This window comes from Camelus dromedarius, chromosome 1 (assembly GCF_036321535.1).
Source record: "Camelus dromedarius isolate mCamDro1 chromosome 1, mCamDro1.pat, whole genome shotgun sequence".
Lineage (NCBI taxonomy): Eukaryota > Metazoa > Chordata > Mammalia > Artiodactyla > Camelidae > Camelus > Camelus dromedarius.
The window spans coordinates 72,996,039-73,140,217 of record NC_087436.1 but is presented as its reverse complement, the minus strand read 5'-3'; the positions used below and the strand labels follow the sequence as shown (position 1 = coordinate 73,140,217).

General features: G+C 41.8%; 1 protein-coding gene and 1 long non-coding RNA gene across 3 annotated transcripts; one reads left to right on the top strand and one right to left on the bottom strand.

The window, feature by feature from the left end:
• The first annotated feature begins 37,662 nt into the window (after positions 1-37,662).
• Positions 37,663-67,566, top strand: LOC135321223 (uncharacterized). Of its 2 annotated transcripts, XR_010380791.1 has the most exons (6): positions 56,509-57,399; positions 59,516-59,591; positions 63,082-63,269; positions 65,431-65,581; positions 66,173-66,302; positions 67,151-67,566. It is a non-coding gene; the product is annotated as an uncharacterized LOC135321223 (long non-coding RNA). The 2 variants fall into 2 exon arrangements; XR_010380793.1 differs by lacking the exons at positions 56,509-57,399; positions 59,516-59,591 and adding an exon at positions 37,663-38,287.
• PARM1 (prostate androgen-regulated mucin-like protein 1) lies at positions 38,879-138,750 on the bottom strand. Its single transcript, XM_031470711.2, has 4 exons — positions 138,501-138,750; positions 76,539-77,240; positions 54,249-54,327; positions 38,879-42,791 (listed from the first exon to the last, which is right to left on the bottom strand). The coding sequence occupies exons 1-4, from the start codon at positions 138,541-138,543 to the stop codon at positions 42,707-42,709; spliced, it is 909 nt and encodes a 302-aa protein (XP_031326571.1). The 5' UTR covers positions 138,544-138,750; the 3' UTR covers positions 38,879-42,706.
• Between the last annotated feature and the right edge of the window lie 5,429 nt (positions 138,751-144,179).

Genomic DNA, 144,179 nt, shown 5'->3' with positions numbered 1-144,179 from the left:
AACTTTGAACTTCAGTGAGAATGAGAGAGAGAGAGAAAGGAATGGAGGGAGGGAAGAAAAGAGATGCAGAGTGATTGGCTGATAGGCCTCCTCACATTCCAGGCTAAACCAATGCTAAGAGCCCAGTGTGGGCCCACATCCAATAGTGTGCTGGAGAAAGCTCACACGAACTTGTGAGATCTGATTTTTACATTTTCAGAAATTCTGTGAGCTGGTTGTTAAACATAGCCATTATTAAAAGCGGAAAGTCATAAACTTACAATTAAGTAAATTATATGACGAACAAAGATAATAAATAGTCAAAACATCACTGCATAATTATTTTATGACATGTTACCATTATCTGTGCTCTCGAGGTTATTTACGCCTACTGCATCTGTGTAGAGGGAACACTACACAACCGTGTGCTGCCCTGTATCTCTTCCCGACTCTGGGCTCAGTGGCGTCACGTTGGTTATTTGAAATCAGCCATGGTGGGAGTATTTACAGCATTGAAATCAATAAATGCTACAAATCAGGGCTTAGTTTATTGTTTTGTTGGTTATCTAGACTTGTAGAAAGTAGATGGAGAAAGCATTAATAATGGAGATTGAACTTAACAGTGTGCCAAGTTTATAGTCATTATGTCGTGCATAACACCAAAAAATTGAAGAAACATTCTTCCAGCAAATAACTTAATAATAATTAAAAAGAAGGGAATAGAATAATTATCATAATTTGTTAGTGGTTGTATTGATTTCCTGGTTCAAGACGTCTAAGATATAGAAAGAGCCAGGCTTTATAAGCTCTGTAACATTATTTCTTGAATGTTTAAAAAGGAATTTGCTTTATTCTCTCAGTTTCCTGAGAAATATCGGTTTTTCTTATCTCACTCTGCTTGCAATTTTTTTTGTTTGTTTGTTTTGGATTGTTTGTAAGTTAAGATAGTTCTCCTTTCTATGGCACTTCTGTTAAATGGCTTTGTTCCCTTTAATCTATAACCATATTATGGCTCTTACCCTTTTCCATTTCCAAAATATTTATCTTTTTTGTTCACCACAAAGAGCATGTTTATTAGTTTTCAGTAACCTTATTCAGGTTATTCTTTCTTAAAATTTTATTAAGACTTTATTCATTTATTTATTCTTTATTGAAGTATAGTCAGTTTACAATGTTGTGTCAATTTCTGGTGTACAGCATAATAGTTCAGTCACACACAGAGATACGTATATTTATTTTCACATTCTTTTTCATTAAAGGTTACTACAAGATATTGAATATAGTTCCTTGTGTTATACTGAAGAAAATTCTTAAATTTATATATATAGTAGTTAGTATCTGCAAATCTAGAACTCCCGATTTATCCCTTCTCACCCGCCCCACCCCCCGGTAACTATAAGTTTGTTTTCTATGTCTGTGAGTCTGTTTCTGTTTTGTGAATAAGTTCATTTGTCTTTTTTTTTTTTTTTAGATTCCACATATAAATGATATCATATAATATTTTTCTTTCTTTTTCTGACTTACTTCACTTAGGATGACAATCTCTAGGTCCATCCATGTTGCTGCAAATGGCATTATTTATTATTTTTTATAACTGAGTGTACTCCATTATATACCACAACTTCTTTGTCTCAACTCTGACTAATATACTTTTATAACTCCTAGTGAGGGTTAGAAGGGGCCTCCTGATGAGCCTCTGTGTGCGATGATCTAACCAGTGGTTAAATTACCCCTTGTGTACCTCTCTATCTCGTTTATTATCCCTCCACTAAACATACTATAATCCGTGTGGATCCTACAGGTCCATATTTTACTGTCAGAGCCACCTCCTCATATAGGTGGCTTTCTTGGTATGTGATGTCTTTACATCCCTGGAAGGGGTCCCTTTGTTTCGCCTGATGATTTCTACCACTCATTAGCTCAGTCTGAGTTGCCTTATGTTCCTTTTAATGGGCTTATCCCCAAAGGGCATTAGGTAGACGTATCTTTGAATATATGCGACATGCTTTCTTTATTTCCCTTTCTTTTTTGCTTTTTCTGGATTTATTTTAACCCAAGATTATTGGAGGGTCTTTAGATTTAACATCCAACACGTCCTAGTTTGGGCTTGTTTTTTTTACCATCTTAACCATTTTTAAGTATAGAGTTCAGTGGTGTTAAGTTTATTCAATTGCTGTACCTCAGATATCCAGAAATTTTTCATCTTGCAAAACTGAAACCCTATACCCATTAAATAACAACTCTCTTTCCCTTTTAGGTTTGATTTTACATTATGAGATAACAACATGTAACAAAACAATTCTCAAGGAAGGTAACAGCTCCCAATTCCTAGGATACAGTTTTATGTAAAGTTGAGGATGTTAGGGTGGTTATTTTAAAACTATGGAGAAAAAACCCATCCAGAAGAAATTTTTATCTCTTTGGGTGTAATAGTCATCATCTATCTGTATCTATAACCATATCTACATCAATATCTATACCTACAGGTTGAATGATACTTGGCCTCTGAATCATCAATATTTTTAAATACAAAACAACCATAGCCATGAGTGACGTGCAGCACACAGGACCCAGACCATTTTTGCAGGACTTCTTAAATGCATTTGTGACTACAGTGCCCTCTCCTCCTGGTGTTCTAACTTTATGCAATTTCTAGCTATGAGACAGTCCTAAATCTTTCCAGTCCCAGAGGAAGCCTGCCATCTGCTCATCAAACTTAGAGTAGTTGGAGGGAGCAGCTGCAATTTCTATCTGGATTTGAATGTGTATGTGTTAGTCATTAAGAAAAAAAATTGTGCTCATTTATGTTTTGAGTCATAACTATGCCATCAATTGGTCTCAACAAAGCTGTCAATGCCAATCCCAAGGGAGCGAGATCTGGGTTCTATTCCCAGCAATACTTTCCTGGCAGATTTTGGGTAACTCATATCAAATTCTCTCTTGTCTCCATCTAAAAATGGAAAATGATTTTCAAAAAATTCACCTTTTTCTCTTTTTGAGAATAAAGAGGTGGCTCTTTGGATCTCCTATCTTATTTTGAACAGGATAGCTTATGTTCAGCTCTGGGAGCTAAGTTATCCTTGAAGAAAGAGTCTAAGGAGCTATTATGGCTGAGGGCTGGGAAGAGCCTTGGAGTTCAGTTGGTTCAGTGTTCCTCAGCCTTAGAACTGCATATGCTTTTGCTAATTTTTGCAGTATCTTTATATCACCTATTATGTACTGAATGTATATTTAAATAGATTTTGGAATACCTGTCAATTATAGGTTAGATGTGCTATTAATCATACATTACAAACTAAAACATACAAAATTTATAAATATATATTTGTCAAATCACATTAAAATGAACACACAATTCTTTTTTAAAGCAATTTTTAATTTTTTGAGATATAATTGATATATAATATTCCATTAGTTTCAAGTATACCACATAATAATTTGTTACATGTTTATATTATAAAATGATCAGACAATATGTCTAGTTAACATCCATCACTACACATAGTTACAATTTTTCCCCCTTTGATGAGAACTTTTAAGATCTACTCTTAGCGACTTTCAAATATACAGGACAGTATCACCATGCTGTACATTACATCCCCATGACTTATATATTTTATAACTGGAAATTTGTACCTTTTGACCATCTTCACTAATTTCACCCACCCCTCTGCTGCTGGCAGCCACCAATCTGTTCCCTGTAAACACACAATTCTTAAAATAGAAAAAAAAACAATGGTCTATGTGCCACTTAAAATCAGTGGTACACATATCATACTTTGGGAACACTGATCTAAGCCAGCTTTGTCAATTGTACATGTGGAAACAGCTTCAGAAAGTATACATGATTTAATAATGATGTCCTTTAGCTAACTGGAATCCTGGGTTTCTGACTTCAGTTTTCTTAAGTGTGGAAATGTACATGGGAAAAGCATTCTGGGTGATAAATCCATCTGGAATTAGAAGAATTTCTAGAAGAATTTGGGGAGATGAGATGGCTGAGAAATATAGTTTGGGAAGATTGGGGAGGATGTTGGATGCTAAATGTAGGAGTAGAAACTTCTCCCTGGGCTACAAAGCCTTAACCCTGAGATCCAAGGAGCATCCAGACTTGCGTGTGAGGTTCAGTGGATTTTTGCGCATGGAGATTTCGGTGGGACGAGGAGTCCTCCATACAAAGTTAACAACCACTGCTCTTGGCAATGGAAGCTATTTTGGTTCTCAAATAAAGGAATAAGATAAGACTGATCTTCTAAAGATCGGTCTGGTGCAACATAAGAAATAGCACAGAGAGAGGATAGCCTGGAAGAGAGTGAGCAGGAGGTGACCAAAGACATCCCAGCAAAAAGTGCCTGAACAGGGCTCAGGGAGTCATCCCTTTAGGGTAGACTCAGGAACATAGCCATGAATCAGAAAAGACTCACAATGTTTTTTTCCATTTGTTTTCTGAGGATCACCTGTGGAACTCAATTGTTGAGTGAGAAAATTACATAATGTAAATATCATCCAAACAACACTTGATTTTTTGTGTGTGATTGGGGATGGGGGCAGGGCAAAGAGGGAGAGGAAAAGGTAGTAAAAAGAGGAGCTTCTGCATCATTGGAGAGCTGCTTATTTTGCAACTAGTAGGGGCACATGGGGAAGGATGTTTTCTGTTACCTTTGCTTGAGGGTTAATAATTTTAAAGCACCTGTTAGCACCTATCTCTTTGAGAATGCTCTAGTGCCCTGATGGTGAAAAACATATTTAAAAATACACAAGGTAGCCCCATGAGTGCTGTGATTTTGCAGGTTATTTCACTTGGTAAGCACAAAGAGAATTATTCTGGTTGAACATTGTGCAATGCAGAATGAGGATTTATTTATTCAATTGCCAAATGTTTATCAAGCATCTATTATGTTCATGGCACTGATGGGCACTAGAGCCACAGAGAAGGAGAAGTCTTAATCCTTATCTTTAAGAAGCTTAAATATATTAGGAATAGCAAAACGAACAAATGCATTTATGTACATACCCACATTGGAAACATTGCATAGCAAGTTAAACTAAGAAATAAAAATAATCATATACTTGGTGACTAATTCCATATCATCTTACAATAGCTTTTCTAAGGAGGAGCACCAGTGCTTTTATTCTCCCCAGAGATCATTATCCTAATTTTTCACTACAGTTTTATTGAAAACCTGAAAAAAATTGACTATACAAAAGATGATAAAGAAGACCGAACATAGAATGAAACATCATTTGGGGACTTATTGATTGATGACATAGCCTTCACTTTGAATAAATAGCTTTGCATCTACCTCAGATTGCTACTGACGGAAAGCCAGCACAATTATTATTTAATAATTTGGAAATGACATCTATGTTCAAGAGAGTGCCTCATAAAGAACAGGCTCCCATAAATAATGAAGACCTAGTCTGCTTCAGAAAATTGCAGTTGAAAGTCTTAAGTGGCTCAGAGCAAGAGAAAATAAAAGACGGAACACTCAGTAAAGCTGTTCATGGCTGGGCTGACTGGACTTAGGAAGCGCTGATGGAAGAGACAGTAGACCACAGAGGACAACAGAAGCTAAGCTTGAAACTGGGGAAACTAAGGCAAAAATTCAGTCTGGGAAATTCAGGAATAGACTTTCTCCTCCTTAAATATAAGATATCAAACATCCTAATGAGCCTTTTTGACTTCTCAGTGATACCCTTAATAACTTTCTCAAAGATGGTATTTAGCACTGATCTTCTGTGTTACCATCCTCATGACTGAAGAAGCAAGTCTTTTTAATGAGAGTAATATGAATAATGTCAAGCTCAATCTGTTGAGAGCATGTGTATCAGTTAGCTATTGCCATGAAACAAACTACCCCAAATTAAGTGGCTGACAATGATGATCATTTAATATTATAGCTCTTATAACTACAGATTAGCTCTTGGTTTGGTGGGAGACTTAAGCTTGGCTGGGGTGTCTCTACTCCATGTGTCTCTTCTCCTCTTGGGAAATACATGGACATGTACTTTCATGGTGATGGCAGAGGTCCAACATGCAAGGCCTCTGAGGACTGTGACACATCATTACTTCCCCCTCATTCTATTGGCCACAACAAGTCATGTGGCTAAACCTATAGTGAAGGGTTGGGAAGGTATACTTCATTTACACAGTGGAAGTTTGAGGTTATATGTAAAGGATGTGGATACAAGTATGGTGAAGAACTGGGGAATATTAATTCCATCTCCCTCATTGTGCTAAGATGAGAAAGACTTGGATACAAATTTCAGCTCTATTGTTTACTAATTAAACATCTCAGGTTGTTTAATCTTTCTCAGTCATCATTTACTCATCTTTAAAACTAGGTAATAAAATGGTCAGGTCCTGTTTGTAACATTTCTGGGCCTTAAACTAAATTAATTATCTTTTTTTCTTTTTCCTATTTTGTGTATATGGCCATATGTTTACAATCATCAAATTCTTGTAGTGATGCCCATATCCTCTCTTTTATCCTACTCAGGACTGCCTCTATGACCTTTCAAAGATATGTTACTGACAAAAATAAAAGGGAAAAAGAAGGTGCAATTTTTCTTCAGTAAGGTAACGTCTAATAATGCAGACCTGGGTAGGTGAGGGTGTTCTCTTTTGGCTTTCAGAGTGACTATCAACATCATATAATAACGCATGCTCCTACCCAGAAATCTGAAGGATTTACTTTTCTGAATAATTAGTGTGTTTCCAATATATCCTCCAGTCATTAATATCAGAACATTATTTGATATCAGCCATAACAATAACGTAAGCTCTGCTTCCTTGCCCAGTCCAATGTAAAGTCTCCGAGGGAATGTGTAACTGCTGCATGGAGGCTCATTTTATGAGGGTCTCCTGGGATGGCAGTAAAATGCAGTGACTAGGAACATAAATAGCTGAGTGTGTCATATTCTTTATCCCATTTAATCTTCAAAACGGCTCTGTGAGGTACATACCCATTTTACAGATGTAGACTTTCAGGCTTAGAGAGGCTGGGTAACTAGCTTCAAGATCATATAACTAGTCAGTTGTAGCAGCTACTCTCAAATTCAGATCTAATTCTGAAGTCTGTTATTAAGCACTCTTTTTTTTTTTTTAAATCTAGAGTTGTATTCCTGATTTAAGATTTAGAATTAAACCCTAGATATAACCTCTGATGTCAAAAAGAAAAAAAATACAACTTAACACCAACACACTACAATGAATGTCACTTGAACATTCAAATCACAGTAATTTTGCTTGTCTTTGAAAAAATTGCAAGATCTTTTTAGAAATGATTTGAATGAGCCTGTTCTCTTTTTAAAGCAGGAGGGATTCTGAAATGGTACTTTCCCTTTCCCTTTGTAAATTTCCCCGAGGCACTTAGAGGCCTTCTAAATTATTTGATTTAACCTTAGGCTGTCTGCCAAATTGAGATCATTCTTTTCCAAAATAGCCATTTCAGCATGTAAAGGTTTGAAAGACTGGCTGAAGACTTTAATGATGAGAGTCTAGTAGAAGAGACATCCCTCTAAAGTAGTTCTCTCTGTCTCTCTCTTTTATTTGTCTTTTCGTCTTTGTTTTCTGACATCTCTCTTTTAGTCCCTCTCCTGCACCAACTCCTTAATCAAAGACGTTACAAAGTTAAATTTGGGGATCTGTATATGGAAGGGACTGGAAGGCAGATTTTTCTGGCTATGAGCTTTGTCTTAAACCAACTAGTAGCCCCTGGGATCTTATCTTCCTTTGTTTCCTGAGCAAACATCCAATCTAACCTTTGTTGCCTGCAACCCAACTGGAGAATGAGCAGGTGAAGTTAGTGAAGTGTGAAGATTTATAGGATAGCAAAGAGTGGAGAAGTGTTGGTACCCAGACTATGCCAAATGTGGGGTGAGTTAGCTCCCACAGTGAGAACCACGTGTTTCCCAAAAGCAGATAGAGAGCGGATTTTTTTCTTCTTGGATTTCATGGCACCATAGTCCTGTTCCTCCTCTAGCTCTCAGACCCCTATTCCTCATTGTCTTTTGCATGTGCTCTCTCTCCACTCTGCCTCTAATTGTAGGTGTTCTTAGGATTCAGTCCTGGACTTTCTTTTCAGTTCACTTTATACTCTGTTAGGGAATCCTATCCTCTAACAAAGTTTTACATATAACTTGTAATCCAACAGTTTAAACTCATTTTCTATCTCTAGCTTGGATCTTCCTTGTAAACTTGAGATTCCTGTATACAACTGCCAACTTGTTGGCCCTACCCAGGGATCTCACAGGCATCTTAAACTACATGTTTGAAACTTGCTCATTGTTTCTCATCGGCCCCCTTTGCTCTGTGCTGTCTTAATAAATGCTTATTCCATCTACCTGGTTGATCGTGCCAGAAACCCAGGAGTCATTCTTTTCCTTTATTTTCTCTTTTAAAACAGTAATTTAAAGTTTATTCCAGCTATAATAGCAGTTTCTCTGGCATGCTTCAGAGCCCATTACCAAGACATTCTGTTGCACTTGTCTGTCTGATTCATGAGTCTGTGCAATTTCTGGCACCAGGGCATCATCTGAGTTTGGACCAGACAGCAGTGATAAAATGGGTAGAATAACTGTAGAACCAGTTAAAGCAGGAGACCACTGTGTTTCTAAGACAAATGTTCTCATTATTACTTCATGTGCGGTTGATGAATTAGAGTCACTACTATTTAAATTTTTAAATATTATTTAAAATTTAATATTATGTTAATATTTGGATGATGAATTCTTGTTGTAAATGCAATTGTCCAACAGAATATACATTGAGAAGGGCTGTCATTAGGGCCCATAGTGGTAGTTTGCCAATCAGTCTCAGGCTAAATGGTTATGTTCTTCCTAGTGGTTTTTCAGTGTCTGTGCTTTTCTCTTTAGTTTTCCACTCTGTCAGTGTGGACATCCAAACTTCAGGGTGGTGGGCAGAGGCTGTCCTTTTGCCTCAGGCCATCTTTGTTGAATTCAAGTGCTGAATGGATGGCAGTTTGGAGGGGAGATTAGATGGAGAGGTGGATCAGGGCTGAGGGCAGTGAAGGGGAGGTGGAGACCTTTATACAATGAGGGTCCTCTTCAATGTCTCCTTCCCTCGGCCCACTCTCCACATCCCCAACTCATCATTCAGCCTGGCAAAATAAATCTCAAACCCACCAGTCTTCTCCACTCCACCAGCCACCATGGTCTCTCTGGACCACTGTAATAAATTAGTAGCTCTCTAGGGGGTCTTCCCGCTTTCATTCTTGCCCACATTAATCCATTTCTTACACTGTAGCCAAAATGAGCATTTGAAAACAAAAATAAAACCATCTTCTCCCTTTTTCAATTCGTTTGATGATTCCCCATGGAACATATAATATGATCCAAAATTCTTAGTGTGTCCTCCAAAGCCCTGTATAACCTGACTGCCTCCCAGACTCCTTAACCAGCACCCTCCCTTTTCCTCTTTACAGTCCAGCCACGTTTTCTTCATCACACCCAGGGCTTTCCCACCTCCGGGGTGGGGTGTGCTGTTCTCTCTGCTGGGACGTGCCTCTACTGTTCTCTGCAGAGCTAATTAACTCCCAGTCCTCCTCCTGGGCTCAGCTGAAATAATCACTTCCTCAGAGAGACAGTTTCTAAATTTATTGATCTAAATTTCCACCCTCTGTTATATTCTTACACAATACTTTTCTTTATAATGCTTATCAAAATTTGTAATTTCATATTTATTTATGTGGCAACTGTGTCTCCTACCAGCCAGTGGCTCCAGGGGGCAGAAACAGTATCCACTTTGTTATCATCAGCACCTTCTAGCATGTGGTAGATTGGCAATAAATATTTGTTGGACTAAAGGTAACATAATTTTTATTATAAATTAAAATTTGTTTTTCTGAAAAATCTAACTTTTAGGGGGATCTTTGAAGAATTTATTGTGTAAGTCATCATATGAAAGACCCTACTGAGGAGTACAACAGACAGTGTATTCAGTTAGGATTTGTAAGAAATATGGAAATATTCATTAAATTGATATTAAAAAGTAAATATTGGCTAATTTATAATCATAGAAAGAAATACTTGTATAACTGTTACCTTGAAGAGCAGGCCTCTTGGGATATATTCAAAAAGTATGTTTATTTTTAATTTTCCACTGTCTGTTTAAAAGATATTCAGTGGAGAAAGTGTTTCTCTGCCCCAATTGACGTTTACATACTGACAGCAAAAAATAATTGTACAATCACAATCTTTGTTTCAATTCAGAAGTTAACGTATCCAGTTCCTAATAATGATCCAAACTCTGAACTTGATTTAAAGATCAAGTGTTTCCACTCCCCTCGCTGGTAGTTTTCTTCAGACAGGAAGGCAGGGAAGGAGAGGTTCCCCCTTCTCTCCTTTCTCAGGTTGGGCTTCTAGCCCTCCTTCTTCCATCCTTCTCTTTTCCCTTTTGGAGGCCCCTTCTGAGAATACTTGGATGCGTGTCTTGTGAGTGGGCAATGCATATATATATTCACACACACATATATATGGAGCGGGAGAGAGAGAGGGCAAGGGAGGGGAGGGGAGGAAAAGAGAAAGAGAGAGAGAGTGTTATTGTAAGGAACTGACTCATGTGGTCATGAGGGCTGGCAAGTCTAAGATCTGTAGAGCAGGCTGGTAGGACAGAAATTCAGGGACTGGCTGATGTTGCAGCCTTCTCTCTGAAATCTCAGGCAGTGTTTCTACGTTGCAGTCTGGAGGAGAGTATCTTGGGAAACTTCAGTCTTTGTTCTTAAGGTCCTCAACTGACGGGATGAGGCCCACCCCTATCATGAAGAGTAATCTGCTTCTACTGACTTCTGTGTTAATCACATCTGAAAAATAGCTTTACAGGAACATCTAGACTAGTGCTGATGAAATGACTGGGCGCCACAGCCTAACCAATGTGGCACATAAAATCGGCTGCAACAGACTATTTTTTGTAGGTCCCACTGTACCTACAGGGTACTCTTGGGCAAAGTTTAAAAGGGCTTCAGCTTGGCTTCCTCTCAAGTGCCATATCAAATCTAAAAATAGAGTCATACATCATTTTCCCAACAAATTTTAGTTTTTGCTTTTTCAGTAATTTCTTAATCCTCTGCCTCCAGCTTTATTGAGGTTTAAATGACAACACTGTAAGATATTTGAAGTGTGCATTTTGATGATCTGATAGCCATATACATTGTGAAAGGATTCTCACCTCACATATTTCTTACCCCTTCCACCCATCTTTTTTTGGTTAGAGCAGTTAGTTTCTCCACTCTCCCAGAAAATCTTCCTTATACAATATGGTGTTGTAAACAATAGTCACCACCATGTTTTACATTATCCTCAGACTTTATCCATCTTATACCTGAAAGTTTGTATCCTTTTACCAAATGCTCCCTATTTTGCCCATCCCCAGCCCCTGGTAATCACTTTTCTCTACTCTATTTCAAAGAGTTTGACACTTTTAAAAGAAACATTCCACATATAATTGATACCATTCAATATTTGTCTTTCTCTGTCTGGCTTATTTCCCTTAGCCTAATGTCTTCAAGGTCCATCTAGGTTGTTGCAAATGGTAGGATTTCCTTCTTTCTCATGGCTGAGTAATATTCTATTATATATATGTATATCCATCTCATATCTTCTTTATCTATTACTCCATTGATGGAAACTTAGGTTGTTTCCATATTATGGTACCATGAATAATGCTGCAGTAAACATGGGAGTGCAGATATATCTTCAAAATTCTGTTTTTCATTTCTTTTGGGTATATTCTCAGAAGTGGGATTGCTGGATCATGGGGTGGTTCTATTTTTAATGTTTTGAAGAACCTCCATACTGATTTCCATAGTGGTTGCACTGATTTACATTTGCACCAATAGTTGAAAAGGATTTCCTTTTCTCCACATCCTTGCTACTTGTCATCTCTTGTTGTTTCAATGATGGTCAATCTAATGGGTGTGAGGTAATACCTCAGTGTGGTTTTAATTTACATTTCCCTGATGATTAGTGATGTTGAGCCCCTTTTCATGTACCGGTTGATTATATGTATGCCTTCTTTGGAAAAATTTCTATTTAGTTTCTTTGCTCATTAAAAAAACATCAAATTGTTTGTTTCCTGCTATTGAGTTTTATGAGTTCTTACATATTTTGGATTTTTAACCTCTTATCAGATATGTAATTTAAAAGTATTTTCCACCATTCTATAGGTTGCCTTTTTAATTTTGTTGATTTTTCCCCCCTTTACAGAAGCTTTTTAGTTTGATATAGTCCCTCTTGTTTATTTTTATTTTTGTTGCTTTATATTTTAATGGCATATCCAAAAATCATTGAAAAGACTAATGTCAAGGAGCTGGCATCCCTTTATTTTCTTCTAGGAATTTTATAGTTTCAGGTTAAATTTAAGTCCTTAGTCCATTTTGAGTTGATTTTTGTGTATGGTGTAAGATAGTGGTCCAGTTTCATTCTTTTGCATATGGCTGTCCAGTTTTGCCAATATCATTTATTGAAAAGACTATCCTTTTCTCATTGTATATTCTAGGCTCCTTTGTCATTAATTAGTTGAATATATGTCCATGGGTTCATTTCTGAGTTCTCTATGCTGTTCCATTAATCTGTGTGTTTTTCCCCGTAGCTTTGATTACCGTAGCTTTGTAATATAGTTTGAAATCAGGATGTGTGATACCTTCAGCTTAGGCTATTGGGAGTCTTCTGTGGTTCCATATAGATTTTAGGATTGTTAGTTCCATTTCTGTGAAAAATGCTTTTGGAATTTTGACAGAGATTGCACTGAATCTGTAGATTACTTTGGGTAGTGTGTTTACTCCTAAGGTTTATTATTCTCTTCATCCTCCTCTGTGTCCTAGGAGGTTGACATGTATCAATTAGATCAGCCAATCTCCTTTCCTTCCTGAAGTGCAGAGGATGTTAGAGGAGACAGAAGCAAAGTTTTTTTTTTTTTTTTTTTTCTGTCCTATCTCCTTCCCTCCCAGACTTCAGGTTGGTAGTGGCAGAGTTCCTCTACCAAGGCCCCAGTTCCCGTCAGGTGACTGTCCAGTAACTCCAGGTCTTACTGCATTCTGCTAACTGCTCCATTTCTTCTGACCTAGGTATAGTATCCAACCTCTTGCTGCTATCCTTGTGGTTGATCACCATTCTTGTGGGTGGGTTACCACCACATTTTTGTCAATAGTCTCTTAACTAAACTCTTCTCTATTACTCTGTTTAAATGTGCCATCTATCCTGCCAGTACCCTAATGGATTACATAATTGGTGCAAAGAAGGGCCCCTATGATGACCTTTTAAAATGGGTTTCTGGGATTGAGAGTCCTACTTATTTGATAAATATATGAATAACTTTTTTCTTACTGGGGGAAATGAGACATTGACAATCCATATATGGTGCCATCATGATTACTCTGAGTATCACCAGCAGCAGCACATGATGTAGTATAGATGGGGGGCAAGGTAATGGGAGACCAGGTTGTTCAATTCTTCCAACACCATTTATTGAATAAACCTTTCTTCCTTTACTGATTGAAATGATCTTCTTTCCCATAAACTAAATTCTTTTATACTGAGGTGTATTCTTGGGCTATCTATTTTGTTCTGTTTATTTGGATAAGTCTCACATGATCACCCTATTTTATTGACCCTCTATGCAAGTCAAGGACATAACATTGATTCATAATAAAATAGCCTCCACTCAATAGTGCTTCCTCTGTACCGGGCACTGTTCTAAGTGCTTTAGGTAGATTAACTCATTTCATCTTCACAACAGCTCTATGAATAGAAGCTGTTATTATCTATGTTTTGCAGCTGTAAAATGAGGACAGAGAAGTTAAGTGACTGGCACTGTATCTCACAACCAGAAAAGCAAAGGATCTGAGATTTTAGACTACCAAGTCTGGACTCAGAGTCTGCACTGCTAACCACTATGCAATACTACCTCTAACCATGAGTGAAAGTGTCTCTTTCAGAGACTAAAAAGATACAGTCTAGGTACACTGGTCCTGATGATTTAAATTAATCAGATAGAACTTAGATAACCTAGAAAATTGCTAGTTATTTTATCTCCTAGACTGTCTCTTTCAATTACCTGTTTCTCAAGTAACCTTCTAGTTACTGTCAGACTTTATCTGCATCAGACTAGCAAATTAAGTCCAAAACATTTTATATCTGCCCATCTTCCCTGTTCTTCACATCACTGAGTGAGCCAAAAAATTCCATTTTTTTTCTGGTGCTGGTTTCTCACAAACTATGACTGGCAACTGTATATTTATGAAGTTTCTATTGCATTGCTAGATTCTCACTGCATTATTATAACAGATCATAGATTGCATTGATAAATGCCATGAGGAGACATAATATAGTCCATTTTGACTGGGTAAAGTTCTCTTCAACTTTTCTGATCTATAAAACAGAGATTAGAACAGTGGACTCCTAGTTTTGGGATGAACATTATAAGATCATGCATGTGAGTGCAATTAATGGTGCCTGGCTTATGGTAGGTATTCAGGTAGTGTTGGTAGAATCTGAAGCTCTGGTTATTATAGTGCTAAGACTAAAGGCAGAGAGGAGATGTGGAGTGATATATATTTATTGAGCATTTTCCATAGACCTGGCACTATGCTTGGTGGTTTCCATGCATGTAGTTTAATACTGTGGAATTAGTTAAGTACTTTTATGAGATGACTTCCCCATGTAGTACCAAACTATCAAATTATGGTCCAGTATTATGCAAATGACTACCTGTCATCTGGTGAAATAAAAAGGGGAAGGGGTGCCCTCAAATATCCTAATCACAAGTTTCCCTCCCACTCTACCCTTCAGGTAAGGTCCCCAAGCCACACAACCTTCCTTGTTAGCAAGTGGACAAGGTACAGTTTCCATTTATCCCCAAGTAACAGGTTTCAGTTCCTGGACAATCCACAGAATTGTTCAAATAAGCCAATTGCATCCCAATTGCAATGGGAAACATTCATCTCTTGATACTACAAAGCTTACCTCCCACAGCCCCTGGTTGTTCACTCTGTCACTGAGTACAGCTCTGTGTGGCCTGTGAGGCGCATAGTATCTTCCCTGTCCCTGGGCACAGGGTAGGGCACAACCACTAAAAGAATGACATAGCCATTGAGATAAACGGCGTAGAACATAAATAGTTTAGAATCAACTAGGCCAAGATGGTGGAAGATTTGACTTCCAGTAGACTAGACCCTGAGCCTCATTCCATGCTCATTATAATATGTTAGCATGCTAAATGATACACCCATAGGTGCCATGAGGGTTCCATAAAAGGCCAAAAAGTGGGCAGTGGCCTAATTCCTGGAAATCCTTGCCCCTACTTCAAAATAGTTGGAATAATCATCCCATTTATTAGCATATGACATTACCTAGCCCACAAAAACTAAACACCCCCACATCCCCGGGGCTGCTCTCCCTTCTGAGACAACCACATTCTGACTATGTAATGTGTATCTCTCTAAATAAATTTGCTTTCACTTTACTATGGCTTGCTCTTGAATTCTTTTCCTGTGCAAAGCCGGGGACAAGGACCCTTACTCTGCAGGGCACATCCCAGGGACTCGCCCAAGACCTGGGACATGACCATCCTCATGTACCCCCATTTTTCTGCAACATCCTCATAGCCTTAAGACCAGAATTCCTCTTTCCCCAACAATTTGACTAGGAAGTGGTCAAAATTCTAGAAGAAACTGAATATGATGGGTCCCACTGAATGCCCTAGATCATAACTTCTCAAACTTTAATGTGGAAATAATTACCTGGAGATCTTGTTTAAAATGTCCATTCTGACTTAGTAGGCCTAAAATTGGTTTTCAGTGGGGCCTGAGATTTTCCATTTGTAACAAGCCCTCATGTGATGCAGCTGCTCCTCAGACCCTAAGAGACACAGAACCCAGGCCAGGGAGACCTGGAATGTTCACTTGTATCACTCATCAATGACCTTACCTTACAATCATCTGGGAATTTGGCACATCAAGAAGTGATTGATAGTGTTACCCGAAAACTGGTATCACCTTTTGGTGGGTGTCTAGCCAAAAGACACAACCAAGACAAAGATCATGAGAAGGAAGAATTTGTTACTACTTGCAACAAGTAAGGAGAACACTGGGAATCTTTCCCAAAGCAATGTCTCCCCAAATAGCAAAGTTGGGGAGGTTTTAAGCTAAGGGTACATGCATAATCATGAAGGGGCTGGAGCAGAGGAGAATTTAGCAGAGAACTGGGGCAAAGGTTGACAGAGTCTAGGCTTAAGTTGATTGAAGTCAGCAGGGTCAGTATCATTATTCCATCCTCCACGTTGGTGGGGGGGCCTCAGTTCCAGTAGAACTCAAAGATATATTATTGTGTATATCCTTTGGGGAGGAACTCTGCTTTATCACTGCACCGTGGTTTGACTGCCTTTTCTCTATTCTTGCATTTCTTTGTTCCCTTAAGATAATACATTATTAAACCCTGTTCAAGGGCAAGCATTGTGGCCTGGCTTAGATCACAAAATGGTTTTTCTTAGGACAGCCATGCCTGGTTCTCTTTCTCCGAGGACCCCTTAACCAATCTACTTACAATGGTACCTTCTTGGAACTGAAACATTCAGCCTGAGGGATTGGAAACTGACTAGGATCTATGTAAGATGGAAAATCTACCAGAACCAGAAGCAAGAAACTGCTTAGAGGTCACATGGCCAGGAGACCCATAGTAGCTGGGAGAAAAGGGACTTCAGTTTCTGCCTTGCTCTGGCTACTCTGTGATCGAAGACTGCTACTATTTTAAAGAAGGAAATGATGGTCTCCATGAAGTTTATCACTAGATTTCTTAGGATTAAAGAACTTTTCTTATTTCTATTAGGTTTTTAATAAGGCTTATAGGGAAAATGTCTGATTCTGAGAAAGTGGGAAAAGAGACAAAAGATTTGTTGCAAAGGGCCCTAATAAACAAGCCAGATACTTCTCAGTGAGAAGGACAGGAGGAGAGCAACAGAAGAAGGGCTGGATGAAATCAAATCGTGTTTTCTGCAGGAAGCCTGACCTCAGTGAAAATCCAAAAGCAGAGGCCCCCAAGGAGTCCTTCTGCTCCCAGGAGACAGTGCAGATTAGATTGGCCTTATGCTTAGCAGACAGGCCTTGATACTAAATTCTCTTGACCTTCTCATGTGATTCTTGTCAGCCTGGCCCTCATTTGTTAAGCTTGCTTTAATTATGTGCATAATGGCTCATTATTTTTTTATAAAGAAAACAGCAAAGGAAACAATTATGCAAATGAATGAGGTTTGTTGTTCACCAAGGAGCTGTGGCTACTTGGGCACTGATACAAAAACACCATTGCCAAACACAGTGTCAAAAGGAACCCCACTAATCTCTGAGATCTCTTTCAGTATATCAGTACCTACAGGATAAACTTTATGTCCAAGAACAAAGATAAGACACCAGAAAAAATCACTTAGGTCCAGGGGCTTTGATCAGAACAGTTACTCTTCCTTGTTAACACTGAAGGCTTATCCAAGTTGTTCAAGTGTTACTGGAGAGTGTGTTCTTCTCTCGTTGCAGAAAGAATTCGGAAACGAGACATTGAAGATAAGAAAGCAAAGGAAAGATTTATTAAGCAATATACACTTTCAAGGGGGAGTGCAGGCAGACTTAGGTGAGTCACTGCACTGAATTATTTTGGAAAGTTGGTTATATGGAGTGTAAAAATGAATGGGCAGAATATTCATTGGGGGAGAAGGGGTTTGGGGTCATATTTCCTGATTTTCAACCTAGCTCCACTTTCCCAAGGGGAGGAGGGATTTTAGTCCTTATTTAATCTTGACTGGAAGTGTCATGGTGTCAGTGCATGATGGTTATTTCTCATTTGCAAGGCTAATTTTATTGTAATGTGCATATAATGAGGATCAAGGTCTACTGGAAGTTGAATCTTCTGGCCATATTGGGCGTAGTTGGTTCTAACCAATTTATGTCGTATCATAAAGGCTATGCCATTCTTTTGATGATTGTTCCCTGCCCTCTTCCCTCCTGCCTCACAGGATGAAGCTTCTCCTTTTTGGTTTGCTCTTTGATTGTTGTCAGACAGAAAGGATTTGTATGTTTGACCTAGGATTCCTTCCTCTGGTCTCTGTTTTGGAATGTCTCATTCAATCTCTCACTCATTCATTCATTTTGCCTGTTTTAATGTTATCTAGTTAAATCTTTACCTACAAGGCCTGTGCAGTTTGGCTACATTTCATCTTAACCAATGTCATCTCTTTTTGACACAGGTCACTCATCACAGGTAGTCTTCTTTCAGCCTTACATATTCCAACCTCCTTTGATCTTTGGTCTTTTACCTACAATGGATTAATTTCCTCCTGCCCCCATGTAACCTCCAGTTCTGATTCATTAAATTAGATCAGAAATATATGTCATATGCTTCCATGCTACCCTGTATTTTTCCCTTAAGGCATTTATAACATTTGAAATTAATTACTGTTGTAAAATGACCTAAGCTAACTTGGTCATTATAATTATTACATCTCCAGAACTCATGACCAGCAGGGATATTACACTCAAGGTGAGTCCCAAAATGGATTCTGCAGAACAAAATATCACCCAGAAAACACAAAACTCATCACATAGCCTGTTCTGTAAGCTCAATGAAATCTTAGCACTCTCTCTTTTTATGCATTTAGACAAGCTCTTAATTAAAGGGTTCATTTGAGGCAAATGTGAAAATATTTTAGCAGCAGGATTCGGCTAAATTTCTAATCAGTATCAAATACTGACTAAATGATAGGGTATAGAACCAGAAGAAATACCAAAGCCTAGGGCTACTAGGTTTGGCAGATTCCTAGATTTTTTGAATATAATGCTGTAAAGCCCATACAATATTTTTAGACATTCCATAAAACTGGAAGATCATTTATTTCACCAAAGAAACATTATCTCCAATGTCTATTATACCAAATAACACATTTTCTGCTGTTGATCAAATATTAAGGTAACTTTAGCTTTATGGTAGCTGTTCCTGGAGGGTGGATTTTGATTAGAGGCTTTCAAATACCACCCCTGGGGTGTAGATTTCTGATTAGAGTTGTTCAGATATCAACCAACCACCCCTAGGGTATAAATTAAAATGCCCATCTATATATCACACATTCTGTGAAGTAATTTAAAGTAAATTACAGACAATATAGCAATTGTTAAAACTGCAGGCTAATGTCTGGTTTGCTTACTGGAAAGTAAGTTCCATGGAAGGGGAGGTGACATTCATATCGTACACCCAGAGTATACACAGTTCCAGACCTGGAGCAGGTGACCAAGAAATGTTGTTGGAATAAATGGAGATCATCTGCCAACCTCTCCCCATTCCTTCCCAATTCTGCCTTTTTACCTATCATTCCCTTCAATCATTCTCCTACCTTCCTTCCTTCACTCTTTCCTTCCTCCCTCCCACCTCTCTTTCTCTCTCTTTTTTCTCTTTTCCTCCCCCTTTCCCCTCTCTTTTTCTCTCCCTCCACCTTCTCTTTTTCTTATTTCTCTCTTGAGCCTCCCCTTTTCCTTTTCTCTTTTTATTTGTGTGGGAAAATCATGTGGCTTTTTCAAAATTCTGACTGAATATTCTGCCATTGAAGAACTAGTGTGTTTGAAGACTTGCTTTCCCTTGATTTAGTTGCTTAGAGGCTTTATTTATACTGTTTTGTTTCCTATCTGTAACAGGAGAACAGCAGTGGCGCCTCCCTCAGAAGGGTGTCATGAGAATTTGTGGAGTTTTGCCAGCAGGCTTAATTCTCCTTCCACCCATCTGCCTCTAATTTAGTCCTAGCCCCCATTTCACTAATTATTAGATTACTTTACTTTCTTAGCCACGATGCCATTCATTTCTTTCTCCAACTGGTCTTGAGAAGGTGAAAGTGTAGCATCTTCTTTGCTGGGTATGTTTGTGTGTGTGAGGTGGGTTGGGGCAGGGGCTGGCAGCCAAGAAGAAATGTGCTGCTCCACTCTTCTTTGTTTCCAAGCTGGGTTCTCTTAGACAAGCCAGTTAACCCCTTTCAGCTTTTGTTTTCCTATCTGTAGGAGGGAGTTATGATGCCAATCTCACATGGGTGTCATGAGGATAGCATGAGATTAGTATATGTGAAGACAATTGGCCCAAAGGGATGCTCAACAAATGTGAATGGAGTTAAATGATCCTTTCTAACCACTTGTACCATCAGGGTTCAACCAGGAAGCTGACCTCTCTGAGCTATCGATAAGGGATTGATTGCAGGAAGTGGACCTGATATAATTGTGGGAGGCTGGGGAAGTGAAGGTGTGAAGGGTGAGTTGAAGGGTCACGGAAGCCACCAACTGGTCAATCTGAAAGCCAGGTGTAGCTGGCTGCCAAAGCGAGACTGAAAGGCGGCCTGATGGGAGGTCTGGACCCACAGCCACACATCTGTTGATGAACCTGGGGTCTCTGTTAAACAGTAGGATGAGCAGTCAGGTAGAAGCATTTGACCTTGGGTAGAAGAGAGTGACAACAATGTGGGACCCTCTGGCACCTGCATCTGCCTGTCACCCCTGGCTAAGCTTGATGTCCTTAGGGAATAATGGCTGCTGCTTCATTTCCACTTTCCAAATCCCATGCAAATTCCAATTAAGACCAACTCTAACTCTATTTAACACCCAGAATAAGAATCCTGGGAAATGTAGTTTAAGCTTTCCCAAGTTGACCTGGAAAAACCATCAGACCAGTTTTTAAAATATTTTACAGCTAACTCTTTTTGGTTTTGATTTAAACTACTTTTCTTTTCAAGAAATGCTAAAAATACTTTAACCACGATCTTAAGTTTGTGGAATTACATTAAGTAATTTATGTACTCTATTTATGTCAGGTACTCTGCTTTGCCCTTGAAATGCAATGTCACATAAGAGAAGGATTTTTAATGTAACCCTACATTAGTTTGCTTACAAATGGGAAAGGGAGATTGTATTGAGTGTCATTTGGGTTTAAATTTAGAATATATATTAGCAATGACCATATCCAGGGCCTGTAGAGTTTATTCATTTGTTTGTTATTTGTCTCCACCCGCCAGATTTTCAGTTTCATTGTCCATCTTGTTGCCGCTTCTCTGAGCCTCTTGGGACTCTGACATGAGAAGCACAGACTCTTTCAAACCTGTTCTTTTATATCCCCAAGGGGCCCAGAACACTTGTAGGTAAAGACTAAAGTAATAAGTACCATCTCCGATTTGTTGAGGAGAAACAATTGTTAAGGTTCTTGAGTACTTCAGGTTAGAGCCTTAAAATTTTCTTTATAAAATGTGCCTTTCTTACGTGAGGCTGACAGCACACCTGTGAGGCTGCTTACTTCAGGAGATCAAGGCAGTTTCAAGCATTAATCATCTTTCTTGTTAAGCCATGGAGATTGGAAAGATCAATAAGATGCTGGCACTGTCTAAAGGAATTTAAAATTTAGTGTGTGTTTGGCGATGGGGGGAGCAAAAATGGTAAGATAATTTTATTATATTATCATTAGATAATGGTAATATATCATTAATATACTTTGATGATAATGTATCCTTAATATACTCTTATCATTAGATAATGATAATATATCATTAACATACTTTAGAGTGAGGTCCTCTGGAGGAAAACCTCGTCAATTCTTAGGGAGGAGAAGGCAGAAACTGAAGGAAGCACACCCGAGAAGCTGCCTTCAGTTCTTGGCCCTCAAAGATTTCATTAAGCATTAAGCACATGAAAGAAAGTAGGCAGGGTGTTCATTCCCAGCAGAGGAAACTCAAGGAGATCTGAACATTTAATTAATCTTTTAACAGCCCTGGTTGGGTGAACTGAGAAGTTTCATTCTTATTTTAACAAATTAAAGTCTGACGAGAATGGATACAGGAGAAGAAAGGACAAACAAAATAGAATGAGTTTGTGATTGCACAGGCAAATTGTTAAGGGGATGCAGTTTATTTTTAACATCTCCATTTACCCTCTGGGGGCTCCCCAGTCCCCTTTGCACTGGGGATCTCAGCGACCTTCTGCTGTCTCTGGTCGCTCCCCCTGCTTTGGAGCCATTCCTTAGTTTATGAGGACAATTTTCCCCTATTCAACTTACCTGTCTTCATCTTACTCTTTTGAGGCTCTGTTTATTAGAGTATCTCTTCACCAGGCACTCACTATCATCATTCATATACCTTACATTTGTAGAGTTCCTTAAAGTTTGCTAAGCTTTTAAGTACATTACATCATCCAGTCAATTTATTTGAATGGATTAATATACTAATAAATTAGTCTCTCTAGGTAACATGTTGATACATGTTAAAAGGGGCTACTAGAAGGAGTACCATAATCCCCTAAATTCCATAGATTTGCATCATTTTTTTATACTTTGTAAAGTGTTCTTCAAATGTTTTTGTAAAGGCTCTGGAGTAGTGGGAATTGTGCACTGGGTAGATTGGAAGAGAAGGTATCTTAAGGCAGAGGGTCCTTTGGGGCCAGAGTCACCTCATTGCACAACCCCAGGGGGTGCCATTGACACTGTTGAGCCCGGGAATGGCACCCCTGCACCCATGTAGGGCACTACCTGTGAGTAGCCAGACACAGTGGCTCTGTTTGTGGTCTTTGATTCATTCCCCTGGTGCCTCTGCTGGTGCCCAGAAAGATGACTTACACCCACTGTCCAGCAATGACTTGGAGAGGGCTGGGTGGAGGGGATCCTCTAACCCTACATTTCCCCAGGATGGAATAACTAAAGCCCCCACCATACGTCCTTCTTTCCCAAGCCCAGGGGTAGTCATAAAACTATGCTTGGCAGAGACATTTTTCTCTAAATGCTTATAGTAAACCTTGGAGTTATGATTAGAGCAGAGGCTGGAGATTATAAAACCATATAACGCACAACAGGAATGTTTTCCTTTTAAGGTACAATCCGTTCTCCTAGGCAGCTGTCGCTTATAGCTCAGTTACCATGTTCTTGTTGCCAAGGACCTGCACACAGGCTGCTGCGATGTTTAGTTTTCCTGACAAATTCAGAAGGTACCCTAGTTTTAGAACTAGTTTGCTTGAGGGTTGTGCACTAGCTGTCAGAGCCCCTTCTTATCCATCTTTTACACCAAATTAGTATTTTCAGGGCTTCTTGGTTCTTTTGCTATAAACTTATTCTCTCACTGTGACATTTCTACTTCAGAGTCAGGAGGTCTGAAGGAGCCCCCCAGACCACTGGTTGTCCCAGCAGTTTATCAAGAAGCCCTCAGAAAGCGTGACAATGTTACAGGAAAAAGCAATAAACAGTGTCCATATCAATTTCACATATTTGCAATGTAAGATTAATTACAGGCTTCAGAGAGGCCCTGTTATAGTCCTAGCAAACCAAAATATTCTAAAAGCATTGCTTGTGTCAAAAGGCCACGTGAGTCAGCTATCCCTGCTAATATTTGGTTCATCTTTATTCCTGTGTTTGTGCTGGGTGTGAATTTCAAAAAGTTTGTGATCACTTTCCTGCACGCAGATAGATTTTGCCCCAGGCTACACAGGGACCAAAAATAAACAGCAGAACAAGAGTTCTTTGCACATGTAGGCATTCCCTCCTTCCCACACCTCTCTTTGCCCAGGTAGGAGATGTAGAGACATATGGCCTTTTCTTATTCTTGGCTGGGAGTGTGGAGACCCACAGAGATAACATGATACAGCCATGAGGGGCATATGACAAACGAATATGACATAAGTGGCAGATGCTCCTCATAAACACTTAAGGGGAAGCTGTCCATAAAGTCACTTTATTTGACAGTGGTTTTGAAGGTTTGAAGGGAGGAGGGTCTGAGGTTGTAGGAGCCTGACCTGTAGTCCCAGCTGCCATACCCTTGGCTGGAACGGAGATTCCATCCTTCTCTATTTGCTCACAATGGTTTTCTTTGAACTGTAAGCTAACATTCAGTTCCTGCCAATGCTTTTACTTAATATATATATGTATTTTTGGTTCTTTTTTAAAAACAAAAATATAATCAGTTACAAAGTGTCAATTTCTGGTATACAGCATAATATTCCAGTCATGTATATATATACATACATTTGTTTTCATATTCTTTTTCATTAAAGATTGTTACAGGATATTGAATGTAGTTTCCTGTGCTATACAGAAGAAATTTGTTTTTTGTTTATTTTTCTATGTAGTGGTTAACATTTGCAAATCTCAAACACCCATATTTATCCCTTCCCACCCTCCTTCCCCCGTAACCATAAGAAAAGAAAAAAGAAAAAGGACACTAATGAACTCATTTACAAAACAGAAATGGACTCGCAGACATAGTAGACAATCTTATGGTTTTTACTTAATATTACAGATTGAAAAATATGTAGATGTTACTTTAGTCGTTAACTTATGATCAACATTTTAATTAATGTCACTCTTTGTCATCCTCTTAGGTAGTTTACAGAAGTGAGTTACCTTACACACACGTGTATCCCTTTGTGCTCTCATAGCAAGAACATCTTACTTTATAGTTGTCACACTCGCAAGCTCTCTGTCCACCTCACACCTAAACTTGATGGGAGTCCATTACAAACTATCGTGCATAGAAAATCTGGCAAATTGAGTGTTTGAGTGTTTTTCCCCCACCTCTTTCTCCAATTGCGTTGTATTTGGTGTTACTGTTCATGTTTGGTGTTTTTGATTTTGGCTGTTACATTATATCTTGATTTTTACCAAAATTATTCAAAGGCTTAAAAAGATTTATCAAAGTATAAATACAATGGTAACAATAGTCACATGGGTGCTGTAACTCAGAATATATGATCAGATCTTTTCAATATACAAAGTGAGTGTAATGAATGTACACTGTGAATTTTCATCAACTGGGACAAGATAATCTATGGAAATAATGATTTTTGCACACACACACAAAGGTATTGTTGGAAAGCATAACAATAGTTATCTGAAATTTGAGTGTTACCAGACTGACAACTCAATTTTCCCTAATACTTAGTGCTTTGTACATTGAAAAACACCAAAGAGAGGCATGAAGATATAGTAGCTTTTCCATCCTTTAAAAATAAAGTATAATAATATATCTACCAGGAATACTTTCAGCTGTATTTAAGTAATTAACCCCAAAATAACAGTGGCTTGAAATGGAGAGAGATTAATTTCTCTTTCTCAAAGAAGTCTGGGGGCAGACAGTCTAGGGTTAGTATAGTGAGTCAAATCCACGGTGTCATCAGAGCTCCAGGCTCTTTTCTCTTTCTACCATCTTAGTGCCCAGCTTCTGTTCTTACAGTTACTTCAAGGTCAAAGGTGGCTGCTGGAGCTCCAGACATCACACTCCTACTATAGCCAGCTAAAAGAGGTAAGGATGGACACACCCATTCCCTTTCAAGGAGACATCCCAAAAGTCCTACACAAACCATCTATTTATATTTCACAGACTGTAACTTAGTCACATGACCATCCCAGCTGCAAGGGAGGTAGGCAGGTAGTCCTCCATCTGAGCAGCACAGCTTCTATCTAAAATGTGAGGTTCTGATCCTAGAGGAGGATGGGAATTGTATAGCAGTTTCTTTCACAAATGACCTCAAATCAAACTAGTACATTTTCTAAGAATAAGCACACAACGATTCTTTCTAGTGTAATACCAATAAATTTTGTGGCTAAAGGCAAAGAAGAGACCAAAAATGAAGAAGAATCTTTAAAGGACAAAAATGAGCATTTATTGTGCAAATCACAAGGGTTTGTAAAACTAGTCACAAAGTTAATGTTAAGTACTATGTTTGAAGATTATTGGTAAAATTCCTCTATGACATAGTTCTGTTGTATACTGCTCAGTATCAGTGCAATGTAATGTGAGGGGGCAATTACTATCACAAGTGCTTAATAAGTGTAAATATTTTGTAGATAAACAACAAGAACCTACTGTATAACCCAGGGAACTATATTCAATTTCTTGTAATAACATATAATATAAAAGAATCTGAAAAGAAAAAAAAGTATATGTATAACTGAATCACTTTGCTGTACACTTGAAACTAACAAGTGCTGTACACTTGAAACTAACAAGTGCTGTACACTTGTAAAATTACAAGTCGACTACACTTCAATAAAAAAATTTAAAAAAATAAAATAAAAAAAAATTGTTTTTTGCTTTGCAGCTCTATAAAACCACTGATTTCAGAGTTTTAAAAAGCTCCTGACATTTGTCACGTTATATATGAGGGAAAATTGCTTGACAATTTTTTGTTCTCTTTATTCTTGAAAACCCATGATGTAGGAGAGTTTTGTTCCTTTCATTAATAATAACTTTGTAAGTCATGATGTATATAGGAAAACATACCTCAAGATTCATTCTGAAGGAGGACCACCCGTGTTTACAGCAGGGAAAGGAGATGCCATTGAAAGGTGCAATCACACCGTTTTCTTTACATGGAATAGTTGGCGGTGAAGTAGGCCACAGGTTTTAATTTGAGAGGTTAGAGAGAAAGCTGTAAATACAAATAGTGACTACTTGGTGAATTGTGTTCGATGTATTATGCAAAAAAAAAAATTGAGCAGCAACTAACACTTACTGACAGTAGGGAGAATACAGACAGCCTGTGGCATGTGGTGGTGGTGTGGTTGTTCAGCATGTTAACAGTGGTGGCCTGGGATGCTGTGTACTGACACCATGACTTTGGCCTCGTGAGACCCCACACAGGAAATCCAGTTGAGTCTGCCTAGTCTTCCAACCTATAGAACTGTGAGGTAATACATGGGTATTGTTTTAAGCTGTTACATTGGTGGTAGTTTTTTTGCAACAACAGAGAAAGCATACAAATTAATACAGTATGTTCAGAGGGTGGGAAATAAACCCTCACATGATTCAGGGGCCCACAGCATCAATGTAAATTTTAGTCAAATTGTCCGAAGCACTCTGCAACATTCTGCTCCAGTTAGGGGCAGATTATGCGTTGTGTACTTCCCACCACCAGGAAAGAAGACAATGCCTGACAGGTGTCTCTGATTTCTGGGGGCAGCACACTGGGATTATTGATTAAATCCATTCCCAGTGTGACGCATAACATCACCAGCTCTGTGTGGGACTCAGACCAGGAAAAGGATCTACCCGCAGTGGGTCCAGGCTGAAGGATCCTTCCACATTGGGTTTGACACCTATTCCAAATATGGGTTTGCCTTTTCTGTTGGCAGGGCCTTGGCCAGCACCACTAACCAAGGGCTTAGAAAGTGTTTGATTCATAAACATGGGCTCTCACATAAAATTGCATTGGATCAAAAGACTAACATTATACCATAATAGCAAAAGATCAACACTATACAGCAAAGGAGGTGAGCAGTGGGTGTGTGACCATGGTATTTTCTGTACCAACACATACCCCACTGCACACACACAGGCTGCTGGATTGACAGAGCGGAAGAACAGTCTGTTGGAGGTCCAACTGAGGTGCCATCTTGGAGAGAACACCCTGTGCAGATGGAACACTATCCCCTAAGACGTGGTCTGTACCTCAAATCATTAAATATTTATGGTGCTGCGTTTGCAAGATGTGGAAAGCATAGATCTAGGAAGCAAAAGGTGAGAGTAACAGACACCTTGCTTATCATCAACCCCAGTGGCCCCTTTGGGATTTGTGCTTCCCTTCTCCACAAATCCAGATTCTGACATTTTCATAGTCTTGTTTTTTAAAGGGGTCATGGTTCCACCAAGGAACACAGCAAAATCCTATAAAGGTTATTAATAGGATTAAGTTCCTGCTCGGTTACTCGAAAGATCTTGTCTAAGAGGCCAGCAGGCAAAGAAAGTACTCACCATACTGGCAGGAGTGATTGACCCTGATTGTCAGTCAGAGATAGAGCAGCTGTTACACAATAGGGGCAGGAGAAATATACCTGACACTCGGGTGATCCGCTTGGGATGCTCTTGGTAACTGTTTTCCCAATATGGATGGTAAATATGGCAGCAAAGACAGCCTGGGAAGGTCATGGTGGTCAGTGACCCATGGCCACTCTTAGTTAGAGATAAATGTCTGTTATTGCTGAAACCTAACCACCTAGACCAGCAGAGGTGCTAGTCATGAACAAAGAGATTCTAAAATATTTGATGGAGGACAGGCTGGATGTCTGTTACTGTCTGTTCAATGGCAAGGATGGTAGTTTTTCTCATGGAAAAGAAACCAAATAGAATGCTGGAGGAGCTTCTCTCAGAATTTAGTAAATGAAGCAAGTGCATCCAACAGGGGCAAGGAGTTGTCCACAGAGGATGCCATGGTGTGCCACCCAGATCCCCCTCCAACTTCTTTCATTCATTCCCCCAGCTGGTGGGAGTATGTGTGGCAGATAGCTCTCAGCTAAGTTCCCTTTCTGGGACTTTCTATAGACTGGATAGACCTGCCTCACTCAAATTTATGCAGAGGGGAGCTTATAATTAACACCCCAATTTGAGACAACTTTGAAGGATCACCTCAGCCCCAAAACTTCCTGTGGGATTGGCCAAGTCCTTTGTTGCAATGGTCTTGCATTTCTAATTCACCCTTCTCCCATACTCAAATCACTCCCCAATAAACCTTCTGCACACAAATCTCTATCTTGGAGAACAATTCTTGGATTTCTGACCTATGACAGAAAGTTTATGCCAAACTGTATCTGATTAGAAATACATGAAATGATAGTTTCATCTCAGAATTTCTGGTATTGAATACCTTCAGTTTTTTAAGTTGGGGATTTTTTGTTTGCTGTTATTTAAATTGATGATGCAAAATGGTGCACTAGTCTTATTTAGAATTTTAAAAATTACCAGCAAGGTTGAAAAATATTCCTACATGTCCATTTGTAACATGTCTGTGGCATGAATATTGTTGGATCTGGTCTTTATGTGTCATCCAAGCCAATGGCCATTTCTTCGTCACCTTTCCTACTTCTTTCACATGGTACATATCACGAGATTTTGAAGTATGCTGGTCTTGTTTACCGTCAAATGAGACACTATTCTGTCCTTCAGTTTCCCAAATTCCTAGAAGGGCCAATTAATGAAACTGGGTTGGGAATACACTCAATATAAATAGGTTTTTTATTAAAAGACTGTAAACATACTTTATGGCTTCTCTTTGTTTGTTTAAGCTTTTCAAGCTTGTGACTTCAACTTTGCCAAGGCTGGGCTATTTTCTCTGGATGTAGGGCTACATATTTCAGGACTAAATGTGCAGGCCTAGCACTCAGCATCCACGGCTCAGACTGACAGAAACTTCAGCTTTTATCTAACTTCATTAGGAAAGATTAAACAATCTGAGGATATTTGAAAGCCTTTTCAAAAGTCAGAAATACTTTAATAACCCTACAAACTGCAACTGACATTTGAAAATTTGATTATGCAAAGAACTTTGTCTCTGGGACGTGGGATTACCTACTGCCAAAAATAGCTCAATTGAGACTGCGATCTTTTTCCTAGCTCGGAGAGAAGTGATGTTAGGAGGATTAGTTAACAGACCTGAATCCCTTTCTTGAGCAGAGACATCAGATGTGATTAATGACGTATTTGGAAACCGACACCATGTGACTTAGGATGGCCTAACTTGAGAAGTTCAAATCTTTATAGGCTTATCATAAATAGGACTTAATCATAATGAGCAGACTTTGTATTTATGAGTACTAACTGCTGAAACTGATGTGCTTTTAGAATAAATCTGGGTCAGTGCAAATAATTATTGACAAGGCAATGTGATGTTATGTGAACTCATGATTGATTGAAGAGCTTGCTCTGCACTAGGATACACAACCTCAGCTTATGAAGAAGGCATTGATTGTCACTTTTTAAAACTCTTATGAACAGAGCTTGGGAAACCACCAAGAAAAGGTGGTAAGTGGAGTAAGGATGATTTCATTGTTCAGGGAGATATCTGGGTGGCAAATTTCAGATTTCAAGGGAAGCTAAATGGGTTGTCATAAAGACATGGAAGGCTTTTCTGGAGAAGTGAGCGGAAGTCTTCAAAGATGAAGGCTACTATTCACAATAGGTGCTATGTGCTTTTGAAAAGGGAGTAGGTGATTACCGTAAGAAAAGTCACCTTTGAAACTCTTCCTTTAGAATTGACCATTCACTCATTCACTCCTCAGTGGAAAATTTTTCCCCAAGTGAACCAAATATCGAACATTTCCATAGTCCCTGGAGCAATGAAGGCTGCTGATTCTGATTACTTAGAAACCTACTAGGAAAAGGCAGCATCTTCAGTCCAGTTTTTAGGAAACAAACAGCCTCTTCCCACCCACTCGGAGATGTTTTGAAATGTAGATATATATCATGTGTTTGTTTTTACATATTAAATACATGTTTATCAAAGTGTGTATCCGAAGCGAGGGTTTTTTGGTCATGATCATTTGATATTTTAATTATATGGGATGGATTTTATGGAATGAAACTACAATTCAAGAGTCAAATATGGGACTCTTTGAACTGTCATCCAGAGACTTTATTGTAGATCACATGTCAACAGTACCTGCATTTCTAATTCCATTTTGTTGTTCCTTCTGAGGCTCAGAGAAAGGAAAAGAAGAGATTAAGGTTATCAGTCATTGAGCAATGCTCAACATGCCTAAGGGATCTTACTTAGTTTTTATCAGCACCATTGCCAAGTAAATATTATCATCTACCTTCTTTTCAGGTGAGGAATCTGAGGCTCAGGGAGATTAAGTAGCATTCCTAAGGTCATCGAAGTTAGTAGTTGGCAGGACTGAGATGTAACTGCAAGTTTTTCTTTTCTTTTCTTTTCTTTTCTTTTCTTTTCTTTTCTTTTCTTTTCTTTTCTTTTCTTTTCTTTTCTTTCTTTCTTTCTTTCTTTCTTTCTTTCTTTCTTTCTTTCTTTCTTTCTTTCTTTCTTTCTTTCTTTCTTTCTTTCCTTCCTTCCTTCCTTCCTTCCTTCCTTCCTTCTTTCTTTCCTTCTTTCTTTCTTTCTAATTGAAGTACAGTCATGTTTGCAATGTTGTGTTAATTTCTGGTGTACAACATAGTGATTTAGTTATATGTATATATTCCTTTTCATATTCTTTTTCATTATAGGCTATTACAAGGTATTGTATATAGTTCTCAGTGCTATACCTTGTTGTTTATCTATTTTATGTATAGTAGTTTGTATCCGCAAATCACGAAATCCCACTTTATTCCTCCACCATCCACCCCTTTCCCTCTCCCCTGGTAATGATAAGTTTGTTTTCTATGCCTGTGAGTCTGCTTCTGTTTTGTAAGTAAGTTCCTTTGTGTCATTTTTAAACATTCCATGTATAAGTGATATCACATGGTATTTTTCTTTCTCTTTCTGGCTTACTTCACTTAGTATGACAATCTCCAGGTCCATCCATGTTGCTGCAAATGGCATTATTACATTCTTTTTTTTTTTTTATGGCTGACTGGTATATATATATATATACACACACACACACACACACACACACACACACATATACATAAGAAAGTAACCCTTGTGACTTTTTGCTTCTTTTTAATCCCAGAATATGCCTAGCTCAGTGCTAGGCACAGAGTAGGAGACCAACAGGGTTAGGTAAGGAAACGGATAAAGCATGACATTTGGAACTGTGGCACCTGGGCTCCAAAGCCAACTCACAAGCTTAGTTCCTGGATTTACCACTAACAAATGTGGACCTTTGGGCAAGTCTGTTTCTTCCTATGGCAAAATGGGGATAATAACACCTATCTTTTAGAGTGGTTGTAAGGATTAATTGAGTTGATGCTACTAAATTACTTAAAATCATGTCTGGTACACAATCAGTTCCCAGTGAATATTAATTTTTATTATGATTGATCAGATAAATTCTACCAGATTGTCACTGTGTAGACTTGGGTAAGCTTCAGTTTCCTTATCTGTAAAATATGAAAAAATAACTTATCTTGCATGGCTGTTTTATTTAGTGGACATACACTTAGCAATTTGTCTGCACTTTGAAGGTCTTAATTCATGTACCTTTCATAGCAGCCTAATGAGGCAGGTCCCCTTCTGACCCCCATTTTATGGATGAAAAAGCTGAGGAGCTGAGAGGGGAAATATTTTTTCAGGGTGATACAACTGGTAATTAGATGAGTCAAGATTCAAACCCAATCACTCTAGCCCAGAGTCCGAGTTTGTCATGACTCCTGCATGCTACATATGTGGTGAAATAATATTTGTAACGTGTCTGTCCAGTTATGGGTAAGTGGGAGAAGCTTACTAGATGTCAGCTCCTCTCCCATCTTCTCAATAAATACCTTTTGAATTCTCGTGGAATGCAAAATGATAGGAACTTATTATCCGGCTTACTTGCTTTCCTAAAATGTCCAAGTTTGTATGATAGCAGCATCCCTGAACTCTTTGGGGGTACTCAGAACTTTGTGACCATCCCACTCTCTGATTGGGCCCATCTTTTCTATTGGCACATTGGAGTTCTGGGAAGCAAGACATCAACATGCACTCATGCGTGTGCAGTGATATCCTGGAGAGCAGCTGTCACTGATGACAGTTTGGAGCAGAACAGCTGGAGGGCAGAGCTGATGTTTCTAATGACTGAGAACAAGTAATGGAGATAAGGCAGCCAAAGGGATGGTGTCTGACAGCAGCGCCGACACCCCACATTGCTGTTCAGAGTTCCACAATAAGTATGGGACAATTCCGGGCCGTGCAGGACCTTCCGGAGAATGCCAACCTGGATTATTTCACATATTGTAGGATCTGTGGCATTCTTGACTCCCAGATGCTAAATGCCAGTAACTCCACTGTCATAGCAACAACTACCAATCAAAACCAATCTATGCTGTTGCACACTGCTGCCCTGGGGTTAGGAGGTGGTGTACCACTTCTGTTGGGAACTTCTGGTCAGGCCCTGGGGGTTCACCTGGGATTATGAGTAGAAGGCTTCATTTTATATTACCTGGTGCTTATAATCAGAGGGAAGCCTGGAACCCTTAGCATCAGTACCACCTGGGAGCTTATTACAAATGCAGACTCAGGCCCCACCCCAAACTATGGCTCAGAATCTGTATTTTAACAAGACACCCTGTGATTTGCAGGCACATTCAAGTTTGAGAAGCACTGTCATACTAAGTAGAAGGTGGGCTTTGGTGTAAGAATTTCCGGGTTTGAAGTTGAGATCCCACCTCTTTCTAGTTCTGTGACCATGGGACGGTCATTTAACCATTCTGAACCTCAGTTTCCTGGTCTCTAAACGGATCCTCATACCTTCCTCAAGGTGCAGGCACATGACAGGAATTCAACACATGTCCTCTCCCTTCTCCCTGTCTCCCTTCCTTCTGAGGGCACAGTCAGGAAAGGCCATTTGCCTCTTTCGTGATCATTAGGAAACTGTGGTAAGGTGAGGAAAGGATGCTTTTCTCTCCCTCGCCCTCCCTCTCCTGTCTCCTCTTTCCTCTCTCCTCACTCTCCTGCTTTCTTTCCGCAGTTAGAGACACAATACTTACCAGGTTCCAGCTGGGGCACCACTAGGACCTAGCAAGCTCTGAAAGAGAGGGTTGATCTGAGTGTGACCAGGATCAGGGGAAGCCAAGACTCCTGGTTCTAATGGATCAATTAGGAGGAAGAAAGTACATTTCCAAGATAAAATTGGACTTATGGCAAAGGATGGGTCTGTAGAGAAGGAACCCAGGGGGTTGATTAGGTAGACAGCGGGGCAATGTGGATCAGAGAGAGATCTGGGAATGAGGAGGATGGAAATAAATGTGTCAGGCCATTTTCCATCCTTTCACTACATCCTCTTCTGTGCTCCTGCTGTCCCCTGCACATTCCTCTATCAGGGTACCCACAGCTCTGAACGGAATCACAGATTTCACTCTTTGATTAGATTGAAAGCATTCTGAGGATTGACTGTCATCTTAAGGACCATGTCTTGTTTCATTTGTTTCTACATCTAGAATGTGTAAGTGAATACTGTTTGATGAGTGATGAATGAACAAATGAAATTTTTGCTTCCAGTGCTATAATGCTGTCACAGTCTATTCCATAGGGGAATTGCAAGGCCTTTAATAGAGCAAACATGAGGCTCTCAAGCCAGTGCATCACTGTTGGTCTTCAATCCCATATGCCTCCATGTGGCAGCCTGGGTTTCCCACTGCCCCTCTCTTCTCACAGCTGGTGTCCTAAGTGTGGAGAAGGACCAAGGGGAAAGGATGGAAAGTTGGCTGACTCTCTAGTCTTCCAGTTCTCCTTTGCTCGATATTTTGACTGTGGTCGGATTGAGAGCCTATTACCTTGCAGGGAACCAGCTGCCTCGGTTTCTAGGAGCTCAGAGAGGCTAGGAAAGAATAATTGTGCCTTTCTTTACTGAAGAGCTACCTGTCAGCCTTCGAGGATGACTCAGGAGGTTAGTCCTCTAGCTCAGGGATGTACCTGAACTCTGATGGGGGCATTAAAACTGACCTATGGGAGATAGACAGAAAATCTACCCTCTCCACTCTGGAGGAGAAGAGGCCAACAGCCAGGTGATGCTGAGAACCCTTGGAAGGTGACAGACAAAGGCCTCAAGGCTGTGCCCCCATGAGCAGGCTTCTCGGTGAGCGTGGCTGCTTTCCAGAAATGGATGTTCAGAGGAGAGAACACAACCCCTGAAACCTGAAATTAATCATCACTGGGAATTATTCACTCTATATTTCGTTTTATCTCATATCGGCTCCAGAACTTGTTTTCAAGGGTCAGCAAAACCATGTGCAGCCTGGAGAGAGGGTGGGGTTGGTGGGATGCAGAGGGAGGTATGAGCCTTGGAACTTCCACGTTGAAAGTGAATAAATTAAAGGAAACATTGCTCTTACTCTCCTCTGCCCTTCCCAGCAGGTCTTCTATCCAGCTTTCGGAAGCCTGCATCCTTCTCAGAAGACCCCAGCAGAGGTGGGGAGCTGGGAAGGGTTGGTGGGTGGATGGTGGGGGTGACCATGGCTCTGCCTGCAGCAAGAGAAGTGCTGAGGGGGGTTTTGAACCCCTTCTCTATTTCCTTCCCCCACCTTTTTTGTTCTATTTGGCAGGGGTGGGGTGGGTGGATGAGGCAGGCTGGAGGGATAGGGGAGGGGAGAGGGAAGAGCACTGAAAGCAGGGAGGGGAAAGAATTTGGTACATCACATGCAATGTGAGCTGCTCTCTCTCTCGTTCATTTAAAATTTAGGTCAAAATGAAAAAAAATTTAGGTCAAAATAGAAATATACATATTTTGTGGTTTCATAAAACTTCATTTACTGTATCTTTAAAGACAGTAGAAGTAACAACAATAAATGTAAAAGTAGTGATTTAGTGACTAGAAGCAAGACAAAGCGAGAGAATTGTAGAACCAGTGTCCAGTTCAGCAACCCCCTTTCTTTCCTCCAAGCTGTACTCACATTCTGACAGAACATATGCGTCACCCTGCCACGTGAAGAAACACGACCAGGGGAGGTGTTGGCTGAGAACAAAAGGGACCTGCGAAGGGGCTAAGAAAGCTGCAGAGACCACTGTGTCACGTGACCCACTGCAGACAAGAAGCTTCTCCTAACTATGCACATTCTCCTTCTTGCTTTGACAGGTATATAGGTACATATGTTAATCAGTCCCTTCTCTCTCCTTTCTCACCGCTCCCTTCCAATACAAAGCGGTTAACCCTGTAATGTGGCATGTAAGTCGCAGGGTAGCAAAGGAATATTGCATCTGAACTAGGAGTGGGTATTCCTGGAGATTAAGTGACACATGGGATGCTGTCTTTCTTTTCGGGGGCAGGTGAGAGCACCCTCAGTTGTATAAGGGCCAGTTATGTCATGTTAGGAATGAAGCGGTGCTCTTTTTTTGAAGTTCTACTCTGGGGTAAGAAGAAAGGACTGGACTCACCTGTTGATGCTCAGCTCAGCATTGTTACCGCCCTAAGACCTCCTTTGCGATACAGAGGAGAAGGCAGGAACCACTTGCAATCTTCTTTCCTGTAAGGCTCTGGCTAGAGCTTGTCCACAAGTGGTTTGTGGAAAAGGCAAAGTCATTCTCCAGAAACCTTTGCCGTCAGGTGTGCAGGCACCTGCGGCTTCCCCGTGAGCTCCTGAGAACCACGTGCCTCACTGCTGCAGCCTGAGACGTCAGCTTCTCAGAGACCCAAGAATGCCAGCAGTTACCTGCCATGGCCTCCCTAACCTTTCTTCTTTCTGCTCTTGCAAAGTTTTTGTAAGACTCTCATGTCTATATGAGATCCTTAACTTTGAACTAAGATTTTAATATACATTCCAGAAATACAAGAAGAGGTGTTTCTGGCTTTAGTTTTTCCCTGATGAACCTTCGTTCCAGGGCTGAATGTCCCGGCACGGGGGCTGGGGGTCGGCATTTGTCTCTCACACCTGCCGACAGCACCGGGCTTCTGACGGGCTGGGACTTTTCAACACTCTGCCCAGCACTGTTTGTGGCAGTGAATTCTGTCCAAGTGCCAAGGGAGATATGGCCAGTGGGAGAACAAGACAGTGGTCTGGACTCTGTCACCACAGCTGCTGTGTCGGTCTGGTGACAGGGGAGGGTCAGCCTGGAGTCCCCTGCTGTTGATTGTAGTGGCTGTCAGGTGGGGGACCTCAGCTGGCAGCGCCAAATCTGCTTACAGGCAGGTCCGAGTCTGGACGGCTGGAAGCCCTGAGTGAGCCCCTCTGGCTGCTCTAGGAACTTCTCTTCAGGTAGGGATCCTGCTTCTGTGCTGGGTGCCCAGGTTGTCCCACACTGGGTTCAGACCTGGGTGGGCCTGTCTGCTGGCTGGCCGAATGTGTGACCGTGTGTGCCAGGAACCTCTGGCACAGAGCGAGGGCTCCCTGGAAATGGTCAAGAGCATGGACTCTGGAGGTCAGCTGTTGACATGTGACTCCTGCCTCACTGCTTACCAGCTGCACGACATTGGGCAAGTTTCTCAGCCTTTTGGCCCTTAGTTTTCTCGTTTGTACCATGAAGATATCAACAATACCGCCCTCACAGCGATGTTAATTTACGTTAAATGTTTAGAACAGTGTCTTTCTCGTAGTAAGTGCTATGTGAGAATGAGCATTCTTATGATGACACCAAGGAAAGACAAGTTTGTGTCACAATGGAATCTTCAGGCAAGAGAGGGCAGTGACCCTCAGGTCAGCCTCCCTGGTCCAGGCTGCTGTGGGGAGCGGGGGGGCCGCCAGTGGAAACCGAGAGAGAGGCTCTCACAAACACTCTGGGCAACAGTGGGGGCCTGTGTTGGCGTCATGACAGAACAGGGGGAATGGGAGGCAGTCTCCCGCTCGGCAGAGAACACAGCCCAGCAGGGCAGCAGGAGTTAGCGGAAAGGTGACAGTGCCTGGCCAGGGCACAAGTGCCTGGGAGCTGGCTGGGCTTGCTCCGGGCTGCATGCCAGACACCATCGAGATGGCCCAAAATAGCTGAGAGGGACTTTGCAAGGGGTGGAAGATCCCATTTTACCAGGAGGTGTGAGTCTTCAGAGCTGGGTTAGACTTACATCTGATGCCAGTCCCTTGGGTGAAAAGCAACCAAGGGCTCTGGTGACAGACAGACCTAGTTTGAGTCCCACCTCTGCCACTTACTGCACCGCACACACTCGGAGGGCAGGGGCCACCTAAGTCACTGTGGCGTGTGCAGAAGGGTGCAGTACATGCGTGAATGGGTTGAATGTCCTGGAACCTCAGTTTCCCTATCTGTAAGATGGTGAGAGTGTAATGATCAGGGAAGTGATGCAAGGATTACATTAGACAATTGCCCTCAGGAGCCAAAAGTTCCTACTGAACATATGTTACTTCTTCTTTATAGTAAATATTAAGTGTCTTGCTTAAAACAGAAACCCAATACATTCACTGACCAGAACAGATAATGCAGTTTTAGGGCAGTATATGTAGTCCATTCTACACTTGCCAAAGACTGCATCCTTTAGGAGAAGAGATCATACCTCTTACAGGGGTTATCCCAATTTGATCAGTGTTTTTAAGTGTCATATATGACTCAGTCCTTTCTGACGAAAATTGAAATATAGCTATGAGCTATTGGTAAGTGCCACTGAATTTTAGGAGAGTAAAAGATTCAAGGTAGGTTACTAAATAATTGAAACAGATTATGACCTGACTTGGAAAAGCTACGATACAGGGGAAAAGTGGACTTGGACCCAAGAATTCATAGTGTGTAAACACTGCACATTATTATTAAGCTTTTCCTTTCTACGCACGCTTAGCGTGCTTTCCGACCAAACCTGTTCAAGCCAGCTTGGAATAATGGAGCTGTTACTTGCTTTCGTGCCCATGGCAGGTCCTCAAGAAATGACTGAATGATGGATGGGAAAGGGCCTGTTTCATGTTTGGTCCTCTTTGTCTACCTTACTCCATCCATTCAAGCCTCCATGTTGTGCCGCTGGAAGCCAGGTACCGAAACTTACTGAATCTGACCTCATGTTTAAATCCATCCTCAAACCAGCTTGCTCTAGTTTGCAGGTGGATCCACCCCTCTCCTGTGTTGCAAGATGCATAGGCTTTGTTGTTGCTGTTTTCTTCAGAATCAGAATAGTCTTTGGTTGGCTTCTGGAGGGGTGAAATTATATTCTGGATGATTGAAATTGCTGGCTATTTAACTGCCAGAGAGGATGAGTAGGCTGACTTTTTTGAAGGCGAACAAAGCAAGTATCAAATGTACCATTATGGCCTCAATAAGACTTGATTATGTATCGCTACCTATTAATTGAACCAAAGTGTTTACTTTTACAACTATTTTATAAGGCATGGTGTATAGTTAAGAGTAAAATCACTGCTTGGGAAGTTTCTTCATTTCTGACATCCTTCAGTTCTGTTTCAAGATCAGAGGGGGCATCCCACTCTGCAGAAAATATTATTTATTGATGTGGGATAAATTAGCTCTAAGAACAAGCCAGGTCTACTTAATATGAGCAGTACTGAGGATATCCAGTGAATGGCTTGAATAACAAAACATATCAAAATGTGAATCACCAGTGTCAGACGCAAGCTTTTAAAAACTTTAATTGATATAATCATAATTAGTATGCAACATGTCTTACAACAAATGTAGATACAGTGACAGCAAATATCAAAGGAGTTGCACGTCTTTCCATCTTTAAATGAGGTTGGCTAACTCACTCCAAGAAAGCAATCTGTCATTGGTCTCTTGGTTAGCATTGGTCTCATAGTTAGCGCTATTACCAAAATCAACTAGCACTTTAAAATCAAAGTTGAAATGGTACATTCATTTGCCAAAAAAGAGGTAAAAGGCAAAGAAGGTGAATCAACGTACAAATCAGCATCCGGCCCAGTTGCAAAATTCGTTTCCCAGATGCGAGGGATTGAACCATGCACCCTTGCAAGCAAGATGAAGGGCAAACAGATGACATCAAACCAAAATCAACTCCACAAAGAACTCAGAAGACTTTGGGGTGGTCAAGGCCAGTTTACTGCTCTTAGTGCTCAGGTGTCCATGTATTACCCTAACTCAATAGTCTGTGAGACCTGTGTCCTGGGCCATCCTTTCACTCAAGGATGGAAACCATCCTCTGTGGTCCCAGGAGGTCAGCCAGTGGCACTGGGGGTAGCCCGGAGCTGGAACAGCTGTCTGATGGGCTACTATACAGCTGTCGTTCTATAGATTTAAGTAAAAACGACACACCAGTATAACAACAAACAAGAAACTGAGATCACTCATACACCTGTGTAATACTTAAGATGTCTATAAATATTTTTCTCCAGAAACTGAAAACGCAGTAGACATGATTTCATGAATCCTCACAACCTATTTGTGAGGTAGCAGGGGGTGAGGTCAACATGACAGCATCACGCCTGCCTAAGAAATGAAGACACAGACATCCAGGGAGGGCAGGAGACTTTGTCGGGGCCATGGTGAAAGTAAACAAAGTTGAGCCCCACTCTGTCAACATTTGCAATCCATGGTCGAGAAGAGGCTGCTGGCCTCCTTCCTGCTCTGACATTCTCTCTGACACTTTAGGACTAATCCTGTCCCTGGATGGTGTCTGGTTGTTTTCAATCCCCTGGAGCCGTTTCCCTTGGGTAGACTTGAACAGACTTGCTCCTTGAGGTAAAGGACGTCAGTTATTAGCATACATTTCAGATGTGTGTGTGCATGTGTGTGTGTGTGTGTGTGTGTTAAGCAATATTTCTTGAATGCAGTTAAATTTCTTGGCCAACTCAAGAACAGGAAAAAATGCACTTGGCAAAATAAGGTTCAACCCATTGATACTTGATACTAACATAACAAGGAGTGTTAAGGGTTTTTATGGGAAACTGTCACCTGGCTGAATGCATCTGCTGTAGGTCAAGTCCCTTTCTTCACCATAGGGACCTGGAAGTTAATAAGAATGACCAGTCCATCAAGGACTCTTGTACAACAGGAGCCTTTGATAAGGAAGATGTTTGCTAAGTCTATGATTTATAATCGGTCAGAATTCCCTGGGGAGAGGCTGGTCCCTCTGACACAGTACTTATGACCAGAGCAACATCCAGGTCTCACCTCTGCAAAAGTGTCTCATGGACATTTTGTCAACATGTTTGTGACCAAGGGAGAAAAAATATATGGAATGTCCTGTTTTTCTTGAATTGTCCTTTGCCAAACCTAAAGCTTATAAAGGGGGTGAAGGTAGGGAAGGGGGCCAATTATTCAGGCCAAGCATGGTCAGAAGGGGCACCCTTGGTCATTCCTGGCCATTTTTCTGACAATATCCTTTTTTAAAAAAAGATAATCACAGATATGAGAATTCCTGGAAGCCTACTTCTCGGTCTTCACTCCTGCTGTAAAACAACTCTGGGGATTGCTCATTCCCCTTTGGTACCTAAGGAGTTTAGGAATAATTTCCTTCAGAGTGTGGGAGTGGCAGGTTGTGGAAAGTGGCATCGGTCCTGGTGTCTCTGACACCAGAAAGGTTTAGAACAGCATGGCAGCGGCCGTTTTCATGTCAGTCCTTTACTGAGCCACAGTGAGTGACAGGAGGAGTTGAAGGTCAAGTTTCTGGAAACTAAACAGAGTCATAGCAACAGGGCCAAGTTTAGAAATAAAATAAAAATGCAACTTTAAGTTCTTTATGATATCGTGGGACCATATAACACATTTGGAAACAGACGCCAATGTATGATTTTCTACTCCATGAAATCAGGACAGAAGATGCGAGTTACTAATGTTCTGTGTTACAAGAGGACAGAGTTATAGCCATGAAATAAAGCTATCTAGAAAATACATAGAAATCAAAAGGCAAGCATGCATAGCAAAAACAACCCATCAGCCAACAAATGAAACACTTTTCAGATATAACCAATAATCAACCAATTATTTCATTTAGTTAAAAATAAACTCACTAACCTGGGAGGGTCTGGTTTTGTCACAACGGGCATTGAAATAAATCAGGGTTCCTCAAACTCAGCACTATTGACATTTCAGGCCAGATAATTCTTAGTTGTGATGGGCCATCCTGTACCTCATGGGATGTTTAGCACATCCATGGCCTTCACTCACTACTAGCACCCCTCAGTTGTGACACCCAAAAATATCACCAGAAACTTTCAAATGTCCTCTCTGCTGCTGGAAAACCACAGCCATAAATGGATGCCCACAAAGATGATCAGTTCTTTTTCAAAATTTGTGATGCAGGATTTTATGTCTCTGTACCCAGGGGTGTTCACTTGTTAAAGGGCACAATTAGTAAGGCAGGGTTACAGGAAGAATAAATGGATTAATCCCCATGTCTGTTTCCTATGGAAATGCCTCACTGAGCAATTGCAGGTAGACTAGTGCCTTTAAAAAATTTCTTTAAAAAATAGTTTACAGCCGTTATCCAATAGACAGTAAGGCAGTGAACCAGTTGCTCTGTGGGTCGAAAGCAAGGATTCTACAGGCTCCTCCAAGCAGTGCATGTCCCCTCTGGGTATTGAGGGCTGAGTCCCACTTCCCAGAATGAGGTACTCAGTGCATATGGGGCCCTCCCTTCCCTCCCACCCTCCTCCACGCCCCCCACTACACTCACTCTACACAACTCTCTCTTTCTTTTCTATAACTAAACTCATCTCACAGCCTTCTCCTGTGGAACCACAACTCCCCTAAAAGCTTGTGGACTAGGATCTCAGCTGCAATTGACCAGAATGGGCATCCTTAGCAGAGACAGGTGCCCTGGAGGGGAGGACGTGTCGAGGGCACACTGAAATCTGACAGCAGCCTGCTACTCTGACTCCCTTGGGCACCTCGATTTTCCTCCTTCCTTAATTAGGCAGCTCAGAAGCTCGGATCCAGCTTGCAGAGCTGAACAGGCATCCTGTCAGACACAACCAGATAAATAGAGATTAAAAAGGAATCCTGCCTCCTCACCTGCAGGGCGAACTCCTCCCAGCACTCATTTCCTTTCCCCTCATTGAGATTTAATGTAATTTCCCAAAGAAAAGTTTGTGAAATACCACAAGCGGCAAGTTCCCCTAAAAGTAACCTCTGATGACACAGCTTGACCCCTCTTCTCAGTTCTTCTTGCCGTGGGTCCTGTCCTGGGTACAGACACCTCCATCGTGGTGGTGTCCAGCCTGGAGGGCTCAAGTTTGGCCCATGTCAGTTGCAAATCAGCCTCCACTCACTTTTAATTTTTTTTTTTTTTTTTTTTTTTTTTTGGGTACCAGAAAGGGGAAGTTGTAGCAGCCAGAGGAGAGGGAGGAAAACAAAACAACCAAACCAACACAACAAGGCTGAAGATTGTTGCTCAGTGAGCATCAGGTTCTTGTAATTAATTCTACAGGATAAGCACTGATAAATAAAGACAGTTGCTCCTTATCCCATGCCACGTTCCTTTGTTAGGAGTCGTCGTACAGAGGGTTGTTGTAGTTTCCCCAGGACCCGTAGTCGTGATCATCCAAGAGCCTTCCGTAGGAGGAGTGCCTGGGTGGGGGGAGAAGACAGGGTTGTGGTTATTTGGAGAAGGTGCCCATCTGTGGGCAGCCTCGTGCCCTGGGGCCCGCAAGAGGGGACACAGTTCTTCACTAGGACAACCTCTGGGCAGCAGCCCCACTGAGCGTGGAGGCCCCAGGCTGCAAACGCCCTGAGTTACGACTGAGCCTCTGGGAGCCTGACTGGTGCCTTCTGGTGAGATCAGCGGGGTCCTTGTCTCTCACTGACCTCCAGCGCTGGAGCAGGAAGAGGCTTCGTTTCCATGGCTATTTAATAAGAAGTAATGGGAAAGAGAAGGCTGCATTCCTGGCATTTTGGCTTAGGTCCTGGGCTTGATTTTCCCTGAAATGATAATAACACAACCAGAATGGCTGTTGCTCACACCACCTCTCCTGACCTCTGTACAATGTTTTACAATCTGCAAAGTTCTTCTATATTCCGTGTTTGCTGGATCCTCAGAATAGAGCCATGGGCCAGGTACTGTTTATTTTGATTTCTCCAATGAGAAAAATAGGGCTCAGGGATGCTGACTGACATGCCCAAAGTTTGCCCAGCTGAGCTATGAGTTGAACCCTCACTTCTGGGAACTGAATTCAGTGCTCGGAGCTCAGCTTCCCCGAGTCTGGTTAGTGCCTTAGCTCAATGGCAATACGGCTTTATGAGGCTTTGCTGGGTCATTTGCGGAACCTGTTCCAGAATTAATTATTATTTCTATAAGAAAGTGAAGTCAGATTGTTACTCTTTTGTTCAAAACCCTTGAGTAGTTCCTCATCTCACACAGAGTAAAACCACAGTCACTAGGATGGTTTCCAAAGCCCTATAGGATGTGACCCCTGTTACTTTCTTTTTTTTAACTTTTTTTTATTGAGTTAAAGTCATTTTACAATGTTGTGTCAAATTCCAGTGTAGAGCACAATTTTTCAGTTATACATGAACATATATATATTCATTGTCACATTTTTTTTTCACTGTGAGCCACCACAAGATCCTATATATATTTCCCTGTGCTATACAGCATAATCTTGTTTATCTATTCTACATTTTGAACTCCTAGTCTGTCCCTTCCCACCCCCCTCCGCCTTGGCAACCACAAGTTTGTAATCTATGTCTGTGAGTCTGTTTCTGTTTTGTATTTATTTATTTATTTATTTAAGATTCTGCATATGAGTGATCTCATATGGTATTTTTCTTTCTCTTTCTGGCTTACTTCACTTAGAATGACGTACTCCAGGGACATCCACGTTGCTGCAAATGGCGTTATGTTGTTGGTTTTTATGGCTGAATAGTATTCCATTGTATAAATATACCACAGCTTTTTTATCCAGTCTGACCCCTGTTACTTTCTGAGCACATCGGCTACTAATCCAGTGCTTCTTGCTCTCTTGGATCCAACCACACTGGCCTCCTACTCTTTCCCCTCATGCCTGACACACTCTTGCCCTAGGGCCTTTGCACTTACTGTTCCCTCAGTTTGGGACAATTGTCCTCCAGCTCTCCACAGAGCTCATCCCCTCCTCTCCCTCAAGTCTCCACAGATGTCACCTTCTCAGTGAGGCCTTCCTTAAGAACTCTATTTAAACTTGAACTCCCACCCCAAAGCACTTCCTGCCTAATTTCTCACATAGTACACACCACCTTCTAACACACTATATTATTTACTTATTTATTTTGTTATTGCTTCTCTCCCCTAACTAGATGGAATGTGTGGATTATTTGCCTGCTGTGTTTGTTCTTAGCTCTGTCTCTAGCACCTAGAAGAAGATCTGGCACGTAGTAAGTCCTCAATAAATGTTTCTGCAAAAAGACAGTAATGGGGAAAAAAAAATCCTGAAAAGCCAATCTTTTCATGAGATGGGAGCCTTCTGGAAGGGATTAGGGTCATTTTAAGCTTAAAACTCATGACAGGATTAGGAGAACAGCATAGAACGAGCACCTGGTGCCTCTGAGGTTCACGCTGGCTAGTGAATTTCTACACCTTGTCACAGGGAGTCAGGTATGCTATATACAGGACAGATATAAACATACCCACTTCCCCTAATGTTTTCTTACCTACATATGAAAATTCAACAAGATGAAAACACAAGTTGAGAGGCACAAAAAGCATTTGTTAGATATTCTCTTCAATTTCTTTCTTTTTTTTTTTTTTTGCTATATAGTTCTGTCTGTTGCTAAAGTAATTACTGTCACTCTTCTGAAGTGTATTTACATCTGTTAGGTATCTGAAAAAAGATGATCTGTTGAAAAGTGTTAGACCTTTGATGTGCTGGCTTTAGACTTTTAGCCTTCAAATTTCTGATTTCTGTCCTGAAGACTGGCTCAGTGGACCCAGTCTATACACCTGGGAACTTGAGGATGTCCCACAATATAGTCTGTTTTCCCTAAAGACCCACATCCATTTCTGTGGGTATGAGGAGGAACGAGGTCACAAATAACACACCACTGATCTTCTGATCAACAGGAATAGTGGAGGCCAGTTCTGGTAAATGAGTCACTGCCCATTCACTGCCAACACTCCTTCTACTCTTAAAACCTCTAATTCCAATCAAATCCTTTAACAGGAAGGTTGAGAAATGGAAGCTATAGAATAAACAAGTAAAAACCTAGGGATTACAAGACTGGAGCTCAGCCTCAATTTCAGCGTGACTTACTGTGGCGAGCCTGGCCAGGCTAATAAATGTGTTCCTGTGTTGATAGGACACTCCTGCGTCACCTTGGTGTGGTAATTTAACTTCTCACAGTGTTTTTATATCTATCATATAATTTTATTCCCACAAAATGTCAGTTGGGCCTATAGATATATGTCCTTGAATATACTTTAAACCCCCTGCTTTTTCATCTATAAGACAAATGAACAAAAAATTGCTTTAGGATTGTTGGATGGATTAAATGAGGTAATGCATATAAAAGACCTGGCACATAGTGAATGCACAACAAATGTTGGCCAACATTGCTTTTTAATTTTTATTAGAATGAAACTTACACAAGCACATGGCAGATTTGCAAATAACAAAGAAGGCTACTCAGTGAGAAGTGAGTATAATTTAAAAAAAATGATTATCATGCCAGAGTGGGGTTAGAGGATTAAAAATCTTCCAGTCATCAGGTTTTACTGCTTATGGTTATTGTGGGCAAGACTATTTGATCAGGGCTGTACCTGGATCTGCTGAATTATAAGAGATGTAGTGTGCACTACACAAGCACTCGTAAGACGAAGGAAGAAGATGGAACTTTTGGTTTTCTTTGCCTTCTCATTTGAATGAAGAGCGAGCTGAGCAAAATACTAATAAATGAAGAAAACAAAGCAAGAGCTATAGATAAACTAAACTGGGGAAGGTACTGAACCCATAGGCCTTGTTTTAATAGATTAACAAGCCTCAACAAGAAGAATGGGGTGTGCTGGGATTCAAGCCAGGTTGGGTAAATCCTGCAATACTCTAGAAAGAGCAAGACAGACACACTTTGTGTGTGTGTGTTGGGGGGGGGGGGTAAAGAGAGAATGATTAATGATCACTTTAAACTGTCTCTCTAGATCAGAACTTCTTAAATCATGGAATGTTTTAGATGAATATGGGGGAGTTTTTCAGATTGGTATTTGCAGAGTCTAAAGAGGTGAAAAAAACTATTCTAAAGATTAGGAAGATGGAGTTTGGCTCAAAGGAGCTGGAAGACTGTCACTGTGATTTAATGGTAGCGCTGGTACTAAAACTGAGGTCTGCTGGCTTGGTCCTGCAATGCTGCTTCATCTAATTTCAATCCGAATAGCAATGTGTGCAAATGACATCATCATCAGGTCAAAGCAGTTTTGTTTACTCAGTTTCTTCACAAAGACTGGCGCCATCTAGCATAGCTAAGTTTTCCATTTGCTGTGTTTTGGATCCCTTAGATGGTAAACCTCCTGGGTAGACTATGTCTTACTTTGCTTCTAATTTTCTGAGTGTCTGATAGGTTGTTGTTAATGCAATGGTATTTAAAAAAAATACTTGATGACAACTGCTTACATCTAGTAGCATAAAAAACAGTACACAGAGTAAATACACTGAATATACTTGGTCAATACCAGCAGGGATTAGTATGGACTGTGGCAATTCATGGTGAACTATAACTGTGGCAAAGTGAAAATACTGTCTTAAAGAACAGAAAGGGCCAAAGCCACCATTTTCATCTTAAAGATAGGAAGGAGAAAGAGAATTATAGCTAAGTTTCTCCCATGCGATGACATGGCTTTAAAGCACTCAGCATAGGCTCACAGTCCCTGTAGATCAATGGCACTGTGCTGACTGTCAACGATGTTCTGCTGTGTCGTACAGCTTAGTTAGCTCAAAGCAGAACCCGAGGGGATAAAATAGGCAATGACTGATGTGAAGCCCTTCCCTTATTGCTTTCTTCTCAAGTGGCTTTGCTCTAACAAAGCAAATCTCCCCACTAGCCTCTGCTCCAACTGGTGATGCCTTGTTGGTGACAAACAGTATACGTGGTGGTGACATTTGCGGTTTGAGGCCTTCCCCACAACTGTGAAATGGTACCTATTTTAAGATAGTTACAGCATAAGTACTTAATAGAACTCAACTGTCTTTGAAAATGAATGAGGTGTTTTACTTTTTTAATGGTGAAACCAACATATTTCAGAAAATGCCTTCCCCTTTGTCAGGGTCAACCCAAGTTCTCCGTTGAGTCTCCACCTTTGTTTATTGCTTCTCCTCCCAAAGTCAAGTGAGTCTTGCCATTCAATCACTAGTGCTTATTATGTGCTAAGAAGGAGAGACATAAAGATGACTAAGATATGGCTTGGTGCTGGTAAAACACAGCTAAACTTGCAGCATGTTAGTCATTAGTCATTAAGCCTTCGACTCTTACCATCCATTAGTAAAGCTGGTGTGGAGCAGCTGTCACTGTCTCCCTTGTTTCTGATGGTGACTTTCTTTTCCTCATTGTCATTTCCCTGCCTGGCTTCTTTCATTTATTCATTGAAAAATTGCCATTGATCAGGCCTTATTCTGGGGCTTGGGGAATACTCCAGTGAACTAAAAGACCAAAATCTCTGTTCTAAGGGAGCTTACATTCTAGTGAGGGCAGACACAAATAAGACATGAAAAATAATATGGCAGATGGTAATAAATGCAATGGAGGAAAATAGTGCAAGAAAGGGGAATGAGGAGCTCCATATGGGAGCTGATCAGGAAACGTTTCACTAAGATGTCATTTGAGCAGACATATAAAGCAGATGCAGATGAGCCATGTGGATGCCTGAGACAGACCCTACAAGGTGGGGAGAACAGCATGTGCAAAGGCACTGCAGCAGAAGCAAACACAGCTGTGTGGTAGCTGTTGAATTATAATTAAAAAAATAAACTTTCTATTTTGAGATGATTTTAGACTTATAGAAAAATTCCAAAAATAGTACAAAGAATTCCCATAAGTCCTTCACCCAGCTCCCCTTGATGTTAACAGCTTACATAACCAGGGCACATTAGTCAAAACTAAGAAATTAACATTGTGAACCATAATTTTGAAGCTAAGAAAAATGTGACCACTAGTGGTGAATTTATTTGCCCACAGTTAACCACAGCAAGTTAGTGACTGAATGAGTATCATAATGCAAGAATCCCATCAGTTCTGTCTTTTCTCTGCCAAAATCTCAAGGATGGAAACATTTCCAAACATTCATTTTCAAAGTGCTTTTTCCATGGGCTGGGTTTCTTTTAAAAAGCCATTACTTAAAATTTTGTCACTAAATAATCACCTTTACTTTGAAGGGGCAGCTACAAATTGTTTATTTTATATTTAAAAATTATCTGCCAGTATTGTACAGGCAGACATTCAACACAGAAAAGGCCTGCACACTGGAACACCTGCCTATTTGTAAACAAGTTCAGAGTCACGAGGTAACTAGAAGGAAGTCTATGGTTTAACAGATTCCCATGGCTTCTCCTCCTCTAAACCTAGTTTCTCTTGATTTGGAATAACACAATATTGCTGCCACACCCCAAAGTTTCTGACCCAGAAGAATCCACTAAGCAAGAAAATGTCTATAAAGCAACTATTACATGTCAGGTATCGCCAGGGGCTTTCTGTCCTTCTAGTGGAGGACACTGGCGGAGGATGTGACGATTCCAGTACTTGGAGGTGAATGGGACAAAGGAAGCCCATGCAGCATGAGACTCAACGGTGGAGATGGTGGCGGGGTGGGGGTGGGGGTGGGGGGTTCCCAGAGAGGATCTCTTTTGAGCTAGACAATTTGGAATTAGCCAGATAAAAAAGAATGAACCAATTACCTCCAACAGAGGGATCCACACGTTCAAAGCAACAAAGGCATGAAACACTGGGGCATTATACCTGGGAAGCTTTAGAGCCAAGTGCGTATTTGGAGTGTTGGGGGGTGAGAGCAGGGTATGGAAGGGTTCCTCAAAGTCTGGTCCTCGGACCAGCAGCACTGGTATCACCCATCTTGACACACTGAGTCAGAATCTATGGGGCTGAGACCCAGGAAAGTGGGTTTGTAGTACACATGCCCATTGAGTCTTATGCACATAGAAGTTTGAGAACCACTGAGGTAGAGAATCCAGCCATCTAGACCTATAGAACACCCAAGGCTAACCTGAAGAAGCAAACCTGTAGCTACCAAACTCTAGAAGATCTTAGACTTCATGGCTGGCTCTTCATGGGACTACTTTTTAAACCTGACAACAACCAGAAGGAATCCAGTTGTATAAAACATGATCGCTAGAAGGCTTGAAGCAAAACAGATGACTTCTAACAAGATGTCTTAAGAACCAGGCTCTATTGTGTCTATACGTCAAGATCACATTTATTTTTGTGAGGGGAACAGCCACGTTATCTGCCTGGGTTACCAGCACACCTAATTATAGCAGCATCCACACTGCTGGTGACAGCAGATACGGTCTCCTGCCCAGGAGATTATCAACAGTTTTGAGCCAATTTCAACACAACAAACCCGACTTACCTCATTCTTCTATCATCACTAATTAAAGACACCCTTCTGCTAGAGGCAGGCGGACCTTTACTTTTTTTTAAGGTTGCAAACAAGTGCTGGAATAAAGATTTCTCAGAGATAGTTTCTATCAGTGAATGTATAACATGCGTGCAGAAGAAGCACAATTGAAACTGCCAAGATGGAACACAGAAGTCTGCGCGTCGATACACAATTCGAAAACTGAGCTGCTGTATCCTCTTCCTCCTCCTCTCCTTCTTCCTTTGAATCCCTGATGCCTGTGGAGTGGGGCTGCTGGCGGCTACCATTTTACGGAGTGCCTAAGCTGGAAGCCCACGATGACAATTACAACGCTGACAGCAGTTAGCTCTTCCATCACCTCCACCTCAGCCCCAGCACTGAATGTTTATCTGCGTCATAACTTAATCCTCACAAACAGTCCTGAGTTAGGGATCAGTATTCTAGTCCCATTTTACAAACAAAGACACTGAACACAGAGGGATGAATAAACTTGCCCTCTGGTCCATGTCCTTAACCACCGTGAGCTATCTTTCTACATTCATGACTTCATCTCATCTTCTGGACAACTGTGACAGATAGGTATTAGCAGCTTTATTTTTGCAAGTGAAGACATTAAGGATCAGGGAGATTATAATTTGCCCAAGGCCACCTAAATAATAAGTAGAAGGGGCAGTATCGAACCTGATTGCCGAGGCCACTTTCCTCCCCTGGCGACAGTGGGTGTTGTGGGGTAGGGGGAGACGGAGTAGAAAAGAGCCCTGGAAGGTTCAGGGCTGTTCATTTTTCATAAATTGCATCCCAAAGTGGCTCAGGTTACAGAAAGATGTGGCTCTCCAGGCAGGAGAAGCTGTGACAAAACTAGGGGTCACGGGGCCCAGAAGAGTAGGAGTGTAAAAACAGACAGGTAATGCATTTACCGACACCTTCAGAGGGAACCTGAATTTGGGTAAAGATAAAACTCCTGAGCCACTGTTAGCAGAGCTTGCAAGGAGCACCGTTTTTCTGGTTGTGAAGCTGTCCTTTCAAGTGGACTATTCTGTGCATTTGCCAGGACATTGGCTGGGCCCGGGCGATAGCCCATGGTTGTGGGCCAGAAGCTAATGCTTCCCTCGTGGGCTGTGTTTCAGTCACTTGCTGCTCCAGCCAAGTGAGCTAAAAAAACCACAGACAACATACCTCTTGTCATGTTATTGTTCTCAGAAGTCCGGGACAATAGGAATCAAACACATTTCCAGGCAAGGCAAAATTCAACTCTAGGTACACAGACACACACACACACACACACACACACACACGCATGCATGCACTTTTGTCAATTGAGCCAAATGTATTTTTGATGAGCGATTAAGTGGGGCTTTCCAAGAATCTGGTAAAATAACACTTGAAGGGGTTTCAGCACAGCCTTAAGTTTCATGAGAGTTATTAACCTCCTTATGCTTCCTTTTTCAGAAATAACTAACAGAGCAGCAGAAAGGGGTTTTCCTTAGGGGGTTTCTAAACAGGGATCTGATCACTTTACCCATCCTTAAGTTTGTAGTGCCAAAGATAAGTATCACTCTTGTACCAATGGGGGCCTTTCTACATTAAGAGGGAGGACCTGCACTATAGGGGAGAGAAACAATGACTAGCTCGATTTAGTCATTCACTGAATTTACCTAGTGTTGAGAATGCTTGGAGAAAAAACATGCTTTAAATTTTTAAAATAAAATGTTCTGCAATTTTAACCAGCACTCATTAGAACGGATTTTAATGGCCTGCTAACAAAATTTTCCAAACCAGTAAGTTCTGAGATGGCAGGACTGTGTCTCATCACCGATGTGACCTCATTGCTTAGAAGAGTGCCTGGCACATGGCTATCGCTGTCACTGTCTATTGAGCACCTGGCCTACTGGGTCCCTCCCAGCTGACCATTTGGATGACAGTGATGATAATGATGGTGGTGGCAGAGCTAGGTACTTGGGAAGCAGTGTCCATTAATCCTCCTAACAATGGTTTTTAACCAGGTAGTTAAAACGATGGCCCTTATCTTTCAGGGGAGGGATGTGAGGGTTTGTGAAACTCTGTCACACACCCAGGTGATGGTAGAAACTTCCAGAAAGCAGTAGAGCTGGGATTCGAACTGAGGTCTCCCTGCTTCTGGAGTCTGAATTCTTAGTCACTGTTCTAGTCTGCCTATCTGTAGTCATGGGTAGGCTTCAGGTGGTAAACTTGAATTCTTGCTGGAGTCAAGAGGAAGGGTCCTGAGGTTATTTTAACATCATTTTTGGCAAGTGTGTGGCGAGAGTGAAGTGTTTCTATTTTGCTCCACACACCATGGAGGTCGTATTTTTGGTGACCTAGCCCTTCAGAAACTCACCACTGGTGATTCCAGAATGACTCTGATGTTTCCCCAGATGCTCTTTTTTCTAAGCAATGCTGCTCCCCACCCCCCACCCATCTCCCAAACACAGAGAGAAATTCTGCTGCAAAGTGGGAGTGAGGTACCCAGACAAGTTCATAGAAGCCAACTTTAACTCAGAATTAAACATAGTGCATCCACGGTGATGAACTAGTAATCAAGCCAGATGGAAAAGGGTAGCTTTCAGTAAGAGATAATTCATAAAGCTGATGCTCAAGGAAATATAGACTTGATGAAGAGAAAGTTTTTCTCTTTGTTTGTTTGTTTTAATTTGAAGACCTCTGGATCCTTTTATAAAAGATACAGGTAATGCTGGCACTTTAATTCCACTTTCTCTTTGAAAGCTGGCTTTCCTGTCCTCTGTCCCTTAGATAGCAGTGATATTACAAGGCACTCACACTTGACACAGCATTAGATTGGTCTGGTTCACATGTAGAGCAAAAGATGGAAGGAGATAAAAGGGAAGGAGGGTGTTCCCAAGTGGGTGCTGGTCTGGGTGAGGGTGACTGGAGGAGATGAGAGAGGGCAGCAAAGGGGACGTGTGCACGGGAGATGAAACCCTAAATACATGTGCTCCACGTGGGGAACCAGGACACGCTCCTCGAGGAAGAAGCATAGCTGTGACGAGAAAAAGTTGGGAGTGTGCGTGTGTGTGGTGAGGGTGCCTGGATGATTGTGTTCTACGTCCAGTTGTTCATTTATTCAATGTGTTGAGCATCTTCTTTGTACCAACACCGTGCTCACAGATAAATTCCGGATCCTCACTCAGCTTACATTTTTGTGGGGAGAAGAGACAACAGACAAGCAAGCAAATATAGAAGAAAACAAATAAAAAGCATAGACAATGATAATAGCCAGGATGAAACTCACTGGGGCACTAAGAGAGTCCCAGACCGGAGGAGAAGTCTCCTGGAGGATGTAACCTGGAAGCCGTGCACGGGGGAGAGCTCGGAGAAGAGCGTCCCAGCGAGGGGACCAACAAGAACCGAGGACCTGGACAGACAGAGAACCTGGTGCGTTCTAATGTTGGACAGAAAGCCAGGGTGACTGTGGCGCGGTGGTTAACAGAGAGAAATGTGTGATGAGCAAGAAGAGGTGGGCAGGGCGGGTCCAAGAAGGAACTCAGGGCCAGGCTGAGGGGTCAATTTAATTCTAAGGGAAGGGGAACCCACTGGGCATTTGAGGGAAGGAGTGACAGGTCAGAGGGGCTCCCACAAAGCTGGCTCCTGCAGCTGGGAGGACAATGTGCGGGGGTCAGGGAGTGGCCGTGCACATCACGGCAGCAGGCGGCCACCTGTCCTCACTACAGGCACCGCACAGCCTGGACAACCAGATGGCCACTTGCCTCTTGGCATTTTACAGCTGGAAGGACACTCGGTGTGAGGAATGTGGTTTTTGAGTCTGGGATTTCACAGAGCAGTAGGCAACAGAAGTCGGGGACTCACAGAGTACTACCACTTTCTCTTTGGCTAAGGAAAGTAAAAACTCAGCCACCGTCTGTGATCACCTTCTTTTCATAAGAGAAAGGATATTTTAAAACCAAAAATATAAGCCTACAATCTCATGGGGAAAAAAATCAGTTTTATCGAAAACAGTACACCTTCCTTATATTTTCAACGTTTTGCTTTAGAAGCAGTTAGAAACTTCTGACAGACTGGGCACCCCCCCCCCCCACATCAGCATTCAGAGCATCGGTATTTAGAAGCCACTGAGCCCACCCGTCTCTCCCATTTCACAGATGAGACCAGGTGAGGTTCAGGAGGCATGTGGCTTTCTCAGGGTGAGGGCCTGAGTTAAGGGCAAAGGTCTGAGGTCCCCATCTCCTGCCTCCAGGTTCATTCTCATTCCATTACATCATCATGCTGTATATTCCAACTATTTCTTCTGCTGCCAACTTGCAGCGACTGTCCCATCTATTTCTGTCCAGGGGGGAGGACACTGGCCATTTTCACTTCCCTGCCAGTATTTCTGAGAGCTAAGGTCCTTATCAAGAAACAAGTGTTCAGCACAACTGCTCTCAGCCTGGAGCCCGACAAAATGGAATTCTGTTCTTGATAAAGAAGACAGAAGTGTGTCTTACCTGATCTTTAGATATGCTGCCACTCCAAACACCAGCAACACCACAGCAATGACTGTCACCGTAATGGCCGCGATGCTGCCTGTGAAGGAGAGAAGGCACAGAAAGAAGATGAAGGAAGGGTATTCATTTCAGATCATGCTGCGACAAAACCCTGGAGCTTAACGCTGCTGCCAAAATGCTTCTCAGCCTAGGCTAATTCCGGTAAATGGCCAATATCTATCAAGACTTTTTGGCTGGCCTGGAGTTCAGAAAACAGTCCACAGTAATATCTGATTATCTTTTTAAGAATGCTGCCAATCTGTTGCTGCTGTGTGCAGGGGTAAGGGATTTAAAATCTCCAGACGTCTTAGTTTCTTCTTTTATATGCTCTAGCTTGTCTTTCGAGCACTTGCAAAATACTGGAAGACTTAGGATGTTTTATTCAAGTGTCATGACAAAATAATTTGGTTGGCTTTTTAATAAACCAGAACCACACAACTATATCAGTCACGTCCATTTCAAAAGGGTCATCTTGGTAGGAGATGCATTAACTTTAATGATGCCATCAAATCAAAGCATTAAAAAAAAACCAAATGCCTCTTTGGGAGGTGTGTTCAGTTTTCATCCTTGATAGGTGAATTTGATTTTGTAGAGGATAAAGTCAAGTTTGGTGCATAAAATAAGGTCAAGTCTGGTAGGTAACACTATTTGTTGTTTGTAGAAACAACCAGGTCCAACATGAATGTTTTATTGTGTAGTTTAAAAATCTGGTTCCAAAGGTAACTATTAATGGGCAGTTAAAAAAAAAAACGCTTTGAGCATGTAGTCTTGTAAGAATAACCATATTGCTTCCAGAGATTACTACTTCTAAGCACAACACTCTTTTTGTGTGAGCTGGTGACTAATAATATGTATGTTTCAGTTATATTTCACTTCAGAAATGCCAAGAATCAATTGGGCTCTTGTCCCCTAATAGTTAAAGTGACTTTTTGGCACTAAAGTTGGTATTAGGAACCCCATGTACCCTTTCAGGCCACTGAGAAATTATTTTCTGCTTCAACAAATGAATGAGACTGTCAAACACACTGGAAAGAGCATCAGCTCTGGAGTCCATGTGGATTCAAGTGTGGTTCCATCATTACTGGCTGTGTGACCGTGGGCTGTTTACTTAACCCCGTCGACCAACACTCACCTGCACTGACAGAGAAAGGAGAGCTGTTCTACCCTCCCATGTAGTTTTAAGAAAATTAAACGAGATGCTTGTGCCAAAGGCAAAGTCCTATCCAAATACACCTTCCTGGACCCGTGCCCGTCTCTTGTGACTGCATCTTAAAGGTGACGGGTCCGCCTGACATTTTTGGAGATTTACCATTTGTAGATTATTTTGCCATTTCTCCTTTTATTCCCTCCCCCACCTTATAAATAGTTTTTGTACACTGTTCTTTTTTTTGAGCCCTTCCACCAAAGGAATTAGAGCAGAGCTAGGACGAAAATCAGTCTACTCATTAACTCTTTAGTAACTCCCCCAAAGTTTTGGGTGAAAGAAGGCTATGGCAAACATCCAGAGTGAGAAGGCCCTCACTCGTTATAATTTCTAAAAGAGAGCCAAGGAGGTACTGCAAATGTAGAAACTAAGACCAGACCTTGATATGTCCATGCAGGTTATTATCAGTACATTTTCCTTCCCCCTTTTACTACTGTCAAGATAGAATTATGGCACTGAATACTCAAATATGCAGACTGGATCAAGTAAAGTTCGAAGTTGGATCCCCTTATGAGAAACCTCTATTCCTACTTTGAAAGGCTTCACTTAGCTGCTCAGCCTCCAAACTATGCTGAAATTAGAACAATTCAAAGTTCATTGAAGCCCCTTAACAACTCTTTTAAGAGCTTGTGAAATGAGATTATTACTGCCAGGTAAGGTGATGGGGATATTGTCAAGATTCAAAAAGATATAGTGATTGCAATTAGAAGCAGTTTTGAAAACTGATCTTTAAATTTAATTTCCCCCTTTCAAAAAAAATAAATGGGAGAAGAGAAAGAATATAGTTGATTTCTCTTTAAGACCCTTCTTTCTTGCCCCAGGATACATTTAATGCAGGAAATCATAGGTCTGACTTTTTTCAGTTTCTTCTGTAATTCTAGGTAGTTGGAGCTCCTCCAACTCTGTGATTTACTGAATATATTTATATACCACCTCTTACTAAAGATAAAACAGGCAGTTTCCCAACCCAAGTGCTGGTTTTTTTTTTTTTTTTTTTTTTTTTTAATGGTGAGTGATAGAGTGATCCACTTCCTCTCTAAGTGACTGGTGACTGTCTGGCTGTCAGGGCAGTCTTCAAATGGGGCTCTTCAAAAAAGAGAAAGAAAAATACCATATGAGATCTCTAATATGTAGAATCTAAAAAAAAAAGAAGATAAATACAAAACAGAAACAGACTCATAGACATAGAATACAAACTTGTGGTTGCCAAGTGGGCAGCGGGTGGGAAGGGACAGACTGGGAGTTCAAAATTTGTAGACACTGACAGGCATATGTAGAATAGATAAACAAGATTATACTGTATAGCACAGGGAAATATACTCAAGGTCTTGTGGTAGCTCACAGAGAAAAAAATGTGACAATGAATATATGTATGTTCATGTATAACTGAAAAATTGTGCTGTACACTGGAATTTGACACAACATTGTAAAATGAATATAACTCAATAAAAAATGTAAAAAAGTGGGGCTCTTCAAGGCCACCTACTTGTTCACAAAGGGCAGCCCGTGTGACCTGAGCTGGAATTAGCAGGTGACTTTTCCCCCATGGGCCCTTGAGGGCAGCTGAGCAAAGGGCCACTTCTGAGGGTTGGTACAGCCCCAACAGAGGCCAAAACCTGTGAGGGAAGATAGACGGTCCTTAAATATTTAGGCCACCTTATGAACTATTCTGCTACCCCCTAGATCTCCTTGGAGAGTGCCACGGTGGGGGCCAGGGTCTTCTGGAACTAGAAGACCTTAATTGGCCCCCTGCCTAGGAGGTCTTGGGTCCTGAGCTCAATTTCCCCTTCACAGCAGCTGCCACCCTCAGAAGCAGCCGGCAAGCTTGCCCTGGAAAGTTCCTCACCTCAGGGCATCCCTTGAGCATCGGAGGGGGTTGCTGAGCCAACACAAGCATAACTTTACATGGTAAGGGAAAAGGCTCGATGTCTTCCTTGTGAGAACAGATGTCATTTCCCCCTGGGCTCTGGTTAAATATTCCTCTTCTTCTCCTAGTCTTTCTTCATTTGAGATGAGGCAGGAGAGAAAACAAAAAAACGAGGATGGGGTGGCTGGGGCGGGGAGACCCTGTCCTGTGAAGGGGGGAGTGTCAGGGAGGCGGGGTGCCTGCGCCCTGGGAGTGGGGGATGGGAAGGTGGCCCATGCCAGTCTTCCTGGTTGGGATGTGTGGGTTACAGGCTCAGTGTGACTCATGCTGTAAGGTCCTGGAACCAGAAGAAATTAAGAGAGAACTGGAGGAAACGTCTCTGTGTATTTTCGAAGCTGGAATGCAAGAATATTCCATGATGCTAGCACATCCCCCTGTGCCCACCTGTTCTGCCTGACCAGAGTGTTGTTGTAAAGCTAGGAGCCAAAGCCTCCTTGAATGCTGGGCCTCTCCGAAGGCAGGGATTTCTCAGGGGGCCATTTCACCACTTTCCTAACAACTCAGAGCAAAAGAACCAGAACAGGCTACAGAATAACCTCGTCTACACTTGCAAGTGGTTACTTTGGTCCAGCGCTGGGCCAAGAACTTCACAGCTATGACCTCATTTAATTCTCTTTATGAATGAGTAGGTTTAGTCCCATTTTAGGGATGGGCAGGTAGGGCTCAGGCAGATTTAAGAGCTTGATGCAGGCTTTACAATCTGGTCAATGATTAAGCTAACAGGACTATTTCCTGGGGTTTGTATGTTTAATCATTAATCTACTGGTTACTTCCCTGGCCCTTTTCTCAGCTTGACCAACTCCTACGCTTTCTACACGACCACTAAATACCGACCTTCGGAAAGCTCTCCTGATGCCCCCAAGCAAGAAGTAGAGTTTCTGTGTGTTCTCAGCAGCTCCTTGTGTCTGTTGCTCTTAAGCGCTTTGCGCTGTGTGTATGAGCTCCCCCAGACATAACCATACTCATCTTGCATCTCTTTCTCTTCTACCTGCTGTCTTAGCACCAGGCATGGTCTCTAGCCCATAGTGGATACTTCAATCCTTTTTTAAATAAAATTTTGAATGATTAAATATAATATTGGCAAAGAAAGAAAAAAAGCTAACTGGCAGTTTGGGGACCAATCACTGTGCTAAGAAATTTCCCATCTCCCCACCTGTCCTTCTTGGAACTTCGGCTCCAGGCCTCACCCGAACATCTCTTCTTATGACCACAGCTATGGTCCAACCACCCCAGCACATGCTTGCCAGGCCCATGGAGGAGAGTTATTTTAGGAATCTCTGTTTGAATAGAGTCAGATAATATCCTCGAAGTAGCCAGAGAAAATCCCAGAAGGCCAGGTGCCTGGTCAGACCTGGTCAGACCACCCGAGGAAGAGGGCTTCCCTGGGGGCATCACTCGCACTGCTTGACTCTGTTCTGTGCCTGGGCCATCCTGGAACCAACTATGGGATTACTTTAAGGGCTCTCTCCCCCAACGCCTGCCTCTCCTACCACAGACAACCCATCTTTTAACACACTCCTACTAGCCCCTTCCAGACGCAGGAAGTCCTCCACACTCAGGCGGGGCTCTGCTCCTGCCCAGACTACCTTCCCCTTCATTTGTCCTGAAGGTGCCTTCCTGTCTTCCTGGGCTCAGCAATGTTCCCAAACCTCAAGTGTTCCTCTGGGACTTGTCTCATGGAGGAGGTTTCTTTTTTCCCCATTTTAAAGGTGAAAGAGACATTTCATCTGACCTCTTTGGCAAAAGTATCCAGAAATGAGAATCTTAGGATGTGATGGTAGGAACCCAAACAGCCTCTGAAAGAAAGAGCCTTACTGGGCTCTTGAAAAAAGTTGTCACTGCTCTGAAAGAGCCAGGGGGCAGAAGAGGTGACTTCCCCCTGGTGACAGAAAGAAGGTGGCTTGTAACTATCTGTGACTCCTGAACTACCTTCTCCGTGGAAACTCATCAGTCAGCTTAGAATCCCGTGTGAGTACTCTGACCGAGTTCCCGGGTATGTGTGTGTGTCTGGTCTATTTTGAGATGTCTTTAATGAACCTCCTGACTGTTTTTCAATATTCTTGCTCTTTTCTTTCCTCTTCCTGGTCGAGAGAATAGGTGAGAAGAGGAGCAGGTGGCTGCTTCAGAGTGTGTGGCGGCTCCTCTAGTCAAGGTCACCAAGAGGAAAGGAACAGTATGTCTCGGGGGAATTCTTTCTCTTTCAAAGCACTTGTCTGCGGATGTGGGCGATGGGTGAGGAAAAGGGCTTAAGGGCTGACCTTTGTGTGCGCCCAAATCTCTCTTTATCACCCTGGGGAAAGCCTGCTCCCTCTTCACAGCGCCAGTCTCACATCGAGACTCCTTCCTTCAAACCGCGATGGTCATGGTAACAGACAACTGCAAAAACAAAGCTCGCGGCAACTGGCGCTTCGTTACTTGCTCTGTGCCAGGGATTGCTGCAGAAGCCTCGCTCCTTTCAATTCAAAGACTCCTCCCCAGAACTCTGGAAGGCAGGCACTGTTGTTACCTGCATTGACACATGAGAGAACTGGGAAACTAAGGGCTGAGAGACACACGGCTGGTAATGAGAGGCCCCGCACACGGGGGCGTACTCTAGAGGCCACGCCGTTCCCCGCTGGGCTCTCCCGCCGCCCGGACTCGAGTCTTAGAGCCGAGTCCACCGGCGGATGAAACCCGCCACCCGGGTCTGTCCTCTGTCTGCCTGCTGCTGGCTGTCCAGGAGCCGGGGCCCAGCGAGGGGCTGTGTGGGGGGTTGCCTCCTCTTATGGGCGCTGGCGAAGAGGGGTCTAAGCTCAGTGATTCAGTTAACTGGGAGGAGGACTAGTGAGCGGCAGACACCGTCACAGAAGGGCGACCTGAGGAGGGCCACGCCGCTGGTTTCTAGCCTGTGCTGTGGTCAGGAGGGCTGCCTAATGCTTACTTAGCAGTATTTACAACACCCCAGGGTGCACAAGGACTGTGATTTGCTCTCGGGAGTGTGTCTGCGGGTGTGCGTGTGCAGGCATGAACGTGTAGGTTGTGATATGGGGGAGAAAAAAGCGAAAAAGAAAATCTCAGTTTGGGGATACTATCAGTTGGGTGGATCCTAATTTGACCATTATTGAAGGTCGCTTTGACTTCTGGCCTTGAGTGCTGCTTGGATTTACTCCTGTTTTTCCTCCTACTCTACTCCATGCCAAGGGCAGCTAAGCTTATCTCCGTCTGACCCCAACAATCCCACAAGCCTCTCGCGACTGAGCTCCCCAGGCTCCTCTTGAGCTGGGACAGTGCAGCGTGGACAGAAGCCACAGGCAGGCCTCTGAGGTTTTACTACCCAGGGGCAGAGATGAGAGTCAGGCTCAGGGACCACACAGGGGAGTGCAGGACTGGATGGACAGACAGGTGGGCGGGGAAGGTGGGAGGTGGGTGGTACCAAACCCTGTGTTTCTATCTCTAACTTGGGGAAGGGTTTGTGTCTATAAAAGTCAGAGTAGTCTTGGGAAGAGATGTGAATGAAACTGTTCTCTAAAGAATAGACAGGACTTGAAGAGACAGCAGTGAAGGTCTGAGGCAAGAACTAGCCAGACAGAGAAAACACCTAACATTTCCAGGCTTGAAGGATTAGCACTGAACTTGGAGACAAGCACGTTGACTGGTGTCCTCATCTAAAACCTGGGATGATCCCGATCCTCTCCACTTCACAGGGCTGTTGGGAGAATTAGATGAGAGGAAGTGCTTTGTACATAAGGACAGATGAAGGCCTTTGAAAAGCCGGCTCCCTTCACATGATGGCTTAGGAGACTGCGATACTGAGCTACTGAAGGAGTGGTTTGCCTTATTGAAGGTCACACAATTTACAGAGGTGACAAAACTAAGGCCACAGTCGACATAAGACGGTGTAATGGAAATGAATAGGGACCATGAAATGGTTGGGTACTCGGGACAGATCATGGAGAATTCTGAAAGTCAGAGGCAGTGTTTGGGATCAACAGTGTGGGGAGGGGGGACCACGGAAGTGTTCTGGGAGGAAGCATGATTTGCAGGCACTTTTTCAAGTTCAACTTTCTCTTGGAAATCACCCCCAGTGGCGTCTGCTCATCTCAAACCCTCTTTTTCTAGGTGTTTGCCCTCTTACTTTCTATGGCACAATTCAATAAACTTATTCTAGTATCGAACTAATACTGACAAATGTAGCTTTGGGTAGTTACGCTTGTACATACAAGACAAAGACGCATGAAGTACACTGTTACACTGATGGCTTTATGTGGGCACGTTCTGCATGCTCTCTTGACTGAAAGTCCCTTCAAGCCAAGGATGCCAAGTATATTTCTTTATTTGTCTAGATCCAAAGTAAGTAATGCATAAAATAACTTATTCTTCTGAAAGTGTAGCTATTTTTAAACTGAACTTTATAAGCAGTTATGGTGCAAAATTAAAACTCCTTTATAAGGCATACAGCTTGCATGAAAATCTGCTACAGAATTGTTTTTAATTAACGCAATCCAAGCTTGTCTCCGTAAGTTAGTCCTTTTTGTCACTGACCCATCCTTTCAACTCTTTAAATCGTTAAATCACTGCTTAGTCATTTCTTCACATGGAGTGGCAGAGGTGAGCTTTATCAGCATGAGTCAAATATTACCACAACTGGAATCTTTTGCTTCGTGTTTGTACGCTTAGCTAAAAGCCATTTAGTTAATGGGGATTGGTTAATGGGAAGACTTGGGATTCAAACTTTGGGGCAAGATCTCTGATATCTATACTTCTCCACATCCTGTAATCAGAAACCCTGGTTTGGGGACTGGCTTTACTTTTCTCTAAAAGCATTTTACCTACTTGGGTAGCATATAGTTAAAAAGCTGTATGAGGAACATGAATCTCTGTTAAGATCATAAAAGATTTGCATTTGTGTTTCCTTCTTTCCTCATTTGTCTCCCCTGCAGACACATCAGCTGTACTTTAAGGATGCAGGGGGCACAGGTTTGTAATTGATGCCAACCAGGGCACACAAGTCGGCACAGTTCCTGGGTACCATGGTTTTAAAGTCGCTTGACTTCACTTAAAATTACAACCTTTACCAACACAAATGAAGCCTCTTTCCTGCCTGAAATTTGTCATAACTACCTGTTTAGGTTGCCTGATCCCAGCTTTCCTTTGAACAAGGCTGGGTTTCTAAAAACAGCACACAGCGTGGCTCATCCGCTTTTCCCATAGCATTAGGACAAGCTGACCAGCACACAGCAGCGTCTGATCTGTGTTAAAATCCAGGAGCATTCCCCTCATCCAGCTCTCCCTAGACCAAAAGGAGCCCGCAGGGAGCGAGACTTCTTCCTGAAACAGGGGCGACCCTTACATCTGAATGCTATTAACCAACTCTCCTTAAAGACTGCTCTGAATTCAGTCTTGGCTTAACGACAGTTCTCAGGGGACATCTCGAGTATTACGCCAAGGGCAGTAATAAAAGCATTAAGAAAAACAACCCAGCAGTATTTTATTTGCTAGAGTACCGTAAACAGTAATACCCAGAAATATGGATTTACTTTGTCATACCTTATTACGGAAGTAAATTTTTTTTGCCTTAATCCAGCTCAGCCATATAGGGAACTCTCAAAAGGATATGAGAAATGTAAAAAGATATCAAAATATACCAAGATTTTTTCTTAATGATATTTCTTTTACTTTTCCAGAGTCAACAGAAAAATACTATGTTATTATTTTACAATTTTATTAAAATTTAATAAATAATTATAGAAAAAGAAAGAAAGAAAGAAAGAAAAAAAAAAAAAAGAAAGAAAAGGAAAAGAAAAACAATCCTGGTCATAAAAGTCACTACAGACACCCTTTCCTGCGACCCTGTGCCCTGAGGCAGAGGAGGGTAGGTATCTCCGTTTAGAGTTTAGCAAAAGCAGTTAACAAAAATCTATTTAACTGGTTAGTGTGCAGAAACAGGATTTAACTTTTGAGGCTTGATTCCCCAAACTTATGCTTCTCTACTTTCTGTGATCAGAAGACCTGGCGTGGAGACTAGCTTTACAAACGCACTAGCTGAACAGTCTTGGACAAGCTGCTTTCCGTCTCCCGTCTCCCCGCCTCCACGGCCTTATTTGCGTCCCCCTCTCTTCCTGTAAACGAGACTCGTTCAGTCATTCACGCGGCTGGCTGATGTTTATAGATTACTATGTGCCCAACTTTGATGAATCACTGGCTTCCTTCAGAATGCTTTTACAAATTAAATAGTGTATTTCAAATGCTTTGTCCATCGTGAAGTGCAGTACAAAGGTCTCAGTCCTGGGCGTCTCTTATCCATAAAAACTCTGAAGCCAGGAAGAAACCTTGAATCCAGAGATTTGAGCCAACCTGAGTATTTGAAATGACTGCGGATCTTAAGTTCAAATTTTGCTTCTAGCCTGATCAGGACCAAAGGAATAATGTGTTTTTTTTTTTATTGTAGAAAGGAAATTCTAAGAAGGTGCATTGAAATGAATCTAACCCTTCCATTTTACAGATGATAAAATAGAAGGCTAAAGAAATTAAAATATTTGGGTGAGATCAGACTCCATCAGTAGCAGAGCTGGGACTAGATACCTTTGAATTCCTGGTCTGACTTCTTTTAAATTTTCTACCCCAAGTCTCATCCCACGTAAAAGCCTTAAAGCATTGGTGGGCAAGACCCCAGCCTCTGCTTCAGGACAATGTTTTCAGAATTCAAACGTCTCCATTGATGTTTTCTGCCAAGTCCGTATCACTTACACTGTTATTTTCTTAGTATCTATAAGTCATTTTTCTCTAGCTGTTTACTACATATAGCCACAACCTAAGCAACAATAGCTATGAAATGGTGAATTCGATGTGCTATTTTTAGTTTATTTTTTTCTCAAATTCATATTGAAACAAAAGCATAGTTTCTATTAGATCCTCTTGCATACTACCTGTTCAGGGACTTAAACCATGCTTTTAAGAACACTGCTCCAGGAACCCCAGCTTCACAAGGAGACTGGAGATGAGGTGCTGGACTGGGGGTAAATCACTGTCCTCAGAGCCCCTGGAGCAGGGCAGGGAGAATGGAGGGCAGAGAGGCAGGGTCAGCAGGGCCCGTGTCAACGCCTGTCACGGCTCTAGGGAATGTGGCAGCGTCACACATACTGCTTCCTGATGGAGGCCCAGCAGGGACAGCTGTCCTGACTCAGCCACTCCCCGGGTAGCAGTGCAGACATGAACAGAGGCTGCACTTCTGGGTCCATGGCCCTAACTAAGCCCTGATTTCTCTCCCTTAATGTGCTCTGTGTCAGTGTCTGCTTCTCATTCTCCCCTGTAGGACAGATTTGCAGTGCCTGGGTTCATAAGCCTATCATAACTCGTCTGACGCTACTTTATATAATAAACATAACCCAGCCTGGGCTGAATTATAAATTCTACTGAGTTGAGAGAACCATATCTTGTGAGTGGGAATTTCAGCTCTAAGTCAGCCCTACCCCAGATCTCTTGGGAGTTGGGGGAGGTGGCAGGGTTAGAGAGATTTCTGAGGAATAATTTTTTTAAAAAAAGAACAGAGAATCCCCTCTATTGTTTGTTCTGGATGAGAAGACGTCTCCTTCTCCTCTTGTGAAAATTCTGATCTATACTGTGAGTAGATGAGCTATGTCATGTTAGGTCATCAGATCCCTTGACAGAAAGGCAAAGATACTTCTATTTAGGAGTCAAGTCAGAGAGGGGAAAATAAATCCCGACATCTCTCTGCTAACTGAGTATCTTTAATGCAGCAAGCATTGAAGATGGCAAAAAGAATTCCCTGGGGGTTTTCCAGCTGGGGACAACTGGCTACGTGGCAGTGGCAGGAGGAGATATAGGCTGAGAAGTCAGCCTTCATAGCCTCTGACTTTCAACGTTAAGGGGCCACATTAGGGATCTCAACTCTGAGGTCATCTCTTTGTGAACGACCTACATAGAGGTGCAAATAATGTATCGGAGGTGACTTTTATCTTCATGAGGGTTTTTTGGTTTGTTCTACACCTTTAGTATTTCTTCTGTCTTTTCAGTATTTCTGAGATGAAAATGAGGCCTGATCATGGATTAAACAATACTGAGGGGAAAAATAAACCAGAAAAGTTGGTATATGCCCCTTTTTGAGACTTGTCCAGTCTGCAGGGTGAAGGCTCAGATCCCTTTGGAGTTCGCCAGACTTAGCAGGTGAGACCTTCCACTCTGATATCTTCTTGGTTCAGAAGATACAGCAAGAAGGAAGGAAAAACTTTTCAGAGCCTGAGACAGATCCTAACCCTGTTTGCCAAGCAGTGTGCAAGTTTACCATTTTTATCATGGAATATGGCTGGGAAGCCGAGAGTCGCAGTGTCAGGTCAGTCTGTCCCAACACCTTGACCAAGGGCAGTGACATTAGTATAATTACTGTAGCCCAAGGACCCAGGGATCTCTGTGGAGCCATTAATTTAGCTTTGCCTCCACATAATCAATCGCCAAGTCTAGGTAGGAATCTGCTTTTTTTTTCTTTTAAATTGAAGTATGTTGTGTTAGTTTCTGGTGCACAGCACAATGGTTTAGTTATACATGTATATATAGATTCCCTTTCATAGTCTTTTTCATTATGAGACATTACAAAGTATTGAATGTAGTTCCCTGTGCTGTACAGTAGGACCTTGTTGTCTAACTATTTTATGTATAGCAGTTAGTATCTGCAAATCTAAACTCCCAGTTTATCCCTTTACCCCAACCCTGGGAACGGCTTTTGGATACTGTATTTTACCAAATTTTAATTTCTTCCAGGCTCAGGCTCCCAAGGTTTTAGAGTTACAAACTTTGGAAAGAAAATAATTTCCAAACTTTGATGCTAATTAAGAGAAGGAGGCAACCTCTGGCTCTTAATCCTCCACTCTTCAGGGCAAGTGGAGCCTGGGTAAGATCATATAAGCTCAGCTTTTGTATCCTCCTCTTCTATGATTTATTTTCTCCTAGCTAAAAATTTCCAGTTATTTGCACTCTTTAACCCTTTTTCTTTGGATTTCCCGTCTCATGAAAGTGTTACTATTTCAAATGTGAACATAGTTATTTTTCCCTTTCACACTTTTTGGATTATCCTTTTCTGTATTGTGCTTGCTATAGGCAGGTGTATAAATGGATCTTCATTACCTAATATTTATAGTAATAATCCTTTTGGGAGTCTTAAAGTGTTTTTCCAAACATTTCATTTTTTCAAAGTTAAAAAAATCAGTCTAGAAGACTCAAACCCTTGTTGGCACCCACACTGAGAATTAGGGGCCCAACTGTAACAACAGTGACATTTATTTAGTGCTGACTGTGTAAGGGACTCTTTATATACCTGTCTCATTTAATCCCAATAAGAATCCTATAAGGCAAGTATAGTACTATTACTACACTCATTTTATAGCTGAAGCAAATGTGGCACTCAGTGATGAATAAACTTGCCAAGTCTACCATCTAGCAAATGGCAATGGTGAGATTTGAACCAGACAGTCTGATGCCACAGTGTGTACTATTAATAACATTCTTACCCTCCTAGAGCCTGGCTTTGAAATGACCCCAGAATTTCACCAAACAGAAATATGGCAAAGTGTTTTTGATGGCCCACTGCCATGGACTTACTGAGAGTTTATGATTTTAACCTAAGTTCACCTTATTTTTTGAGCTTGTGGTCTACCCCTGAAGGCCTTGAGTCTGATGATAAAAGCAAGATACTGTTAAATAAAATGCTGTCTCTTATTGGCAAATATTTTTCTTTCCCAGGACCTGAGAAACAAGGCATGCTGAGGACAACATCAATTTAGTACCCATTATGTGTTCTCCTGATGCAGTACCCCGGAACCTTTTCTAATAAAGACTCTGGGTTAGTGCTGATCTAGTCTCTTTGCTATTCTTATTTTGTAACTAAAAAGACTCTTTTGAGTCCAGATATTACAGTAAGGGTTCAGTCTGGATATGGGATCAGGTATATTCCAATCAGTTTCCCCAAGGAGCCAACAAGCCATGGATTCATTTATGACATCAGCCGTGCTTATAAGCTAAATCTCATGTTCTCAGTGAAGCATTTCCAAAGTCACTTTAGTCATATGTGACTGGTGAAAATATTTGAAGCCGGAAAAAGGAAAGTGTTCCTTGGAGACAAACTATCTCAAATTAATAAAAGGTGATACTGAGACAATTAAAATACGTGATGGAGCTGTATTGCTACTAGACAACATCGAAGTAACTAGCTGATTTCAGTACCTTGCCATATATTTTTCAAAGGCTATTTTGGAAATATCTTAAAACCAGATTAGGATTTAGGTTGTAAAAGTAAACCAAAGGAGAATTAAAAAGGTAGAGACAAGAATAGAGAATTTTTTTTTACCTAAAATATTATCTGACAGTTGGAGTGCCTTGTGGGAGTTTACTTGGGGTTAGCAGGCTTAGAGGTTTAGCCTAAGCTTAAATAATTGGGCAGAGAAGGAAAAAAAAAATGTGAGTGAGGGTTTATAACAATCCATAACCTTGTCAGCCCTGCAGCCCAAAGAGGAGCCAGTATGATGGGAAAAGAGTGGTGTGGCAGGAATGGGGATGGAAAGGAACTCATCATAGCAGAAGAGAGCCCTTTAGACAGTCTGCAATGATGATGGTGTATTAGATGGGTGTGTTTCCATGCACAGGTCTTCAGGACTGAATGTGTGTGTCTCCCCAAAATTTATATGTTGAAATCCTAACCTCCAATGTGATGGTATTAGGAGGTGGGGCTTTTGGGATGTGCTTATGTCATGAGGATGGAGCCCCTGTGAATGGGATTAGTGCCCTTATAAAAGAGACCCCAGAGCACTCCCTCACTCCCTTTAACACGTGAAGACACAGTGCAAAGTCACCGGCTATGAACCAGGAAGAGGGCCTTCCCCAGAACGTGAACATGCTGGTGCCTTGATCTTGGACTTCCTAGCCTCCAGAACTGTGAGAAATAAATGTTTGCTGTTAAATAACCCAATTTATGGTATTTTTTTTTCTAGCAGCCTGAACAGATTAACAGGGGAAGGTGCTTAATTTTTCTTTATTTTCAGTTTAAAGGTTAGGATGTACAAGGCTAATATGTGCATTTATTATTTTTAAATACAGATATTTAGTCATTCAAAGTCATTCATTTACTTATTCATCAAATATTTATTGAGCACTACAATGAGCCAGACACTGCTAGCTGCTGGGAATTTACCTGCGAGCCCAAACAGACAAGACCCTTTCCATCATGTACCGGAAAGAGCAGTGTAAGCCCTGAATAAAGAGCCACATGAGTAAATGTATAATCACACACCGTGAAGAAGAGATACAACTGAATTGTGACAGTTTGTAACTGGGAAAACAGAGCTGGACTAGGGGCCTCAGCAGACACTTCCTGAACAGGTGATGTTTGAGCCCAGACCTGAGGAATGATTTAGCCAGGTGAAGTGATGTGCTGTGGGAAAGTTCCAGGTAGAAGCATCCAGATGAGGAAAGGCCCTGTGACAAGAGGGAGATCTGCAGGTGCGTGGAACTGACAGACAGCTGGTATGGGAGATGCAGAGAGGGAGGGCTGCGGGGCTGAGATGAAGCAGGCATGGCGGGCAGAGGCCCAACCCCGCGGGGCTCTGTGAGCTTGTGGATTTCATCCTAAGGGCAGCTGGGATGTTGTGGGGGGGTGAGGTTATGAGTGTCCTGATCAGATTTATGTTTAATCATCATTCTGGCTACTGTGTGGAGCACTGGCAAGATGAGGAGACTGGTACAGGGGAGGATGTGAAGGGGCCAGATAGGAGGCTGTTACAGTGGGATTGTGGGAGCTTTGACATGAGAGTGAGAATGAAGAGAAGTGGATGAATATGGGAGCTACTAAAGATTCAAATCAACAGTACTCGGTGATGGAAAGAACACAGTGAGTGAAGGAGGACTGAACTAGAGGATGTTGGCACCATTCACTGTTGGAGGCCAGGCCTGGGCACATACAATGATTTAATATTTGCAAAACTGAGCTGAAGATAGATGTGATACATTTTAGGATCATTGCTTCCTGATATATTCTGGGCAATTTGAAAGAATCTGATCTGTAAATGTTTAACATTCTTTTACTTTTTCTTTGTTGTTGTTGTTAAATCATCATTTCCCCCTTTACTATATTAAATACCTCATCTAAATATAATGGTCATTAACTCACCACAATACATTTTTTTACTCCTCAAATTTTTCTATGTATATTTAAAAAATCATTCCTCTCCTTTTGTAAGAGTTAATTCATTTTTCAAATCTGTATTCATCCTAAGAGTTAGTCTGGAGTAAGGAGGTGTACAGCTCAAAGTCCCTCGCAGCAGGAGAGAGATAAATTAGGAATTTGAGATTGACAGATACACACTACTACATATAAAATAGATAACGAGGACCTACGGTATAGCACAGGGAACTATATTCAATTTCTTGTAATAACCTGTAACAGAAAATAATCTGAAAATATGTGTGTGTGTGTGTGTGTATATATATGCATAACTGAGTTTCTTTGTTGTACACCTGAAACTGACATTGTAAAACAGCTACACTTCAATAAAAAATAAAATTAAAAAAATAAAAATGGAAATAATAAAAAATAGCAAAAAAAAGAAAGAAAGTCCTTAGCAGGTATGCACACAGAGAAGGGTAGATATCTGTGTCCCTTCTTTCAGGGTGTTTTTAGCGCAGTTCATACTGAATAACTATGGAGTCAGACTAGCAATTTGAAGTTCAAGGGTCTTCATAAACTGTCACAATGATGAGTCCTTTTTTTTTGTTAATGGCAAGTGTAGGACAGCATAAGACCAGTGGCCACTTGGATTTTAAAAAGAGAACAAAAGAGGATATCTCCTCTGCAGCAGGCAGAGTGACTGTAACTCTAAAGTTTGCACACACAAGAGTGGGGGCAGTTGAGTATAATTTGGTGTGCAATATTGAGTAATCCCTCCAGCATTTGGACAGCGCCATTCAATTAGGTTCCCGGAGCCACAAGCATACCGTAGTCACAGTTTCCACCCTGAAGAGCTCTGATTTAATAACATAAGATGACCCATATATAACACATTATGCCTCTCTCTCTTTCTCTCGCTTCCTTTAAAAGCAAAACAAAAATGGAAAAATGAAAATGAAAACTCGTTCCTTCCGCACAGCCGCCTTTGGCCGGCTGCTGCTGCCACCTGCTTCTTCTCTCGGGCGGCCCCACCCCCAGGCCCGGCGGGCAGCACCATGCGTTTGATAACATCCCATATGCGGCTCTCTCCACAGCAGTTTTGGAGGGCACAGGTCCTCCTCAACTTTTCATTTCTATGAATGCAGGGCGAATGGATGTGGCAGGAGAAATCCTTGGCTTAGGGGCACTCAGGCAAACTAAATTTGAATCCTGGCCTGGTCCCTCCTGTGGGAACTTAAGTCGCTTAACCTCCCTGAGCCTGTTTCACCCGTCACCTGTAGAACAGATACCGTCCGGCTCACCTCACTGGAATGTTCTGAAGATTAGATGAGGGTTCACCTGTGTCAGTCACTAGCCCAGTTCTTGGATCAGATATATTCTCAGTAAGTCTCATAAGAATATGAGTCTCATTTCTTCTGCCTAGGATACTTCTAATAAACAATTTTCATGGTAAGACAAGCCAAATAAAAGCCCCTGAAAGACTGCCTCTCTTGTATTCAGTTTACAGTGAAGAGCTTGTAAAGTCAGAGTAGTGAAATGACAAGATCTGTCAGTGACAATGGCAAACCAGAAGCCAGGTATAAACTGATCTATGTGTTTCCAGTCCTGAACTCCCTGCAATTTATACACACATATTCCTACCAGTTGAACACTCAAAATATAATTCTCGACATTTTCTTCCCCTGATAAAAAGCCTTTGGTGGCTATTAGTGGCTTGTCAGGGAAAGTAAATTTTCTCATCATGCTACTCAGTGTCCTCTAACACTTGTCCTGAAGTCTTCCTTCCTGTTTCTTCTTCAGTCTCCTCTTCCACACATCCTGGGATCCACCAAACTAGACTACTTGCCATGCTGTGCATGTGTGGCACTGTAAACTCCAGGAGGGAGGCCTCACCAGGTACTTGACTCACAGTGAAAGCCAAATAAAAGTTCATTAAGATGGTGGACATTCTTCATTATGATAAATACAATAAAAATAATAATAGCAATCACAACAGCAAAATAATGATAATAATGCTGATGATAGCAGTAAGTAATAGTAAAATAACAAGCACAGGCATAATTGAGCCATTACTCAGTGGCCACTATCTTGTACATTTCCTAGTCCAACTAAACCTTATAATAATCCCATCATTTGGGTACTACCCTTATCCCATTTTATTGATGCAACTACCAAGGAACAGAGAAATTAAATAACTTCCCTGGTATTGGATGACTGACCCTTCATTCATTTATTCAACAAACGTGATTGTGGGTCTGACATGTGTCAGCCTCTGTTCCAGGGTTGGGCATGTAACCTACATCTTCCTCTTTGTGAACAAGGTCCCTGGTTTCACAGAGCTAACAGTCCAGTGGCAGAAAACCAAATAAATGAGATACTGTCAGAAAGTGGTAAGCGATCAAAAGAAAAATTAAACAGGGTAAAGAGGTCCATGGTGACAGGATTATAATTTCAGACAGGGGATGAGAAAAGGTTCCTGAGGAGACAGCTAAACAGTCTTTCCTGATGAGCCATTAAAGAGCTGGCAGGAGAATGTTTCACGCAGAGGCAATGCAAGTGCAAAGGCCCAGGGGCGAGGGTGTGTGTGGTATGTTCAAGAAGCGGTAAGATTGCCAGTGTGTTTGCAGGTGGAAGTGGAAGCAGGTGAGGGCAGAGAGGCAGGGCAGGTTCAGTGTGCGAGCACAGCAGGCAGGACACAGACTCCGGCTTTTGTTGATTCAGAAGGGAAAACAAATGGAGTGTTAGAGCCAAAGAGGGACAGACTCTGTCCTGGGTTTTGAAAAGGGTTTCTCCAGTGAGGGCATGGTGAGTAGTGAGATCAGTCACAGGAATATTCAAGTCCTACCTATGAGAGATGACAGACGGGCGAGAGGAAATTGGGTTCTGCAGGACCAGATGTGGAGTATGTGAGAGAGAAAAGAGTCTGGGATTAGTCCATGGATTTTGGCCTGAGGAATCAAAAGAGGGAGGAGGGGACTGAGGGGTGAGGAAATCAGTAATTCATCTGACCTATATTACCTCTGAGATGCCCAAGAGCCGCCCAAGTGGAGGATATGAGTTAGTTGACAGCTGGGTGTTGACACGTCTTTAGTTCAGTGAAACAATACAGGGATAGAATTTTACATCCAGGAGTTATCAGCACGGGGATGGTATTTTAAGTCATGAGACAGGATGAGATCATCTCAGCAGTGAGTGAGGAGGGAAGAGCAGAGCATGCGCGTGGCTGGGGGGAGGAGATGGCAGTATTGAGCCTGGGGTGCTCCACTGTAGGAAGGTGAGGGGGTGAATTAAGGCGACAGACTGAGATGGAGCAGTCAGCCAGGTAGGTGGTGAAACAAGAGAGGGGTGTCCTATGGCCAAGTGGAGACAGTGCTTCAAAGATGAGGGCAGTGACCATCAGTGTCAAATGCTGCTGATAGGTGGGGCTTTGCCAGGACTAAGACTTAACCCCCAGAGCTGGCAGTGTGGAGGGCACAGGATACCTTGACTCAAGCAGTTTTTGTGCATGCAGCTGCTGGCTGAATTCTGAATCCAGGCATGTGCAGCTCACAAGTGCCTGAATCTCCCCCGAATTCTCCTGGGGTCCTAGCTCTGCCCATCTCTTACAGCTCAGATCATGTGCTCCCTCCCTCCATCACAGACCCTGCCCTCACCCCACCAGTCAAATTTAACTCCCATAGCGTTTGCCTCTTTTTAGAATCATTCATTGGTGACTATGTCTGGATACTGTTCAGTGGATGAGTCCTTGGATTCATAGAAATATGCTATGTGAATTCATACAGAATAAGACAAAACGCTAAACAAAAATGTAGTGTTATTACTGCCACTCTTGAGGCAGCACAAGAATCTTCAAACAGAAACATCCCCAAACAGTCATCCGTGAGCACAGCATCACGGGGCGCTGCTCAGCCTGCTGGGCTGATGGAGAAGCGGAGGAGCAGTGCTGCTGATCCGAGAAGTGGTTGTGAGGATTGTGGTTTTAAGGATCTGGGCTCTGCCACTGGGTGGTTTGACCTTGGGTGAGGCACTCCACACTTCTGGGACACGATTTCTCCACCGTTGAAATGAATGGATTGCATCACATCTGCTCAAAGATCCTACCACCCACTTTTGTTCATTCTCAGATCAGAAACTAAGGAATGGTGTTAAGAGTTACTAAAAAAATGATACAAATTCTATTTACAGACCAAAAACAGACGCAAGGACATGGAAAACAAACTATGGTTACTAAAGGGGGAAGGGTGGGGCGGTACAAATTAGGGGTTGGGGATTAAAAGACACACATTACTATATATCAAATAGATAAACAGGGAACTATTGTATAGCACAGGGAACTATATTCAATTTCTTGTAATAACATTTAATGGAAAAGAACCTGAAAAGAAAAAAAAATATATGTATATATATGTATAACTGAATCACTTTGCTGTACACCTGAAACTAACATTGTAAATCCACTACACTTCAAAAAAATTTTTTTAAAAAAGCATTACTTAAGAAAGTGCCCTTTCTTTTTATTTTAACTACAAAATTTCAGAGGACAGATCTTGTACTTATTAGTTCTTTGCATCAAGCACAGGGTCCTGGTTGATGCATGATAAATATTTTCCGATTTAATAAGTCATAGGGGATAAACCCTCTTGGGTCTATGATATGTACACTGGCCATGCTCAGGGATCTCCCTCTAACCTGCCACACCTTCCTCTCGAGTCATTCAATCACTCCTTTGTCCATTTACTCTGGATTTCCTACCGGGGGCCATATTCCCTAGGACTATAACGCTCTGGTTAATGACCCAGCTCTGTCACTAATTTTATCTCTTAGCCCTGCTAGCTTTGAGTTGAGGAAATCAAGATACATGGTCTAAAACACAAGCTGGCATATTAGAACAGGACTGTCTTGGATGATCTAGCCCATGAAACTGAGACTGGGACTTGAAGAAAGCAGTAGGTTGTGTCAGATGAGGGAGGTTAGCTAAGAATTTGTGCTTGGTACTGCTATCATGTCCATGGTATCCCGGAAGGCAGTAAAGTGAAGAAAGGGAGACTGGTTAGAAAACTGAAGACATGGTACCATGCAGGTGGCAGTGAGGTCTGAATTAGGAAAGAGAGGAGATGGGGCCACTGCCCACAAACGTGTTCTTGGATGGCACCTTTGTTAGGGACAGTCCTTGGGACACTGAGTCAACACTCAGTCTGATCCAAGTACCTAGTCTTTAATGGAGATGTTTCCTGCCAGCTGGGAGCATGGAAAATATCAGACAGAAAGTGGTGGAAAGCAGAGACAGGAAGTACACTTCTAAATGCCACGTGATAAGTGCAGGCTGGAAGTGCAAACAGGGCACTAAGGAGGATGGGGCTGCACAGAGGAAGCTATTATTGAACTGCGCATGTCAGATTCTCTCCTTTTGACCCTCCAGGTCCAATTCCCACCTTTCTCCACTCTGCTCTCCAGGAAGTTGACCTGTATGGACCACAGTGGGGTTCCTTGTCCTTGGCTTACCGAGTTGCACATCAGTGGTGGGGGGATGGAGGGCAGAGTACTGATTCCCGTCACCCCAGAGGCTAACCTTGGGTTAGCTGTGTCCGTCGCCCAAGAGTCACTGCTCCTCCTAAGGTGGTCTTTTCTGCAAGAGTCTCCTCTTAGGTTCTGGTTTCTGGTCTCTCCCTTGAGGCCTGACTCGTGACAGCTCTGCAGTTATGATCCCCTGTGGTTTTCTCACATCCCAGCTGTACCTTTGTAATTCTTTCCTTTACCCCAGTTTGATTGTATCTCTCTTTCTTGTTGGGACTCTTACTGATATATACTGGGCCTTTGAAATAAAAAATTGCAATTCTTTGGGACTTTGCCCCTAGCAAACTGTGAGCTCTTCCGTGAGAATTATGTCTTGTTTATCTTAAGTGCTCTCCCTCTCTCCTTCCACGTCTACCAGGGTTTCCATTCACAGTGCTTGTCTAGCAATGGTTAAAAGATGTTCATTTCTCCTCAGTCACAGCATTTCTTTGACCTCAGCTGGTCATGTGTGGCTCTGTCCCAAATATTCTCCTCGGAGTCCATGCCCCTGGCAGGACTACTCAGGGAAGGAACGGTCTAAAGTTCCATTTTCCCCTCCCCTTTCTGACTGATATCACCTTACTGTTTCTTAATCAAGAGGGCAAATGTTCCCACTAAGGCCTTTTCCTGCCCAGTGCCCTAAAATTTACAGTCTTCACGTCAATGTCAGATGCAAGTGACCTCAGAAAAGACCCTAAATCTCTCTCCATCGTAATTTCCAAGATTGCAAATTCAAGATAAAAATAATACCATCTTCAGAGGGTTCCTGGGAGAATAAAAACAAATGTGACGTTCCATAAGATTGATTGTCTTTCCCACGTATCAGTGACTCTAAAGAATAAGCACATTCTCTCCAACCCCCCACCCTACTTTTTTGCCTGAGGTAAACACTTCGTCAATACATTGAGCAAAGTCATAATAACAACTGACATTTCCTGAGTACTCACTCCCTGCCAGGGACTGTTATTAGCACTTTATATGTCATTTCATTTAATCCCCACAAGAACCATGTACAATAGAGCCTATTTTATGCTCATTTTACAGATGAGGAAAAAATAAGGGTACACAGGGATGAAGTAATTTGCCCAAAGTCAGGAGCCAGAGTTGAAACCTAGGAAGCTCAACCCAGAGCCGTGCTGTTCATCCCTTCGCTTACTCAGCTTCATTCATTTACACTCCCTGTGACCTACGCAAAGACAAACCGTAAAGACTGGCTGCAATTAATTAATTATCTTGGGGAAATTATTAAGAGACTGAAAATTTGTGAAATTTGCTCTCTTGGACATTCTTGTGCATTATAATTCAGCACAGGTGTTGCACTCCAAAATTCAAATCTAACCCATTGTGTTTGGTTAACTGAACGGTACTCATAGCATCTTAGTGGCGTCAAGGATACCGATGTTCTAGACACAGACTCACCTGAGCTTAGCGCATGCTCCACTTCCTGCATGATCACCCTGGGGGAGGCGGTGGTGGTCTCGATGTCTATCAGCACACAGGTCACTTTGGCTGGCACAGTTGCTTGGGGTGTCGTCTCCGTGAGCACCAGTTCAGCTGAGGCATGTGAAGTAGGTGTGTGGCTAGAGCTGTGCTCCTCCGCTGGGGACTCTGGGGTGGTTGGGGCTCCGATGAACTTGGTGCTGGTCTCAGTCGAGGTCTGATTGGTGCTGACGGACGCAGAAGGAACCTCTGGCAGTGAGGTTGATGGGGGTGAGGGTGATGAGGCTGGTGCTTGAGGGGAGGTGAGTGCGGGAGACTCAGTGGGGGGCTGTGACCCTGTAGCTGGCACCCTGGCCTCAGGAAAGTCCGAGCTGTGTTCCTCAGGCGTCGGGGTTGAGTGGGCTCCACCGCTTGTTGGTGAGGGGTCTGTGTTTGTGCCTTCCCAACTGGAGGCTGGACTGGTTGGCTCCTCTTCTCTGGGCTCTATGGAAACGTTCTTGGTGGGTGGAGATGTCTGGGCTGATGCTGTAACCGGGAGGGCTGAGTTGCTGAGCGTGTCACTGGCTGGGGACGCAGGAGGACTTTGTGGAGAGCTGGTCCAGACTGTTGTCAGTGGAGTGATGCTTGCAGGAAGAGAAACAGGTGAGAGGGCAGATGCAGACACGCTCTGTACCGTCAATCCTGTGGAAGAGCCAGTACAAACGTGGTCAATGTTTGAAAACCTGCACGGCAAGGCTGTTTTATAGCAGTTCCACAGGTTTTTTTCATTTTACACCGTGCCTCTGCAATTGTGAAGGTGATTTTGAAACTCCCCCCACCCCCAATTGCTCTCTTCTCCCTTTGTGACTATGGGTAGGAACCAGAGTGAAGTCTCAGCAGGAGCAGTTATGGGTCAGTCAACGCAAATTCAGCCATTACATGGCGTGAACTAATCTTCTCTCCTGCTTACTTAAATCTGTGCTCTTAAAAACTGAGACACTCTGCAGAACTGACTTGATGAGAATTTCTCTGGATTGCTCTAGGGTCTGCTCCACAATGACTGGGGATGCCCAGCCTGTGTGCTGAGCATGGGGAAGGCGTGGTTGGTGAGCCCAAAGCTGGAGGACCTCACTGATTGGCTGGTCCTGTCAGAAAAGTTCACTGATTGATTGGTCCCTGTCAGAGGGACTCACTGATTGGGTGTTCCTTGCTTCCGGGTTTTGAGCCCTGCAACTACGCACAGGGATGCAAAGGGTAATGGGTTTGCCCCAATGGGGTGAATAAAAGTGTGAGCACATTTCCTGTTGGGGAAAAAAGAGGGAGGTAACAGAATAAAAGCCTAGGGGAGGAAGGAATCTGAAGTTTGGAAATATTTTCTTAGACTAGAACCTAGTTCTCCCAAATTCTAGCCAAGGGTCTTTACCATCATGCCATTTTAGCAAATATTCTCTTTCATGTTTTGTAAGACTTAGAGTTTCCTTTCTGAGTTTCCTTTCTTCTTTCCTCCCTACCTCCATTTGCCCATTCAGTTCCATTCATTCATTCATTCATTCAAGTATTTAATAAATGGCTTCTAAGTACTAGCGGTCTCCTGGACACTAAATTTATGATTTCACTCTTCAGGGAACTCTTGATGCCTCCCCATATCTCTTCCCATTCCTCAACGGGCTTTCCTCCTACTCATTTCTATCTCAGTGGATGGCACTTCCTTTCCATTGGCTACTGAGTTCAAAATCCAGACATCATCCTTAATGCGTCTCTTTCCCTCACCACTTCCCCACCCCAACTCCCATCAGCAAATCATGATGACTCTACCGTGAAAATATATCCAAATCCAATCCCTCCTCACCACCTCCCTTATTATCTCAGCATCACCTGAGCCACCAGTCACTCGCCTGGACAATGCCACAGGCTCTTAGTTGGTCTTCTAGCACCCAGGTTTCCTCCCTTTCAGTCTACTTTTCACATAGCAGCCAGTATGATATTTTAAATTGGTAAATCAGATTAAGCAATCAAAACTCTCCAAAGATTGTACTTAGAATAAAATCTAAAACTCCTCCCCTATGTCATCATCCCATGTTCTCCTCATTTCCGTTGGTCTCTACTCAAATGTCACCTCCTCTGAGACTTCCTAGACAGTCCTAACTAAAATCATTCTTACTCCAACCCCTTGCTTATTTTTAAAAATTAAAAAAATTGTATATATATATATATATATATATATATATATATATATACACATTTATAAATGCTATATATATAACATTTTAACCATTTAAAGTGTACAGTTCCTTGGCATTTAAGTACATTCTCATTATTTTTCAACCATCAACACCATCCATTTTCAGAACTTTTTCATCTCCTCAAACTGAAACTCTGTATCCATTAAACAATAACTCTCTATTCTTCCCTTCCATTCCTCTCTCCAGCCCCTGGAAACCACTATTCTACTTTCTATCTCCATGAATTTGACTGCTTTGGGTACCTCACGTAAGTAGAATCATACAATATTTGTCCTTTTGTGACTGCCTTATTTCACTTATTAGTACAATATATTCAAGTTTCATCCATATTACAGCACATGTCAGAATTTCCCTCCTTTTTAAAGCTGAATGATACTCTGTTACATGCATGCACCACATTTTCTTTATCCATCCATTGATGGGCACTAGGGTTGCTTCCCTCTTTTGGCTATTGTGCAGTTCTGAATACGAGTGTACAAATACCTGTTTGAGACCATGGTTTCAATTCTTTCGGGGTACATATCTAACAGTGGAATTGTTGGCTCCTACAGTAATTCTGTTTAATTTTTTTGTGGAACCATCATAGGCTTTTCTCTTTTTTTTCACTTCCGTTTTTCATAAAATAAATAAAGTAAAGCAATTTCTTCCTGAAACTACATATTCTTTATTTGCTTATTATCTCTCTTCTCCCAGAGTATAAGCTCCATGCGGGTGCAGGGACCTGGTCGTATTCATTGCTGTTTCCTCCAAGTCTAGGACAGTGCTTAGGTCATTGTAATTGCTCAAAAAGTACTTGTGGAAAGAAGGAAGGAAGGAAAGAGGGAGAAAAGGAGGGAGATAAGAAAGGAGGGTGGAAAAATGAATTAACTTAAGAATTTTATTAAAAAAAATACCCAGTATTTCTCTACTCCCTTTTACATATCATATCGCTTAGTATGGCCACATCCATCAGAGCTGCCTCAAGGAGGGCTGCCTATCTGGTGTTGTCTGGGGGCAGGAATCTTGCTTAAAATGTCAACCTCTGTCCTTCTACATGTCCATGTACATGTGCCTGACGCGTTGTTAGGTCTTCAACTATTTAACCCTCCAAACTCTGGGGAAATTTTCTAGGGGGTAGCATATAGGTAACAGCCAAACGTGATCTATATTCACAAGGAATAAAACATAGGCTAGATTTTAGCACAGAAGAAGGGAAAGCAGAGACATGCAAAGAAATTCAGGCACTTGAGATTAAATCTGCTCACTTCTTCATTCATCTGCACAACAGATTCAGTAGCTGATGGGAAACTGTGCTACAGAGTCTAACCTGAAAATACAGTTTTCTCAATATGAAACTGAATCTAACACTTGGATTGTTATCAAAACTACTGGCTTTATTTTATTTAAAAGGAGTTGGTGAAGACTGTAAACCACAGGAGGGATTCTCTCCTAGTAAACAGAGGGGCAGACCTCCCAAATTAAACCACATAATAGTCCATGTTTCTATGGTGGACTTTGGGCAGCTGTGAAGTGTCAATAATTTCAGGATGAATACAGACCAAGGGATCTTTGAAATATGGACAAAATAACAGCTGGGACAAATATTATTAAAACACTGAATCTTCACATACGATCTTAGAGCTTACTGGCTCTGCATCCTTGTAGCTCCCATGACTCATTAAAGATTCTGAGGCCAAAGGGGGAAAAATGACAATGTTTAACTACTGTTCATAGTATCATATAATATATGGGCAGATGGAGGTAGAGAGAGCCTCAGTCTGGTAGCTGAATCAGTCTTTGGAAGCTTGGGATGAATGGGGAATGAGTCATATGCAAAGGAGCAGGACTTCATTCATTCATTCATTCATTCAAGCTTTCATTGAGTAGTTTCTATGGCCATGGCCTTGCTCTTGGAGAGTTCACTATCTAGCAGGACAGACAGGACATCCAACTTCCTGTAATATGATGTGATAAGTGCCTTGTGGAAGTAAATGCAAATTGGAACGGGAGCCCCAAGGAAAGATGAATATTCTGTATGGAGACCATGGAATGCAAAAATACACAAAAGTTATTTTCAAATGACATTTAGAAAAGTCACAGAAGAGATGACATTTGAGTTGGTTCTGAAAGGATGAGAACACACAAGGTGTCATTAAAGTATATGATGTTCAGGGTGACACGTGTATTGTCATTTCCAGTGGAGCTAAAAGCTGTATTATGGAAATCACTATAGTGCTGAAAATGACATGCTCCAGGAATTGGTTTTGTTGCTGGAGAAGTTCATGTTCTTGTTTTACTCTGATTAATACACCTTTTTTTTTTTCTCATTTTTCAAAATGGAAGTATAGTCAGTTTACAATGTTGTGTCAATTTCTGGTGTACAGTATAATATTTCAGTCATACATATACCTACATATATTTCTTTCCATATTCTTTTTGATTATAGGTTACTACAAGATATTAAATATAGTTCCCTGTGTTATACAGTGGAAACTTATTGTTTTTCTATTTTATATGTAGTATTTAGTATCTACAAATCTCAGACTCCCAATTTATCCCTTCCCACTCCCTTCCTCCTCAGTAACCATAAGTTTGTTTTCTATGTCTGTGAGTCTTTTTCTGTTTTGTAAATAAGTTCATTTGTGGTTTTTTTTTTTAATGATTCCACATATAATTGATGCCATATCATATGGAAGTTTTCTTTCTCTGTCTGGCTTACTTCATTTATATGGTATGATAATCTCCAGGTCCATCCGTGTTGCTGCAAATTTCATTCTTTTTTATGGTTGAGTAATAATCCATCATATACCACAACTTCTTTATCCCAACTCTGACTAATATACTTTTATAACTCCTACCTTTCCTGCTTCCAAAGAGGACTGAGGAGGTCGTTCATTTTCCATGGCTACCTCCTTAGTTATTTAAAGTACATTACAGTCTAGTTCAGGTAATTCTGACTCCTAACAAAACAACAGTGCACGGAATTGGGGGACAACACTGATTATCTTCACTTGAACAAGGCATTAAAAGCCTCTTCTTTGCCTTATTTGTTGTTGCATTCCAAATTGCTCTGAGTGCAGGAGGGTGGGTCTTCTTTCAGCATGAAGATACTGTGACTACCCTAGAGAATGCCTGCTGTCAGCTCAGGCTGCCAGAACCAAACACCATAGACCGAGTGACTTTAACGACAGAAATTTACTTCTCACAGTTTGGAGGCTGGGAAGTCCCATCAAGGTGGGGGTGAATTCAGGTTCTGGTGAGATCTCTGTTGCTGGCTTATAGGTGGCAACCCTCTACCTGTGTCCTTGCATGGCCTTTCATTGGTACATGCTTGTGGAGGTGGGAAAGGGGGAAGCTCTCTTAAATCTCTTCTTATAAGGATGCTAATTCCATCCATAAGGCCCCAACCTCATGACCTCATCTAACCCTAATTACTTCCTCAAAGTTCCATCTGCAAATGCCATCACATTGTAGGGGTGGGGGCTTCAATATTAAGAGTCACCGAGATAGTCTGAGGAAATATCACTATGCTTTCTCACATGTAGGACTTGTGTGCCACAGGAAAACCAAACTAAGTCAAACAGGGTTGTATCAGGATTGAGGATTTATCTCAGGATTTCAAAAAAATTTTTAGAGCTAGAAAGAGTCCAAGTGATACATGATTACAGCCCCTCATTTGACAAATAAGGGAACAGGCACAGGGAGGGGACACGATGTAATTTAATTGGCGCATCTAAGAGGGGAAGTTGGGCAGTGTTGCCTGGAAAGAATAGTGTAGGGACAGAGTCCCAGCTAGAACTCCCACCCTCTGACCCACACCGCATGGTTCCTGGCCTGGAAAAGGCTGGTAGCATGTACTTTAGCAACCACCATTACAGAGTAAGCAAGGAGGAGCCCACGTGAGACTGGGCCGCTGAAGAAGTTAGAATAACGTAGTGCCCATAAACCTTCCCAACCAAAGTAGAGGGGCTTTCCCCTGAAGAAAAGCCTTAGTTCTAATATTTCCTTGAGAAAATGGCAGCATAAGTAGAATGAAGAAATTGAACCCATTAACCTCTAAATTACAGGTGAATGAGCCTTGTTCCAAAACTGAGTGACTCTGACAGATACAGTGTCACTGCCCTGGCAGTGATAGGCTCACTGGCCTGAAATGGAGTGACCCAACGGTGGAAATCTCTTCAACTTGGCCAAATAAGAGATCTGGGGATGCATACTATGATGGCTAACTTAATCTGCAATTCCTCCTTGTAAGTTTACAAATGCAAGTCTTTCCTGAAGCTTGGTCAGGTTAAAGCTTTTACAATAAAAAATAGCTGCCAGATTGTTGCTAAGAAGAAAAGCAGACTCTTGGTTGGATAGAAAATTATCTATTTCCATGTATATTATTATTTGATATGTGAAAAAAACTGTGTCTGGCTTGAGCCTAGGTTTCTTGCCTTGCCAGGAGGAAAGGTTTGGGGACTGATGGCTGGGACAGGGAGGTGAGTTGAAAGGAGTGTTGAAAGGAGTGACAGGATATTGCAGGGTAGAGAGTCTGTGTTCTACACAGGTGCTCTTGCCTCCTGGCTGGACCGGGTGTCAGGAATACAGGTCTGCAGCACTGGCAATGAGTGCCATGAATTGTCACCCACCAAGGACTAGAAGGCTCCTTGTGATCCCAGCCCAGTCTGCCTCTTCAGCCTTCTCCCTCCCGGGTACTCAAACACACCAGGCTTTTGATTTAGTCTATTCCTTCTGCCTAAACAGCTCTCCCTCTTGTGTCTGCCTAGGTTACTCTTGTTCATCCTTCCAGGGTTAGCTTAAGGGCCTTTGCTGATTCTCCTGCTAAATCTAACCCCATCTCCACCCTCCACATCCGCCCCAACCCCCGATGTACGCAGAGCACCTTGTGTCTTATCTTTACAGGACTGAAATTGGCACGTAACTGTAATTGCTTGTGGGAAGCTTTGTTTAATGTGTGCCTCCCCCTTTAGACTCTAATATCCACAGGAAGCAGGGACTGTAGTGCATTTGCTGGCCATGTATTCTCATTGTCTGAGCCATCGTAGGAATTCAAACACAAATACGTATATTTCTATATATGAATGAGTGAATGAGCTAAGCCCTTTACACATATCATCTCATTCAATCTTAACATCCTCTGTTACCTTGGCTTCATAGATGACAAAACAGAGGATCAGAAAAGTTAAGTAACTTCCCTAAGGTCACCTAGCTAGTACAAGGCACAGCTGAAGTTTGAATCTGAAATTATCTGGCTCCCAGCTAACCTTATAACCATTCCACTGTCTTGTAGCGGGAAATGCAAGGGTGTTTCTGAAGTCTGTGCTCCATGTTTGCTAGGCAACAAATCACTAGTTTTCCTCTATCCTCCTGAATACATTCTCTAATGTGGGCCACTAGAGAAGACTTTAAAAAAATTACGTGACCGTGTGAACTCCTTTCTCCCGCTTCAGTCCTGCTGCGGGCTGCCTAATGGTCTCAGGATAAATTCTGAGCTCCTTGGCATAACCCGTAACACCTTTTATGGTCTCCAACCCCACCCCTGTTGACCCTGAGATCCAAGCAATCTGAATCAGTGTATGCTCCTGAAATATCCCGTCTGCCTCCCTGCCCCTGTGTCTGCTGTTCTTCCCACCCTGACTCCCCTTTCCGCACCCAGTTCTGAGAACTCTGGAGTCTCACCTCCTGTATGAAGATTCTCCATCTCCTCTGTGCGGCCACCGCACTTTATACAGACTTTGTCTGTAACACATGTTCTACTGAGCTCTCCATGGTTGTCTGGGAGCCCTAATGAGAGGGACTGCAGCTTGTTGTTTGCGTCTTAGTGCCTGGTGTGGAGAAAGTGCTCCATCAACATTCATGGAGGAAAGACACGAATTTTCTACCCTTTGAAAAACAGCAATGTTCTCTGGCTCATATTCTGGACTGTGATTGCAGAAATGCATCCTCCTTCTGCTTTGTCTGTGAGTTCTGTAAAAAGCACTAGCTAATAGGAAACTTCGGATGGGTCTCTAAAGAGACTTTTGCTATTTTTGGTTGCTTGTATCCACTTTGGAAACTTCAGGGATTGCCTCTCTGTGTGCAGGATATAGACCAGAGTTGCCAGTTCTCGCTATGCTGATTATCAGTCAGTTGGTCCAAATGTGGGTGGGCCTTACCATCCTTGCACTGAATGGACTAAACTTCAGCAAGTACTTGACTAAAATGATACGTATATTTTAATATGAAAGCTAAATCTTTAGATTGAGGGAAGCCACTGTTTGGGACCCTCATACTTATAAAAATCCCCCATGTTCTCGTCGGTGGGGCTGCTAAGTGCCCCCAACACTCCAGCAGGTTCATCAAACATCTGCAAAACCATGACTAATCAGTCTGGTCCAGCCAGATGGCATTTGAGAGCGCTCATATGTCTAGACAGACTGTGCATGCCTCCAGGCCATCAAACTGTGTTTAAGAAGACACTTGTTGGAAGTCAAAGAGCCACCTTCTCCTGAGGGTTTTGCTGCTGGAAATGGGGTACCATTCTCATCCAGGGGAAAAAAAAAGACCTTCGGTTTTCTGTCCCCCAAATCAGAACCCACAGACCTAGTGTCTGACTCAATTTCTCTATCCGTGAAATCCAGACCAATGGTCTCACCAGGCTCCCTGTGGGGGCTGTGAATGCCAGCGAGAGAAGGACACTTGTGAAGAATTTTGGTACTTCTTGGGGGAAAAAGACACCGTTTTTTGTTTTTTCTTTCAACCAAGAGCAGCATCTGTCTTTCAGTCAAATGCTCCTCCAAACTCGTTATCTTTAAGTTGGGGGCAGGCCTTGGTGGTCGGCCTCAGGAGGAGGCTGTTCTGAGCAAGGACGCCAGTAGGTACCTGAGATTCTGAAGGGGCCACTTGGAGGCTTGCAGGGCCGGGCAGTGGACACAATGAGAGACGATGGAGGCAGCGAGGGTGCCTTCTCTTTGGTCGCTTTGTGGCTGGAGGTGCACCTGGGCGTGGGTCGTGGGGAGCGGGGTGGGAGAAGACGATGACTAGTATCTCCCACAGGGGGTCTTCTGGACAACTGTGTCAGGTCCTCTGCACTTCCCTTCTGTGGGCCCAGACCCAACACTGCTGGGGCCCAGGCCAAGGGGACATGCCAAGGCCCACCCACAGAGCGTGTAAGTACGCAGCTGCTCCAGATGCCTGTGCTCCATCCAGGGCCCGCAGCCTTCTTCCGGGAGCCTCTGCTGATTGGAGACTAAGGGGGCCAGGGATCTGCCGGGGCAGCGCAGGCCAGGCCAAGCCTGGGCCCACCCAGTCCCGGGATGGAGCCTGCCCTGGACACGTTGCCCAGGCTTTCCTCAGGAGCAAGCCCCCTTCCCCAGGCCTCAGAGGGGAGGGAGGGAGTGCAGGTAGCACCTTGGGTGATTTGCAGCGGCTGACATTAAACCAAGGCAGCCCCCTTTCCTGTGACCCAGAGCTGAGGCTGTGATCCTCCCCGACACATGCTCTGGCCTGGGGGCCCAATTCAGCTCAGTTTGCCCAACTGCTGACTGAAATTTCAAAAAAATTTCTCATGAGATTGAAAAGAAAAAAACCCTCTGTGTTTGGGTGTTGTAAAATGCAGTGATCTCTTGCCTGGTCAAAGGTCACACCCCCTTCCTTCCACCCTACCTCCTACAGGCCCAAATAACAATCAAGTCATTTCTCATACCCTACAGCCCTGGAAAGTACCAGAACTTAAGAAAACCCATGATGTTGGCCTGCTTTGACTCTGAACCGTTTCTCTCAGAGGATCTTTTTGAGGCTTAGAATTGCCCAAAAGGCTGGGGCAGCCCTGGTGTGGTGAGAAGCCACTGCCTTCTCAGCCTAAATGCTGTTGTCCACTATGTCCCGCACTTTGTCTCCAGCTCAGAACATGCACCATCCGTGACTCCTTGTTCCACAGAGCTGGAGCTCTGTACGTGGTCGGCTCCATGGAAATCTGCCTTCGGAAGGACAGTTCTCAGAGGCATCCCAGGCTGATGCGTCCCGGCGTTCTGACTGGTGACTCCGTAGCCAATTCGATTACTCACAGGATAATGCCCATGAAATGAATTCAGATGTTGTATTCCTGTTGGCCTCCCCTCCAAAGTCCACCACTGGTCACCCAGTGGGTCAGGAAAGAGGGCAGAGATGACTCCAGTGCAAATGCTCCTCCAAGACTGGGAAGATGACTCAGGGGAAGTTTGCTCTGGGAGTGGGAAGTGGGAGGGGGCGGTGGGGGCCTTCTGAGAGAAGACGAATGACCCATGACATCGGTGGGCCTCCTTCCTCCTCCTGCCAACATTTTCTTCTAAGGGTTTTCTGCAAAGATGCCACTCAGCATGAGTATATATGCTTCCAAGTTTCTTTTTTAAATTTTTATGTACTTTAAAAATAGAAATATAACTGACACACAGGAAAAGGCACATACCTTTAGTGCACAAATCAATGAATTTTTCCATGCGATTAAACCTGCATAACCACCACTTAGATCAAGATATAGAACCTTTCGAGCACCCCAGAAAGTTCCTTCATGCCTCCTCACAGACATTGTCTTCCAAAGGTAACTCTTATTCTGACTTTCATCACTACAGTTTAGTTTGGCCTGTTTTTGAACTTCACATAAATGGAGTCCGGCGGTGTCCGGCGGTGTGCACTCTTTCACATCTGGATTCTCTCACTCACTGTGAGACTCTCCTCGTTATTGTGTGTTAACACCTCATCATTTTTCACTGCTGGTTAGTATTCAATTGTTTGAAGATACTACAATTTATTAACCCATTTTACCTATGGTGCACATGGGGGCTATTTCCAGTTTAGGTTTATTATAAATGAAGCTATTTGCTTCATAGCTTCTTAGTTAACACTTGTCTAATGCTCATTGTAAGCCAAATTCTGGGTACTTGACAAGTACTGTCACTTAATCTTAACCTCACAATAAATGAAGGGTAAGTGTTATTGTTCTCCCCATTTTACAAGTGAGAAAAGTAAGGCAGAAAGAGGTTAAATAACTTCCCAGGATACATAGCTAAAAGTAGTACAACTCAGATTTAAACTCTAGAAGGCAGTTTATCTCAACAACCTGTCTTCTTAACCATCTTGCTAAGTAGTTGCCTGTTAAAGTTAAAGGTATTAGCCAAACCACTTACTTGCTGTATGACCTTGGGCAAGTCTCTTAATTACTTAATTATAAACTTGTGATAATAAGTCCTTCCATTCATAGAGTTATTGTGAGGGTTAAACAAGTAAGGCAGATAAGGCAAACGTTGTTGCTTGATTAGCCCAATAGCCATTCCCAATCCCCTCTTGCCAGCCTCCCTACGGAGGCTATAAGAGCTAAATGCTCCCTTCCTAGCCTTCTTTGCTGCTAGAGGTATCAAAGCACCCCAGTTCTACAAAATGAGATTGATAGGATATAGGCTAAGGGGCTTCTGGAAAAATTTTGCTTCCTTATGAAAAGAATATGTAAGAAAGAAAAATTCTCTTGGTGTGTGCTCTTCCTCCCTCTTTCCTCCCTTTAATGCAGATGTGATGTCTGGCACATTGGCAGCCATCTTGTGAAGCCAAGGATGAAAGTCAGCCCACTAGAGATGATGGAAGAGAAAGAGAAAAAGAGCCTTTCTCCTTGATGATACTGCTGATCTTGCCAAGCCAGGACTAGGATGCCTAACTGCAGACTTACTATTAAATAAACAACAAATGACTGGGGATTAAGTTACTCTTGGTTAGGGTTTCCATCACTTGTAATATAGATGACAAACTATGTAAAATGCTTATCACGATGCCTGGCATAAAGTAAGAGTTCAATACATATTAGATTATTAGGTGGACCTCTGTCTAATTGGAACCTGGGACCAAATGCCTTCACCTCCTTTAATCTGCTAATGATTTTCAAAAGGCACTTTTTAGGCACCATCAGAGGGAGGCTATTATGCCTCCTGGCATCATCTGTGAGCCTCAGGGATAGAGCGCTCCCCGCATCCTCCAACAAAGCAATAGGCAGCTGGACCAGTCAGCGTTCCCGGAGGTATTCTCTAGGCTGATGCCTATGAAAGCTGAGCTGCCTCACACACCTACAGAATGCATCAGAAAGGAAAAATACCACAGCTAAATGTGATTTGTATTTTTCCACTTTATTAAAAAAGAAGTTCAGAAACTTCTAGGGTGGTTTTCACCATGAGTCTTGACAAGAACATGCATGAGGCTGGGTGGCTGCAGTCGGTGAGGCTGAGGGACCAGAGAAAATAGCACTCAGCAGCAGCCGGGGAGCCACGCCTTGTTATCCTTAGCCCGGCTGGCCTGCCTTTGTGTGATGAGGCATGAGCAAGACACACTCCCTGGAATGGAGTCCTACTATTGTTTTAAAATTTTAAGCATCACTTAGCAATTTACTTTAAATTTTTTTTGATTAGATTTTTGTTTGTCTAGGTCCAATACAACAGGTAAGTATTGAGTGCCTGCTCTGATCAAGGCACCCAGGTATCTAAGTGACACGGAGGAAGGCAAGTGGAAGAGATAGTAATTTGGTATTTCACATAGCCTTTCCCTTGACAGCTGCAACTGGGCTTATCTTCCCCTCCTAATACCAGCACATTGGGCAACAAGATTTTAGCATATGAACTTGGGGGGACACAAATATTCAGACCACGGCACTGGCCTTTCAGCATACTTGACAAAACAGATAATCTGTGTGAAGAAAAAAGTGGTAGAGGAGGAAACATGACAATGCCAACATCAGAAGTCTTTATTTGGAAAGGTCAGATGCAAAAGGCCCTAAGCATCAATATTTCATACATTGAAATCCTAATGCCCAACTTGCTGGTGTTCGGAGGTGAGGCCTCCGAGAGGTGCTTAGGTCATGAGAGTGGAGCCCTTAGGAATGGGATTAGTGCCTTTATGAAAGAGACCCCACAGAACTCCCTATACTCTTCCATCATGTAAGGACACAGAGAGAAGATGTTGGCCTTGAACCAGGAAGAGGGCCTTCACTAGAAGGTGACCATGCTGGTGTCTTGGTCTTGGACTTCCAGCTTCCAGGACTGTGAAAAATAAATTTCTGTTGTTTACAAGCTGCCCGGTTTGTGGAATTTTGTTACAGCAGCCCCGACGGACTAAGACAGAAGGGGACGAGCAAGTAGGTGAAAGGGATTAGCTGGCTATTAAGTAACACACAAAGGTAAGGTATTCATTAATTACCATTTCTGCCCTTTAGTCCTCTTTCTGCTTGTTAAGCTATTTCCTAAACAACAAAACTCAACTAAAACTGTAAGTTTAAAAACTTACAGTGTCAGGACAAAGTTCCTAGAATCTGAGGATCTCTGTCCTCTACAAACATGAAAATGAGAAAGAACTTGTTACTCATTGGAGTCAAGTTCTAGGCTGGAAATGGTGAGGCAGAGTTGGGAGCCCCGAAGTCTATCGGGTTTTGTGGGTGTCAGTGCCATTGTTCTTTGGATGAGCTGCTTCTCCTCTTTGAGACCCAGTTTCCCTGACTATGAATCCTCTTCTCCGTAAGGGACCATCACTACTGCGCTTGGCCTCTCTGCTGAGACAGGTCGTTTTCAGAACTTGGACTGGGTGGAAGATGCAAGTTGAGGATGGAACCACACACAGCAAGACCCATTGCATCACTGGGACTCCAGGAAAGGACCTTGTGTTTCACTGTCTCCTGGAATGTGGTCCATGTCCTGACATGTCATCAAAGATAGGTGGCCCATCTTCGGGGAGTGGGAACCAGGTGCCCATTCATTCCCAAATAAAGAGAAGGGGCCAAGAGAACAGGAATCAATCATTAATTAGGAAGTTCTAGGTATACATGCGAGCTGGTAGCTCACACAAAGGTACAAAGAACACAAGCTGAAGTGGGTACAAAGCTTGTTTCCAGTTTATGTGTGATTACAGTAACTTATTAACTTTGTAGGAGTGAATCTTCTCTGCAGAAATATTCCTCATAATGAATTGAATCAGTTGAAATCAATATGAGAAACCATGCTTTATGTAAGAGATGTTGTGGGTAATGAATTTTAATCAAATATGTTAAGTGATGAGGGGAACTGGCTGTTGGAAAGAATTCCATAGTGACTCCTCATTTAATGGGATTAATTACCACCTAATTTGTCACCTGTGTAAAGAAGCATTCTGATTTTAATTTGCCTAAAAATCCAGACTCTCTTATGCTCTTGTTCCCTAACGCATTCACAACTCCAGAGGGAAATGGCTCGCTCTCCTTATTCACCAAATTTGCATCTCAGCTTAAAATAACATAAATCAGTACTTGGATACACACATCCACATAAATATCATCTTCAGGGTTTCATTTGTTAACCAACCTCCAACTGCTGCTACCCTCAGTATCTCTTAAATGCTGGCAGCACAGTCTCCCCTGCTAGGAAACGCACCAGCAACACCAACTGGGGAGGCGCCCCCGGCACTGTTATTGGAGCACAACATCTTCTGATGAATCTTCGGGACCCATTAAAATGCTACTCTGCAGCCACCGCTGACAGATGCTATTAGACACATCAATCTGGAAGGACAGACTCTGGCAACATGAGCTAACTTGGGTGAACCGTGGAAGCTGTATAAAAATTGGCTCAACTTGAAGAATAATTTTGCTTTTGGTGGTCTACTTATTCAGAATAAACTTGTAAGTGTTGCTGCTGGGAAAAGAATTATTCACAATGTAACACTGCCCATTCTATACGTCGTAAACCACTCCTTTAATATATTCTTAGGTTCCCCCTGGCACTGTTAGGGTCAGACAGGGATCCTCTACATGCACACATGCTTAATTTGAGGCAGCTCTACCTCACGGCTTTATTTCAAAAGTAATTCCCAGGTCTAAATATCCAGCCTGGCGTTCTCTCTCGTGTTCCAGGCCCCTAGCTTAGATCCCTTTTTGGCTTTATATTCAAAATCAGTAAGTCTATTAACTGGTTTTTCTTTCCCCATCAAACTAGCTCCTCTGGGCTTGTTTCTGCCATCACCCTTACCCTTATCCAAGTTCTTTTTATTTACTTTTTAAAATAAATGTTGCATATATTTAGGATGTACAACATGATGATTTGATATAAATATGTACAATGAAATAATTACAACCGTCAAGTTAACTAACACAGCATCTCCTTGTGTGGCTACCATATTTTGTATGTGATGCGAACACTTGAAATCTACTCTTCTAGCAGATTTCCAGGGTCCTATACAGTATATTAACTAGAGTCATCATGCTGTACATGAGACCTCTAGACTTTTTCATCCTATGGAACTGTACCCTACAGACCTTTGTACCCATTGATCAGTATCTCATTTCCCCCACTGCTCCATCCCTGGGAACTACCGTTCTACTCTCTGCTTCCCTGTACTCGATTTTTTGTAGATTCCACATAGAAGTGAGATCATGTCATTTTTTCCTTTCTATGCCTGGCTTGTTTCACTTAGCATAATGTCCTCCAGGTTCACCCATGTTGTTGCAGAGATCTTCTTTTTTCAAGGCTGAATAATATTCTATTGTGTGTGTGTGCACATCTCATAATTTCTTTGAGAGATATATATCTCACAATTTCTTTATCCATTCATCCAAAGTCACACAGCTCACAAGAGGGGGAATCTTATTCCTCTAGATACCAAGGCTAATAAGGGAAGCACTTTGTTTGCATTGTGGTGAAATATTAAGCTACATATGAACACACACATACCAAGACAAATACACACACACACACACACACACACACCCTTCTAAATGATTCAACAGTAAGGAAGACTTGTTTCTGCCCCACCAAACATACAAATTCCTCCTGTATCTAGTTAGAAGGAAATGAGTGGGTCATTCCCTAATCCCTAGGACAGATGCCCATGTGTCTGTCAGCCAGACTACAGGGACACGTCTCTCTAGCTCAGAGGCTGCTTTTAGCAGACAGATTTGCATCTCACCCTAAAAGCACTTATCAACTGTTAGGTCTCTGCATGCTGGAGCAGAAGCACTCTGGCTTCATAAAGCTATGGGGCTGTAATTGCATTCACAAGTCTTCATCCAGAAAATCTACTTTTTACTAAATCCTTATCAAATAATGATATATAGAAAAGCCAAAATTATTCTTCACGAGTTCATGAATAGCATTTCTATTGGCTGTGTAATTGAATCAAGACCACTTCAGGTTTGGCTCCTCTCTCTGAAATCCACCCTTTCATTCACAACCTAAGCAAGTAACAGCAGCATAAAAAAAGTACAAGCAAACTTTCTAAGCCACACAGAGAAAAGGAATTCTCCTTTCTATGTACAGCTGTACACATGACCTAGGGAGGAATATGCCAGGTATTAATTTTGATTTCTGTTTCACCATAATAAATCCAAAATCAGTTTAGGTAAACACTGCTGAGCAAAGGGAGGAAAGCAAAGTCTTCTTTGAAAATGTGATAAAATTTCTAAAAAGTGGAAAAACTATCAAGTTGGAATCTTCAGCCTCATAAATGAGCCCTGATTTTCTCATTTCCACTGCACACAGGTCATTTCTTCTTGGATGACAAATTATCACCAAATCACAGGTACCAGCCTAAACTGAGCAATTCCAAAATAATTCTCCTGATGCTGCCAATGGCACCAGTTAGGTTTAATGTATGAAAGGAAATTTGACATAGGTATAGTAGATACAGAGAACAGAGTAGTGGTTACCAGAGAGGGAGGGGTCGGGGGGGTTCCTGGGTGACATGGGTAAAGAGAAAGAGGATCAGTTGTGTATTAACAGATGGGAACTAAATTTTTGGTGGTGAGCATGTTGTAGAGTAGACAAAAATAGGAATATAATGTGGTACACATGAACCTTATACAATGTGATCAATCCATGTTACCTCAATACAAAATAAATTTAAAAAATACATTATTCTTCCCCCCCCAAAAAAAAGAGAGAAAAAGAAAATTTGATGTCTTTCTCATGTTTGTTTTTGATATCCTGTCAAACTCAGTCCTTGTTTAGCCTTCAATTAAAACAATTATTTAGAATCCACTATGTACTTGATACCATGCTAAGTGTTGGGGAGAAAATAACAAACTGAATCACCAGCCTCACAGAACTTAATATTCAGTGGAGCAAGCCAATTATTAAGCATGAGGGTAGAATGCAGTATAATTAGGTCAGGGCAGTGTCCAAGCATGTCAGAGGTGGGCCAAAGGCACACATAGGTCAGGGAGGTAGAGCACTTCTAAGAGAAGTTACCTCTCAGACTGGATGTGAGGAATGAGTCAAAAACAGTCCATGAAGAATAGGATGGGCGGAAAGGAGGGGGAACAGGATTTGAAACAGAAAGAGCATCACATACAAAATCCCAGCCTGAGAGAGCATGAAGTCTTATGTCTGGAGCCTAGGATGCAAAATGATCTGGCACCAGATTGCATGGGGCCTTATAAGGTATGTATGAGCTCTGGCCTTTATCCCAATGAGTTTGAACAGAGAGGTGATGTGATCAGCTTTGTGCTTTCAATAGGTCATCCTGGTGAGGGCAGAGAGTTGGCTGGAGCCTGGCCAGTGTTGGAGCCAGGGAAAGCAGCCAGACACTGTTTCAGAGAAGAGGAGCCGCTGTCCTGGACTCAGGTAGTGGCCAAGGAGATGGAGAGAAGGGAGTGGCTCTGGATCTCTCCTGGACTGGGTTCCTTTACCATCATTCTCAGTCCCATCACAGGGCCCCCACAAAGTCAATGCTTGAGGATCCACAAAGCATACACAAATCTGAAGCCAGACTGCTCTGTTCAAACCTCAACTCCACTCCTCATTGGCTTTGTGACCAGGGGTAAGTTATCGAACCTCTAGGGTCCTCAGTTTTCTCAAATGTAAAATGGGGATAATAATGGTGTATACACATATGCCATAGTAAATACGCATTAAATACATAGTTAATACACAGCACTTAGAGCAACACCAGGTATGTAAGAAGCACTCAACAAGTTTTAATTATTATTGTTATTAAATGTGTTTGGTGTTATACTGTCATTTCCTTCACTCACAATCTCAGCACACCTTACCCAGTCTCCTCCACAATGGCATCTTAAACAGCCTTCCCACCTTACTCTTCCCTTGCCTAACTCTACTCTGTACATGATTTCTAGATTAATCTTCCAGACATCTTTCATCGTGTCATGTCCTTTTCCCAGATCTTTTAAACCTCCCGGTTAAGTCCCTGAATCCTTAATCACATTATTAAAACACTTCCTGAACTTGGTCTTATTTATTCTTCCCTCAGCTTATTTCCCATTATAGTCATACTCTGGGGTGTATCCTTTTGGTTTGTGAGAATTTAAATTTATGTCCTTTTGATTTATGAAAATTTAAATTTGCAAGGAGTTTCATGTCATACCTGCTTTGGCTTGTGAAGATGCATTTATTCACATTTATGAGAACTGCTTTGGATGGTGTGCACCTCTCAAGTAGCTGAGCACTAGGAAACAAGAGCCCGCATGAGGTCATCTTCCCAGTGATGCAGTATTCCCAGTATTTTTGGCTAGCAAGTCTACAGTAGTGACAAGCTTATGCACTGTTTGCATTGCTTTTATTGATTTATTTTGTCTTTTGTGGGCTAAAAAAGGACAATAAAAGTTTAAGGGTATGGTATGCAATACCCATAAGTGAACTGAATGAAAGCATTTAGCCTTATCATACAGTAATTAATGAAGGGACATTGTCTTGGAAGGCCATCAAGACAACTAACGTCACCTACTGAAATGAGAATGTCCATTTTAAGGGGATTTGGTGTTGTTTTTATATGATTGGATTAATTTCAGGGCTCAGGAAGTAGCAACATCTCTTGAAATTAAAAGTAATTATGTTATGGACTTTATAGGAACTTGCCTTACAGAGGTTTTCTGGAAGAAATTATCCTGGAAAGATAGAGAAAGGCTGTTTTTTTTTTCCCCCAAAAGGCATTCTGCACCTAATGGTGGGCATTAACTTCTTCCCCTTCACACATGTTACCAATTCCCACTTTTTTGGCTTTCCTGGTGCTCTGCCCTCTACCTCAGCTTCTCCCCACTTTTCTTCTACCATTTTTACCAAAGCTTGACATTATTGCTCAATCCTCTGTCTTCTGTGAAGGCTTTTGTAATAATTACAACTCACATTGACGTTTCTCTTCTCTAAACATCTATTGTCTGTTCCTTATACTTTCATTTATATCTTTTTTGAGTATATAAATAATGTGTAATTAATATATAATAAACAGCTTATATTCACTTCTTTCTTTGTTATTAAAATTACAGTCCATTGTTGCTATTCTTGCTGAAACCCTCAATTATCTTATAAAGATGTGTAATAAATAAGGGAAAAAGTATTTTATATTTATCCCCATATATACCTCATTTCCTCTCTTCTGGTATATCAGCTACATACCACTGTATAAATAAATTATCCCAAAACTGAGTAGCTTAAAACAACATGTATTATTTCACAGTTTCTGTGGGTCAGGAATTGGGGTACTCTGTCTCAGGATCTCTCATAAAGCTACAGGCAAGGTGCTCAGAGCTTCAATCAAAACAAGGCTCAAATGGGGAAGAATCTGCTTCTAAGTTCATTCATTTGGTAGTTGGCATGATTCTGGTGAGCTTTTGGACTGAAGACCTCAATTTCTTTCTGGCTTTGGCCAGAGGCCACCCTCAGTTCTTTACCACTTATGTTTCTTTATCATGTAGCACACAGCATGGTAGACTGTGTCATCTGAGTGAGCAAATGAGAAAAAACAGAGAAGAATGTGGGCAAGATAGAAATCATTCTTTTACAACCTAACTTGGAAGTGATGTCCCAGCACTCTTGATGCACTACAATCATCAGAAGCAAGTCTCTAGGTCCATCTCATACACAGGAAAGGGAATTATACCAGGAAGTGGGGATCATTGGCAACTACTGTAGAAGCTGACTAGTACTAAGTTTTTTTGAGGAGGTAAATGTGTATACTATATACATAGTACTATATATATATACTTATATATATATACACATAGTACACAACACAGTGTTATTTTTAAAGACAATTGCCCAAAGGAGTTCCTTCAACATTTAAGCACGTCTTACTTACTTGTCTGTTGACAACACATTCTTTAAGCTTTTGTGTTGGAAGAAATCTTTACTTTGCCTTTTTTGAAAGTTATTTTTGCTGGGTACAAAATTCTAGATCGATAGTTTTTTATTTCAGCCCTTTAAAACTATTGCTTCACTTTCTTTTCACTTGTGGTTGTTCCTCTGAGAAGTCTGCTATAATTTTTATCTTTTTTTTATTAATTGTCTTTTTTTCTGACTGCTTTAAGTTCATTTTCTTTTTCATTGATCTTAAACATTTGATTAAGATGTGTCTTGGTGGAGTTGTCTTTATGTTTCTTTTGGGTGGAGTTTGTCAAACCTCCTGAATTTCTAAGTGAATAGTTTTCATCAAATTGGGAAACATTTCAGCCATTAGGTTTTCAAATATTTTTTCTATACCTCCCATTTCCTTCAAGGACGTGTATATTAGGCCAGTTGAAGTTGCCCCACAATTCGTCACTGCTTTGTGCATTTATTTTGTAAGTCTTTTCTCTCATTGTGTCATTTTGGAAATTTTCTATTGCTTTGTCTTCAAATTTACTAAGTTTTCTTATGCTGTGTCTAGTTCTGTTAGTCCTATTCAGTGTTGTTTCATATTTGACATTTTAAATCTTTTTCTATAGGTTTGATTTGACTCAAAAAATCTTCCACATCTCTCTTTAAAATGCTCTTTCCTTCTTTTATCTGTTTGAAAATATGGAGTACATTTATTATAATTATCTTAATGTTGTTTTCTACTAATTCTATCATCTGTATCATTTCTAGGTCTGGATCTATTGATCAAATTTTCTCCTCTTTATGAGTTCTATTTTATTGCTTCTTTATATGCCTAATAATTTTTGACTAGGAGACAGACATTGTGCTTTTTTATGTTGTCAAGTGTTAAATATTATGATTTTTTTTTGCATTATTTTAACTGTTTCAACTTTGTTCTGGGACATGGCTAATTACTTGGAAACATTTTGATCCTTTCATAGCTTGTATTTAAATTTTGTTAGGTGGGATCACAACAGCCCTTAGCCTAGGGTTAGATTGTATCCTTCTGAGTACTGAACCTGATTCCGCATGCATTATGAAGTTTCTCTCCTCTGGTTTCTGGGAACATGAATTATTTCCAATCTTGTGTGAATGTCAGGAATTTTTCTGCCATCTCCTTTCTGGTGATACTTTCCTCAACTCCAGGAAATTTTCACACAACTCAGGACTTGAAAAGAACCCTCTTCAGGTTCTGGAACTATCTCTCTCTCTGTAGTTCTGGTACCCTTCTTTGGGAATTCTACCTGCTTTGTCACCCCCTATAATTCTCAACTCTGCCTCTTCAACTCAGAGAGAATGCCTGGATCTGCCTAAGTTCTTTTTCTCTGCACCCTAGCCTGAAAACTCTAAGAATCAAGCTGAGGCAATTGTTGGGCTCATCTTGTTTATTTCCCTTCTCTTAGAAATTACTGCCTTTTATCCAATATTGAAAAACTACTGATTCATATATTTTCTTCTAATTTTTTTTAGTTGTTTAAGGTAGAAAGTTAAATCTGGTCTTTGTTCCTCCATCACATTCAGAAGTAGAAATCGGTTTCATATCCTTTAGTAACCTATTACACATTTTATTCCTTCCCACCAAATTTTCATATATCCCTTATGTTCTTCGAAAAGTACTCCTAGAGGCCAGAACCCATATCATCTGACTTCTTTTGCACCATGCACAGTGCTCTGCACATAGTGAAAATATATATTTCTCTTTACATAGTCTCCTGGAAAGATTGGCTGTGAAGTATCTTCTTGTTGCTTCTATAATAGTGCATCCTTGTGGTCCCTCTCTTATTTCTGTCTTCTCCATATTTAGCTCCTCTTACCACTCCATAAATATAGGAACTCCCCTTCACAATGTCACTCAATCTGATGGCTTCAGCTATTATCTTTGTCAAGTACTTAGTAGCAAATTTACAACACCAAAGGGTCTCAAACTGAAATTTATGTGCCAAATATCTTAAAGGTGAACAAAGGTGAAAAACTGCCATCTGGCAAAATTAGTCTAATTATTCTAATTACTATGCTTGGTTGAAACCCATTATTTTGGCTTATTCCCCACCTTCTGATCCTAACCTCCCACTCCCTGCTGTGATTCTCAGTGTCTTCCCAACTCAGCTGATAGTAACTCGTGACTTTCCAAGACTTTCCCTGGTTGGTCCTAAGTCCCTGTCTCTTAGATCACAGACAGAGCCTGAGGTCCATTTTCTGTTTCTGGTACTGTTCCTGTATATCTGAGTTTCATCTCTGGCTAGATCTGTGTTGTGCTAAGGCCAACAGTATTCCGGAGGTGCTTGCTAATCCCTATTTATACTGCAGTTGCAAAATTCTTCCGCCTTCCAGCTGGAAAAACTGGTTTTGTAGATGAAGATATCAATGAAATTGCTGTCTCATAGGTGAAGGTCACTCCTTTAAAAACCTACTGCAGTGACTTCCAGGACTTACATGCTTGAATTAAATTGAACGTGGACGTGCTACACATTTCCATGTGGATACTCTGCTTTCACCTCAAGCCTGGTATATCCAAAATTCAACTTCCCACCTTCCCTTCTAATCTGACCCTTCCCTTCTGGTCCCCATTCTTATTAATGGTGCCTCCAATCTCCTAAGCTCAAGAGTCATCTTTGACATCTTGGTCTCTTACTATTTTCACCTGATCTGTTTTCTAGTTTCCACGGTTTTACATTAATGATGTTCCCCGTATGTTGTAGATTCTAACCCTCCCTCCAATGATTCTCTTATTCATTTGTTTTTTCTTTTTTTCTATACAACCCCATTATCACTCCCTTGCTGCAAGGCCTCATCCTTGACGCCCCCACCTCTAACGACCTAATCCATCCAATATAGCATTTTCAGGTAAATCCCTTTCAAGGATGGCCTGCTTATGTGAATTTCCTTTTCAAAAGTTTCAGCAGCTCTTCACTGTCTACAAAATTGAGCCCAAACTAATCCTGCAACACTGAAGGCTCTTTCCTCAGTGATTTTTGACTTACACTACCTTTGTAATCTTGGCCATCGTGCATTCCCCCCAACACCTGTCATCTTCAGTCAAACTGAATTTCTCTTGGAATTCTCTCAGGTGCACTGATGCCTGTTTAAGCCCATGGATCTGAGTTTTAAGTTTCAGCACACAGGTCAACTCATTCATGTCATTTTCTCCAAGTTTCTACCCAGAAGTAATAGCAGCATGCTTATGCTCAGGACGGTGCCTGGCACACAGTAGACACACAAGCAGTATTTATTTGATGAGTGAATGACCTTCTTTTATACTTTCATGACATTTTGTAATTGTCAAATAGCATTTTTATCATTCTGCCTTGATGCAACTACTGGTTCATTCAAAAAGAAATGACTGAGTGCCCGTGTGTGCAAAGTTCCATACTCCAGAGTTAACTGAGCAATGGTTATCTTTCCCACAGCAGGGTGAATGTGTCCATTGTATACATGAGCATCTCTCTCACAGCAGTGTGAGTGTATCCACTGTATACACAGTCTTCTCCCCCAAGCAGTGTGAATGTGCCCACTGCCTACATGGCCGTCTCTCCCACAGTGAGGTCCCCAAGGGAACAGACCGCATCCCATGCCTCTTGGCTTCACTCACAAAGCCTAGTGCTGGGCCTTGTATGACACACAGTGAAAGCTGAATCCAACAGAAACAAATTCTTTTCTGAATTAATAAAATAAACATAGCTATAACTAGAGGCAGGATACTGACAATCTGTTTATGTCTCAAATAATTGAAGGGAGGACAAAGATCATTTAAGATCCCAGGAGGAAGTAGGTGCTGCCTTGCTTCTTTGTATTTGACTTTAGTTCCTTTCAAAACAGAACAGCCTGTCCTTATTGATCAGTCACAAGAGAAAACCACAAACAATGAAAAATCTGTCAGGTTCAGTTTCTTCAAAAGGTGATCAAGCTAATAGAGTGGCAGACTTTAAAATTTCACCATTTCATCTCTTGATCTTGATATAACCCTGTTAGATAACACCTCAACTATTTTAATTTTTAATACACAAAATGAATATTTGGGAAAGTTAAAAGGAGTCTTTACAAATAATTTTTAGTTCATGATCCTTTTATGTACTATTTAAGATAAGGTTTGATTTATACACCTTTCCTTAATATAATTACTGTTTACAGATAGGACTACTAGAATATTTACTGTCTCTCATTTATAGCTCTCAATATTTATAGTGGATGTGAATGTGTTATGAAAATGCTCTTCTCTTCTAAGAACAGACACCCCCACCTAACAAAGGAATAACCCCTGTGGTCTCACCCAAACTCTGGGGTCCTGTTTTCCAACCATGGCTGACTGGACAGGGGCAGGAGGTGAGGGTAGACACATGACCCAAGTCAGATCGATCAGATTCCATCCTCTAGAAAGTTGTATTTGAGACTGAGACATTAGGTAGTAAGTGAGAATTAATGTTTGAATTGGGAAAAATTGGGAGGACATCTTCCCATCTGTTTAAGAAGAAAAGGAAGCCAATCGGTAGATGAAAAATAACGGGAGTAGGGAGGGTAATAGCTCAATGGAAGAGTGTGTGCTTAGCATGTATGAGGTACTGGGTTCAATCCCCAATGCCTCCATTAAAACAAACAAACAAACAAACAAACCAAATTACTTCCCCCAACCACCCCCCTCAAAAAAATAAAATAAAAAATAATCTTAAAAAAAGTGAGTTCTTAAAAAGAAAAAGAATGAAGCAAATATGAAAGACAAATACAAATAATATTGAGCATTTAGTATATATCAGGTATGATCTCATTTAAATCTGACAGAACTCAAGTAAATTCAAGCATTTGCAGTCAAGGGAATTGAGGCAAAGATACAGTAATTGAAGTGGCCAAGCAGGGATGTGAACCCAGTTGTCTGACCCCAGAGCCCAGCTGGTTAGTGCGACATTCTCCTGCCAGGAAACAGCAGAGTGGGATGAGGAACCCTGAGACTCTGGAGAGCAGAGCCAGCTGGATTCCTTACGAAGAGATTTACTGGTCTTTCCTGAGAACTTGTCTATATGGTCTGCTTTTGGATATAAGGAAGACTAATTCCTTCCATTCAATTCTCTCCCTTTGCTTAAATAATTTCAGAGGTTTCAGTTAGCTGCAATGCCAAAGTCATATATAGCAGCCCTGCCCCCTCCATTTCCATTCATTCTCAGTCCTAGCCTTGTCATTGAAGTTCGTGTATATATTTCCAGCAGCCTCCTCTGCTGTTTGTGTTCATTTTCCACACACAGGCACGCATGCACGGCACGTCTTTGCACCTGCTTCTGCACTGTGCATAAAAATCAATTACTTGCTTGGGGAAATGTAGGGAAGATAATGCAAAGAAGGTTTGGGAGATGTCTGGGACTTCATTTAATTGATGGGCCTGGTGAAATTATGAGGGAATATTTTATTGTGAGCTGCTGTTTATAATCTCTGCAATGAATGCTTTTAGTGTAATTAGGCAGTTTGAACATTAGCTAGAGAAGAGTAGTTAAATCTGTGTTCTGCCATCCATACTGCAAAGGAACCATTCAAAACAACTGGGAAAGGTAAAACTTAGCCAAATCCTTTTTTTTTTTTTTTTTGACCAGGAAAGTTTCTGGCAAACTTTTGCTGGCATCTAGACACACGTAAATCTTCAAATGGGTTGTGCATGGCAAGCTCCATACATTACCAAAATGCCATCTTTCAGCGTTACTGTTATTAAAGAAGGCAAGACAATAAATTATTTTATCAGGTATGTAATTTCAGGCCAGTTTTTGTGGTTCTTGTCTTCCTGCCGAATGAATAAAGCGATTGTACATCATTTAGACCCTGCATTCAGACAGATCTGGGTTCAATCACTGCTCACTATCTACAAGCTCTGCAACCTATAGGCAAGTCACTTTTGATCTTGGGGAGGTTAGTTTGTTACTTTTCTTCCTCTGAGCCTCAGTTTCTTCATCTGTAAAATGGGATAAGAATGGTGTCTACTTCACAGGATTGCGGTGAGGATGATAGGGACAATCTATCGTTGGGAAAGCAGCCAGCCCAGGGCCCAAACATCTGCACACTTCTTTGCAGAGTGTGCCAAGTGGCAAGCCCTCATGGCCCTCTGACACTGAGCCATTTGTGTAACAAGTCATGTAGCCAATTAAGTGGGTCAAAGTGACACAGAGTGACTACCCTCTGGCCACTGGCTCCCTGGCTTGTTCACTGCTAGAAAGATGCTGAGCTCTGGGTCCCAAATTCCTCAGCTGTAGCACAACTGCCTGCATTGGGGCCATCTGGACCCACTGTGTCATGCAGAATTTAGGGGCAGAGGATCTGACACTGCCAAGTGATGCTCCTGCTGTTTGCTGTGCTGGAAATTGAAATTGTCTTGCTTTTAACTATTGAGTCTAATTGTCTTCTTTCAGCAACTGTGGAGTTTTCAGCAACTGACTCATGTCTTTTGGATCTTTTTTGGAGTCCTGTTACCTCTTGCCATCCTGTCTGACAAAAGTTAGCAAATTTTTGCTGTAGGGACAAGATAGTACACATTTTAGGCTTTGGGGCCATAGATCTTCTCTACTGTGTATTTTTCTCTGTGTACTTCATTCTTTAACAACCTTTTAAAGATGTAAAAACCACTTTAAATTCACAGGTTGAGAAAAAAACACGCTGAAGGCAGGATATGATCTCACTCGCATGAGGCTGGGGTTCTTCCTTGATATCCACAGAAATCACTTAAAACAGCATGTTCTCAATTAGTGAAAATTCAAGAAATGTTAGCTAAGGGAACTATATTCAGTTTCTTGTAATAACATATAATGGAAAATAACCTGAAAAGAAAAAATATGTATGTATGTATATATATAACTGAATCACTTTGTGTATACCTGAAACTAACATTGTAAATCAACTACACTTCAATAAAAAATTTTTTAAAAAAAGAAATGTTATCTATTCTCACACTAAATGCTTTCTGTTTGTTAATCTCTAAACTTAAGGCAATCCTGTTAGGACTCAAAATAATGTTCCTAGATAGTGCGGAGAACTTTCTGGTACACATATAACACACAGTTACTAGTTCTTTCCATTCCCATTCCCCTGGGAACAGGACAGTTCCTTATGTCAGGCTTCCCACTGTGGTGCCTAGAAAAAGCTACAGGTATGTATACAGACATTGAACCCCTCAACCTTCAGGGCATCTGAGCAGCTGGCCCTGTGCACTGTCCTTTATTTACCCTAAAGTGCTGTGCAAATGTTATCATTTTCCATGTGTACCAAGGCATGCCAAAGGTTGTCAAGCCCCGCCACAAGTCATTAAGCTATTGTTTCACAAAGTACAGCTTTGGTGCATAGTACACGGAGGTTTTACATGTTCAGAGCACTACTTTCAGCTAGAGTGTAAGAGGCAAGGCACCCGGAGAGGCTCACAGATCCCTTCACTGATCCTAGGTGACTGCGGTATGGTTTCTCCAACAGGACAGGTGATGAAAATAAGTCACAGTAACTGGTTAACTCTTAATGGTCCAGACAGCCTCTGAGGAGAAGGATGAACAAAAATAGCAAGGAAGCCATCAGTGACATCAAGAATAAAGGCAATGAGACAGGCCCTAGAGGACTGGTGAACTGGAAGGTGAAAAGTTAAGGGGGAAAGGGTGGCCAAAGGGAACTAATGGTTCAGCCTGTCCACAAATTTCTAGGCACTGATTCTGGTTAAAAAGGCAAAATTTTAGATTCCAAATCTAAAAAAAAAATTGAAGAGAGGAGGAAAAGTAGTGGAAGATGGAAATAATGAGAGGGGAGGAGGGCCAGGAAACCAAAAAGAAGGGGCTGTGGGCTGCAGAAGTTGCACAGGAGGGTAGGGACACTGACGAGGTAACATAGGTCAAGGCCAATCATGGTGCCTGCAGAGCCAGGTTTCAGGATGGGAGGATAAACTCCTACTGGCATCTAATGGCTGGACCACACCAGCATCCCACAGCATCACTACATCACTGAAGTTCTGTGATAACAACATCGAGTCACCTAGAGATGCAAGAATAACGCACAGTCTGTTTTGTTTTTTGAGTCAGGAAAATATACATTTCAGAAAGATTTCCCTTAAAAAATAGTTAGGAGTTAACATTTCAAAAACTGCCTCCATAAAAGGAGAGAGATTTTAATATTCTGAAATTCATCCCTAGACCATATTCAGTGACAAAAGCCACAGTCTCCCACGAATCTCATCATGTGTGAAAGGTGGAGGAGATCAATACTCCAGATTAAGCTTTCCTGGTCCTGAACTGTAGCTGGCTCCTCTGGTTCTCCCTCTGACTGAGTGTAAGATTCTGAGTTATCATTGTAGATACACAACAGTATCTGACACCTGGAACAATTTTTTTTTTTTTATGATTTTGATGAGGTAGGGCAGTGGAAATCTGATTTTTTTTTTTCTGTTCAAGTGTTAATGGAAAAGTAAGGAAAGATGCATGAGGCTAACAAGCCTATTTTATGGGGTCAGAGACCAGAATCCTCTGAATAGTGGGCTGATTGACTCAAGGGGTGGTAGTGATTTCCTGTACAGAAAGAATTAGAATGAAAAAGTGTACGTGTCTTGGAATAATGGCAACTTAATTCAGGCATATCACTGGGGATTTGCTTTAAAATTTTTTCTTTGAAAGCTTGACTAAACGTCTCAGAAAATGTTCCTGAAAGAAGTGTTTCTGAATGTTGTCTTGGAAATGAAAAGCCATTGCCTCTGGAGTAAGTGCACATTCACCAGTGGTGGCCATGTTTCAAGCCTTATCCAAGCATCAGCAACTTTATTTGAAAAATACACCCATGCACTAAGGTTGAACAGTGGTGGTCTCTGGATGGTTAGAAGAGGAGGTGCTTTTTTTGTTTAAGTTTGCTTGTCAGAATTTTCTAATTTTCTACAATGCATATATATTGCAACTGTCATAATGCAAAACTCATTAAAATGAAAAAATAGAAAACTATACCCTGGCCATTGTGGAAGGGTTCATTACACAGAGGTAGGTGTACAATTTGCCTGCCTCTCCTAACCAGATTAACCTAATTAATACAATGCATGGAGTCAAAAGTGACTCAATACCAGTGTTTTACAAACTTCTCTGGTTGTATGTAGATGTCTGTAAAATGTCTGGGAAATTTCCAAACTTAGTAAGGGAAATTCTTTCCCTTGCATTCACAGACACACTTCTGTCTTTCAGTTACCCCAAAGTTCACAAAGTGGATCAAGGAAACAGAGATCACTGAAGCACTGCTGGTTGGAGATTTATGTCCCATGTTTTTGTTTTGTTTTGTTTTGTTTTGCTTTGCTTTCCAGAAACAAAACCAAAATCACAATCTAGCATGATTGGGAAATCTAAAACTCTCATTAACTACATTGTCTGCTTATGTTCAATTAGAGCTCATTTAACGCTAAAGCTAGGCTAAAGATGCTTTTGAAAACAATGACGTAGAAATTTAAAGCATCTAATAGAGGCTGCAATCGATCAAGAATTGGATGCCATGATCCTACCTGTCCTAGTTTTCAGAGACTGCATTGACATTTAAAGGCTGGAGTAGGGAAGGAGAAATGGGCAAACCATCTCATCAGGGACATGTGATGACAGCTTCAGCTTTCAGAGTAAGGAAGTGCTGGACACAGTCTTACTGACACAGTGGAGCGGGGTGCCTCCAGCGTCCAGTGCTGCCCCTCAAAGTTATCCCCTCAGATTTTAAGAGATCACAATGACATTTGCCTCCACATTCATCTTTCTCTACCATGGCTGCAACCACTTCCACATTCTATGCTAATTGACCAGAACGAAAAATGCAAATATGCTAGCAGGCTAGCATGGCCAATAAAAGACTGATCTGTCTCCACCTCTCCTGAACTTGAATGAGCAGAACCATCATGGAAGAACTCCTCTGGAAACCAATTCATCCTGTGTGAATGTCTTCTGTTGTCACCTGTCTTAGGGGCGGCCACTGCAGAGTTCACTCACTGTCAGCTCACAAGAAGTTACAGCAGTAGCCAGATGCTTTTCCTGTGATTTCTTTCAAGCTTCAACTTAACTGTATTTCTCTGTATGATGTTGTCTCCTTTATTGGCTCCTTTATGCAGATGATTCATACATCTGCACATGTAAGAGCTGTTAGTTAAAGTATCTTTATTAAAACTACACTTTGTAAGAATGTTGTCATTGCTAAAATGCATGCCATTAAAAATGAAAAAATGAAAGACCGGGAAAGTCTGTAAAATACTGATATCAAGTCACCTTTGATGCCATTCACTGTATTAATTCGATTAATCTGGTTAGGAGAGGCAAACGCATTGCACACCAGCCTCTGTGTAATGAATCCTCCCATGATGGCTTGGGTATAGTCGTCCTTTTTTTTTTTTATAAATGAGCTTTGCATTATTACAGTTGCAATACATGTATATTGTAGAAAATTAGAAAATTCAGACAAATAAATTAAAAAAAAATAGCAACTTCCTCTTAAAGAAATATGGAAGTCTAAAACTCTGGACAGGACTTCTTGGTGTGACTCAGCATTTCGCAGTAGCCCATCCCCGCAGCGTGTCTTTGCTATGTCAGGAGGGAGCTGGGGTTCCAGTGTCCTGAAACCTGAGGGGGGTGGCCTGGGTTCCCTTGGCCAACACCTTGGGAACTTGTGTTAGGGAGGAAAAGAACCGTCAGAGTGTGGACAGTACGGGTTTCCTACACCTGGAAAATGTATATCTAACTTAACGGCCAGCTAGAGGCTTGTGACGCTGTAAGGGTCCAGGCGGAGAATCTGAGGCTATCCAGGCCTTCAGGGCGGGATTTGATCTTCAGCTTGTGCTCCCTTCCAGGACTCAGATGCAGATGAGCAGAGCCGACTCCCCAGGGGCCTCCAGAAGAGACCATGTCCCCAGCTCTCTCCTGGGATGGTGATTTAACACTGGAGAAGTGCCTTGGTTGTTTTCAGGGTGATGAGGTCTTTGGGGGGAAACAGAAGTATTTTATATGCTGGGATCATTAACTCTTTTAAACTCTTTAAAACTCTGTTCATAGTTATTGGGAAAAAATGTTACTTTCATCCACATATATTTTTCCAGCATCGCCTCAGTGGCAGGTTTTGCTAATTTTTCTCTTTCAAGTTTATGCTACCTGCAATGTGTACCACTGAGAAAACACCCTGAATTTTATACTTTGCTGACTGAAAAACAAAAATCAAAATCAAAATCCAAGCCAACACAGTCATAAACAAGCCTTTGAAAAGCAATGGGGAAGTGGGGAAGAAGGGGTAAATTTAAATACTACCGTGTGGTGGGGATGGTAGTAGGTACCTTTGTGTGTTAATGTCCAGAATAACCCTGCAGGGTGTTATTGTCTCCTTGTTTACAAGTGAGGAAAATGAGGCTCAGAGAAATAAAGGTCACAGAGCAGATAAGGGGCAGAGCTGATGTTTTCAACTGCCACCTGCTTGAAATCAAAGCCCATGTCTTCTCCATTGCCCTGCCCCAGCTTCCAGATGTCCTCAACCCTCTTATGCCAGAACTGTAAATGTGCACTTCATGTCACTGCCTGGAAACCTGGGACATCAACAAGATGACATCATCAGTTATGCATATTGATGTATTCTTTTCCATTATAGGTTATTACAAGGTATTGAATACAGTTCCCTCTGCTATACAGTAGGAGCTTGTTGTTTATCTATTTTCTATACGGTAGTTTGTATCTGCTAATCCCAAATTCTGAATTTATCTCTCCCCCTCCCCTTTGATAATCATAAGTTTGTTTTCTATGCTGCACATCAGAAATTAACACAACATTGTAAATCAACTATACTTCATTTAAAAAAAAAGATGACATCACATTGAAAATAAAATGGCTCAAATTGATCTGTGTTACTTTCTTAGGGTCTCTGCAATCAGAACAAGAACTCATAGAGTACTACTTTGTGTATTTACCAAAACAGTTTCCCCAAGGGCGTGCAAGTAAAAGACAGGTTCCCTAAATATAACTCTTGATTCAAGAAGCTATTTACAGCAGAATGTCAGAGCTCACCTGATGTGACTGAAAAGCTGCCCTAAAAACATGTTGAGAACATTCAGATTCAGCTCTGGATGTTTACCAACGCAAAGATTTCAGAAAGATTTTAAGTGAGATTTGTACTTCTTTCTGAAGTTATCTTACTGTTCTGAAACAGACACATACAGGCAACTCGATACTAATTGGGCTAAATGGAGCATTCTGAGAGACACACACACAGGGGTTTCAAAAGTAGGTAAGAAAATATGTTTGAAGGGGAAAGGTCATCATGCACTTTAATTTTTGTTTTTGTTTATGTTGTAAAAAACAAAACAAAACCAACTCAATATTTAGGACAAAAAGCAGGGATGCCTAATAGTGGAACAAGATCTTGCAGAGGATGGAGCGGTTCCAGGGCCGCATGGTACTGCCTTCAGTCCGTCCTCCCTCCATCTCTGCAGGTCCTTGAAGTGTGAGTGGGGGTTCTACAGACAACTCTGCTCCTCTGGGAATGACTCAGGATGGTCCCTGATCCCCCCACACCCCTGCCCCCTGTGCCCTACTCAGAGGCAGGGACATGAATGTTATCAGTGCCCCAGCTCACCCCTGCACAACCCCATCCAGGCCTCCCCTGCTGGTCACCCTGAGGAGCAGTCTGTGAATAAAGAAGCATCTCTGACATTAAATCCTATGTCCTTGGCCATCCTGTGGCCTGGTAGAGACTGGCACCATCCTGCTAATCCATGCTGCAGGAAGACTGTGTTCCTCCACTTTGGATGCCTCAGAAACCTTTGGGGCTTTCTCCTGGAAAGAAGAGTCTAGAACAGGCTGGGAAAAGGTGGGATAGGTCATTCAAAAGTTAGGCCAGGTCCTCATTAACCCAATAAGCAGAGGAAGCCACGGAATGGACAATTCAGTAGAGCAAAGCAGAACTCAGAGCCTCAGAGCTCGCCCCACCCAATCGCTTCATTTTCAGAAGAGCAAACCCAGCCCAGAAACCTGACCTCAAAGGTAGTGATTATCAGATGTGCAGTTATTTAATGCACACTCAGAGTGGAGAAATGCTGCCGAAAAACTAAGATAGGCCGTCAGTTGTGAGGCATCCCACTTTCAGAGGTGGTAAATGTAAAGAAAAAAAAGGAGTGTCTTAGAACTGATGAGCTGTCCTAAATCGCTTGCCCCTAATCACTCAGAATTCAGTCTTTAGGGCTCTTTTTTTTCCCTCCACTACACTCTATGGCTGCTCTCATGGATGAAACACCTAAAGCCCAGAGCCTAGGTGATTTACCCAAAGTCACTGAGCTAAGAAGGAGAGAGGCAGGACTCAAACTAGACCTGAGACTTCTTCAGGACGGCTTCCATGACTCTATGGGGGCTCTCACTCCGAGACAGTCATCTCTGCCTCTGGAAAATAGAACTGAATCTGTCTGCAGAACATTTGGCTCCTGACGAGATTTGGCTTCCGATAAGATCAAAATTAATGAACGGCTGCCTTGAACAAATGCAGAGAGGTTGAGAGCAACCTGGGTGTGCGCTTGTCAGGGGGGAAGACAGCGTCTCTGGATTTATAATGTGCTCAGGAAAATCTATAAAGTAAGTAATCCACAGGCCCAGCAATTATAGAGCCACTTCTGGCAGTGAGATTTGGTGTTTTACTAGATATTACTGGAATATGGGAGAAGGGTGAGAAAAATTTTATTTTCCATAGGCCTAGCCCTTCCCTCCACCCCCAAGCCTGCATGCTAAGATTTCTCACAAGTCCTGTGCCAACGACTAAATCTTGCCTTGCTTGTCACTAAACACTCTGGGGGCTGACATGTGAACTCTCTAGACCCACGTGGCCCAGAACCCTCTCTGACTTAAGAAGAGGGACAAGGCCACACAAGATGACAGCCCCCTCTCAGTGCCTTCTCTGGCCATGCTGGCATTAATGCACAAATTAGGTTTGGAAGAGTATGATCTGGAATGTCTCATCTGGCTGATGCCCCAGGAACCCCAGACACTGTGTACCTCCTGTTCACACACTGTCACTTCTGAGTTAAGCTTAGGGAGGCACAGCCTCTAATTCCTCATATGGGGACATGCTTCTTTCAACTCAGAGTGTTCTGACACCCAGATTACGGGTGAGCCTGGAGCTAGGCTGGTCATCTGGTGCCAACTGCCTTGATTTTGATTCTGATTACTACCAGATATTGCATGTGCCAATGACTTGGATAATAAAAAAGTCTGCAATCAGACTCACTCAGCCCCTGTAAGGCACCCTAGGAGCTCAGCCCATGGATTGTCTCAAGATAAGGGCATGGCGTGCAATGATCTCAAAAACAGAGGGAAACGAAAATCTTGCAGCTCCCTGGCCACTCTCTGATAACCTGATAGCAAGGTGTTGGGAGTGCCCAAAAGAGAAGGTTGCTGGAGGAGGAACAAAGGCACAGCCTTCTCAGGAGGTGTTCGGTTCCATCACACCACTGCTTTTACTTTTGTTTTCCCAGCCTCATGAAGAAAGGTGACACTCTCTGAGCTGTGCCTTCAAACAAGTTGTGGAGAAAATGTATCACTGCTCTTGAGACACTGTTTCCAGAAGCAAGATGGGCATTTAAGCTCTGGTGATGAAATGGGAGCCTGCCTTCCCTCTGTCTGCCGCTGGCTTTGGAGGACCACTGTGTGAGTCTAGAAGGTGAGACACGTGCACTAGCGCTGGGGGAGACGGGGTGGCCACTGCCTGCTGATGTGGTGCCTGCCAGCCAGAAACCTATCTGTTAAACAGGAGTTTTGGTTCATACTTTCCCTCTCAATACCTGCAAATCCTCCTTAAGCGACCTAATGCAGCCAGGAAGGCACCTGGGATCACCCCACTGTGACCACCAGGGTCTGTGAGCTTGGCTCCTCTGCGCACTCCTGACAGTGAGACGGAACCACTGGAGGATGTCAGGTGCTCGTTCTCACACTCTTCCTATGTACATGTACCGTGGCTACCTTGACAACATCCACCTGCAAAGAGAGACTGGCAGCCAGAACACGATTTACTGCATGCCTGTATGCTGTCAAGTCTGATTCTCTGTCTGGAAGGTTAGTTCTATTTTTGAACATGGACAGCTTCGGCAAACTAGCTCATCATAGTCTATTATCGTCTTTCACAGCATTTCTTTTTTTTTTTTTCCCCTTTCTCTTCCTCTTTTCTTTCTAAAGACATAATTTGAAAACTGGTTTTCACTCCTGAGCTGTACATTAGAACCAGGAGATGTTACAAAATTACCAACGTTCCAGCTCTAGCCCCAGTTTCAGGTTAAATGCTTTGCTATGGGGCAGCTACACTGGAATGAAACAGAGTATCAAACCTCAAGACATTAATCATGGAGTTGGAGACAGTCTCGATTCATCACAGCATTTCTTAAACATGGGAAAGCACCATGACTCTCGGAATGAGCAGAAACCAAAAACTGTCCAGATTTGCCTGTATTTCTCAGATACGATTTTGACATTTTCCCCAACTTTAGCTTGTTTTAATTCTGTCCAGTGAAATTACGTCATGTACTTTGCTACCTTTGAGTTATGAGGAGACAGAAGGACATGATCAAAAGGAAAGTTCCTTCTTTTGTTCTAGAAAAAAAAATGGATGCAAAATTGGCAAAAGAAAACATAACAGAGAACTAATTCTGAAATGCCTTTTCTCTTTGTGGTCAGCAGGACCATGTCAGGGGGTGGGGGCTGGTTTCACAATCAATTGCCATTTCAGTTAATTTAAGTGCCAGTATTATTTTCCCTTCCTTTTCTTCTTGCCTGCACACTGACAAGTAATCAGGGTATGACATGTACAAATTTCAAATCTCATTTGAAGTTGGAATGGTGTATCATTCAGGAAGCACAAAAGTCTTACCATAGAATACAGCACCCAAACACAGTGTGAGGCATAAAACCAGAACAAATCAAACATTTTATTTCCTGACCTGTACAAACTTGATTATCCAGACCTGATGTTTTAGTAATCTGATTTCCAAATGATGCAATGTTCTTTTCCTTAATTTTTCTTGAGACAAATGCTCTAATTTTATTTGTAGCATTTGGGGGAAAGTAAAGTTCAATGTCTAATTTTTCTGATCTATTTAGAGCTATTTTCCTCTGCTTTCTAGGAGACAAAACAGAGAAACAGAAATGGGATCAAATTATATAAATAAATTATGGTTGGCTTGCCCTTAAATATTATAAACTGCTGAAAAGAAATGAAGTCATAGACGTATATTAATTTTATTTTGAAAGCTGGCTAAGAGATGGCATTAAAATTAAATAGCTTTGCAAGAAGGAAAATGAAATGAGGGGAAAAAAAATCCCTGCAAAGACTTTAGAAATAATGAAATACTTATATTTCTTTGCCAGCCTCTTTCAAGACATCAAGATCTTCTGTCTGCTGCTTTAGCCACAGTGTTGGTTCGGATACTTAAGAAACCACCAAAGTTGCAGTAAAAGTTGACACCCTGTCAGTGTGTTGCTTAATATTGGTTACATTTTGCCTGATATTCAGCCACTATTTCACCTTCTCTCTATATTAAAATATCCCCCAAGGAAAAAAAAAAAACCCACAAGTTAAATAACAGCAGAACAAGAGGACCTTACAGGTAGACCTGGATTTGCTTGCATTTTATGACCTTCTTTCATGTCCTTTCAGAATTTATTTAAGAGTTGGGAGAGTCAGAATGTGTTAGCTGATGAAATTTTTTTTGGAGCCAAAACCAAAACCAAAAAAAAAAAAAGAACAACTTTGAACTTGAGTTTTCATCAGCTCAGCTCATGTGCCAATGTCAACCTCTGTCAGCCCTCCCCACAAGCTTTCCCCATGACACAGTCTATCTCCCTGCAGGCAGAGGACTACGCTGCCCCACAGCCAAAGCCAGGTGAAGAAATGGGGCTATTGTGAAGATAATTTTAGGTCAGAACACAGGCCAAAAGCCAAGACGGCTTGATATTGCCTGGCTGTCCACATTTCATCACTTGGCTTTACGTGGAAACGCACTGCTCCAAAACTTACCCAATGACAAACCACCATGGAATTGGAATAATTTTTACTCCACCAAGAGTACACACCAAGAGTAATGTGAAGGGGAGACTGAACATATCAATTTATGCAAAGCCCTGCAGACTTGGATCTGTTAATGTGGATGAATGTGCTGGACTGGCCAGGAGGAAAATAAAGCACTCCTTTGGTTCATCCCTTGACTGAAGTGGCAGCTGTCTGGGGTTTGCCTTTGCACCACATGTAAAGTCCTTACTATTGCATGAGGATCTTTCGACTGAAAAAAGAACTTCTGCTCTGGGAGAACTGCCTAGTGGACTCTAGGTACCAAACCACCTGTAAAATTAGATACCAAATCCTCAAAGCTTGCTGTCTCCAGATACTCGAGCCAATCAATTTGGGAGTAAATGGGCTCAAGTAACATCAACCTGGTAATGCCTGCAGCCAAGATCCAGATGTTGAATGTGAAATCACAGGTAGAATCTGCTCTCAGGCGCAACATGCCTAGACCACAGGTACAACCAAAACATCTGGACAGGCATCAAACAGAGTGGATGTTGGTAGGATAGGTGCCACTCAAACTGGAATCAGATGGTACTGGCATGACTGATGATGACAAAGTCTCTCTCAACTTCAGTCAGGTTCCTCTGAGCCCTCTTCCTGACTGGACCTCAACCTTGGGGCCCCTTCTGCCCCTCCCCCTTCTGTCTTTAACCTGCCTAGCCCAGTCTTAGCAAGAATCCTGCCAAGTCAGTTTGGGGAGAATCCCCCACCCTTGACATCTGATCACTTTTGATACCTGACCAAGGTCCTCATCCCTCACCTTTGATGTAAAAGTCCTTGACTTGCTTTCAGCAAGATTCCTGCTAAGTTGGTTTAGTGAGAATCCTTCTACCCTGGATACCTCCACTTACAGATTTTCCACTCACTGACCCCCTCACCCTGCTCCCTGGCTATAAATCTCCACTTGTCCTTGTTGTACGCGGCACTGAGCCCCATCTCTCCCCTGTACTGACTCCTATTTCAATTGTCTCGAATGTAGACCTCCATACCATTTTAACAAGTGTCAGAATGATTGTTTTCTTTAATGGTGGTGACTGGCCTGCATTTAGAGCCAAAAGTCAAGGCATTTTGGTGACAAGAAATGTCATTGTCTGCTTAGCAGGGAGTTTTGCTTTTCACAATTATTTTGTTTGAATATACTTTAAAAAATCTTTAGTCATTTATTTTAGTTTCTTCTCCTACTAGTGTAACAAAGAGCCAATACTGACTATTTTAGTTTTGAGGATTTATCTTTAAATAAACTGCTTATTATGGAATAATTTTAGATTTACAGAAAGCAGTAGCTATTTTAGTTATGAGGCTTTACCTTTAAATAAACTGTTTATTTTGGAATAATTTTAGATTTACAGTGAAGTTGCAGAGATGTCACAGAGAATGGCCAAATACTTCTCACCCAGTTTCCCTGCTGTTAGTGTCTTATTTTTGTCAAAATGAAGAAATTGTCATTAAATTTTAAATTTAACGAAAACTGGTATTAATTAGACTTTATTTGGATTTCATCAGTTTTTCCATGTCCTCTTTCTGTTCCAGTATCCAGTCCAGGTACCACACTGAATTCAGTTTTTATGTCTCCAGAGTCTCGTCTGGTCTGTGACAGTTTCTCAGTCTTTCCTTGTTTTCATCACCTTGACAGTCTTGAGGAGTATTGGTCAGGTGTCCAGTAGACTATCTCCCAATTTGTGTTGGCCTGATGTTTTTTTCACTGGACTGGGGCTATGGGTTTTTGTAAAGAATTCTTGGAAATACAGGTATTTGGAAAGAATAACACAGAAGGGTCCTCATCATGAGATCACGTTTTCGTGATTGTTCTGATTGTTGTGTATTGCAAATGTGGCAGCTTTTGCCCAAGGACCTTAGAGCAAGACTCTTCCCATTCCATAGCTATCCAAAGGAAACTCGCCACCCAAGGCATCAGTGAGGAATCTTACTGAAGAATTCTCATGGTGGAAGGTTGGGGGACATAAGGAGAAAGTTACATGGCATATCACAGAGCACACATTCATGAAAATCTCCACTAGTATCCATGTTTCCCCTTCTTACAAAGGAAGCTCAGCCCATGTGGCCCCCACTTACTTGGGCAGCCTCTGAAGCCCACCAGCTCCAACTCATCAGTACCCCAATCCCTCCAGCTCTCATCGTATCCATCGTTACACCCACCATCTTGTTCAGCAGAGGCCTTCTGAAGACCCAGCTGCACTGAGGTGCCTGGTGACTGTAAGTAAGAAAAATTTTTTTTCAATCACAATAGCTTTTTTTCTTTTACACAAAAGAAAGATTAAAAAAAAAAAAACTTTTCTACCCACAATACAACACACAAGGAATGGCATCCACACAGCGTCCACTCATGCAAGATGAACTGGAGAGCCGAGCAGTTTCTTGGCCCTGGTGTTGGGGGGAGGGGCGAGGTGGGGGCAGGAGCTTATTTACCTAAACTTTCCATATTGGCTTTCTTCAAGGTCATGTTTATAAGACAACCACAAATTTCACTTACTACTTTGCTTTAGTCATCTGCCACTTACTCCCGGCTACATCCTGACTAATCTTTAAGCAAGACTTCCTTTAAGCCTTCCAGAGAAGGAGAAACTAACACAGAAATCTCAGGAGGACAGGTCATCAATTCACTCACTCAACAGACAATTATTCCTTGTGTTTAGTTGCTAAGTCAGCTGGTCCCTACCTGTAATGCAGCTCTTTAAATATAATTTATTTATGTTTTAATTCAATAGATATTTTCTAAGCTCCTACCTAGTGTCTGAGACTAGACTAGAGCCTGGGATTGTGTAGTAACTAGAGCAGACACAGTCCCTACCCTCACAGAATCTATAGTCTAAGGAGATAGATATTAAACAAATAATCATAAAAATTAAGCATCATTTCAAGCTATGACAAGAATCGCAAAGAAAATATCAAGGAAGGAGACAAGGAGACCTACTTTGTGTGAGTGTGTGATTTCAAGGGGTGGGAAGGAGCTGATTTGCTTTTTGAGAGTAGGGGTCAGGGAATGCTCAGCTAAGGAGGAACTTTTACAGGAGGCCTGAGGGATGAGCAAGAATGAGCCAAGCTGACTGAAAAGCATAGCTCAGGCTGAAAGGAGGACATGCAGGCATATTCTAGGAGCTGCAGACAACAGTGTGTCTGGAGCACAAGGACCCATAGGACCTCAGCAATCATGCAGGGCCAGGTTAAGACCGTGTTCAAGATTGTGAATGCTGTCCTCCCTGCAGGGCAAGAGGTAAGTACCTCCTTCACTACACATGGGAGCACTGTGAAAATGGAGAATAAATATTTGCTACCTGACCTGCCGGGCCTGCAACCCCCTCCCCAGCCCACCCACAGCTCAGGAAGGAGAAGGAGGCAGCAAACCCACAGTTCAGCTCCCTGACGCCACAAGCCATTCCTCACTAGGGTCTGCTGCAGAGAAGGGCGGAAGCTTCTCTCTGCAGAGGAAGGAAAGAGCTATGTGTATAGATTGGGTCCCACAACAGTCCCCCTCAGCACATCTGCTTCTGAGTTCAAGGATAACTAACTCACTGGTTGCTACAAAGACTTGTATCTGCACCCAATCATCTCTCCTTAACCAATGACTCTGCCAAATGGTTCAATCATCTCCATTTTCCAAGGATAAAGAATTTGGACTCATGTTCTGTAAATAGTATAAGAAGGTCCATTTTTTTTTTTTTATTGTTGTTGCACTTTGCTTTAACTACCTGGCAAAGGAACAAAAAGTAGAAACAGTATAAGAACAACAAAAAAGAATTAGTTACGAAAATAGCGACCTGGGCACTTTGTTCTGCATGAGCTGCTGCCCATGTATGATGTTTCCCATTAGCATTTGTCAAAACTAAGGACTAAAATATCCATCAATGAGTTAGGGGTTATTGGGGATCTACTGGGGGTGGCATGCATAGTCAAAAAAAAGGAGTAGAAATGTGTCTGGTGGGGAATAGAGAGATGGCCGACAGAGACCACGATACTTGGGCAACTGGAACTTTCTAAAGTAGAAAGGATAATCCAACCAAACTTTAGGATAATAAGAGCCTGGGCCAGAAGACCAGATCCTCTGCGTTCTGGTATTAAGTATATTGTTAACTATCTGTGTGACCCTGGGAAAGTCAATTTCCCTCTCTGAGCCTCCACATTTGTAAAATGGTGGGAGTATGGCGGCGGGGAAGAGTGAGGAAAGTTTATATAAATCTCTAAGGTCTCTTGTACGTTAAACATTTTATGATTCCATAACTCTAGACCTCCATTGTCTAATATTATAGCCTCTAGTCATGTGTAGCCATTTAGATTTGATAAAATTAAATACAATGAAAATTACAGTTTTTCAGTTGCACTGGTCATGTTTTAAATGTTCAACAGCCAAATGCAGTAAACTGGCTGGTGCAGAAAGAGAACGTTTCCGTCATCACAGAAAGTCTTACTGAATAGCCATGTTTTTCTTTATAAAAGTTACTTGAGAAGTCTAATACAAACACTATTCATGTTTTCAGTTATTGATTTGATTGTAAAATTAACTATTGCTACCACGAATGCAGTTATTAGGAACTGACATTTATTGAGTTCTACTATTGCTGGAATTGTAGCAATTAGGCTATTACACTGAGCCTTTGCATATGCTTTGTCTAAGATGCCCTCCCTTACCTCCTTTCCTTTATTCGGCAACTTCCTATTTATTTAAAAAAAAAAACTCAAATATTACTTCTTCATCAGGCAAAATAGTTGCCCTTTCTGCTTGGGGTTTCCACTACACTACATTTACATCTCGAGCATGGAGTTCACCAGGCTGCATTGTAGTCTCTTTTGCGAGTCTGGTCTCCCGCCAGAAGGTTAGTGCATTCAAGATGAAGAGTGTGCCCAGTACCCCCAGTTTAAACAAGGTGCTGAGTCAATGTTTGCTAAATGAAAATGTTAAAATATCTTTTTAAGACTGAGTCACCACCTTTTCCTTCCACTCCATCCTATTGAGATGCTTTCCATTTTCCCTGGAACTTGCGGTTTAGATGCATTCATTATCTGCAAGCAGAGGGCTCCAGGGTCTTCAGGCAGGGAGAACAGTTAAATACATACATACATAATCATTTTGCAGACAAGTTATTCTTTCCAAGTCTCTCTGCAAGCAGGCTGTCTTTTACAGGCGAGGAAATACTATGACTTCCTACCAATTCTGGTGAAGTTCTGTCCACATTTTCTACCCTGCGCCAGGCCTGGGCAGTGCTCTGGGCCACCTGCCTATGGTGACAGAGGCCATTCAGAAATACTACAGGCCAGCAGGGTGCAGCTTGGCTGTTGTCTTGTTTTATCCCCTCCCCAAAGCAAAAGGACTGCAGCAGCTTTATAAAGTGATGTAAAAGTTATTCACAAGGACCTTCGTGCACAGTTAAAAAGACACATGGTCACCCTACACATTCTCCCTGGGAGCAGAGCAGAATCCCTCGACTGCCTGCCACCCTTACTCCAGACAGACATGGGAGAATAAAGTCATTCCTCCCTTCCCTGTCCTTTAAAGTCATACAGGCATCACTATTTAGAGTCATCCTTTTTTCCTCCCACATTTTAAAAAGGGCTGAGGTAGGTTCGAATCTAAAAAAAAAAAAAAACCCAAAAAACAAAAAAGAAAAAGAAAAAAAAATCCAAACAACAAAAAGTCCTAATCAATCAACCTTACAAACAAAGTCAGAAATATTATTAGAACAAAGGTTAGGAAGAGAGATACTGTTTATTGAAGACTTCTCATGTGTCAGGATTGTCCTGGGTAAACAAATCTCTTATAATCCAACAACCCCCAAAGATATGTTTAATGATCGCATCTTACAGACGGAGGCATGGAAGCCCAGAAGAGATGTGATGAATAAACAGAGAGCGTGGATTCAATGGCGGAGTGATATGGGAGCCAGAAGCTCTGCGGCTTTGGAGGAATTGTTGGACCACTTCAAGCCTCCGTGTCCTCATTCAGAAACGGAGCCCAACAGCACCAACCTTCCAGGGCTGTTTTTGAGCCAGATAAGAAAATGCCTGCAACGCACCTAAACACGATGGCCACATCTTACTAGGTTTAATGTTAGTTTCCCTTCCCCTCAGCTTGTCTGCTAAATGTCAGAGTTGGAATTCAAAAGCAGGATCATGGGCCCCAAACCAAGTTCTCTGCAGATCAGTAATGAAAACTTGTCTGAGCTGCTCCTCCACCTCTGTGGTGATAGACTCAAACTAGCTGAATCTGAGTCGTTCTTACCTTTGTACTGGGCAAAACACTCTCTGTTGTTTTATATATCTATGCCCAGATGTAAATCTTTTAGAAGTCAAAATCAAAACAAATCAATCATGCATCTCCCAGTGCATTATAAGGTGCCTTCAGCACAGCCTGATCACAAAAATATCTTTTCCAGCCACTTAATGTCATAGAACTACTTAGGAAAGAGGTTTAGAGTTGGCAAAAGACAATAGAATAATTACTGGGTTTCAGTGCCTATGGAATTTGCAAAATGCCCGTAAGACACAGGGAGAAATAATAGCCTTTTTAGCTTTCCTTGTCCTAAATCTCTTTCGTAGTCTCCCTGCTTTGAAGTAGGCTTTGTACACTTCTTGAAAGAAAAAAAAAAAGAGCAAGTCCACAAAAAAAAAAGTTCTTGTGGAAAAGTGTAGGCTGCATTTAGAACTGGGGAAGATCTCAGTCTTCGTAGTTTTCTTGCTGGTCAGAGATATATTTGTCCTTGGCTTGGTAAGGAGAAAGATTCTGAAGTTTTAGAAAAAAAGTCTTCAAATTCATAATCCAGGGAATGCACTATTTCTCTTACCTTGGAATTTATTTTGCATACAGCTCCTTCTCCACTGCATGAGTCTCTGAAAACAGTCTCATCTGACAACATATTTCCCAGCCTGTGCACCCCTTCCCCACCCCCAATGCCCTAAGAATACTGTAGAGACAGCTGTGCTACAACGAACTGGCGCAAAGCGGGAGCTGTGAGATTGGCACTGAGTTTGGCTCAGTACCTTTCTCTGTGGCTTTGGACGTGTAACCTCACTTCTATGAGTCTTGATTTTTCTTGTCTGTAGAATGGGGGTCCTGGCTGGCTGCCAAGAGCTTGTGAGGACTGAGTCTCATTTTGCACCTGCAAGCTCTGTAGTGACCACAAGGTGCTATTTGAATGTTTTTATTAGAATTTAAGGAGCAGGAGCCTGAAGAACTGTCTGCTCAGGGCAGTATTTTCCGTTTTTAAATCGACATGCATACTTGCCACTAGTCTAATTAATTTTGGATCAGTTTTTTTGGGTCCTAGAGTTTGAAAGCTAACGTAAGTGGCTTCCAGACTACTGAGCTGTGTGTATTAAACTTGCTTTTATGGCATTCTACATAACAGACTGTGATGGATAAAAACACCAGCCCAGGAAGTCAAAACACCCATGGCTGACTCCCAGGGCTCTCAGTGACCTTAGCGACACAACTCTGAGCCCTTCTGCTGCTCCCTGACACCCTGCCCTGCCATTCCCTTATCTGTAACTTGAAAGGTCACTGTCTTTCTTTGTGAATGACCCAAGCTCGCACACAATGAGTGCATGTAAGAGCAGCCTGCACATTGGAAGCCACAGCCCAAGTAACTTAAGCTAGCACTGCTGTAGAGTAAGGACTCCCTGAAGCACCAGGCTACCTCTAGGAGCTTTATGAATTTCAAGGAAAGAGCAAGTCATTTAAGGATCAAATCAATCAGTAAGTGAATGTTTGATGTTCTTAAACTTATTAAAACCCAGAGTTCAAGAACTAGATACAATCTATGGTTTTTCTCTCAAGGGAAAAAAAAGCACATCATCCGCGTTGGCTGCGATGTTTCCTGGACTTTCTGGCCCTGAGTGATGGATCATCTAAGTTGGGTAGATCTTGGGTTAAGAATCTCTTTTCAGATTATAAAGGGCAGATAGTAAAACTCATCTCATTTAATCCTCTTATTTAACAGATGACAAGTGTAGGCATGGAGGTTACCCGGGACCACAGCACGTATGTTAGACATGGTTTTAAATATGTTGTTTTTTGTTTCCAATTTAAAAATCAACATGCCATGTTAGAATATAGAGAAAGCTCAGTTATTTGGACTATTTCATTTACCAGAATATTTTATTCATCATCCCTGTTAAAGACCAGCTTATGCATACCTCATCCATTTTCCATACCATAAATTGAATTTATACCTTGAAAACGATGCCATGGACCAAGAAAGTACAGATTGAATTAACCCAATGTCCCACTTAAAGCCAAATTGCTAATGCTTATAGAAGGATACTTTACCTACTTGGGCTTAAACCTAAATTCTTAGATAAATTTTGACCCCTAACTGTTAATCAGGTGTCCTGAATTCACACAGTTTTGAGTTAATGGCCCATATTCTGCCAGACTCCTCATCAAAACTAGAAGTCAGGTGTTGCTTAAATCTGATGCTAAGAAAAGTGCATTTTTATAAAAATAAAACTGAGAAAATGTGTAAACAACATAATTCACACATTTAGGCGTCTGGGTAATGAGGGCCAGCCTTCCCATGGCAGATGGGATTTGGTTTCTGGTTTTCATTCACTGGCATCACATCCAGCAGAAATTGCTCTTCTGCAGGTGCAGCAGGGTTGATTGTGTTTTCTGAACACAATGCTGGAAAAGGCCATCAGCATCACAAGTGAAACGAAAATGAGCAGGTACAACTATCGAGCTTACAGCAAGGTGTGGTCAACGTATCGGTCACTGCGTAATTTCAACACAGCAGCATTTTTTTTTGTTGGATGTTATGAGTCAAACAAGGTCAAATTTGGGTTGTTAAAAATCTGGCAGTCGTTGCTCAGCAAAGAACATAGGTGCCTTTTCTTTTCCCAGCTGCTCCTGTCTGTCAGGCTTTACCAGAATACAGTTTGGCACAGCTCTGCAGAAGATAAATGCTGTCACTTTGGCTCATGGAGACTTGACGAAGTAGCAAGCAGCCCATGTCAATAAACCTGTCTCTCTAATACAAGTTGTGTGTGCCCTCCTAGAAACCTAATCCTGATTACGTCAAAGAAAAATTGAGTCTTTTCCCTGGAGCTCCTGTCCCTTTGCACACCATCTCAGAAGGCTGTGGGTTTTTCCTGGATGGTTCTCACTCAAATGGTGGATGATCTCTTCCCACTAATTTCAAGGAGAATTTATTGTGGGTAATATGTTAAAGCTTCAGAGGATGTATTTCAGATCTACTCCTAGTTTCTGTCTCAAGTGCCATGTAGTCTCAAGCAGAAGCCAAGCCACCTTTGGAGAGGAGGTTTCGAAGTGGCCAGATCAACTACAGTAGAGTTGGTAGCCTCCTGATCCACCAGCTTGACTTGCCAAGGGAGACACGCTGTTTACCAGACGTGCCCCACTTTCCTTCTTCCTCTTGTCAAGGCCCTTCGGGGTTTGAGCTCCAGCTGATTCATTTGCTTTCCCCTGTCAGATGTCTCTGGAGAGGCCAGGATGTTCTCAGATGTCAGTGGCGGTGGGGATCACTTTTCAAACTTTAATGTCTCTTGTCATTTCTTTCATTCTGGAAGAATTATCATAAAGTACAATCTGCCGTGGAAAAGTTTGGTTATCCCAAGCGTGTGTCTCTAACCAGATACATGAGCTGGCTGACCTGCTCACCCCTTATGTAACCTCAGATTTCCTGATTAACTCCTTTAATCTTAATTGTTTTAAAGAAAAAATTCAAAGCTTCTAAAGCTCTTTACTCCTCGTCTCCTGGGCACTGATTTTGGGTCCCAGGCTGTCTCACCACATTGCTTTGGCAAAACAATGGCTCTCCCTGGGACTTAAAAAATATAATGAGGCTGTTCTCTTGCTTTGTAACTTTTTATCTCAGCATGAACTCAACTCTCATCAAGGAGTTTTGTTTATAGTGTCGGGGCTTTAAACATTTTTTTTTATTCCTTTAAGAATAACCCAAATCAATAAAGGCTTTAGACAGTAGACCTCTTACTTTTCTTAGAATATTTCACTTGCTTATATAATCAAACCTATCTAACTAATTAAATCTCCTGTTAAATGAAATTATATTTTTTCCAAAGTGAAGAATTTCAAATGTTGATTTTTCACTCTGATTTACAAGGAAAGCTATGATTCCAGAGAACACTTAACAGGCAGATATAGAACCAAATAAATGTCCATGTTCTACCTTATTAGCACCCTAGTTACTAATCAGAGGACATGTTGTATATATGTTAATGTCTGTTGAATGTGTAGAATAACCTGCTTTTTTATGGGGAGGAAGTGTTGAATGTTAGACATTACAGAAAATGTATGAATCCACTGAATATTAATTTTCCCAGAAAAAGACATTCTTTTTATGCTACTTGGTCTTCACCTTTAAAAATTCTTCTAAATATTTTAGTTAAGAAGGAAGCAAGTAAGAAACGAGAAGAACACACATCCTACCCACAAACATACATATACACACATCACACACACGCACACGCACACACACACACTTTTCATGCAGGCAGACAGAAATCCACTGTTCTAGAATGTCACAATTCATATTTTTTCCATGAAAGATTTCTGTGGCCCTCTGTGGCCCACATCAATGATGCAGACCTTAGAACTGAGGAAGAGACCTTTTAGGGGGCAGATCATACCCTCTCTGCACCTGGAGGAAAGGTATCGTACCTAGAGCAAGGAGCTACATCCCAAAATAGCAGAAGCTATTTTCATCTCCTGCGACTTTCTGCTTTTTCTTTTCTCTTCCTGACTCTGGCTCAGGCACAATGATGCAAACAATATAGTATTCACCATGGCAGAGAAGAAGTGAAACAGTGCCCTTAACATTTGTCATGTGCCTCCCAAACAGTACACCTGCTATTAGCCACGTCCAAATCAGAATGCTCCAGAAGCACCCAGAGGCCTCGCAGTTAGCAGACTGGCTGAGTAAGTTCTAAGTGAGCAGAACTTCTATTGCTTAGTAAAACCCATTCTGTTTGGGGCTCTAAGGAGGGCCATTAAAAATCTCATTAATTTAGGTGGTTGGTTTTCAATGAGTCTGGTAAGTTTAGAAATGTGTGAAGGCATTTCTTCCCTCCTTCCTTTCCTCTTTTTTTTTTTTTTTTCTGTCTGTTTTTCTTTTATCTTGCTTGTCACATTGCCTGTAAGGCACTACTGCTCTTTAGTGGTCAGAGCCTAGGGATGCTGTCCACATGTTAGGCCCCCTCCAAATGCCCACAGCACGCTGGTTGAGAAATACCTGATTTAAATAGTCTCAACCAACCCTCTACTTTCAAGAGCAAAAAAGAAATAAGTAAACAAGTAGGTAAAAAAACTACTTGAGAGGTGACAGCAGCTGCCATCTTGGATAAAAGTAATGTGTAATTGATTATGTTACTAACGGCTTCTTTTATCAGCGGAGGCGGGTCTTTCATGAATGTGGCTTAGATGCGAAAATAATATAGCTGATATGAGTTTAATTGTGCCCCCCCAAAAAGATAGGTCGAAGCCCTAACACCACTCTAGAACAGTGGAGTGCCTGCGAATGTGGCCTTACTTGGAAACCTGATCTTGGCAGATGTAAGCAAGTTAAGAGGAGGGCACACTGGGCTAGGGTGGGCTCTAATCCAGTAAGGCTGGATGACTGATGGCCTGACAGGAAGGGAATCAGAACCCAGACGCACTCAGAGGGAAGAGGGCCACGTGAAGACAGAGGCAGAGATCAGAATTAATACTCTCGCAGGCCAAGGAACACCAGAAGCTGGTAAATGCCAGGAAGGATCCTCCCCTGGAGGCTCTGAAGGGAACACGGCCCTGCTGCCACCTTGATTTCAAACTTCTAGCTTCCAAACAGTGAGAGAATACAGTCCTGTTGTTTTAAGCCATCCAAGTTGGTGGTAATTTGTTTTAGCCACCCTAGGAAACCAAGATAATAACTACTCTATATTTATCCCAAGCTAGACAGGTTGGCATCATTCAAGGGAGCAGGCAGTTCAAAGCGGTTTGGGGGGAGGAATGTTGGGGGACAGACACTTAACTGGCAACCTCCGCTGCTGCTGGGTGACCTAGAAGATTGGAGGTTTCCCTTTCTGCCCAGGAAGGCACACTTCATTTTAAATTCTGCTCCCTCTGGATGCTTTAAAGACAATCTTCACTGGATTCATTTATCTAGAGTGAACTTTTAGTTCATAAAGACATACAGGCAAGGGTGGCTGCCCAAAGAGAGCAAGTTTATCTGGAAATAAGTTACAGTGCCTGCCTTTCCAAATGTCACTTGCTGGTGGGTGATCATGTGAAGCAGGCTAACTGGATGGCCTCTCTTTTCTGTGCTCCCCCTGGGGTCTTTTGGTGTTCAGCATACTCATGATGCCTCTGACTGTGCAACTCTTCCTCAGGGGGTGTCCCAGCCTCCACTTTCCATTATCATCACGTATCTCTCCTATGGGCCACCCCCTTGAGGCTCAGGCTCCATGCTCTTCTACATGCTGGCACATGGTGATGTGGTGATAATCTCCTTCTACCAAGCCATCTTCATTTATTAGCTGGAATGCTTGTATGGAGACAGTTACCTCATCATCTAATATTTGGTCATCATCTAATATTTGGGTACACCTCATAAAATAAATGCAAAAGATCAATCAATAAATCAAAATAATTCTTTGATCTATTTCTTTTCAAAATAACATGTTAGTTTATCAGCATTCTCCAATGAAGATAAATGAAGTTTCAGGTTATCATTGTTTTGTGTTTGATATCATTATGAACTCATGAGCTTAAACAACGTGATTCAGTCCATGGCATTTGTCCTTATGTTCAAACTGTTCTATCTTAGGCCAATGGGAGCCTCACTAAATGATTTTGAGTGCTTCTGACAGGAGCCTGGTAGTCTTTGTCAGCATCCTTGCTATCCAGTACAGGATCTTCCAGGCTTATCTTATACATTTCCTAACCCAGACCTGGAATTAGCCATTTCTCCAGGCGGCTTCATCCATTGCATTGGAAATGGAATTTAGTAACCACAGTCTTAACACCTGGATGACTCTTAGGCAGATCTGGGTCTGCTTTTCCTACCTTGGACGTGAAAAGACAATTTGGCCTGAATGAGTCCCAAAAGAGTGGCAAGAGACCATGAGAAGAGAAAGGTTGACAATGACCACAGAGGAGTTTCTGTAACTGTCTAGGCTGAGATCATGAGGTTCTCACCCAAGACTGTAGCTGTGGGGAAGGGGAAGAGGATCAGAGTTGGGAGAGATTCTACAGAGTAAATTTACACAAGAGGATTTGGCAACTGATTTGGCAGTTCAAGGCCTGAGGGGCCAAGGTAGGTAGAAGATGACAGACCTGGGCTCAAAGCCTAGCTCTGTCACTTACCAACTGTGTGATCTGCATCTCATTGCTTAACTTCTGAGAACCCGTAACCTCAGCTACAAAATAGGAATAGCCTGCTTCTCTCACAGGGTGGTCGGGAGGATTAGATGACGCTGCAAATGACATGAACATAATATAAAGTGTGATACCTAGGACGGCTAAAAATTAACAACGTGAATTTCCCTGCTGCCCGACAGACTTTTCTATAATATGAAGGGGTTGGCCCAGATCACACCAAACCCTCCTCCAGCCCTGTCTGCTCCAGCCCTCTCTGAATTCACACTTGCTCTGTTCTCTGATAATGCCATGAGTATTAGTAATGGATCCTCTAGCATTTACCTAAACCACATTTTATTGAATATTTTATTGAAAAGATGATATACAAATTTAATGTTGCCAAAAGAAAAACACATCATATAGCCTTCTGACAGCTCTTTTTCCTATTGGATACCTAAGTTGACAGATTTCACTGAAGAAAAGCTTAGAGTAATGTTTTCACTTAAAATTGCTCCCATAAGTGACAAACGCTGAAAATATTAAAAAATAACAAAGTACCTTAAATGCTAATCAGTTAGCTCAGAGCCTCTTAAAATACTTTCCAAGACAGTTGTCTTGATCAATGATTTATGCAGCACTCTGTCTTTAGAAAATACAATATTACTTTAAGTCAATTCCTTCCCAGAGCCCTCCCTGCCCATTAAGTCAGGAATATCCTGTAAACCTTTCTGAAATTATTTGCTTTTGTAAGATTATTTTTGGGGGCTCCATCAGAAGGATTTTTGAATCAAGATTTTGAGGATAGAAAAAGTCATCTAGCCACATTAATGATTGATAAAGAGGGATTAAAATATTGATAATATCTTCACTTTTTAAATTGTGAAGACAACACAAACCACAAACAAAAGAGCACAAAAAGTGAAACTGACCCAAAACTCACTTGCCAGAAATAACCACTGTATCCTTCTAAACTCTTTTTCCCACGGGCACACACAGAACGTTTTAAATATTTTATTACAAGGTACATTTTATTCCTTGGCTTGCTTTTTCAATATACTGTGAAATATAAAGTTACAAGATATTAATTCAATATATTGTCACCATTTCTACGTGACAGTACGTAAGAGTCACCTCATTCTTTTAAGCAATTACTGAATATTGCCCAGTTGAATAAACATGGAAGTGTTTATTATGGTCTGACCAGCACTTTATAGTTAGACATTTACGTTGTTTAGAGTGCATTCATGTTTTAAAAAGTCCTTAACTTGGCTGTAAACTTTGGAATCTCAAAAAGCACATATCCCCTCTTTCTGATTACTCTCCAGACAGAAACTCTGTTCTCAGTGGTGTGGTAATTTTTCCCTCCTTCAGCAGCCACACTTGGCTGTCACCAGCCTTCTCTTGTCAAAGTGTGTTCCTTTTCTTTCCAGTGAGAACTGGGGCCCTGTTTTTTTTTTTTTTTTTTAATTACTCTATCTTTATTTTTTAAATATATTTATATGGAAGTACAGTCAGTTTACAATGTTGTGTCGATTTCTGGTGTACAGCACATTGTTTCAGTCACAAAGTAACACACATACATTAATTCTCATATTTTTCTTCACCATAGGTTACGACAAGATATTGAATATGGTTCCCTGTGCTATACAGTATGAACTTGTTGTTGATCTATTTTATATATATTAGTACCTGCAAATCTCGAACTCCCAATTTATCCCATCTCACCCCCCTTCCCCCACTGGTAACCATAAATTTGTTTTCTATGTCTGTGAGTCTGTTTCTGTTTTATAAATAAGTTCGTTTGTCTTTAAAAAAACTTTTTCTTTATATTCAACATATAAGTGATATCATATGGTATTTTTCTTTCTCTTTCTGGCTTATTTTACTTAGAAGGACATTCTCCAGGTTCATCCATGTTGCTGCAAATGGCTTTACTTGGGGAACATGGGCTCTCTGGTGGAGGAGAGGTGGGGTGTGGTCGCCTGCCCTCCTGTGTCACTCCCACAAACCCAGACGCAGTTCCCCGTCGTCGGTCCTCCAGCATGAGGGGAGGGCAGGCTTCTCTCCTTGCACCCTCTCTCTGTGCACAGTCCCTGCTGCTGTCCCTCAAGATGGCAGAGCCCCTTCCCACCTCAAGAACAGATAAGTGACCCCACAGAACAAGCAAGGAACATGTTTTTAATACAAAGTGATCTTTTCCCTTCTTTGGTTTGTTTGTAGGTTGCTCTTTAAGTGGATATAATCTTTTTTTATAAATGAAATATAGTTGATTTACAATGTTGTGTTAGTTTCTTGTGTACAACACAGTGACCCAGTTATACATACATATATTCTTATCATTATAGGTTGTTACAAGATATTGATTATAGTTCCCTGTGCTGTACAGTAGGACCTTGTCGTTTATCTATTTTATAGATAGTAGTTAATATCTGCCAATCCCGAACTCCTAATTTATCCCTGCTCCCTTTCTCCCTGGTAATCATAAGTTTTGTTTTCTATGTCTGTGAGTCTGTTTCTGTTTTGTAAATAAGTTCATCTGTGTCTTTTCTTTTTTTAGGATTCCACATATAAGCAATATCGTATGATATTTGTCTTTCCCTGTCTAACTTAGTTCACTTACGATGATCCCTATGATAAGGGGTGATAACCTCCAGGTCCATCTCTATTGCTGCAAATGGCATTATTTCATTCTTTTTTATGGCTGAGTAGTACTCCATTGTATACGTATACCACAACTTCTTTATCTAGTCATCTGTTGATGTACATTTAGGTTGCTTCTATGTCTTGGCTATTGTAAATAGTGTGCTGCAGTGAACATTGAGGGGGTACTTGTATCTTTCTAAAGTAGAATTTCCTCCAGATATATGCCCAAGAGTGGGATTGCTGGATCATATTAGTATGTTTATTTTTAGTTTTTTTTAAGGAATCTCCATACTGTTTTCCATAATGGTGCATTGAATTACATTCCCATGAACAGTGTAGGAGGGTTTCCTTTTCTCCACACCCTCTCCAGCATTCCAATTGTGACTTTTTAATAATGGCCATTCTGACTGGTGTGATGTGATACTTCACTGTAATTTTGATTTGCATTTCTCTGATAATTAGTGACATTGAGCATCTTTTCATGTGCCTATTGGCCACAAGTTGACATAATCTTAAATTTTGCTACTATTCCTTACTCTTCAAGACCAGTATGTTGTTCTTTTTTTAAGCTCCTGTTCTTTTTGGCCATTACTAAATAAGTAGATGTTTTTATTTAAGTCAAAAAGTACCATAAGTCTTGTTGGATGATGATGCTAGAGGGTATATCGACCTGGGTGACTTTAACACCAGCCACGTCAAGGAGTGCCAGCCCTGCAAGGTGGGGAACAAGTGCTCACAGGAGACAGGTTTGATTTTCGTGAGGACTTCACTTCTATCTATTGCTTGAACTAAAACACAATTCATATTTCAGAGTCACCGATGAAGGCAGAACGCAGAGTCTGTAAGGCCACGAGCACTCCCAGTCTGTTCTAGCTTATTTGTGACTAACTTACACCCTCCACACTCAGCACACTCAGTCTCAAACATTACTGTGAAATTGTCAGTTGTGCTTCCTTTAGATTCAAACCACTTTTCATCATCAGGCTATTTTTAGTTATTCAGAAAATTCTCAAAAGTGGTCAAAGAGTAAAAGTATCTTTATCTTCTCCAGCTGAGCTCAAAGGTGATATTTTCTTAACTGGCCAGAGAGTTTTAAAAGTTTTAGCCATTTTAAAGTGATACCCATGGCCAAAAAAAGTGCTTACATTTTAAAAAGAAGTGTTTTGTATGAGCATAGCTAAAATAAAAAAAGAGCTGATTTTAAAGTTTAGCTTTTGTAAACTTCAATGAAAACGAAAAGCCTGACTCATTTTTTTTTGTTTTGTTTTTAAAGAAAAAGCTATTTGGAAACACTAGACACAAGCAATTGATAATAAGCAAGTTTGCCAATGTCTCATTTTGGGGGGCTCCAAGGCAAAATTTAAATTGTCTTTATTTTGCCAGTTCTCAAAAAATGTATTTTAATCATTCAGTTCAACAAATATATTTTGAGTACCCCCTAACTGTCATTTAGCACTGGGGGCACCAGAGAAAACAAAAGAGACAAAATCTGAAGGTGGAGGAGGTAAGGGATAGAGGAGGTACACATTAAAGAAAAAGCAGAGGCAAGAGGCAGACAAGGGGCCCTTGGGACTATGGTGTTGGCAGATGGAACAGACAGCAATTTAAAAATGTTGGTCAAGGTCAGCCTCAATGAGAAGACGATATCTGAGCAAAGGTTTTAGGGAGGTGAGGGAATTAACCACTTGGATTTCAGAGAAGGTGTGTTCCAGAAACAGGACCGAGCCATGGCACGTGATAAGGAAACCAGTGTGGCTGGTGCAGGGCAAGCGGAGGAGAGGTGGAAGCCCAGGTCCAAGGATGAAGGCGGAACAGCTCATGCAGGTCTTGATGGTCACTTTAAGGCCTGGGCTGGGATTCTACTCAGAGTGCAACAGGAAGCCATTGCAGAGCTGTGAACAGAGCAGTGGCTTCATCTGATGCATTTCCACTGGACCGACTGCTGCTCTGTAGAGACCAGATCTTAGGTGGGAAAGGCTAAAAGCTGGTAGACCTGAGAGGAGGCCCCTGGAGTACTCCAGGAGGAAGAGAATGGTGGCTCCCACCTCAGTGACAGTGATGGAGGTGGCAAAAAGTGTCTGACTTCCGTATACATTTTGAAAGTCAGGCGAACATATTTTCTTGAAGGATTGGAGGAGGGGTGTTGAGAGGAAAAGAGACTCAAAGATGACTCATGATTTTCAGCAACTAGAAATTTGGACCCTGAATGATAGCTTTAAAACTATGGCCAAAAACCCAAAACATCAAACAAACAAAACTTTCACTCCTTCAACACTATTCATGTGCAATCCGGCACTAAAGTTCCTGTGTCCTTTCCTACTTGATGGAAAAGAAAATCAGGTGCCAGAATTTGGACTGTAAGTGAAAGATATTATCATCGAAGTTGTATTCTGTCATTCATCTTATTTTGTATTGAAGAGCCATGTGTTCTAAATATCACACCTGGAAACTTTTCACAATTTTTTTCCCCACCTAACAGTTACCTATTCACAGATTTTGCCTTAGGTATAAAGGTGCAAATTTCCACCACAGTCCAATTGCTTAAAGAATTTTTTTTCCAATCTGCCTTGAAATTCAAAGATGCTGCTTCAGGCTCGTAGAAGCACAGCTTTCAAGTGATACCAATAGACCTATCCTGCAGGAATTATGTAAACCTTATATAATTAATATTTGTGAGATGTGTTGAGATCCTGGCACAGAAGACAGCATTGAAATCCAAAGCTATCTTATAACTTTCTTTTTTAAATCAGCTGCCAGCTATCCAGCTGGCAAGGCTTTGAGTCCCAGCTCCTATGCAAGAACATTGCTACCATTTCATATAGTATACTGGGTTGTTTTTTTGGTTTTTTGTTTTTGTTTTTTTTTTTTTTTTAAAGAAGGGTCACAAGAGGGTAAAGTAATGCAGCATCAGGGAGGCTACAGAAATCCCACTTGTTCAGACACAAAGAGCAGTGCGCAGTGAACAGATATGCAGTCCAATTCGAAATGTTTCATTGGAGAGCTGCCTCTGAATCCTAACATTGTATTTGCTGCTGGGGACAGAGCTCTCCACATCTTCCCGTGAACAGATTGTGATGAATGAAATGGTGCAGGGCGGCTGAAGCCGGGTGAGGCAGGGTTCAAAATAAAGTCAATCCTATGTCAAACACACATCATGGATGAACCACAGATGAAAGGCCAAAGGTAGGGCTGCTAGAGAAAATACAGGATGTCCAATTCCATTTGAATTCAAGATAAACAATGAAGACTTATTTAGTTTAAGTGTGTCCCAAGCACTATGTGGGTTATACTCAGAATTCACTATTTATTTTGAAATTCAAATTGGACTGGGCAGCCTGTATTTTTAATTGCTAAATCTGGTAACACTAGCCAAAGGAAAATTAAAATAGCTTATTTTCATTTAACATTATACCCCCTTGTACCAATGAAAAACACAGATGAAAACAATTACATAATTGTCTATTTGGTTGTAATGGTTTCTATTACTTACAAAATGGCAAAAGTCTCAAGGGTTCTAAATGACATTAAAACAGGTTAAAGAAGTGGGTTACACTGGGGTAAAGGATTATGAAGAATATTTAAAGATCTACACATCAGAAAATCTGATGTTGCATCAATTCCCATCACTTAAATAATTTAAGCTGTGACTACAGAATGCAATGCCATGAACCATATACACGAATCAGTCTTATTTTATAGTCACCCCACTTGCACATTCATTAACTGGATGATAACCTATTAGCCCTGCATTGCCACGTAAAAAACAATCACTGCATGAGGCAGGTACTCACTAATTTGCCCACCTCTTTTCAGAACCACTGCTGTCTTCTAAATGAAACATTAATTTTTCCAGGCAACTATTTCATCCAATATCTTGTTAGCAAAGCAAATACAGTCAATCCTCCATATCTGTGGGTTCTGCATTTGTGAATTCAAACAACATCGTATCGAAAATATTGGAGAAAAAAATCAAGAAGTTTCCGAAAAGCAAAACTTGAATTTGCTCCGTGCCAGCAACTTTTGTCACGGCATTTGCATTGGTTTAGGTATAAGCAACCTAGAGATGACTTAAAGTATACAGGAGGATGTGCATAGGTTATATGCCGATACGATGATATTTTATGTAAGGGACTTGAGCGTCTGAGGATTTTGGTATGGGGGGAAGGTTCTGGATACCAAGGAACGACTATATTTGATTCCTAAACTAACACATCTGATTTCAGTGATAGATGCTTCCAAAAGGAAGGAAACTACTGTAAATGTTGTGGCAGGATTCCTTCCATTGGGATGTTAAAATAGCCAATACCTTTTGAAAATATTTTTAAAATCTTCCTCTTCATTGTTTCCAGGGGATGCTGTACCCACCACACCCACCCCTGGGAAAATGATCATTTAAGAAAATCTGCTCCAACTATAAATATTTGGCCACTATTTTTCTTATAAAAACACAAGCACAATTAAAGCATGACTAGACCAGGCCCAAATGGTCAAGTTACATTAGAGATCTGGCCGTTATGGATGGTTTTGGATTCTGGAGAGACCAGTCTGGATCATTCATACACCATGAGCTGGCTTTTTCTAAGTTATTCGATCAGAATTATCCAAAATGTGTGGCTCTGGGAACCTGACCTCAAGGTTTAGCTGAGTTGGGCTTTTGAAACATACCAGATTGTAAAAGAATTTGTGGAAGGAATAACATCTTTGCTGAGACTCTACTGCTGTTTGTTACTGAACAATTTTTTTTTGGACTTTTGTGCTAAATCTGAGCTGGCACATTATTAACCTTTTCAAATTAGGCATTTAGTAGGCTCAGCTGAATATTTTCTTAATTTGCACAAGAGGGTTTGCCAGAACAGCTGGCACCATGCTGGAGTATTAGTTGAGATCTTTGATTTATATAGTCCAAGCACAAACACATAAACTTCGCTTTTGGAGAGGATGACCTAATAGATGCCGAATATAGTGAACTTTATTAATGAGAATAATAGCAACCACAATCGCTAATCCTTATTGAGGATTAACATATAATTATAATCTAGGCATAAGGTATATTCAGTCATTTAACACTTTCAACAATCTTATGAAGTTTTATTCCTCCAATTTCATAGATAAGAAAACTCAACAGTGGCTAGACCATGTGCCAAAAATTACACAATTAGAAGGTGGTAAAACAGCTTTGTACTGAGGCAATCTAGCTGCTGAATCTGCATGCTTACCACTTTGCAACACGGCCTCAGTAAATGTATCTGATAACCATAGGGAGTTTCCACCTTCTCAGGTCAGATTTCATCCAAAGGAGGTGTCACTCTGTGAACACACTTCAGGGGAACAGAAGGTAACCAGGCTAAAGGGATGCAAGCAACCCTTTACCTCCACTCTCAGCCAACCATAGACAACTTTGCTGTTCCTGTAAATGTGTGTCCACTTTGGGTTTATTTTTAGTATGTTTATGATAAGATTTATGATAAGACTTGGTATGCTTATGAAAAGGCCCTGACATATATTAGGACTAATAGCTGTAAATGTGTAGGTGGGGTCTTCCTTCCAGGATAAGGACATTCTAGGTGTTAGTCACCTGGGAGAAGAGCTATCTGACAGGCCCAGGACACAAATAGGCTCTCTAGCTGGGTAGCAGACTGGAATCCAGCTCTGCTGATCTTGATCACCAAGCGGCCAAGAAGTCAGCCTGGGTTGTGGGGTGGAATGCAGCACTCTCCTGGGGTATGGGGGTGGGGAGACCAGGGGCAGACAGGGCAGAATCAGGGCAGGAAAAAACGAGTCAAGGAGTTTGTGCCTCTCTTACTTATGCTATTTCCCCTTTGAACTCCTTGAATGTTTGGAAAAGGCTTTTGGAAGGTTCCAGTATATCTCAGATATCTCAGTTGAGGGAATTTTTAAACACAGTGGGCCACAGAGCACTGGAGGGCAGCAATGATGGTGGCGGGGATGAAGGAATCGAATCCAGAGAGGAGAGGGAGTGGGATGAAGATGGAAACTTTCATTTGTCTGCCATCCTCCCTCCCTTCTTGGTTCTGCTGCCAAACCTTGGAGGTTCCGGCTTGTATTTTAATGTAGAGGCAGCCCTTCCTGTATGCCTAGAGGACTGGCCTTTGAGGTGTTTGGGGATGGTTTGTAAAATTGCCACTCTTCTTTTCTGCCACAATAGACTTTGAGAGAATTGAAGACAATTCAAGGTGGCTCTCTTCCTTCTTTTTCAAATACAAGTGAAGATGTGTAGAGATTTACTTTTGCTGTATTGTTGACAGTGCACACATATGTACAAGTGTCTATTATAGAAGCTGAAGGAAATGCCATGTATATGTATTGAGTAGATTTATTAAGCTAAAAATAAAAAGTCCCCTGCAAAGTCCCCATTCCTGGCTCAAGAAAGTATCACCTTAGGAGTTTTACAGAAAATTTCCTGTAGCCTCTAAATCTGGAAAGGTAAAAAAGAAAAAGACTTTGCCAAGAGAGTTTCAGGAGTTCCAGTGAAACACGCATGTCACTTTCACTCCAAGAACCCTCACACCTCTCTTCTTTACCAATTTTTTCTAGAGAAGTCATATTTTATTTCTGAAAACACCATACTTTAGGATGTAATGAACCTCCTAATATATTTATGTCTGTTTTAATATTATTTTCCTGATAACTTAGTGTAAATTCCTCTAACATCAAACTGACCCCCAAAGAGATTCCTTCAGAGGCATAAACTCAGAGAAAAGGATGAAGCTTCTTCCTTCTCTGTTTGGAAGATGTACTCAGAAACATAAATATGTCTTCTGGTGTCAGGGAAGCCCCAGAACTAGAAGGCTGTGATATTCTTGGCTCTGACCTTGACACACATGTGCAGAGATGAGAGTGAGGCTGTTCAGCCAGTAGCTCCTGGAGCTCCCAGCCTCCTCACTCTGGACTCGAACAAGATCAAGATTCCTGCCACGGAAATAGCTGAGCTAAACTCTAAAGCTGGCCAAGAAGAAAAAAAAATCTTGCATTCCTTAGGGGGGGAAATGCTACATTACACTGCCTCGTAGGGTTAATCCTGGTTTTGCCAACTGCCAGAGTTGTTAAAAAATTTTTATAAATAATTAAATAAATATTAGCCAACTAAATGAAATTAGCCACTTAATAAAATTAGCCAACAAATCTACCTACCAGTTCGACTCATTCACTGAAGGTTTTTCTGAGCCTTGAGCCTCATGAAAGGATTTTTAGGGAGGAGAAAGTAAGGCACCTTTCATGTCTTTTCATAAACCTCTCTGGGCAATCCTCGGTCTCCGGTCTACCACACTTGCCTGGATCCAGGCGCTCCCAGCCTGGCCCAAGGCTGCTCAGCCAAAGCCATCACAGACAAGACCTTTCTGGGAACCGTTTGCAGACGCGCCTGCAAACTGCGCAGACACCAAAGAAAAAAGGAAGATTTCTCTGGCCTTCAGCAAGTACAGGAAAAAGGCTCTCTATAGCCTCAAGTTGGGAAACTTTCCCTCGAAACTACATTATCCTTTGTGAGTTGCCGGGAAACCTCTAGTTTCTTTTCAAGGGATCAGTAACGACTTGTGTCCACAATTATAGGAACCCAAGCAAATCAGAAGGAAAAAAATACATACATTGACTAGAAGCATAAGTTACATGGCTTGCGTGCGGCTTTGAAACATTCTTATCTAAACATGCCAGTGTCTGCGCAATCGGGCTGCTTTTACACCGGTGCCTCATTTGTAGTCACTTGTCCCTTGTTAGGCTGCATTTTTTTTTTTTTTTTTGAAAAACTAAGCACCTTAACTCCAGTCTCAAAGCGCTCCTCTGCATCTCTCCTGGCGCCCCGCAAGCAGAGCCCAGTCCTCCGGCTGCTTTCTTCCCAGCCCCCTGCTAGAGGCCGCCGCGGTCCGTGGTCCAGGCATCCGCGGTGAGCGCGTGGGTAAGCCGTCCCCGGAATATGAGTAGGTAAGGGGAGTGGGTGGAACCTGGAGGATGCTAGCTTTAGCCAAGTTAGCAGTGCCTGTCAGGGCACGCACTTTGCGTAGCCTCTGGGCCACAGGGTAGAATTGCAACCCCCCAGCGATGATCGCAAGTTTGAACAGAGTCGGAGCAGCTTCAGTGGGACTGTTAAGGCCGCATCATCGGCAAGCATACTAGACAGGGACGCCAGAGACAGAGACCACCAAGTCTCTGGGAACGCATATCAGCCCCGCGGAACACGCAGCCACGCTTAAAGATTTCCCAGATGCGATCCCCTCTGCTCCTCTCTCTGTCTCATCCCTCCCTGGGCCCAACCTCGTCAAGAAGTCTGATGCTTAGACCCAACTCTGGGAGGTGTGCTCCAAGACCCGAGAAGCCTCGAGTCGCAGTCAGTGTCGCCCACCTGGGGTTCGAACGTGTCGCGCAGCCACCTGTTCCATAAAGCCCGGAGTTTGTGCGGACGGGGGCTGCGGCAGGAAGAACCCTGTCATCCGTTCGGTCCGGCTCTGCCCATGATCTCCAAAGGCGCACATCACCCCAAATCCAAGTGCGCACATCCCTTTGCGCAACCCCGGAGGCTCACACCACTCCCACCACCTGCGCGGCGACTTACTTCCCGGCCTCCCCGCTTCAGCCCCTTCCCCAGCACTGGCCGCAGGGCCCATACAGCGCCCGGCCCCTCCGGCAGGACGGTGCCCCGAAATACCTGCCGTGAAGATGCAGAGAGCGAAGAGAGTCTTGCAGACCATGGTACCTTGGTGCTTGGTGCCGAGCCCGGCGCGGGCGTTGGGACAGTTTGCCGGGACTGACCGAGCGCACCGGGAGCGGGTGGCTCCTCTTCTGCCCGGCTGGCTGCGATGGGAGGCGGGCGGCCCGGGCGGCTCGGGTGGCGCGAGGGGAAGCGAGGCGAGCGCCGCGCGGCTCCGTCAGCTGCTTGTCCTCCGGCGCCCGGCGCGCTTCTGCTCCATCCCCGACGCCCGAGCCCGGGGCCGCCTCCGCCGCCGCGCCGGCAGCCGCCAAACCCCTCCCACCCGGGCCCCTCGGCGATGACAAGGCCACCCCTGGCCTTTCCTCTCCCAGCGCTCGGGTCCCGGGAGTCCCGGCCCAGGGCGGCCTCTACTGGACACTCAGGGCGCGAGACCCACGTTTTGACGGGGTTCGGCAAATGTTTGGGGCCGCTAGCACTGTGCGGGCGGCTAAGGGGATGCAAAGAAGTGCCAGAAGATCTCTGCTCCCAGGAATTTATGTCCGTTTTTCTTACATGAATTATTATCCTTTAAACACGTGTCATCTTAGGTGATGACAACAATATGCCATCTTAGGTGTCGCCTCGAAGAACCAAGACTCCACCACTGTAAGAGAACATACACATTTCTTTCCAAGTATTAGAACGGTTTCCTTTTCCTTCATTTCTCCAAATGTTCCTACGTGTACATTAAAACCTCACACATACTCAACCCCACTGCATTTCCTGGTGCCTGAGCCTGGATGTCTGCTATCACATTCAGCTTCTTACTTGAAGAAATAGTACTGATGTCAGGTAACAGTGATCATAGGATAATTATGAACCAGGCACCCTACTTGGTGTTGTATGGTGATGTCTTCTAACGACCCTATGACATAAGAATTATTATTCCATTTTACAGATGAGAAAACTAAGGCAAAGAGAAGATAAGTAATGTGCTCAAGATCACATAGCTGGATCCCAGAATTGAAGGGCATAATAGCAAAGGCTGAGAATTGCTGTGTGTTGGATAACTGTGTTATGCAGGTGTTAACCAAATCAGGTTATCAGAACAATCATTTGAAGGGGGCACGGTTATAGTTTCATTGTCAGGAGAGAAAATGAAAGCATCAAGAGATCTGAGTACTTGCTCAAGCTCAACCATTACTAGATAATGGTAGAGGTAAGATGCCTGCCTAGGGACCATGGGTCATCCCTGTACTATACTCCCTCTTCAAAGCTCTGTGTGTTCACACAGATCAAAGCTGACTTTCACTTAATCCTCCCCATCACTTTAGACTTGCTTACTTCCACACCTCTATCGGGCCAGACACCAGATCATGTCCCAATATCTATGTTATTACGAGCCTGGTAGTCCCCTAGTCACTAGAGCTGGGGTGCCACAGGAATTAAGGAGTCTTCCTAAAGAACTGATTTGCTCAGGTGCATTCAAAGCTGGAGAACACCTTTCTTCTTCTGTGACTTCTTTCTCATATACCAGCCAGAGTCTCGTGTTTTATCTTCTCCATCTTTTGGGTCTCATGACTTTCTCTGTGATGACATCAGTTCCTCTGCCTGACCCCACTGCTACCACTTGCAGAGCTTATCATGCTTTCACAATCAGATTCAACTGAGCTCATAGTTTTTCTTTTGTCTTGGTAAATGTGTTATTGATTCTCATTGAAATGAGAAGTAGAAGACACTATTAGCAAATGCCCATCCCCCTTTCCTCCTCCCTGGCCAGAAAAACTGCAAATTCAATTTATTAAACAAGTTCTCTTAATGCTTTTGACCTTCAGGTCCTTCCTAGTTCTAGTGTATTCTATGTGATTATGAAGAATTTCTGCCTCTGGGTGGGGCGTGGGGATGGGGAGGAGCAGGGACCACACACAGATGGAATTTTGCAGGCATGTTCTAGAAGGTACTAATGCTATTAGATTAGGGCATTTTAAGTAAGTAACTCTATGACATAAATAAAAGTTTTCCACTTCACAGAAAAAGTTATTCAATTGAAATTCAACAAAACTTTACTGATGTCCCTCACTAGTGCAAAGCAGGTGTGACTGTCTTTGATATCTATCATGATGGTTTGGTAGCTAAAGAATGGTGAGGCCCACATATGAATCAGTTAACATTTCCAAAGCTTTTAATTGTACACAGAATAGAACTGAAAAGAATTTCTTTAACTAAAATAATTCATTTTTATTAATGATGAAAACTTTTGATTTATTAATTTAGTGAAAACATAATTAATCACTTACCAGGTACCAGACCTTATGCTAGGCTGTGGAAATAGAATGGGTTGTGATAGTCAAAGTAGGTGGGTTATGCTGCTGTAATAAACCACCCCAAAGTCTCAGAGGCTTAAGCAATAATGGTCTATTTATTACTCATCATCATCTTCTGTGGATCCAGGTTACTCCCCAGAGTAGATTTCCTATACATCAGGACTTAGTGTTATATTCCATATCGAAACCTGCTTCTACACTCACTGAGATGGGGGGAGACAGAGGAGGAGAGTTAAGTGCAGCATTTAAGTCTTCCACCTGGAAGTGACAGTTTTGCTCATATTTTATTGGTGAAAGCAAGTCAAAGGCTATGCTGAACTTCAGAAAAGCAAGAAGGCACATTCTTTGTCACTGTGACGTATGCCACAGTGGTTCATTCTGCTGCCATCAGGAAGTTTATATTCTAGTAGTGAGGAGTCAAACTTTGAACGATCACAGAAGAATATGCAATAATTTATTATGTTAAAGTGGTGGGGGAAGGGAGAAATGCGTAAATTTTTGTCGTTGTTGCTTGTTGAAATAAATTGAATAAAAAGAGTTAAAAATATACGCAATACTTTATTATGTTAAATGCTATAATAATAATACCTACTAACATTTATTGAGCTTCTATTATATGTTAGGAAGTATTTCAAGCATTTTGTGTAATCTGTTTAAACTTTACACTCTATACGTTTATCTCAATTTTACAAATAAAGAAACTGAGAGACACTTAATGAAAGTTTAAATATGAAGGAAACCGAAAGGTGATAAGATATAGCAGGGGAACTCGCACTCCTCAGTGGGGTCAGGGATGAAATTTGCATGTAACCCTTAAGCAAACCGTTAAGACCCTTTAATGTCTTATAGCAAAAGCCAGTTTCTTCACAGAATTCTTAGTTCTTTCACAATGCTCCACTGGGATAAAATCTAAGTTAAATCTGCCTTTTACTGACTTCCACTCTTTTCTGATCACTGTTAAAATGAATTTCTAGGGTTATAGACTTTCGACATTGTTTAAAAATTGCCCTTGGTTGACTTAGTTTTTGAAAAACTGAATTAATTATAACTTATAAAGTCAGATAATATATGTTAGATAATATGGAAGTGTTAGCTCTGGACTCTGATTCATCATGGCCTAGAAGAGACAGAATAACTCAGTTGAGAGCCCTGGGTGAAGCAGTACATTCAGTGGTTAAAGGCTGAATTCTGATGTCTATTCCATGGTCCCTGAAGGCTGGACTCTCATTCTCTCTCCATCATGGACTAATGACTAACTGACTAATTACTTGGCACCTCTATGCCTCAGTTTCCTCCTGGCATCATTGGGAAGGTTAGATGGATTACATACATGAAAGGCTTGGCGTATTCTAAGTGCCCATAAATGTTAGCTATTATTAGAGGAAAATCTTTGACGTACATTTAAAAATTATTTTGAAATCTAAAGTACAAGGAGAAATGTTAATGCCTGCCGCAGTTATTTCTTCACACACACGGTTATGTGATTTGGACTCTGCCCCTGGGTACTTCTACCCCCGTTACATCTGAGCTGCAGGGGAAAGTTCTAAACTCTCTCTGACAGCTCCTTCCCCACCTCCCTCTTTCCCAAGGGCAAGAATGCAGCAGCCTCAAGATCCTGATATATTTTGCCTTGTTTTCATTTCTCTTCCCAAGCTGCATTGCAAAAATGTCTCCCTGAGTTCTGCTATTTGCTTCCTCACATCTCTTTGGGTCTCCCTTCTTAACTCTAATTTCCTTTTTAAATTTTTTTTAAATATTAATGGTAAAAAGATTAAAGGCAACTATGTAATATGGGAAAAAGAGTAAATTTGGAACTTTGCCAAGAAATATTTGCATGAACAAAGGCAGTTTTACAAGGGCATGATGAAACATGATTGTTTCCCTGATTTAAATAAACTTGTTTGAAGCTGTGTGAGCTCTTTGAGGACACTAAACCACATGTCACTAATTTTTATTTTAATTAAGGAGGAAGCCCTTAAAAGATTTCAGGAAGGAAGAAACTGGCCTCTTGGAGGTGATGAACTTAATAAAACTTCTTATTTAAACAAGTCTAAAACTCCAGAAGTCATATTTTTAGAAATGGAGAAAGAAACAGGAGAAATTAATTTTAATGCTGTGCTTTGTTTAACTTGATATACCTAAAACATTTATCATTTCAACATGTAATGAACAGCAAAATATTCATAGGATATTTTACATTCTTTATCTTATTCTAAGCCTTCAAAATCCAGTGTTGATTCTATACTTATATAATGTCTCAATTCAGACTAAGCACATTATGAATACTCAATAACCAAACATGGCCAGCAGCTATTGTAATGATCAGTGCAGCTACAGAGCACTGGGCTCAGTCTCTTGCCTCATGGATGTGTTCTATAAAAGTACAGAGCAAATGCTGGTGGGACTTTCTTAACTGACAGTGGGGTAGTTGGAAACCTAAGACTTGCTAACTGCATGTTCTCTAACCCTCATTAACCTCTCTAACTCTCAGTTTCTCTTTCTATGAAATGAAGAAGATGGTAATAATAATGACACTATACTTCAAAGTATTATTGTAAGGATTAAATGCATGGAGAACATTTAGAACAGACCCTAGACAGAGCAGAGTCTTAATAAATGTTTCCTATTATATTTGGCAGGAATGGCTATGATGATGATAAAAATGAGTATCAATAGTAAAATCTTCCCAATTGTCAGTGTAGTGTTAGAGACTCCTTACCACTCAGAGGCATTGACAATGCTGCTTGTCCCTAGAAGTCTACTTCTGCATAGTTTAGAGCAGCATTTATCAAACATTTTGGTCCCAGGGCTCCTTTACCCTCCTAAAAGTAAGAACTCTAAAAACCATTTGTTTATGCGGAAGGAACACTTTAAGGGCCCTTTCAGATAATTGTGGGTTTTGTTCTTTTATGTTTCACATAAACTCAATAAACAGTAGTTTCTCAAAGTTAGCAGCAAAGTGGAATCTGAAAGCATCTCAGTAAGATTTTCATATTCTCTTCTGTTCAAATTGATTGGTCTATCTTGCACTTTGAATGTGTCTCTTACCCACATGTGTTTTGTAACATCGTGCATTGGTCTTATAGAAAATATTGGTTCACTGATTTATGAAGATCTTCCAAATTTTAGCATATTTCATTATACAGTATCAAAAATAATATCTTCACTTACGTCATCAGAGAAATCTTTAAATATTGTGAAACTGTCAAGTCAATAATGGAGGATACAAGTTTGACAAAATTTTAATTTTCACTTGAAAGCTTGACTCTTATTATTGACACCAGATACTGTTGTTTTCCTTGAAGTGACAGTCTAACTTCATGGAAAAAAAATGTCTTACAAATATCCAAGTCAGAATAAGCATAGTTTGTCT

Coding starts and splice junctions, on each gene's coding strand:
- PARM1 (XM_031470711.2), bottom strand. CDS start 138,543: ATGGTCTGCAAGACTCTCTTCGCTCTCTGCATCTTCACGGCAG. Junction 54,328..76,538: donor GGAGCATGCGCTAAGCTCAG/GTGAGTCTGTGT, acceptor TCTCCTTCACAG/GCAGCATCGCGGCCATTACG. Junction 42,792..54,248: donor GCAGCATATCTAAAGATCAG/GTAAGACACACT, acceptor CCCCCCACCCAG/GCACTCCTCCTACGGAAGGC.